This window comes from Coregonus lavaretus (assembly GCF_964263955.1).
Source record: "Coregonus lavaretus genome assembly, contig: HAP1_SCAFFOLD_261, whole genome shotgun sequence".
In the NCBI taxonomy this organism is placed as follows: Eukaryota; Metazoa; Chordata; class Actinopteri; order Salmoniformes; family Salmonidae; genus Coregonus; species Coregonus lavaretus.
In genome coordinates, this window is record NW_028164878.1 from 284,037 (window position 1) to 419,152 (window position 135,116).

Genomic DNA, 135,116 nt, shown 5'->3' on the forward strand with positions numbered 1-135,116 from the left:
TCCAGCAGCGTATTTGATCTGCCCATGTGCTTTTACCAGCTGAGCCTTGATCTTTAGCACGAGTCAAGTGAGTTCGGAACAACTAAATGTATGTGTCTTAGAAGTAGTTTTCACAAACAAACTTCATATGTCCGAACTCAGAATCAAATATGCTTCCCAAAAAGAACGTTGGCTATGGTAGAACGTTTATTTTGATTGGCGATTTACTGCATTTATCAGTGCCATCGGGTATTTTATTATGTGTCCATGTAACTTCATTATTAGGGAAATCGTTCTTGCAAAGCATGTACATGTTTTAATCTAACTATTATATTAATCTGACTATCCACAATAATCGTATTATTATTATTATTATTATAGTCAGAGTCTCTACCAGACAAAGTCATGTTAGGAAATATCAGTTATCCTGTTAGAGCTTTTGTGGTGAATCCACTGAGCTGTTTCAGGTGCAACGTTTATGGTCACGTCGCAGCAGGGTGTAGGAGGGAGATTCCAAGATGTGGGAAGTGTACAGGAGGGCGTGGGATAGAGGATTGTGTCGTTTCGGTGGATAAAATTGTGTGTGTCAACTGCAGAGGTGCTCATGTTGCTGGGGATCGGAGGTGTCCGATTGTGAGAGAGGCAGGTTGAGGTGCCTAGAGTCAGAGTAGTGCAGAAGGGGTCGTATGCTGAGGCAGGGAAGAAAGTAGAGGAGGATGGGTCAAGGGTCAAGGTGAGGGATCCTGAAAGGATCCCAGTGATTAGTAGATTTGTGCAACAAGTGATTTATGCTTCATTAAAGGTTGGCTTCTTAGCGTTGTTGTGGAAAATTCAATCCAAAGATTAGGCAGAGGCTATTAGACTATAACAATGAATCAAGCAGCTGCAGGGGAGATCTGTCTCTGATCACACAGGGAAGAACTCAGGGGAAGATGGTTCCAGATGGTTCCATGTCCCTCATATAGAGAGAGGTAATAATACAGTCATATTGTTACACACCAGTTCTTTATACAAGCAACGGTTCCAGAACACAATGGCCTTGTGTTAGGCTGCAGACAGATAACAGGCATCGGACGCTATGGAACGCAGTTCATGGTCCTCTAGCTCAGCTGGTAGAGCACGGTGCTTGGTCCTCTGTAGCTCAGCTGGTAGAGCACGGTGCTTGGTCCTCTGGAGCTCAGCTGGTAGAGCACGGTGCTTGTAACGCCAAGGTAGTGGGTTCGATCCCCGGGACCACCCATACACAAAAATGTATGCACGCATGACTGTAAGTCGCTTTGGATAAAAGCGTCTGCTAAATGGCTTATTATTATTATTATTATCACAGTCCAACACAGAACAGAGCATAAACCTTGAGAAGTTCCAACTTAGCATACCCCAAATTCTGCCACCACAGCGTTCATAGCAGTGGTTATCAACTGTACCGCAGAAATGGAATGTGAAAAATAGATGTTGCGGTGGCAGCTGCAGAGAAGTATTTGGGTATATGAGATTAGACTTCAGAAGAGTTACATGGTGTGTTGAGTGGTGGTGGCCCGTCCTCCCAGGCCGTTGGCATGGTTCAGGAGCAGAGAGGGTCAAAGTAGTGGAATGGGGTAGTGGGTTTCTACTGAGTAGGTGGCAGCTGCAGAGAAGTACCTGGGTGGACAATATTTTACTGCAGAATAATTAATGGAGTGGTGATTTTTATTTGTATGAAATAGTGGTATATAGGTGTAGGGATAGTTGGTGGTGCTTTTAGGAACAGGAATAATGAAGAGTATTTAATGTAGGTAGGCTGTAACTGGCCTCACACTCCAGTACAGTAGGTGGCGGTGTATGCACCTTAAAGTTGGATGTGATCCGCCAACCCAATCCCAAAGAAGGAGAAGGAGAGGAGAAGGAGAGGAGGAGGAGAAGGAGGAGGAGAAGGAGGGGAGGTGGAGAGGAGGAGGAGAAGGAGGAGGAGAGTAGAAGGAGAGGAGGAGGAGAGGAGAGGAGAAGGAGGAGAGGAGAAGGAGAGGAGAAGGAGGAGGAGATGAGGAGAAGGAGGGGAGAAGGAGGAGGAGGAGGAGAGGAGGAGTAGAGGAGAAGGAGAAAGAGAGGAGGAGGAGAAGGAGAGGAGGATTATAGGAGGAGGAGAAGGAGAAGAGAAGGAGAAGGAGAGTAGAAGGAGAGGAGGAGGAGAGGAGGGGAGAGGAGGAGTATAGGAGGAGGAGAGTAGAAGGAGGAGGAGAGGAGGAGGAGAAGGAGGAGGAGAGTAGAAGGAGAGGAGAAGGAGGAGGAGAAGGAGGGGAGGAGGAGGAGGAGGGGAGAAGGAGGAGGAGGAGAGGAGAAGGAGAGGAGAAGGAGGAGGAGGAGAGGAGGAGGAGAAGGAGAGGAGAAGGAGGAGGAGATGAGGAGAAGGAGGAGGAGAAGGAGGGGAGAAGGAGGAGGAGGAGAAGGAGGAGGAGGAGAGGAGTAGTAGAGGAGAAGGAGAAAGAGAGGAGAAGGAGAGGAGGAGAAGGAGAGGAGGATTATAGGAGGAGGAGAAGGAGAGTAGAAGGAGAGGAGGAGGAGAGGAGGGGAGAGGAGGAGTATAGGAGGAGGAGAGTAGAAGGAGGAGGAGAGGAGGTGGAGAGGAGGAGGAGAAGGAGGAGGAGAGTAGAAGGAGGGGAGGAGGAGGAGGGGAGAAGGAGGAGGAGAGGAGGAGGAGGAGAGGAGAAGGAGAGGAGAAGGAGGAGGAGGAGAGGAGGAGGAGAAGGAGAGGAGAAGGAGGAGAAGGAGGGGAGAAGGAGGAGGAGGAGAGGAGAAGGAGAGGAGAAGGAGGAGGAGATGAGGAGAAGGAGGGGAGAAGGAGGAGGAGGAGAGGAGGAGGAGGAGAAGGAGGAGGAGGAGAGGAGTAGTAGAGGAGAAGGAGATGAGGAGTAGAGGAGAAGGAGAAAGAGAGGAGAAGGAGAGGAGGAGAAGGAGAGGAGAGGAGGATTATAGGAGGAGGAGAAGGAGAGTAGAAGGAGAGGAGGACGAGAGGAGGGGAGAGGAGGAGTATAGGAGGAGGAGAGTAGAAGGAGGAGGAGGAGAGGAGGAGAAGGAGAAGGAGGAGGAGGAGAGGAGTAGTAGAGGAGAAGGAGAGGAGGAGTAGAGGAGAAGGAGAGGAGGAGGAGAAGGAGAGGAGGAGGAGAGGAGAGGAGAAGGAGAGGAGGAGTAGAGGATGAGGAGAAGGAGAGGAGAGGAGAGGAGAGGAGAGGAGAAGGAGAGGAGAGGAGAAGGAGAGGAGGAGTAGAGGAGATATAGTCATTTCAACATCGACATATGTATCAAATGGTAGCCGACAGTAGCCTACAATGGCATATAAATGAATAGGCTACTTGATGGCCAACAGATGCAAATCTATCATTCTCCACATTTAATGTCAATTTCATTGAGGACTTTTCCCCATAACAGACGCACGGGAGGGAGTTCCCTAACTTCCCTTTCAAATTTCCACTTGTGCATTATGACAAGTTAAATAGCCGACCTACAACTGGTAACAAGATGGCGTGGCGTGCTGCTCTCGCTCATGTCACTCAGTCAATAACTGTAGTGCTATCTCAACACACACACACTCCTCCGGTCCTCCTCCGGTCCTCCTCCGGTCCTCCTCCGGTCCTCCTCCCCACAACTCACTCACTCATCAACAGCCTGCCTCACTGCCTGACAGTCAGCAACAGGTCACAGTGAAATATATATTTTTTAAGATAAATGCCATGGAGGCCGCGGTGCAATTTAGTAGCCCAAAAACCGGCAACCAATATGTTTTCAACCGCAACATCGTTTTCAAAGCAGCCCAATTTCGCTGAAAATAACGGACATGGCAACCCTATATGTAGGATTCCAGATGGGCGTAGTAAACTGTATTCCAGAATACCACTAACTCCGCCCCTCCACCGCTGTCCTGGCCAATCCCGTGTAGATATGGAACTGCGATTAAAACACTAATCCACAGCGAGGCTTGCCTGGGGAGGTGGAGAGCTACGGAGATTGTGACAGCCGGTTAAATGGCGTCCCTAGACAAGGCAAGAACTAGATGTATGTCAGAAGAATTGCAGTACTATCATAAGGAGAGTTATACTTGGAGGGAAAAAGAGAAGCAGAGGAGGTCTAAGAGAGAGAGGGAGGAAGAAGTTGAGCTTGAGTGAGTTAAAAATGGCGGAAAGAAGGGAGATGGTTTGTTAAAGAAGAATGGTAGAAAGTGTAAACAGAGTGAGCTGAAGACAGGAGGAGAAATGGAAGAGAATGAGGGAAGTATCGGAGGTGGTAGGTGTGGTGAAGTATCGGAGGTGGTAGGTGTGGTGAAGTATCGGAGGTGGTAGGTGTGGTGAAGTATCGGAGGTGGTAGGTGTGGTGAAGTATCGGAGGTGGTAGGTGTGGTGAAGTATCGGAGGTGGAAGGTGTGGTGAAGTATCGGAGGTGGAAGGTGTGGTGAAGTATCGGAGGTGGTAGGTGTGGTGAAGTATCGGAGGTGGAAGGTGTGGTGAAGTATCGGAGGTGGAAGGTGTGGTGAAGTATCGGAGGTGGAAGGTGGGGTGAAGTATCGGAGGTGGAAGGTGTGGTGAAGTATCGGAGGTGGAAGGTGGGGTGAAGTATCGGAGGTGGTAGGTGTGGTGAAGTACTAGGAGCCCGAGGCTTGCACCGAGGGTCAGGATAAAGATGAGTCTGTGACAGTAGGAGGGAAGTTTTTGGAAAAAGTGGACCCTTGCCTTTTGGCTGATCCCTTTGTGGTTTCAGGGTGGGTGAAAACAGAGTTGGGTGCTGTGGAATCGGTGAGGGTAACCAGAAGTGGTCTGGTGATAATTGTTTGTGTTTCTGCTGGTCAGAGGGACCAGGCGCTCCGTGTTAAACGAATGGGGACAAGAGATGTGAATTGTTTTGCTCTCAAGAAAAGGGCGCCATTGAAAGGAGTGATTACTGGGGTAGCGGTAAATGTGAAAGCTGACCAACTGAAGGGGAAGATTCCCGGTGTTTGTGATGCTCGTCGTTTGGTGCGACGCAGACAGGGTAGCGTGATGGGAGAAACAGAAGAGTCATTGTCTGTTCTTTTGAGTTTTGATGTTGAGTCTTTGCCCGACAAAGTGATGTTAGGATATATAAGTTATCATGTATGAGCTTTTGTGCCAAATACATTACGATGTAACAGGTGTCAAGCTTATGGGCATGTGGCAGCAGTGTGTAGGAGGGAGGTTCCAAGGTGTGAGAAGTGTGCAGAAGGGCATGAGACAAAGGAATGTGTAGCAATTGGGGGAAAGTAATGGTATGTGTTAATTGCAGGGGTGCCCAGGGGGCTGGGGCTCAGAAATGTCCGGTGCGAGAGAGGCAGGTTGAGGTTTCCAGGGTTAGAGTAGTGCAGAAGTTGTCATATGCTGAGGCAGTGAAGAAAGTAGAGGAAGATGGGTCAAGGGGGAGAGATCCTGAGAGGAGTGGTGTGAGTAGTAGATCTGTCCCAGTACAGAGGGATAAACCAACAAGTGATATATGTTTCAGTAAGATTGGATTTTTAGCATTTATAGCAATATTTATCAACTGTACTTCAGGGATGGAATGTAAGTCGCAGAAAATAGATGTAGTGGTGGCAGCTGCAGAGAGGTATTTGGGTGTGCGAGACTTGACATCAGAAGAGTTACAGGGTGTGTTGAGTGGTGGCGTCCCATCCTTTCAGACTGTTGGCCTGAAGTAGGAATACATAGATTTAAATTGTGGAGTATGGTAGTTATTATTATTTTGTGAGTGTAGTGTTAGATTTAAATTTTACATTTTAGTCATTTAGCAGACGCTCTTATCCAGAGCGACTTACAGTTAGTGAGTGCATACATTTTCATACTGGCCCCCCGTATGAAGCGCCATGCTCTACCAACTGAGCTACACGGGGCCCATAGATGGTAGGGTATTGGTTGTATTTTTTTATTTATTAAAGCAAAGGATAAGGGAGTTATACTCCAGTCTAGTAGATGCAACATTTATTGGATGCCAACCGCCGTTAAACCTCATTGAAGAAGAAGAAGAGGCTCGCCTGGAAGAGGGGAGGACGGAGGATGGGTTGAAGATGGCGGACAAGGGAAAAAGGAAGAAACTGAAACATATTATGAATAAATATGAATCGAGGGATTGTAAAAACTTCCTGGAAGACTTGATGAAGGAGAAGATGGTGGACAAGGGAAACAGAAGAAAAGTGAAATATGTCCTGAGTGAATATGGAATGGAGGATTGCATAGAACTTCTGGAAGAGCTAGACAAGGAAATTGAATATGACAAGAGTGAGGGTGAATCAATTGCGGTGGCAGGTGTAGTGATGACAGCTGAGAATGAGTTGAGTGTAGAGGGAAGCGGGGTGGTGAGGAAGGTTGGCGACAAGTGCAAAAAGAGGGATATGTGCTTTTGTAGCTGGGAGATGGAACCTGACGGGAGCGTGGATGAAGTACCCGCGGTGAGGACTGCCGAGTTTGGACTTGTTCCGAGGATGTAAAGGATGATTCTGGCCCAGATTGAGTGAGACTGGTGGGAAATGGAACAAAAAGGGCTAAAGTTGTTAATGAGTATAGGTTTTTGGTTGGAATAAGGTTCACTAACAATTATGCTTCTTTGGGAGATCTGTTTGAAGTATCAAGGATGGGAAGGGTTGCATGGGGAAAGGTGGAGTAGGTCAGAGTGACCAGAAGTGGTTTTGTTTTGATTTCTTGTGTGTGGAAAGAGCAGAAGGAAAATACATTAAGGACAAACTATCGACTTATGAAGTGGAGAGTTTAGATTTTTGTAGCAGAGTGCCGTTAAAAGGTGTCATCTCTGGCGTCGCGTTGGATGTGGTTTACGAGGAGCGTACCAGGAGTAGTTGGAGCGCGCTGGCTGAACCGTGTAGTGGAAAGAAGAAAGCCTGTCAGTATTATTGATGTTTGACCAAGACTATCTCCCTTCACATATTAGATACGTTAGATATGCAGTGAGAGCTTTTGTGTCCAAGCCGTTGTTTTGCTGGAGTTGTAGAAGGTATGGACATGTATCAAGTGTGTGCCGAAGGAATGTTGTTGAAGAATCTGAGGGTGCACGATGTTGTAATTGTGATGGCAACCACGTTCCCAATTCCCTGGAGTTCCCGGTTAGGGTAAAGGACTATGAAGTGGCAGGGGTCAGGGGTCAGGGCTATACAGCAGGTCTCCTACACGGAGGCACGTGAAATAGCTGAAGGAGCGAGGTAGCTGAAGACATGGTGGCGAATGCTCTCGCAGACTGTGGAGATTCAGAGTGTTGTTCAACAGTTGAGCGAAACTGATATGTTGATTGTGAAGAAGGTGGAATTCATGGTGTTTATCGCGCATGTGATTTAATTGTACTGCACAAATGAACAAAAAGTCAAAGAAACTGGACATGATAGAATCTGCGGCTGAAAGGTTTCTGGGTCTCCAGGACTCCAGTTCTGTCTGTAGATGCTCTTCCTTCTCAGGCCCCAGAGCCTGTAGGGATGGACGTTGAATCTGAATAAAGGAGTACATTGAGTTTTGTTTTGTTTATTTTGTTGAGTTTTATTTTGTTAATTATTTGGGCTGATATACAGCCAGGGCAGTAGGTGGCGGCATGCACCTATAGCTTTTGTTTGCGGCCGCAGTAATATCAAAGAAGAAGACCCCTTACAGTAGGTGGCGGCAATACACCAATAGGAGGCTTGCCTGGTTGGACTCTGTTCAGCTGTTAGAAGAGGCTTGCCTGGTTGGACTCTGTTCAGCTGTTAGAAGAGGCTTGCCTGGTTGGACTCTGTTCAGCTGTTAGAAGAGGCTTGCCTGGTTGGACTCTGTCCACATCACCAACGAACTATCATGGTCCAAACACACCAAGACAGTCGTGAAGAGGGCACGACAAAGCCTATTCCCCCTCAGGAGACTAAAAAGATTTGGCATGGGTCCTCAGATCCTCAAAAAATTCTACAGCTGCACCATCGAGAGCATCCTGACTGGTTGCATCACCGCCTGGTATGGCAACTGCTTGGCCTCTGACCGCAAGGCACTACAGAGGGTAGTGCGTACGGCCCAGTACATCACTGGGGCAAAGCTCCCTGCCATCCAGGACCTCTATACCAGGCGGTGTCAGAGGAAGGCCCTCAAAATTGTCAAAGACTCCAGTCACCCTAGTCATAGACTGTTCTCTCTGCTACCGCACGGCAAGCGGTACCGGAGTGCCAAGTCTAGGTCCAAAAGACTTCTCAACAGCTTCTACCCCCAAGCCATAAGACTCCTGAACAGCTAATCATGGCTACCCGGACTATTTGCACTGCCCCCCCACCCCATCCTTTTTACGCTGCTGCTACTCTGTTAAGTATTTATGCATAGTCACTTTAACTCTACCCACATGTACATATTACCTCAACTAGCCGGTGCCCCCGCACATTGACTATGCAACGGTACCCCCCTGTATATATAGCCTCCCTACTGTCACTTTATTCTATTGTATATATAGCCTCCCTACTGTCACTTTATTTTTTACTTCTGCTCTTTTTTTTCTCAACACTTTTTTGTTGTTGTTTTATTCTTACTTTTTTTGTTTAAAATAAATGCACTGTTGGTTAAGGGCTGTAAGTAAGCATTTCACTGTAATGTCTGCACCTGTTGTATTCGGCGCATGTGACCAATAAAATTTGATTTGATTTGATTTGATTCAGCTGTTAGAAGAGGCTTGCCTGGTTGGTTTCTGTTCAGCTGTTAGAAGAGGCTTGCCTGGTTGGTTTCTGTTCAGCTGTTAGAAGAGGCTTGCCTGGTTGGTTTCTGTTCAGCTGTCAGAAGAGGCTTGCCTGGTTGGTTTCTGTTCAGCTGTTAGAAGAGGCTTGCCTGGTTGGACTCTGTTCAGCTGTTAGAAGAGGCTTGCCTGGTTGGTTTCTGTTCAGCTGTTAGAAGAGGCTTGCCTGGTTGGTCTCTGTTCAGTTGTTTATGCTGAGGCAGTGAAGAAAGTAGAGGAAGATGGGTCAAGGGGGAGGGATCCTGAGAGGAGTGGTGGGAGTAGTAGATCTGTACCAGTACAGAGGGATAAACCAACAAGTGATATATGTTTCAGTAAGATTGGATTTTTAGCATTTATAGCAATGGTTATCAACTGTACTTCAGGGATGGAACGTAAATCTCAGAAAATTGAGGTTGTGGTGGCAGCTGCAGAGAGGTATTTGGATGTGCGAGACTTGACATCAGAAGAGTTACAGGGTGTGTTGAGTGGTGGCGTCCCATCCTTTCAGACTGTTAGCCTGAGGTAGGAATAAATAGATTAAAATAATGTAGTAGGGTGGGGGTTTTAGTGAGGGTAGGGTTAGATGGAAGGGTATTTAAATAGTGGAGTAGGGTGGGGGTTTTAGTGAGGGTAGGGTTAGATGGAAGGGTATTTAAATAGTGGAGTAGGGTGGTGGGTTTTAGTGAGGGTAGGGTTAGATGGAAGGGTATTTAAATAGTGGAGTAGGGTGGTGGGTTTTAGTGAGGGTAGGGTTAGATGGAAGGGTATTTAAATAGTGGAGTAGGGTGGTGGGTTTTTCTGTGTTTTTTTGTGAGTGTAGTGTTAGATGGTAGGGTGTTTGTTTATTCATTTTTTCAAGCAAAGTATAAGGTAGTTCTACTCCAGTCCAGTAGGTGGCGGTAATGCAACATTTATTGGATGCCAACGGCCGTTAAACCTCATCAAATAAGAAGAAGGAGGAGGAGGAGGGGGAGGGGGAGGGGGAGGGGGAGGGGGGGGGAGGAGGCGGATGAGGGGGAGGGGGAGGGGGGGGGGGGGGGGAGGCGGAGGAGGAGGAGGAGGGGGAGGGGGAGGAAATCGGGAAACCAAACCTTCCCAGCTTGTGCAATCTTGTTGGGGCGGAGTCAATTCCACAGGCAGTCAACCAACACAAGGACAATTACCTACATAACTGGCTGCATGTGTTCGACGAACTGCTCGTAACTTGTATTTTAAGGAGATTCAAGCAATTCTTTTACATAATTTCTCCAGTCGAGGTTGAACCGTATTCCACCGCTGCCAATATGTCGGATTTAGAGAGACTGAAGATGACGGGCGCTGGGAAAGCTATCGCCTTGTTGACGAGTGGCGGAGATGCACAAGGTACAGGATGATTAGGGAAACGGACAAACATCTGTCTAGCTATGCATGGCCTAGGGCTAGGCTGTGTTACATTTTAGTCATTTTAGCAGACGCTCTTATCCAGAGCGACTTACAGTTTGTGAGTTCATACATTATTTTATTTTTTCATACTGGCCCCCCGTGGGAATCAAACCCACAACCCTGGCGTTGCAAGCGCCATGCTGAGCTACATCCCTGTGTTAGTAGCATAATCAATACAGATCGTCGGTCATATGTTAACTTCTAGTTATTTTACTTTGTTCATGATTTTAAACTTGTTTTCTTTTACGCGAGTTGTTGACATGGGGTTTTGACAACTAAAAGGCAAGAAAGGGGGCTTGACAATATTATCCATGAAATGTGTTTTCGTGCATGTTGGCAGATATGACTCGTTCCACTTATAATGTTGTTAAAGTCGTAATCTCCTGGTTTTGTGTTCTCATCCGTCGATCCTCATCGTTTTATTATAATCAGTTTGCAAAATCTTTGTGGAAGCGTTACTTAAAACGCAAGGTGCGTTTGATTGAGATCACTCTATACGCCGGGTGAACGGATTCACAACTAATATGATGCTGTGAAAAATGTAAACTCTTCAACACCTCGCACTATGCGAGCTAGTCAAGCGCACCCCTATTGGTGCACCTACGTCGGTGGGTGTTATTGGGCTATACGTGCAGGATATCAGGTGAAAGACAGGAGGAACATTTTATTGCCCTTTGCATGTTTGATCAGGGACTGTCAAGGTTACAGCCTCAGCCTACCACATAATTAATCAGTGGAGGACCAACCAACTCAGTGAATTTCATGCAAATAGTAAAACCTTTAAAAAAGTTAGCCATTTTAAACTATATGAAATATGTTAATGTCACCAAATAACTGTTTTGCAGTGAAGGTCTACAGTAGCCTCTCTGGAGTAGCACCGTGGTTTAGCTGGAGGACAGCTAGTTTCTGTTCTCCTCTGGGTAAAATAATAATATGCCATTTAGCAGACGCTTTTATCCAAAGCGACTTACAGTCATGCGTGCATACATTTTTGTGTATGGGTGGTCCCGGGGATCGAACCCACTACCTTGGCGTTACAAGCGCCGTGCTCTACCAGCTGAGCTACAGAGGACCACATTGACAAGGAGGCTCATGGTTCTCAACCCCTTCCATAGACTTACACAGTAAATATTTACTCGAAGAGAGAGAAAGACAATAGTTTAACAAGGAGAAGCAGCAGAGAGCGAGCAAGAGAGAGCTAGCTATATTTTGTTAGATTTTTTTCACTTTCACACTGTAGCTAGCCATTGACGTCACCAGAACCGGACATTCAGGTATTTTGCCCCAAGTATTTCACCCTGCTGGGATGGTGTAAAACAAACTAGTCTACGCTGCATTATACACTGCAGTGACTTCTCCAAACAGGAGCCCTGGCCTGCCCAGCCTTTTTAGTGCTGACTAAAACCAGCATTTCTGTGTGTAACCGGTGTGAAATGGCTAGCTAGTTAGCGGTGCGCGCTAGTAGCATTTCAATTGGTGACGTCACTCGCTCTGAGACCTTGAAGTAGTTGTTTCCGTGGTTTTTGTGGAGCGACGGGTAACGGTGCTTCGAGGGTGACTGTTGTGGATGTGTGCAGAGGGTCCCTGGTTCAAGCCCAGGTAGGGGCGAGGAGAGGGACGGCAGCAACACTGTTACATGTGGAGCGACGGGTAACGGTGCTTCGAGGGTGACTGTTGTGGATGTGTGCAGAGGGTCCCTGGTTCAAGCCCAGGTAGGGGCGAGGAGAGGGACGGCAGCAACACTGTTACATGTGGAGCGACGGGTAACGGTGCTTCGAGGGTGACTGTTGTGGATGTGTGCAGAGGGTCCCTGGTTCAAGCCCAGGTAGGGGCGAGGAGAGGGACGGCAGCAACACTGTTACATGTGGAGCGACGGGTAACGGTGCTTCGAGGGTGACTGTTGTCGATGTGTGCAGAGGGTCCCTGGTTCAAGCCCAGGTAGGGGCGAGGAGAGGGACGGCAGCAACACTGTTACATGTGGAGCGACGGGTAACGGTGCTTCGAGGGTGACTGTTGTGGATGTGTGCAGAGGGTCCCTGGTTCAAGCCCAGGTAGGGGCGAGGAGAGGGACGGCAGCAACACTGTTACATGTGGAGCGACGGGTAACGGTGCTTCGAGGGTGACTGTTGTCGATGTGTGCAGAGGGTCCCTGGTTCAAGCCCAGGTAGGGGCGAGGAGAGGGACGGCAGCAACACTGTTACATGTGGAGCGACGGGTAACGGTGCTTCGAGGGTGACTGTTGTGGATGTGTGCAGAGGGTCCCTGGTTCAAGCCCAGGTAGGGGCGAGGAGAGGGACGGCAGCAACACTGTTACATGTGGAGCGACGGGTAACGGTGCTTCGAGGGTGACTGTTGTGGATGTGTGCACAGGGTCCCTGGTTCAAGCCCAGGTAGGGGCGAGGAGAGGGATGGCAGCAACACTGTTACATGTGGAGCGACGGGTAACGGTGCTTCGAGGGTGACTGTTGTGGATGTGTGCAGAGGGTCCCTGGTTCAAGCCCAGGTAGGGGCGAGGAGAGGGACGGCAGCAACACTGTTACATGTGGAGCGACGGGTAACGGTGCTTCGAGGGTGACTGTTGTGGATGTGTGCAGAGGGTCCCTGGTTCAAGCCCAGGTAGGGGCGAGGAGAGTTGATTATCAGTGGTCTTGAATGTCTTCCATTTCCTAATAGTTGCTCCCACAGTTGATTTCTTCAAACCAAGCTGCTTACCTATTGTAGATTCGGTCTTCCCAGCCTGGTGCAGGTCTACAATTTTGTTTCTGGTGTCCTTTGACAGCTCTTTGGTCTTGGCCATAGTGGAGTTTGGAGTGTGACTGAGGTTGTGGACAGGTGTCTTTTATACTGATAAGTTCAAACAGGTGCCATTAATACAGGTAACGAGTGGAGGACAGAGGAGCCTCTTAAAGAAGAAGTTACAGGTCTGTGAGAGCCAGAAATCTTGCTTGTTTGTAGGTCACCAAATACTTATTTTCCACCATAATTTGCAAATAAATTCATAAAAAATCCTACAATGTGATTTTCTTGATTTTTTTATTCTCAATTTGTCTGTCATAGTTGACGTGTACCTATGATGAAAATTACAGGCCTCTCATCTTTTTAAGTGGGAGAACTTGCACAATTGGTGGCTGACTAAATACTTTTTTTCCCCCACTGTATGTTGAGCAGGGTTTTGACAGTAAAGTTATTCATTAGCTATCTGGACACTGAATCCAACTGCTGAAGCTCTGTTCACCACCCGACAAAGTATCACTAACTAACCAATTACTGTCTAATCAAGTACTGTCCAAATATGCAAAAAATTACTAATAAAGATAGCTAGCTAACTTATGGCTAACATGACTTTAGCTACTTTTGGTTGTCAGCTCAATTAGCTAGCTATCTGTTGAAAAAACAAAGCTGGATAGCTGAGTTAACATTTTTTTCAAATTTATAGACGATTGACATATGGAATTTCTTCTTGAAAGAGGGTGAGAGATGCAGCTCAGCAAACACAGAGATGGTTGTTATATTTGCAGGAGTAAGTGAATAGATTTTGTGTGTGTGTTTACAATACAATGACTTAGCATCTACAGTAGCTACATAGATGGGTTGGCTGACAACGTCACGAAAATGATGTGCACGCTTCCATTGGGCAGAAGTTAGCCTGTTGTGATTCTGGATGGCCAGATTGCCAGCAAGAATGACACTGCCATGTGGGGAATCGTAAGTGGCTTATTTCAGCATGTTTCATCTTGTTTTGACTGAATTCATGTCAATGAAAATATGGCTAAAATTCGATATCTAGCTAACCAACACCTGTAACTATGTATTTGAAACAACAAGTGGTCATAGTGCAAATGTATTTGTTTTCAATAAACATTGGAGACTAAATATAGCTTACATGTTGTCAACAATCAAAGCCAACCTCATCTGTTTTGCCCCATGGTTGCACAAATGTCTATTTTGTTGCTAAGGCGACAGAGAACACAGGTATTGTTGTTAGTGAAGGGTAAGACAGTTGAATGTTAATCAGGTTTAAGATTGAGTGAACTGCTAATATCATTAAGGAACAGAAAAGATCCCAGATTTTACCTTTAGCTCAATTCAGGTAAACATTATTTGCCTGTTGTTCAAATCACATTTTATTAGTCACATACACGTGTTTAGCAGATGTTATAGCGGGTGTAGCGAAATGCGTGTGTTTCTAGCTCTGACAGTGCAGTAATATCTAACAAGTAATATCTAACAATTTCACAACATATACCCAATACACACATCTGAGTAAATCAATGGAATTAAGAATATATAAATAAATATATGGACGAGCAATGACAGAGCGGCATGGACTAAGATACAGTAGAATGTTATAGAATAGAATACAGTATATACATATGAGATGAGTAATGCAAGATATGGAAACATTATTAAAGTGACTAGTGTTCCATTTCTTAAAGTGGCCAGTGATTTCAATAGGCAGCAGCAGCCTCTAATGTGCTAGTGATGGCTATTTAACAGTCTGATGGCCTTGAGATAGAAGATGTTTTTCAGTCTCTCGGTCCCAGCTTTGATGCACCTGTACTGACCTCGCCTTCTGGATGATAGCGGGGTGAACAGGCAGTGGCTCGAGTGGTTGATGTCCTTGATGATCTTTTTGGCCTTCCTGTGACATCGGGTGCTGTAGGTGTCTTGGAGGGCGGGTAGTTTGCCCCCGGTAATGCGTTCATCAGACCGCACCACCCTCTGGAGAGCCCTGCAGTTGCGGGCGGTGCAGTTCCCGTACCAGGCGGTGATACAGCCCGACAGGATGCTCTCAATTGTGCATCTGTAAAAATGTGTAAGGGTTTTAGGTGCCAAGGCAAATTTCTTCAGCCTCCTGAGGTTGAAGAGGTGCTGTTGCGCCTTCTTCAACACACTGTCTGTGTGGGTGGGCCATTTCAGTTTGTCAGTGACGTGTACGCCGAGGAACTTGAAGCTGCGGTCCCGTCGATGTGGATAGGGGGGTGTTCCCTCTGCTGTTTCCTGAAGTCCATGATCATCTCCTTTGTTTTGTTGATGTTGAGTGAGAGGTTATTTTCCTGGCACCACACTCCCAGAGCCCTCACCTCCTCCCTGTAGGCGGTCTCGTCATTGTTGGTAATCAAGCCTACGACTGTTGTGTGATCTGCAAACTTGATGATTGAGTTGGAGGCGTGCTTGGCCACGCAGTCATGGGTGAACAGGGAGTGCAGGAGGGGGCTGAACACGCACCCTTGTGGGGCCCCAGTGTTGAGGATCAGCGAAGTGGGGGTGATGTTTCCTACCTTCACCACCTGGGGGTGCCCGTCAGGAAGTCCAGGACCCAGTTGCACAGGTCGGGGTTCAGACCCAGGGCCTCAAGCTTAATGATGAGCTTGGAGGGTTCAAAGGTGTTGAATGCTGAGCTATAGTCAATGAACAGCATTCTTACATAGGTATTCCTCTTGTCCAGATGGGATTGTGCAGTGTGATGGCGATTGCATCGTTTGTGGACCTATTGGGGCGGTAAGCAAATTGAAGTGGGTCTAGGGTGACAGGTAAGGTAGAGGTGATATGATCCTTGACTAGTCTCTCAAAGCACTTCATGATGACAGAAGTGAGTGCAACGGGGCGATAGTCATTTAGTTCAGTTACCTTTGCTTTCTTGAGTACAGGAACAATGGTGGCCATCTTGAAGCATGTGGGAACAGCAGACTGGGAAAGGGAGAGATTGAATATGTCCATAAACACACCAGCCAACTGGTCTGCACATGCTCTGAGGACGCGGCTAGGGATGCCGTCTGGGCCGGCAGCCTTGCGAGGGTTAACATGCTTAAATGTCTTAATCACGTCGGCCATGGAGAAGGAGAGGCCACAGTCCTTGGTAGTGGGCCTCGTCAGTGGCACTGTGTTATCCTCAAAGCGGGCGAAGAAGGTGTTTAGCTTGTCTGGAAGCAAGACGTCGGTGTGGGGTTTGAAAACAGCAGCCCTTGTGTTCTGTGCCAGTATTACCGAATATCCTGATATGGCACAAGTTCGGTATGAAGGTATGACAATCTGGATATCGCCCAAGCCTAGTTAGCGGTTATGTATGAAGGTTTAGCTTGGAATGTTTTTTTTGCCTTGTCACAGACACCTGTTGTGTTGTGCGTTGAAGTCCACAAGCGAAAGGAAAAGGTGAGAGGAGAGCGCGTAGATGCGAGAAGGAATTATCCAACGATCGAAGGGACCCGGCTACTATGAAAGTGAACTGTGTTTGCGGGTGATCAGGGATTTATTCGTTCAGTCTATTCTGTTAAAACGTGTCTTAAACGGAAGTAAACGGGGATAAAGTCTGCTAAATGGCTTATTATTATTATTATTATTATTATTATTATAAACCTACCTGAATTTGTCCAATAGAAACTCTTGTTTGCAACTGTTGGACTAATGATTACAGCCTAGATCAGCTAGATGCAGGAAAGAGTGTGCAAGGCGGTATAGAATGTGTCACTGTCTTTCACCTTGATTACTCCAAATTGTTCACAACCTGTGCACCTACGTTATAGGTTGTAGCAACCTTATGATGGGTATACGGAACATTTCAGTCTCATATACAGTGAGGGAAAAAAGTATTTGATCCCCTGCTGATTTTGTATGTTTGCCCACTGACAAAGAAATGATCAGTCTATAATTTTAATGGTAGGTTTATTTGAACAGTGAGAGACAGAATAACATCAACAAAATCCAGAGAAACGCATGTCAAAAAATTTTATAAATTGATTTTGCATTTTAATGAGGGAAAATAAGTATTTGACCCCCTCTCAATCAGAAAGATTTCTGTCTCCCAGGTGTCTTTTATACAGGTAACGAGCTGAAATTAGGAACACACTCTTAAAGGGAGTGCTCCTAATCTCAGCTTGTTACCTGTATAAAAGACACCTGTCCACAGAAGCAATCAATCAATCAATCAGATTCCAAACTCTCCACCATGGCCAAGACCAAAGAGCTCTCCAAGTATGTCAGGGAGTGTCTCAAGAAGAAGCACATTAAGGTCCTGGAGTGGCCTAGCCAGTCTCCAGACCTTAATCCCATAGAAAATCTGTGGAGGGAGCTGAAGGTTCGAGTTGCCAAACGTCAGCCTCGAAACCTTAATGATTGGAGAAGATCTGCAAAGAGGAGTGGGACAAAATCCCTCCTGAGATGTGTGCAAACCTGGTGGCCAACTACAAGAAACGTCTGACCTCTGTGATTGCCAACAAGGGTTTTTCCACCAAGTACTAAGTCATGTTTTGCAGAGGGGTCAAATACTTATTTCCCTCATTAAAATGCAAATCAATTTATAACATTTTGACATGCGTTTTTGTTGTTATTCTGTCTCTCACTGTTCAAATAAACCTACCATTAAATGTATAGACTGATCATGTCTTTGTCAGTGGGAAAACGTACAAAATCAGCAGGGGATTCCCTCACTGTAGTAGCCTAAACCTATCGATGTAACATTGAGCTGAGTGAATGGAATATGAATGACAGGTTATATTGAGCTGGGTGAATGGAATATGAATGACATGTTACATTGAGCTGGGTGAATGGAATATGAATGACATGTTACATTGAGCTGGGTGAATGGAATATGAATGACAGGCATTTAATAATAGAAATGACGCCATGCTCATTCAAAATGTCTGAACTCATTAACTTCCCTAATCTTAAATGTCACCGACCGACACTGGAAATAATCAGTAGAATACATTCTATCAAGATGATGGACTTGTGGATTTTGTATTATTTTGAACATGAAAAGTAATGTATAAAACAATATATGATCATAGAAATCTATAGTATGACGGATAAAATGTTTAATGCAATTTGTAATCTGACCCTCTGATATCCAGGGATGAATGCAGCCGTCCGCGCTGTGACCCGCATGGGGATATTTGTTGGAGCCAAGATGTATCTCATATACGAGGTACTATTCTACAGTTCGTTACTGTCTTAACGTTCGTTACCCTATGTCTTAACGTTCGTTACCCTATGTCTTAACGTTCGTTACCCTATGTCTTAACGTTCGTTACCCTATGTCTTAACGTTCGTTACCCTATGTCTTAACGTTCGTTACCCTATGTCTTAACGTTCGTTACCCTATGTCTTAACGTTCGTTACCCTATGTCTTAACGTTCGTTACCCTATGTCTTAACGTTCGTTACCCTATGTCTTAACGTTCGTTACCCTATGTCTTAACGTTCGTTACCCTATGTCTTAACGTTCGTTACCCTATGTCTTAACGTTCGTTACCCTATGTCTTAACGTTCGTTACCCTATGTCTTAACGTTCGTTACCCTATGTCTTAACGTTCGTTACCCTATGTCTTAACGTTCGTTACCCTATGTCTTAACGTTCGTTACCCTATGTCTTAACGTTCGTTACCCTATGTCTTAACGTTCGTTACCCTATGTCTTAACGTTCGTTACCCTGTCTTAACGTTCGTTACTCTACGTCTTACAGTTCGTTACTCTACGTCTTACAGTTCGTTACCCTACGTCTTACAGTTCGTTACTGTCTTAACGTTCGTTACTCAATGTCTTAAAGTTCGTTACTCTGTCTTACAGTTCGTTACCCTAAGTCTTACAGGTCGTTACCCTAAGTCTTACAGGTCGTTACCCTAAGTCTTACAGGTCGTTACCCTAAGTCTTACAGGTCGTTACCCTAAGGTACTCTAAGTCTTACAGGTCATAGGCTTCTTTGTTTCCTTTAACTGACAATATCATTAATATGACAATAGGATGTTCTGCTCCGTCATGACCAGTATTGATCTGATTGATCGATGTGATTGATGTTTCTCTCTCAGGGCTACCAGGGTCTGGTGGATGGAGGGGACAACATCAAGCTGGCCCACTGGCAGAGTGTCACCAACATCATACAGCAGGTAATGGGACAACATCAAGCTGGCCCACTGGCAGAGTGTCACCAACATCATACAGCAGGTAATGGGACAACATCAAGCTGGCCCACTGGCAGAGTGTCACCAACATCATACAGCAGGTAATGGGACAACATCAAGCTGGCCCACTGGCAGAGTGTCACCAACATCATACAGCAGGTAATGGGACAACATCAAGCTGGCCCACTGGCAGAGTGTCACCAACATCATACAGCAGGTAATGGGACAACATCAAGCTGGCCCACTGGCAGAGTGTCACCAACATCATACAGCAGGTAATGGGACAACATCAAGCTGGCCCACTGGCAGAGTGTCACCAACATCATACAGCAGGTAATGGGACAACATCAAGCTGGCCCACTGGCAGAGTGTCACCAACATCATACAGCAGGTAATGGGACAACATCAAGCTGGCCCACTGGCAGAGTGTCACCAACATCATACAGCAGGTAATGGGACAACATCAAGCTGGCCCACTGGCAGAGTGTCACCAACATCATACAGCAGGTAATGGGACAACATCAAGCTGGCCCACTGGCAGAGTGTCACCAACATCATACAGCAGGTAATGGTGACCTATAGTAGCTAATGCACTCTGGGATCAGGAGTCATGATCAGAGCCATTTACATGGGATGGTCAAAAGACTGGGACCAGAAATAGGCTCTGGCATTTCTAACACACCGGCCCATTTTCTTCCTTGAGGCCCCCATTATTACACAGATCATTATAATTGTGAAAAAAACAAAACAAGACCCAATATAATTTTTTTGGCCAGATGGCCAGTCCGCTCCTGGCTTGAGCTAATCTTTTACTGTGAGGAAGGGAGAAATATTTGAAGTGATCACCGACTGTCAGCAGGACAACATGATGAACTGTGTCTCTTCAACATTCTTCAATCTCTGGATTAGTCCATATTGTTATAGGCTTATCTGCGCCCCTCGGGAGGCCCTTGGTTAACTATTTAAAGGGTAGGAAGGGCCTCCCGAGGGGCGCAGCGGTCTAAGGCATCGCAGTGCTTGGGGTGTCACTACAGCCCCGGGTTCGATCCCAGGCTGTGCGGCGGCTGTTGGCCCAGCGTTGTCCGGGTTAGGGGAGGGTTTGGCTGGCCGGGATTTCCTTGTCCCATCGCGCTCTAGCAACTCCTTGTGGCGGGCCGGGCGCCTGCAAGCTGACTTCGGTTGCCAGTTGGACAGTGTTTCCTCCGACACGTTGGTTAAGCGAGCAGTGTGTCAAGAAGCAGTGCGGCTTGGCAGGGTCGTGTTTCGGAGGATGCATGGCTCTCGACCTTCGCCTCTCCCGAGTCCGTAGGGCAGTTGCAGCGATGGGACAAGACTGTAACCAATTTGATATCACGGAAAAAGAAATAACAAAGGGTAGGGAGATAGTTATGTTTTTGGGTTATTGCATATTTATTAACTCATTTCAGGATATCTTCTAAAATACCCACAATGCACTATTTCTCAACGTCATATGGAGGATCTACTCTGTGTTACGGAGTTTGTATGCTTGCTCGGTAGCTAGCTTAAGCTAACATTAGCCACTAACTATGCTAGCATGTAATTACATTCCAGACCAAGTGTAGGTGGTGATGAGCTACAATCAGGAAGTGTGATGTAAACAAGAAGCAGATGGGGGTACATGCGGCAATGCAGCATGCCCTTCACAGACTTTGTGGCTGTGTTATCTAGTGGGAACGCATTAACAAGGCAGGCTCTAGTTCCTTCTTCCCGTGAACTCAAAACTAAAGAGAAAATCATACCTGCTTGCTCTAATTTTGTAGTACCTCATCTGTTCTGTTCTTGTTTTTGTCAGATGTTACTATGGTATACTGAAGTATAATTACAAGCATTCCATAAGTGTCAAAGGCTTTTATTGACAATTACATTAAGTTTATGCAAAGAGTCAATATTTGCAGTGTTGACCCTTCTTTTTCAAGACCTCTGCAATCCGCCCTGGCATGCTGTCAATTAACTTCTGGGCCACATCCTGACTGATGGCAGCCCATTCTTGCATAATCAATGCTTGGAGTTTGTCAGAATTTGTGGGTTTTAGTTTGTCCACCCGCCTCTTGAGGATCGACCACAAGTTCTCAATGGGATTAAGGTCTGGGGAGTTTCCTGGCCATGGACCCAAAATGTCGATGTTTTGTTCCCCGAGCCACTTAGTTATCACTTTTGGCTTATGGCAAGGTGCTCCATCATGCTGGAAAAGGCATTGTTCGTCACCAAACTGTTCTTGGATGGTTGGGAGAAGTTGCTCTCGGAGGATGTGTTGGTACCATTCTTTATTCGTGGCTGTGTTCTTAGGCAAAATTGTGAGTGAGCCCACTCCCTTGGCTGAGAAGCAACCCCACACATGAATGGTCTCAGGATGCTTTACTGTTGGCATGACACAGGACTGATGGTAGCGCTCACCTTGTCTTCTCCGGACAAGGTGTTTTCCGGATGCCCCAAACAAACGGAAAAGGGATTCATCAGAGAAAATAACTTTACCCCAGTCCTCAGCAGTTTAATCCCTGTACCTTTTGCAGAATATCAGTCTGTCCCTGATGTTTTTCCTGGAGAGAAGTGGCTTCTTCGCTGCCCTTCTTGACACCAGGCCATCCTCCAAAAGTCTTCGCCTCACTGTGCGTGCAGATGCACTCACACCTGCCTGCTACCATTCCTGAGCAAGCTCTGCACTGGTGGTGCCCCGATGAATCAACTTTAGGAGACGGTCCTGGCGCTTGCCGGACTTTCTTGGGCGCCCTGACGCCTTCTTCACAACAATTGAACCTCTTTCCTTTAAGTTCTTGATGATCCGATAAATGGTTGATTTAGGTGCAATCTTACTAGCAGCAATATCCTTGCCTGTGAAGCCCTTTTTGTGCAAAGCAATGATGACGGCACGTGTTTCCTTGCAGGTAACCATGGTTAACAGAGTTAGAACAATGATTTCAAGCACCACCCTCCTTTTAAAGCTTCCAGTCTGTTATTCTAACTCAATCAGCATGACAGAATGATCTTCAGCCTTGTCCTCGTCAACACTCTCACCTGTGTTAACGAGAGAATCACTGACATGATGGCAGCTGGTCCTTTTGTGGCAGGGCTGAAATGCAGTGGAAATGTTTTTCTGGGATTAAATTCATTTTCAAGGCAAAGAGGGACTTTGCAATTAATTGCAATTCATCTGAACACTCTTCATAACATTCTGGAGTATATGCAAATTGCCATCATAAAAACTGAGGCAGCAGACTTTGTGAAAATTAATATTTGTGTCATTCTCAAAACCTTTGACCACGACTGTAATAATAATAATAATAATAATAATAATACATATGAGATGAGTAAAGCAGTATGTAAACATTATTAAAGTGACTAGTGTTCCATTATTAAAGTGGCCAGTGATTCCATGTCTATGTATAACACATTATTACACCACTACATATCTACAATACAACACATTATTACACCACTACTCTACCACTACATATCTACAATATAACACATTATTACACCACTACATATCTACAATACAACACATTATTACACCACTACATATCTACAATACAACACATTACACCACTACATATCTACAATACAACACATTATTACACCACTACATATCTACAATACAACACATTATTACACCACTACTCTACCACTACATATCTACAATACAACACATTATTACACCACTACATATCTACAATACAACACATTATTACACCACTACATATCTACAATACAACACATTATTACACCACTACATATCTACAATACAACACATTATTACATCACTACTCTACCACTACATATCTACAATACAACACATTATTACACCACTACTCTACCACTACATATCTACAATATAACACATTATTACACCACTACATATCTACAATACAACACATTATTACACCACTACATATCTACAATACAACACATTATTACACCACTACATATCTACAATACAACACATTATTACACCACTACTCTACCACTACATATCTACAATACAACACATTATTACACCACTACATATCTACAATACAACACATTACACCACTACATATCTACAATACAACACATTATTACACCACTACATATCTACAATACAACACATTATTACACCACTACTCTACCACTACATATCTACAATACAACACATTATTACACCACTACATATCTACAATACAACACATTATTACATCACTACTCTACCACTACATACACTATCGTTCAAAAGTTTGGGGTCACTTAGAAATGTCCTTGTTTTCGAAAGAAAAGCAATTTTTTTGTCAATTTAAAATGACATCAAATTGATCAGAAATACAGTGTAGACATTGTTAATGTTGTAAATGGCTATTGTAACTGGAAACGGCAGATTTTTAATGGAATATCTACATAGGCGTACAGAGGCCCATTATCAGCAACCATCAGTCCTGTGTTCCAATGGCACGTTGTGTTTGCTAATCCAAGTTTATCATTTTAAAAGGCTAATTGATCATTAGAAAACCGTTTTGCAATTATGTTGGATGACATATCGCTGCAGAATGCTGTGGTAACCATGCTGGTTAAGGGTGTCTTGAATTCTAAATAAATCACAGACAGTGTCACCAGCAAAGCACCCCCATACCATAACACCTCCTCCTCCATGCTTTACGGTGGGAACTACACATGCGGAGATCATCTGTTCACCCACACCGCGTCTCACAAAGACACGGCAGTTGGAACCAAATATCTCAAATTTGGACTCCAGACCAAAGGACACATTTCCACCGGTCTAATGTCCATTGCTCATGTTTCTTGGCCCAAGCAGGTCTCTTCTTATTATTTGTGTCCTTTAGTAGTGGTTTCTTTGCAGCAATTCGACCATGAAGGCCTGATTCACACAGTCCCCTCTGAACAGTTGATGTTGAGATGTGTCTGTTACTTGAACTCTGTGAAGCATTTATTTGGGCTGCAATTTCTGAGGCTGGTAACTCTAATTAACGTATCCTCTGCAGCAGAGGTAACTCTGGGTCTTTCATTCCTGTGGCGGTCCTCATGAGAGCCAGTTTCATCATATCGCTTGATGGTTTTTGCGACTGCACTTGAAGAAACTTTCAAAGTTCTTGAAATGTTCAGTATTGACTGACCTTCATGTCTTGAAGTAATGATGGACTGTTGTTTCTCTTTGCTTTTTTGAGCTGTTCTTGCCATAATATGGACTTGGTCTTTTACCAAATAGGGCTATCTTCGGTATACCACCCCTACCTTGTCACAACACAACTGATTGGCTCAAGAAGGAAAGAAATTCCACAAATTAACGTTTAACAAGGCACACCTGTTAATTGAAATGCATTCCAGGTGACTACCTCATGAAGCTGGTTGAGAGAATGCCAAGAGTGTGCAAAGCTGTCATCAAGGCAAAGGGTGGCTATTTGAAGAATCTCAAATATAAAACATATTTTAATTTGTTTAACACTTTTTTGGTTACTACATGATTCCATTTGTGTTATTTCATAGTTTTGATGTCTTCACTATTATTCTACAATGTAGAAAATAGTAAAACTAAAGAAAAGCCCTTGAATTAGTAGGTGTGTCCAAACTTTTGACTGGTACTGTACATTATCAAGCATTTCACACACGTACTGACTTAGCACTTGGTGGTCTATAGCAGCTTCCCACCAGAATGGGCTTTAGGTGAGGCAGGTGAACCTGTAGCCATATTACTTCAACAGCATTTAACATGAGATCCTCTCTAAGCTTTACAGGAATATGACTCTGAATATAAACAGCAACACCTCCCCCATTGGCGTTCCTGTCTCTTCTGTAGATGTTGTAACCATGTATTGCTATCATAGAAGGTATTATCTAAGTGAGTTTCAGAGATAGTCAGTATATGAATGTTATCTGTTACTAGCAAGTTACCGATTTCTTGAACCTCGTTTCTTAAGCAGTGCCTTCAGATGGTATTCACTTTTTCCACCTTTTGTTACGTACAAAGTGGGATTAAAATTGATTTAATTGTCTTTTATTAATGATCTACACAAAATATTCTGTACATTTCCAAGTGGAAGAAAAATTCATGTAAAGAATTAATGAAAATAAAACCCTACTCTGTGTGTGTGTGTGTGTGTGTGTGTGTGTGTGCGTGTATACTGTATCTTGATTAGATAAGTATTCAACCCTCTTAGTCAATACATGTTAGAATCACCTTTGGCCGCGATTTACAGCTGTGAGTCTTTCCATGGCAGGATTGTGCAACATTTGCCCATTATTCTTTTCAAAATTCTTCAAGCTCTGTCAAATTGGTTGTTGATCGTTGCTAGACAATCATTTAAAAATCAAATTAAATGTTATTTGCCACATGCGCCGAACACAACCGGTGTAGACCTTACAGTGAAATGCTTACTTAACAAGCCCTTAACCAACAATGCCGTTTTAAGAAAAAAAGTGTTAAGTAAAAAATAGACAAGTAGAAAAATAACAAATAATTAAAGAGCAGCAGTAAAATAAAATAAAATAATAATAATAATAATAAAATAACAGTAGGGAAGCTATATACAGGGGGTACCGGTACCGAGTCAATGTGCGGGGGCACCGGTTAGTCGAGGTAAATGAGGTAATATGTACATGTGGGTAGAGTTAAAGTAACTATGCATACATAATAAACAGAGTAGCAGCAGCATAAAAGAGGGGGTGGGGGGGGGGGGGCAATGCAAATAGTCTGGGTAGCCATGATTAGGGTAGCTGGGTAGCCATGATTGGGCGGCAGGAGCCGACTAGGTGAAAAATCTGTCGATGTGCCCTTGAGCTAGGCACTTAACCGTAATTGCTCCTGTAAGTCGCTCTGGATAAGAGCGTCTGCTAAATGACTAAAATGTAAATGTACTATTGTATTGTGGAGTAACTACAATGTTGTTGATCCATCCTCAGTTTTCTCCTATCGCTGTAACTGTTTTAAAGTCACCATTGGCCTCATGGTGAAATCCCTGAGAGGTTTCCTTCCTCTCCGGCAACTGAGTTAGGAAGGATGCCTATCTTTGTAGTGACTGGGTGTATTGATGCACCATCCAAAGTGTAATTAATAACTTCAAAGGGATATTCAATGTCTGCTTTTTTATTTACTTTTACATATCTACCAATAGGTGCCCTTCTTTGCGAGTCATTGGAAAACCTCCCTGGTCTTTGGTTGAATCTGTGTTTGAAATTCACTGCTCAACTGAGGGACCTTACAGATAATTGTATGTGTGGGGTACAGAGATGACGTAGTCATTCAAAAATCATGTTAAACATTATTATTGCATACAGAGTGAGTCCACGCAACTAATTAAGCAAATGTTTCCTGTGCTCGTGCTCCAGGATAGCAGGTTTTTGCCCCAGGAACCAAGACGTTTCTCACGATAGAGCTGCCGATGCTGACGGTGAAATGGCTGTGGTTTAGGGGACCCTTCGAGGACTGATGGGAGGTGGGGCCCGATGGACCCGAGCCAGCCGTAGAATCCATCATGGCTGAGGAAGGCGGAGTCTCAGACACCATACGGAACCAGAAGGAGGATTCCCCCTGGGATGGAAACAGGGTAGAGGACGATGGCACGGCAACCTCCGAGGTTGGCGAAGCTGTTTGATGTCTGGATTCCCAAAGCCAAATAATCACAATCAGTTCACCATTGACTGCTGGCGGGTGGCCTGGTTCCATTACTGGATAGCGGGATCTGTGGCATCCAGTAGCTCCATGAGAAGAGGCAGTCCCAAATCGGGAAAATCCAAGCAGCTGTCTTCGTTAGTTTGATGGCTAGCAGCTTAGCTAGCTAGCTAAGGTTTAGCGGCCCTGTCAAGCATGCTTTAAACTGTCTTCCTGGACAAGAAATAGCGGTCCTAGCTCTTAAATGCTAACCGCGTCGCGGAATCCGTGCAAAAACAAGTGCTGTATTTATAATCTAACAGATTGGCTACTTTTAGTCAAAAACAACAAACCGAGTAGCCAAATGTTTCCAGCATTCAGCTGCGCACTCTGATTCAGTGTTGCTTGCTTCTAAGCATAGAAGGATTTGAACTTGTCTGGTTCGCGTCACTGAGAAAGCTTGCGGCTAGGCTCCCCTTTGTAATCTGTGATAGTTTGCAAGCCCTGCCACATGACGCCCTGCCGGCGTAATAGGATTCGATCTTAGTCCTGTGTTGACGTTTTTACTGTATGATGGTTCGTCGGAGGTCGTTGCGGGATTTGTTACAAGCGGCCGAATTCGTGTCCCGCTCTTTGAAAGTGGCAGCTCTAGCCTTTAGCTCAATGCGGACTTTGCCTGTAATCCATGGCTTCTGGTTGGGATATGTACATACGATCACTGTGGGGACGTCGTCGTCAATGCACTTATTAATGAAGCCGGTGACTGATGTGGTAAACTCCTCCAATGTTATCGGATGAATCCCAGAACATATTCCAGTCTGTGCTAGAGAAACAGTCCTGTAGCTTAGTATCCACTTCATCGGAACACCTCCGTATTGAGCTGGTACTTCCTGTTTTTGAGTTTTTGCTTGTAAGCAGGAATCAGGAGGATAGAGTTATGGTCAGATTTGCCAAATGGAGGGCAAGGGAGCGCTTTGTATGTGTGGAGTAAAGGTGATCTAGAGTTGCACAGGTGACATGCTTGTAAAAATGAGGTAAGACGGATTTCAGTTTCCCTGCATTAAAATCACCGGCCACTAGGAGTGCTGCCTCAGGATGTGCATTTTCTTGTTTGCGTGGAATATGGAACCAAATACTACACTTTTTACTACTTTTAATACACATACTGTGAATTTGTCAATACTTTTGGTTCCCTAAAAGGGGGGAACTATGTACAAAAAGTGCTGTAATTTCGAAACGGGTCACCCGACATGGATGACAATACTCTCAAATTAAAGCTGACAGTCTGCACTTTAACCTTTTTTTTATTTTGTTGATTTTGTACCTTTATTTAACCAGGTAAGCCAGTTGAGAACAAGTTCTTATTTACAACTGCGACCTGGCCAATTTAAAAACAACAACACAGAGTTACATATGGGGTAAACGAAACAAACAGTCAAAAAAACAGGCTATTTACACGAGGACACTACAGAACACACGACCGCACTGCTACGCCATCTTGGAAACACCTCATAGTCATTGTATTGTTTCAAATCCAAAGTGCTGGAGTACAGAGTCAAAACAACAACAAAAATGGTCACTGTCTCACTATCCTCTGTTCTCTCCCTCCCTCCCTGTCTAGTTCTTCTTGTCAGATGGTAAGTTCTTTCTGCATGTGGTGCTGTAGCCTGTAGCAATCACCAGTCTCATCAGTAGATAAATAGCAGAGATGTAATTGTCGCGATCTTATGTTCTAATGCATTTTTTAACTCTTATCAATGTTTTAAAGCAGTCTAATTCAGTGTTTGTGTGTGTGTGTATTGTTGAATGTTATACAACGGGTGGTTCTGATTTTGAATGCTGATTGGTTAAAACCGCATTCCAGCCGGTGTCTGTTCCAAAAGTTACCACCGGCTAAATCTATGACGTTAAAATGCTTATTTACTCTGTTCCATCTGACTGCACAATCCACAGTCTCATCAGCCCAGCCAGGCAATTTATAAACTTGATCTTCACTATAAAAAGCATCTAGACATTCTCACATTTCTTTTAGACAAACATTTAGTTTTCAACAGCGGAGATTTGTATAAACCTTGCTCTCTGTCTCTCCGACATTTGCAACATTGTTTCAATATTCAAATTCGATTTCCAGCTGTAATGAATGTTTCGGGAGCCGGGATGAGACAGACAGACAGGCAGGCAAAGTTTCTCAGCCAGTCGAAATCATGAATCAGCTGGAATGATTTTTATGGATACTGCGCATTTGGAAAGTATTCAGACCCCTTCCCTTTTTCCACATTTTGTTACGTAACAGCCTTATACTAAAATTGATTAAATAAATACAAATCCTCATCAATCTACACACAATACCCCATAATGACAAAGCGAAAAAAGTTTTTTTTTGTAATTACAAAATGAAAGTACCTTATTTACATAAGTATTCAGACCCTTTGCTATGAGACTCGAAATTGAGCTCAGGTGCATCCTGTTTCCATTGATCATCCTTGAGATGTTTCTACAACTTGATTGGAGTCCACCTGTGGTAAATTCAATTGATTGGACATGATTTGGAAAGGCCCACACCTGTCTATATAAGGTCCCACAGTTGACAATGTATGTCAGAGCAAAAACCAAGCCATGAGGTCGAAGAAATTGTCCGTAGAGCTCCGAGACAGGATTGTGTCGAGGCACAGATCTGGGGAAGGGTACCAAAACATTTCTGCAGCATTGAAGGTCCCCAAGAACACAGTGGCCTCCATCATTCTTAAATGGAAGAAGTTTGGAACCACCAAGACTCTTCCTAGAGCTGGCCACCCGGCCAAACTGAACAATCAGGGGTGAAGAGCCTTGGTCAGGGAGGAGACCAAGACAGAGTTCCTATGTGGAGATGGAGAACCTTCCAGAAGGACAACAATCTCAGCAGCACTCCACCAATCAGGCCTTTATGGTAGAGTGGCCAGACGGAAGCCACTCCTCAGTAAAAGGCACATGACAGCCCGCTTGGAGTTTGCCCAAAGGCACCTAAAGGACTCAGACCATGAGAAACAAGATTCTCTGGTCTGATGAAACCAAGATTGAACTCTTTGGCCTGAATGCCAAGCGTCACGTCTGGAGGAAACCTGGTACCATCCCTATGGTGAAGCATGGTGGTGGCAGCATCATGCTGTGGGGATGTTTTTCAGCGGCAGGGACTGAGAGACTAGTCAGGATCGAGGGAAAGATGAACGGAGCAAAGAACAGAGAGATCCTTGATGAAAACCTGCTCAGGACCTCAGACTGGGGCGAAGGTTCACCTTCCAACAGGACAACAACCCTAAGCACACAGCCAAGACAACGCAGGAGAGGCTTCGGGACAAGTCTCTGAATGTCCTTGAGTGGCCCAGCCACAGCCTGGACTTGAACCCGATCGAACATCTCTGGAGAGACCTGAAAATAGCTGTGCAGCGACGCTCCCCATCCAACCTGACAGAGCTTGAGAGGATCTGCAGAGAAGAATGGGAGAAACTCCCCAAATACAGGTGTGCCAAGCATGTAGCGTCATACCCAAGAAGACTCAAGGCTGTAATCGCTGCCAAAGGTGATTCAACAAAGCACTGAGTAAAGGGTCTGAATACTTATGTAAAAATGTTTTTATTTTTATTATATACATTTGCAACCATTTCTCTAAACCTGTTTTTGCTTTGTCATTATGGGGTATTGTGTGTAGATTGAGGGGGGGACTATTCAATCCATTTTAGAATAAGGCTATAACGTAACAAAATGTGGGAAACGTCAAGGGGTCTGAATACTTTCCAAAAGCACTGTATATAGAAATATCAATTGAAAGAAGGTAAAACGAAGTGCAGCTAGTTTCTTTCCAGCTTCAGTTTGAAGTGATTGTGTTAGCTGTGTTGTTGGCTAGTTCCTCTGACGAGAGAGCACATTTTCTATGCCAGGCGAAATCGCGCCACATTAGCTCATTGTTATGGATTTATCCAAATGTCACTAGAAAACAGCTTAAACAAATGCAGCTTCTGTTGTTATTCTGGCTGCACTGTTTGACGTGACTGTAAGTTAGCCATAGTTGGCTAGCTAGCAAGCAAGGGATAAGAACGTTGCCAGCCAGTATGAAAATGGAACATTTAGAACGAACGACTGGGTCGCGTCCATAGATACAGAACAAAAAGACTGAACGACTGGGTCGCGTCCATAGATACAGAACAAAAAGACTGAACGACTGGGTCGCGTCAATAGATACAGAACAAAAAGACTGAACGACTGGGTCGCGTCTCTGCCGAACCAATAGAACGAACAATCAGCTGGCTTTGGTAGCAACCCTAGATTTGTGTCGGGACTATATCTTGTTGAAGGATGAAATAGTATGAATAAATTAATCCAAATAACGTTTTTAATGAAAACTTGTACATTATTATTTGAATATGATGGTAACCCGTTGTATAAATGAGATGATGCCCTCAAAGCCGGTGTTTGGAGGACTTCGACCCGTGCCAGTATATCCTCCAAACACCGGCTTCTCGGGCATTATCACTTAACTGTTTGTTCTCAGAGTTGCTGTATGAAGACTGTTTGAGATGTCCCTCCCTTGCCTGTTCAGCTCCTGTCCTGTTATTAATGTGTGGGTCTACTGCTTTGCATTGCAATGGTACAATCCATTGCTATGCAGTTGTTAACTCTTAGTCTGCAATGCTATTTCTGATTTCAAAGCGCTGCATGGTCAATCCGACGTCCTGCATTAAGGTGATACGGCCTCTGCAGAAGTCAGGACATTCATACTTCTTGCAGAGCAGAGATGTTGTGTTTATACAGGCCCTCCCGCCCCCCACCTACCGTCAACAAATCATGTCAATGCGGAGCTATACGGAGTTCCGCATTTTGCAACATTTGGAAGGCGCGCAGCGGTACGGAGCTCAGTTTGGCCTCCGCGTGCCTCCGGATTGCCTCACACCCTCCATATGGAGCCACAGACCACATTTTCAGATCAAGCATGAATTGGCTTTAAGAAATGCAGCCTGTACAATTTAGCTAGCTAGACAAACACCAACAACACAGCATCAATTGGCTTTTAGTGTGGAGCTGTGACATGTAACTATAGCTACCTCAGCCCTACTAAATATATCTGCCGGTGCTTTGTTGAGTATTTGCTGTTTCTGTGTTCTGAATCTCGTTTTTCTATGCTGTAATCTATGGTATAACATTCCATCTCATCAATGCTGGTGGAGAGGGAGAGAGAGAGACTACTTAAGATCACACAGGCCACCAGATAAGACAGGAGATTTACACCAGATAGGACAGATTGACCCTAACTCCCCGGCACATAGACTACTGCAGCGTAGATACTGGAGACTGTCTGTGATTCAGTCTGTGACTGTCTTGTCTGTTGTCTCTCCCTCAGGGTGGCACGGTGATCGGCAGTGCTCGCTGTAAGGCCTTTACCACGCGGGACGGTCGCCTGGCAGCAGCCTTTAACCTGGTGAAGAGAGGCATCACCAACCTCTGTGTGTGTGGAGGAGACGGCAGCCTCACCGGAGCCAACATCTTCAGGACTGAGTGGAGTGGACTGCTGGCTGAACTGGTACAGAAAGGTAACGCGCTCTTAAAGCAGTTACTCATTCTGTAATAAACACATTATGCTTTATACTTCCTTGGCTTTTCCCAGTCATTTCACCATATTTTTTAAAGGATATTAGGATATGGCATCCAGTATTTTTTACACTGACTACAGTGTGTTAGCTTGTCTGTGGGTTAGCTTGTCAGTGTGTTAGCTTGTCAGTGTGTTAGCTTGTCAGTGTGTTAGCTTGTCTGTGGGTTAGCTTGTCAGTGTGTTAGCTTGTCAGTGTGTTAGCTTGTCAGTGTGTTAGCTTGTCAGTGTGTTAGCTTGTCTGTGGGTTAGCTTGTCAGTGGGTTAGCTTGTCAGTGGGTTAGCTTGTCAGTGGGTTAGCTTGTCAGTGTGTTAGCTTGTCAGTGTGTTAGCTTGTCTGTGGGTTAGCTTGTCTGTGGGTTAGCTTGTCTGTGGGTTAGCTTGTCTGTGGGTTAGCTTGTCTGTGGGTTAGCTTGTCTGTGGGTTAGCTTGTCAGTGTGTTAGCTTGTCAGTGTGTTAGCTTGTCAGTGTGTTAGCTTGTCAGTGTGTTAGCTTGTCAGTGTGTTAGCTTGTCAGTGTGTTAGCTTGTCAGTGTGTTAGCTTGTCTGTGTGTTAGCTTGTCTATGTGTTAGCTTGTCAGTGTGTTAGCTTGTCTGTGTGTTACAGTTGTCTGTGTGTCCTCCAGGTCGGATCACAGACACCCTAGCGAAACAGCATAATCACCTGAACATCGTAGGGCTGGTTGGATCTATAGACAACGACTTCTGTGGGACAGACATGACGATAGGAGCTGACTCCGCCCTGCATCGCATCATGGAGATAGTGGATGCCATCACCACCACAGCACAGAGGTACACACAGCTTCGTTAGTCATTCAGCAGACGTTCTGATCCAGAGAGACTCAGTTAGTGCATTCCTTTTCAGATAGCTAGGTGGCACCACCACATGGGTCTTTCTAGAAATAATGTGGCCATGTGTAAAAAAAAGAAAGCAGCCACTTTTCGAATAATTATGTTTTTAGGCCTTGCCAATGCATGGATATTCAAATTATTATTACATTCTAAAATATGTGAGAATATGGACTTGCCTGACTAAATACATTATTTAAAACATTTTATGAGGTGAGCCATGCGATAAAAAGAAAAAAGAATAATAACATTATAAAATAAAAGTTGTACCCCTTGTAATAATACTAAACACATTTTTTTGGGACAGAATATCTAAAAAAGGTATAATCTTGGTAAATGATATCATCGGTAGGACTGGTGGAGTTATAGACAGCCGTCCCATATAGATTGCAAAATAGTTGGGAAGAGATTTTTGACGTACCGATTCCATGGCATAGTGTTTATGAACTGACACGCAAAACGACGCCGGATTCAAAACTTTGAATTGTTCAATTTAAATGATTATATAAAATTCTTGCTACCAATAGAATGTTATTTATATGGGGGATACAATCTTCCCAGCTCTGCAGATTTGGCTGTGAAGAGACAGAATCATTAGATCATTTGTTTTGGTTCTGTCCATTTGTAGCTTGTTTTTGGTCACAGGTCCAGGAATGGCTGAAGGATTGCAATATTTACCTGGAGCTAACCCTGCAGATAGCACTACTGGGTGATCTGAAAAGTCATAGTCAATCGATCAATAATAGAATAATACTTTTAGCAAAAATGTTTTATTTTTAATTCACAATCTGTAGAAGCAATGAGAATAGAAAGGTTCAGAACTTTTGTAAAACATCACAGTACGGTTGAAAAATATATGGCAAATAGAAATCCAACATGGATATGAGAGAAGAAAAAACCATATGGGGGATTGGAAGTAATGCAGACAATTACATTGATGGAAGTTACAATCTATCTGCAATATTAAAGTTGATCTACCCCCTAATAAATAAATAAATAATAATAATAACCAACCCACTTAGAAGTGTTTACTTCAGGCTGACTACTATCATCTATTGAGTTGCAACGTCCCATAAATTGAATGTCCACTTTAAATTGAATACTTAAAGTATCTACAAAATGAGTTTTGCAGCGACATAATTCAAAAGGAAGGCTACAGATTGTTTCCTTTTACTGTTTGCAAATGATTATTTTGATTCCCATGATTCAATTCACCGCGATCTAACCAAACCCAAACTACTACAATGGCGAAGCACATCATTCAGTTAGTCAATGTATCTGCTATCATTTCTTATAACCGACAATAACTTTTGAACATCAGATCGGCATTTACTTAACTAAATTCCGGCTTCAATTTACAGTTACTTGATAATAAGACAGATGATCGTGGATTTGCTACCAACGGGACTCTCGTAACTGCAATATTCTCTGTTTTCTGAAACATGGCCTTCGGAGAAGATACCCCCCATGGCTATCCAACACAATGGATTTTCCATTCACCAAGTGGACAAAACAGTGGAGTCAGGGAAATAGAGAGGGGGAGGGGTTTGCCTCTTCATCAACGACAAATGGTGTTCTGACTCGAGTGCAGTGGATGTCTCTACCCATTGTTCACCCGTCTTGGAATACCTGATGGTCAAATGCTGACCCTTCTACCTCCCGGGGAGTTTTCAGCTGTTATCGTGACTGTTGTATACATTCCACCTCAGGACAAGAAATATAACAAGCTGGTGAACTATATGAGGCTCTAAACAAGCAGGAAATGTTGTTGACGGCAATTTTAATTCCGCATCATTAAGACACGTTGTGCCCAACTTCCATCAACACTTCTCCCTCGCCACTAGGGGCGATGAACTCATAGACCACTGTTACTCTACCCACAAGCAAGCATACAAGACCCTCCCTCGTCCTCCATTCGGCAGATCAGATCATGACTCCATACTCCTGCTTCCTGTTTACGAGCAGACGCTCAAACAGGAAGTACCTGTGACTCGCTCTGTTGAGAAATGGTCTCCAGAATCGGAGGTTATGCTACAGGACTGCTCTGCTAGCTCTGACTGGAATATGTTCCGAGACTCCCCCAACAACATCGACGCGCTAACCACCTCCGTCACAAGCTTCATTAGGAAATGCAGCGTTGACGATGTTCCCACAGTAATGGTTTGCTGCTTCCCCAATCAAAGCTAAAGGACAGGGCTACCGCACAAAGACAACCCTGAGATTATGGCTGAGGACAGGAACAAGTGCAAGAAGTCAAATTACGACCACTACAGACTCATCAAACGAGCAAAAGAACAATATAGGAATAAGGTGGAATCATATTACACAGCTCTGACGCAGCATGTGGCAGTCAATTACAGATTACAAAGGAAGACCCAGCTGTGATCTGCCCAACGATGCCTATCTACCAGACGAACTCGATGCATTTTATGCACGCTTCGACAATAACAACCCCGTACCGTGCGTGAGGGCCCCCACCGACCCAGAGGACTGGGTGATCTCGCTCTCAGAGGCCGGCTTGAGTAAGGTCTTTATTCAGGTGAACACTTGCAAGGCGGAGGGGCCAGACAGTATGCCTGGGTGCATTCTCAGAGCATGCGCAGAACAGCTGGCTGGCATATTGAGTTTGAGTTGAGTTTTGAGTTTGAGTTTATTTTTACAGGGACAGTGCACATTAATCAACGTTTCAGTAAAAGTGCCGGTTTTAGCCAGCCGGCTAATTTTCAACCGCAGTCCCTGGGCAGGTTATTAAAAACAATTACAATATGGACAATAACAACATAGAACAAGACATAGCATACAGACATAGCAACATAGGACAAACAAGACGTAGCATACAGACCGAGCAACATAGAACAAAAAGCAGCAAGACAAAATTCATAAAAGCAACAAAATGTTTCCACACCTCACAAGTTACAGACAACAGACATGGAAAGCGGCAACACACAGCTAGGGACCATGTTCACAAATCTGATTGACCTTTAGCCATGTCTTCAAGCATTTTGTGAAAGTGTGATATGTGGTGCAGTTGTGTGTGTCTGATGGCAGTGTATTCCAGACATGGGAAGCTCTCACAGAAAAAGCAGATTTACTAAAGGTGCTTTTCCTTAGGGGAACTACACAGTCACCTCTCATGGCAGACCTTGTGGATCTGCTGCCATATGTTTGGTTTTTCTGTTTAACAAAAATACTGAGTGGAGGGGGAGCCAAGCCATTTAGGATCTTGAATACAAGACATGCATCGGTGTATTGCACAAGATTTTCCCAACTCAGGAGCTCATGCTTTCTAAGGATGTGACAGTGATGATGGCTATTGGGCTTCCTATCAAGCACTTTGAGAGCCTGTTTGTAGACAGACTGAATAGGTCTTACTGTTGTACAGCAAGCTTGGGCCCAACTAGTCAAGCAGTATGTTAAGTGGGGGAGTATCATAGATTTGAAGTACAGTTTTGCTACCTCTGTAGTCAAACAATTTCGTATAAATCGGAAATCGTATTCACGGTTATTTTTCAACCTCTCCTTGTCCCAGTCTGTAGTCCCCACATGTCTTAAGGTGACCACCATCATTCCTGTTCCAGAACTCTAATGCTTCATGCCACAATGACTACTGCCCCAACAGATCCATAGACGACGCAATCTCAATTGCACTTCACATGGCCCTCACTCATCTAGATAAGAGGAATACCGATGTGAGAATGCTGTTCATTGACTACAGTTCAGCATTCAAGCTTAGGACCCTGGGACTGAACACCTCCCTCTGCAACTGGATCCTGGACTTCCTGACGGGCCTTCCCCAGGTGGTGAGAGTAGGCAACATCATACCTGCCACGCTGACCCTAAACACGGGGGCCCCTCAGGGGTGTGTGCTTCAGTGGAGGCTGGTGGAAGGAGCAATAGGAGGGGCTCATTGTAATGGCTGGAATGTAATAAATGGATCGAAGTCAAACGTGGTTTCTGTATGTTTGATACCGTTTCATTGGTTCCATTCCAGCCATTACAATGAGCTCCTCCTCCTATAGCCCCTCCCACCAGCCTCCTCTGGTGTGCTTGGTCCCCTCCCGTACTCCCTGTTCACACACGACACCAACACCATCATCAAGTTCACTGACGACATGACGGTGGTAGGGCTGATCACCGACGGCAATGAGTCCGACTACATGGAGGAGGTCAGAGACTTAGCAGTGTGGGGCCGAGCACGCCCCCGTCCACATCAAAGGGGCTGCAGTGAGGCAGGTCGGAGCTTCAAGTTCCTCGGTGTCCAAATCACTAAGGACTTCAAATGGTCCAAACACACACACGCACAGTAGTGAAGAATGCGTGACAGCGCCTCTTCCCCCTCAGGAGGTGTAAAATGTTTGGCATCCTCATAAAGTTCTACAGCTGCACCATTGAGAGCATCTTTACTTGCTGCATCCCTGCTTGGTATGGCAACAGCACCGCCTTCAATCGCATGGCGCTACAGAGGGTGGTGCGGACAACCCAGTACATCACTGGGGCCGAGCTCCCTGCCATCAAGGACCTCTATATCAGGCGGTGTGACAGGAAGGTCGGGAAAATCGTTCAAGACTCCAGCCATCCAAGCCATAGACTGTTCTCTCTGCTTCCGCACGGCAAGAGGTACCGGAGCATCAAGTCTGACACCAACAGGGTCCTGAACAGCTTCTATGGTCCTCTGTAGCTCTGACACCAATAGGGTCCTGAACAGCTTCTCTGGTCCTCTGTAGCTCAGCTGGTAGAGCACGGCGCTTGTAACACCAGGGTAATGGGTTCGATCCCCGGGACCACCCATACGTAAAAATGTATGCGCACATGACTGTAAGTCGCTTCGGATAAAAGCGTCTGCTAAATGGCATTATTATTATTATTATTATTATATCCCCAAGCAATAACACTGCTAAATAGTTAACAAAATGGCTACACGGATGATCTTGTTTTTTTATTTTTGCACTGTCTCTATGCAGGGCCCTACACACTCACACACACACTCACACACACTGACACTCCAACACACACACGCGCACACACACACACTCCATTTGCTCACACACACATTTATACTGACTCTACACACACTCACATACTATCATCATATACGCTGCTGCTACTCTGTTTATCTTATATCCTGATGCCTAGACACCTTACCCCTATACATATCTACCTCCATCACTCCAGTATCCCTGTCACCTTACCCCTATACATATCTACCTCCATCACTCCAGTATCCCTGTCCCCTTACCCCTATACATATCCACCTCCATCACTCCAGTATCCCTGTCCCCTTACCCCTATACATATCTACCTCCATCACTCCAGTATCCCTGTCCCCTTACCCCTATACATATCTACCTCCATCACTCCAGTATCCCTGCACATTGTTAATATGGTACTGGAACTGACCCTGTATATAGTCCCCTTACCCCTATACATATCTACCTCCATCACTCCAGTATCCCTGCACATTGTTAATATGGTACTGGAACTGACCCTGTATATAGTCCCCTTACCCCTATACATATCTACCTCCATCACTCCAGTATCCCTGCACATTGTTAATATGGTACTGGAACTGACCCTGTATATAGTCCCCTTACCCCTATACATATCTACCTCCATCACTCCAGTATCCCTGTCCCCTTACCCCTATACATATCTACCTCCATCACTCCAGTATCCCTGCACATTGTTAATATGGTACTGGAACTGACCCCGTATATAGTCCCCTGACCCCTATACATATCTACCTCCATCACTCCAGTATCCCTGTCCCCTTACCCCTATACATATCTACCTCCATCACTCCAGTATCCCTGTCCCCTTACCCCTATACATATCTACCTCCATCACTCCAGTATCCCTGTCCCCTTACCCCTATACATATCTACCTCCATCACTCCAGTGTCGCTGTCCCCTTACCCCTATACATATCTACCTCCATCACTCCAGTATCGCTGTCCCCTTACCCCTATACATATCTACCTCCATCACTCCAGTATCCCTGTCCCCTTACCCCTATACATATCTACCTCCATCACTCCAGTATCCCTGCACATTGTTAATATGGTATTGAACTGACCCTGTATATAGTCACCTGACCCCTATACATATCCACCTCCATCACTCCAGTATCCCTGCACATTGTTAATATGGTACTGGAACTGACCCTGTACAGGTATGTATGACTGAGTATGTGTATGACTGTGTATGTCAGTATACAGTGCATTCGGAAAGTATTCAGACCCCTTTACTTTTTCCACATTTTGTTACGTTGCAGTCTTATTCTAAAATGGATTAAATTGTTATTTTTTCCTCATCAATCTACACACAATACAGTATGTACATGTAGGTAGGGGTAAAAGTGACTAGTCTATCAGGATAGATAATAAACAGAGTAGCAGCAGTGTTGGTAGTTGAGGTAATATGTACATGTAGGTAGGGGTAAAAGTGACTAGTCAATCAGGATAGATAATAAACAGAGTAGCAGCAGTGTGTGTGAGAAGCGTAAGTTCAGTTCTTAAGTTCTATGACAACATTAATGTGGTTTGTACTATAATGCTTTTTAAATCAGTTCTGATTATGAAGTTTTTTTTTTACAGCCACCAGCGTACATTTGTCCTGGAAGTCATGGGGCGCCACTGTGGGTAAGTTAAGTTCCGCTACGTTAATGTTGTGGTAACTTCTCTAAAACAGGCTATTCCATTGCATTAACGTTCTCTCTCTCTGCAGGTATCTAGCGTTGGTGTCAGCGCTGGCTTCCGGAGCAGACTGGCTCTTCATCCCAGAGGCTCCACCATTAGAGGGCTGGGAGGACCACATGTGTGCCCGTCTGGAGCATGTGAGACTGGGGCTGGGAATAGTTCGATGTCCTGTCCTGTCCTGTTCTATCCTGTTCTGTCCTGTCCTGTTCTGTCCTGTCCTGTCCTGTTTTGTTCTGTCCTGTCCTGTTTTGTCCTGTCCTGTTCTATCCTGTTCTGTTCTATCCTGTCCTGTCCTGTCCTGTTCTATCCTGTTCTGTTCTATACTGAACAAAAATATAAACGCAACATGCAACAATTTCTAAGATAGTACGGAGTTACATATTCATATAAGGAAATCAGTCAATTGAAATAAATAAATTAGGCCCTAATCTATGGATTTCACATGACTGGGCAGGGGCGCAGCCATTGGTGGGCCTGGGAGGACTAGGTCCACCCACTTGGGAGCCAGGCCCAACCAATCAGAATGAGTTTTTCCCCCACAAAAGGTCTATATTACAGACAGAAATACTCCTTAATATAGATTTTAGAGGTACCTTTTATTGTCCCCAGCACAAGACCTGTGTAATGATCAGCTTCTTGATATGCCACACCTGCCAGGTGGATGGATTATCTTGGCAAAGGAGAAACGCTCACTAACAGGGATGTAAACAAATGTGGCCCAACATTTGCGAGAAATGAGCTTTTGTGCGTCTGGAAAATGTCTGGGATTTTCTTTTTCAGATGATAGTAATAATATAATAACATGCCATTTAGCAGACGCTTTTATCCAAAGCCACTTACAGTCATGTGTGCATACATTTGTTTTACGTATGGGTGGTCCCGGGGATCGAACCCACTACCCTGGCGTTACAAGCGCCATGCTCTACCAATTGAGCTACAGAGGACCGTGAAACATGGGACCAACACTTTATGTCAGGGCTGCCCAGCCCTCTTCCTAGAGATCTACCGTCCTGTAGGTTTTCAGTCCAACCCTAATTTAGCATATCTGATTCAGCTAGTTAAGGTCTTGTTGAGCAGCTAATAAGTAGAATCAGGTGTGTTAAATTAGGGTTGGACTGGAAACCCACAGGACAGTAGATCTCCAGGAAGTGGAATGGGCAGCCAGGTTTACGTCAATCAAATTTCAATCAAATGTATTTATAAAGCCCTTTTTACATCAGCAGATGTCACAAAGTGCTATACAGAAACCCAGCCTAAAACCCCAAACAGCAAGCAATGCAGATGTAGAAGCACGGTGGCTAGGAAAAACACTGTGGCCCCGTCCGACGATACCCCCGGATAGGGCCAACCAGGCAGGATATACCCCCACCTATGTTTCCAAAGCACATCCCCCACACCACTAGATGGATATCAACAGACCACCAACTTCCTACCCTGAGATAAGGCTGAGTATAGCCCACAGAGACCTCCTTCACCACACAAGCCCGAGGGGGCACAAGACCGGACAGGAAGATCACGTCAGTGATTCAACCCTCTCAAGTCGAGTGTAGCGCAAAAAACCCTGGCACGACGTGACAGACCCCTCCTAGAGACGGCATGGAAAGCACCAGTAAGCCAGTGACTCAGCCCCCGTGATTGGGTCAGAGGCAGAGAATCCCAGTGGAGAGAGGGGAGCCGGCCAGGCAGAGACAGCAAGGGCGGTTCGTCGCTCCAGTGCCTTGCCGTTCACCTTCGCACCCCTGGGCCAGACTACACTCAATCATAGGACCTACTGAAGAGATGAGTCTTCAGTAAAGACTTAAAGGTCGAGACCGAATCTGCGTCTCTCACATGGATAGGCAGACCATTCCATAAAAATGGAGCTCTATAGGAGAAAGCCCTGCCTCCAGCTGTTTGCTTAGAAATTCTAGGGACAATAAGGAGGCCTCGTCTTGTGACCGTAGCGTACGTGTAGGTATGTACGGCAGGACCAAATCAGAGAGATAGGTAGGAGCAAGTTGCAATGTTACAAAGATGGAAAAAAGCTGCCCTTGAAATATTCTTGATATGTTCGTCAAAAGAGCGATCAGGATCCAGAGTAACGCCGAGGTCCTTCACAGTTTTATTTGAGACAACCATCAACATTAATTGTTAGATAAAACAGCAGATCTCTTTGTTTCTTGGGACCTAGAACTAGCATCTCTGTTTTGTCTGAGTTTAAAAGTAAAACATTTGCCGCCATCCACTTCCTTTATGTCTGAAACACAGGCTTCCAGGGTGGGCCATTTTGGGGATTCACCATTTCATCAAAATGTACAGCTGTGTGTCGTCCGCATAGCTGTGGAAGTTGACATTGTGTTTCCGAATGACATCACCAAAAGGTACAATATGTAGTGAAAACAATAGTGGTCCTAAAACGGAACCTTAAGGAACACCGGAACTAACAATTGATTTGTCAGAAGACGAACCATCCACAAAGACTGATTCATTCCCCTTTGGGTTTTCCTATTTTGTTGCATTACAACCTGTATTTGAAATGGATTTTAATGTAATTTCATGTAATCGACATACACAAAATAGTCCAAATTGGTGAAGTGAAATGAAAAAAATAACTTTAAAAAAAATATATATATATATAATGGAAAAGTGGTGGGTGCATATGAATTCACCCCCTTTGCTATGAAGCCCCTAAATAAGATCTGGTGCAACCAATTACCTTCAGAAGTCACATAATTAGTTAAATAAAGTCCACCTGTGTGCAATCTAAGTGTCACATGATCTCAGTATACATACACCTGTTCTGAAAGGCCCCAGAGTCTCACGGACCAGGCAAGGAGGGCATTAATCAGAGAGGCAACAAGGAGACCAAAGATAACCCTGAAGGAGCTGCAATGTTCCACAGCGGAGATTGGAGTATCTGTCCATAGGACCACTTTAAGCCGTACACTCCACAGAGCTGGGCTTTACGGAAGAGTGGCCAGAAAAAAGCCATTGCTTAAAGATAAAATAAGCAAACACATTTGGTGTGGGAGACTGCCAAAAGGCATGTGGGAGATCAAGGAAAACGCTATGTCTGGCGCAAACCCAACACCTCTCATCACCCCGAGAACATCATCCCCACAATTAAGCATGGTGGTGGCAGCATCATGCTGTGGGGATGTTTTTCATCGGCAGGGACTGGGAAACTGGTCAGAATTGAAGGAATGATAGATGGTGCTAAATACAGGGAAATTCTTGAGGGAAACATGTTTCAGTCTTCCAGAGATTTGAGACTGGGACGGAGGTTCACCTTCCAGCAGGACAGTGACCCTAAGCATACTGCTAATGCAACACTCAAGTGGTTTAAGGGGAAACATTGAAATGTATTTGAATGGCCTAGTCAAAGCCCAGACCTCAATCCAATTGAGAATCTGTGGTATGACTTAAAGATTGCTTTACACCAGCGGAACCCATCCAACTTGAAGGAGCTGGAGCAGTTTTGCCTTGAAGAATGGGCAAAAATCCCAGTGGCTAGATGTGCCAAGCTTATAGAGACATACCCCAAAAGACTTGCAGCTGTAATTGCTGCAAAAGGTGGCTCTACAAAGTATTGACTTTGGGGGGGTGAATAGTTAGTTTTTTATTTATTTTACATCTTCAAAGTGGTAGGCATGTCGTGTAAATCAAATGATACAAACCCCCAAAAATCAATTTTAACTCCAGGTTGTAAGGCAACAAAATAGAACAAATGCCAAGGGGGGTGAATACTTTCGCAAGCCACTGTATCTTTCTGACAGATACAATCTAAACCAGGCAAGAACTTGCCCGTGTAGACCAATTAGGGTTTCCAATCTCTCCAAAAGAATGTGGTGATTGATGGTGTCAAAAGCAGCGCTAAGGGGCCTCCCGAGTGGCGCAGCGGTCTAAGGCCTTGGTTCGATCCCGGGCTGTGTCGCAGCCGGCCGCCACCGGGAGACCCATGAGGCGGCGTACAATTGGCCCAGCATCGTCCGGGTTAGGGGAGGGTGTGGTTGCCCGGGATGTCCTTGTCCCATCTCGCTCTAGTGACTCCTTGTGGCGGGCCGGGCGCATGCACGCAGACTTCGGTCGCCAGCTGTACAGTGTTTCCTCTGACACATTGGTGCGGCTGACTTCCTGGTTAAGTGATCAGTGTGTCAAGAATCAGTGTGGCTTGGCAGGGTTGTGTTTCGGAGGATGCACGGCTCTTGACCTTCGCTTCTCCCGAGTCCGTACGGGAGTTGCAGCGATGGGACAAGACTGTAACTACCAATTGGAAATCACGAAATTGGGGAGAAAAAGGGGTAAAAAGTACCACAAAGCAGCACTAAGGTCGAGGATGAGGACAGATGCAGAGCCTTGGTCTGACACCATTAAAGGGTAATTTACCATCTTCACAGTCTCAGAACATGTTGAGCTTATATTCTATCCTCTTCTGTTCTACATTTGGAAAGTATTCAGACCCCTTGACTTTTTCCACATTTTGTTACGTTACAGGCTTATTCTAAAATTGATTAAATAAATAAAAAAATGAAGTGAAAACAGGTTTTTTGACATTTTTGCTAATTTATTAAAAATAACAAAAATAGAAATACCTTATTTACGTAAGTGTTCAGACCCTTTGCTATGAGACTCGAAATTGAGCTCAGGTGCAACCTGTTTCCATTGATCATCTTTGAGATGTTTCTACAACTTGATTGGAGTCAACCTGTGGTAAATTCAATTAATTGGACATGTTTTTGAAAGGCACACACTTGTCTGTATTAGGTCCCAGTGTTGACAGTGCATGTCAGTGCAAAAACCAAGCCCTGAGGTCGAAGGAATTGTCCATAGAGCTCCGAGACAGGATTGTGTCGAGGCACAGCATTGAAGGTCCCCAAGAACACAGTGGACTCCATCATTCTTAAATGGAAGAAGTTTGGAACTACCAAGACTCTTCCTAGAGCTGGCCGCCCGGCCAAACTGAGTAATCGGGGGAGAAGGGCCTTGGTCAGGGAGGTGACCAAGAACCCGATGGTCACTCTGACAGAGCTCCAGAGTTCCTCTGTGGAGATGGGAGAACCTTCCAGAAGGACAACGATCTCTGCAGCGCTCCACCAATCAGGCCTTTATGGTAGAGTGGCCAGACGGAAGCCACTCCTCAGTAAAAGGCACATGACAGCCCGCTTGGAGTTTGCCAAAAGGCACCTAAAGGACTGACAGACCATGATAAACAAGATTCTCTGATCTGATGAAACCAAGGTTGAACTCTTTGGCCTGAATGCCAATCGTCATGTCTGGAGGAAACCTGGCACCATCCCTACGGTGAAGCATGGTGGTGGTAGCATCCTGCTGTGGGGATGTTTTTCAGCGGCAGGGACTGGGAGACTAGTCAGGATCGAGGGAAAGATGAACGGAGCAAAGTACAGAGAGATCCTTGATGAAAACCTACTCACCTTCCAACAGGACAACGACCCTAAGCACACAGCCAAGACCACGCAGGAGTGGCTTTGGGACAAGTCTCTGAATGTCCTTGAGTGGCCCAGCCAGAGCCCGGACTTGAACCCGATCGAATATCTCTGGAGAGACCTGAAAATAGCTGTGCAGCGACGCTCCCCATCCAACCTGACAGAGCTTGAGAGGATCTGCAGAGAAGAATGGGAGAAACTCCCCACATACAGGTGTGCCAAGCTTGTAGCGTCATACCCAAGAAGACTCGCTGCTGTAATTGCTGCCAAAGGTGCATCAACAAAGTACTGAGTAAAGGGTCTGAATACTTATGTAAATGTGATATTTCCGTTTTTTATTTGTAATACATTTCCTTTTATTTAATTTTTTACTGTTTTTGCTTTGTCATTATGGGGCATTGCGTGTAGATTAATGAGGAAAAAAACAATTTAATCAATTTTAGAATAAGGCTGTAACGTAACAAAATGTGGGAAAAGCACATTTACATTCATGTCATTTAGCAGACGCTCTTATCCAGAGCGACTTACAGTTAGTGAATACATATTTTTTTATTTTTTTTATACTGGCCCCCCGTGGGAATCGAACCCACAACCCTGGTGTTGCAAACGCTATGCTCTATCAACTGAGCTACATCCCTGCCGGCCATTCCCTCCCCTACCCTGGACGACGCTGGGCCAATTGTGCGCCGCCCATGGGTCTCCCGGTCGCGGCCGGCTGCGACAGAGCCTGGATTCGAACCAGGATCTCTAGTGGCACAGTTAGCACTGCGATGCAGTGCCTTAGACCACTGCATCGCAGTATAGAACTGTATATTATGTTCTATATTCTGTTCTATATTCTGTTCTGTTCTATATTCTGTTCTATATTGTGTACTATATTCTGTTCTATATTCTGTTCTGTTCTATATTATGTTCTATGTTCTGTTCTATATTCTATATTCTGTTCTGTTCTATATTCTGTTCTGTTCTATGTTCTGTTCTATATTCTATATTGTGTTCTGTTCTATATTCTGTTCTGTTCTATGTTCTGTTCTATATTCTATATTGTGTTCTATGTTCTGTTCTATATTCTATATTGTGTTCTATGTTCTGTTCTATATTCTATATTGTGTTCTATATTCTGTTCTGTTCTATATTGTGTTCTGTTCTATATTGTGTTCTATGTTCTGTTCTATATTCTGTTCTATTCTATATTCTGTTCTGTTCTATATTCTGTTCTGTTCTATATTCTGTTCTATATTCTGTTCTATTCTAGGTTCTGTTCTATGTTCTGTTATATGCTATACGAGCCAAATACACTGAAAGACACTGGTGTAGTGTGTGTGTGTGTGTGTGTGCATAGTGTAATTAATACATTAGTATGATGTGTGTGTGTGTGTGTGTGCATAGTGTCATTAATACATTAGTATGATGTGTGTGTGTGTGCATAGTGTCATTAATACATTAGTATGATGTGTGTGTGTGTGTGCATAGTGTCATTAATACATTAGTATGATGTGTGTGTGGGATGTGTGTGTGTGTGTGCAGAGTCGCAGTAAGGGCTCCAGGCTGAACATTGTGATCATCGCTGAAGGGGCCATCAACAGAGCTGGTGAACCCATATCTTCAAGCTACGTCAAGGATGTGCGTATTTTAACCAGCTCATTCTATGTTCCTCTGTCTTTATATGAAACCCTGATAAACTGCATCAATGTTAATCACAGTGTGGGACTATGAATATGAATGGGTCCCAAATGTCACCCTGTTCCCTTTGTAGTGCACTATATAGGGAACAGGGTGCCATTCTCTGGTCTAAAGTAGTGCACTATATAGGGAATAGGGTGCCATTTGGGATGCACCCATGACTGTATAAACATCTGTGTTCCCTTTGCTGACTGCTCCTCTCTCCATGTCGCCATGTCAATTCCCTGGCTGGCTGTCTGACTGCTCCTCTCTCCATGTCTATTCCCTACTGACTGGCTGGCTGACTGTCTCTGTCTATTCCCTACTGGCTGACTGGCTGACTGTCTCTCTGTCTATTCCCTGACTGACTGGCTGACTGTCTCTGTCTATTCCCTACTGGCTGACTGGCTGACTGTCTCTGTCTATTCCCTACTGGCTGACTGGCTGACTGTCTCTCTGTCTATTCCCTGACTGACTGGCTGACTGTCTCTGTCTATTCCCTACTGGCTGACTGGCTGACTGTCTCTGTCTATTCCCTACTGGCTGACTGGCTGACTGTCTCTGTCTATTCCCTACTGGCTGACTGGCTGACTGTCTCTGTCTATTCCCTACTGTCTGACTGGCTGACTGTCTCTGTCTATTCCCTACTGGCTGACTGTCTCTGTCTATTCCCTACTGGCTGACTGGCTGACTGTCTCTGTCTATTCCCTACTGGCTGACTGGCTGACTGTCTCTGTCTATTCCCTACTGTCTGACTGGCTGACTGTCTCTGTCTATTCCCTACTGGCTGACTGTCTCTCTGTCTATTCCCTGACTGACTGGCTGACTGTCTCTGTCTATTCCCTACTGGCTGACTGGCTGACTGTCTCTGTCTATTCCCTACTGGCTGACTGTCTCTGTCTATTCCCTACTGGCTGACTGGCTGACTGTCTCTGTCTATTCCCTACTGGCTGACTGGCTGACTGTCTCTGTCTATTCCCTGACTGGCTGGCTGACTGTCTCTGTCTATTCCCTACTGTCTGACTGGCTGACTGTCTCTGTCTATTCCCTACTGTCTGACTGTCTCTCTGTCTTATGTCTCCATCTGTAGCTGGTGGTGAAGAGGCTGGGTTATGACACCCGGGTCACTGTCCTAGGTCATGTACAGAGAGGGGGGACACCCTCGGCCTTCGACAGGGTGCTGGTGAGTTACAGGACATGATTTGGCTCCTTAACGCTTCATACACCTGTCTAACACTCCCTAGACTTCACTTCTGGATCAAATCAAATATTATTTGTCACATTCACGTGTTTAGCAGATTATATAGCGGGTGTAGCGAAATGCTTGTGCTTCTAGCTCCGACAGTGCAGTAATATCTAACAAGTAAGATCTAACAATTTCACAACATATACCCAATACACACAAAACTATTAAGGAATGGAATTTAAGAATATATACATATATGGACGAGCAATGACAGAGCGGCATGGACTAAGATACAGTAGAATATTATAGAATAGAATGCAGTATATACATATGAGATGAGGAATGCAAGATATGTAAACATTATTAAAGTGACTAGTGTTCCATTTCTTAAAGTGGCCAGTGATTTCAATAGACAGCAGCAGCCTCTAATGTGCTAGTGATGGCTATTTAACAGTCTGATGGCCTTGAGATAGAAGCTGTTTTTCATTCTCTTAGTCCCAGATTTGATGCACCTGTACTGACCTCGCCTTCTGGATGATAGCGGGGTGGACAGGCAGTGGCTCGGGTGGTTGATGTCCTTGATGATATTTTTGGCCTTCCTGTGACATCGGGTTTTATAGGTGTCCTGGAGGGCTGGTAGTTTGCCCCCGGTGATGCGTTGGGCAGACCGCACCACCCTCTGGAGAGCCCTGCGGTTGCGGGCGGTGCAGTTGCCGTACCAGGCGGCGATACAGCCCAATAGGATGCTCTCAACTGTGCATCTGTAAAAGTTTGAGGGTTTTAGGTGCCAAGCTGAATTTCTTCAGCCTCCTGAGGTTGAAGAGGTGCTGTTGCGCCTTCTTCACCACACTGTCTGCGTGGGTGGACCATTTCAGTTTGTCAGTGATTTGTATGCCAAGGAACTTGGCTGTAAACCCTGCCACATACGTCTCGTGTCTGAGCCGTTGAATTGCGACTCCACTTTGTCTTTGTACTGATGTTTTGCCAGTTTAAATGCCTTGCGGAGTGAGTAGCTACACTGTTTGTATTCTGCCATATTCCCAGTCAACTTGCAATGGTTAAAAACGGTGGTTCGCGCTTTCAGTTTTGCGCAAATGCTGCCATCTATCCACGGTTTCTGGTTAGGGTAGGTTTTAATAGTCACAGTGGGCACAACATCACCTATACACTTCCTGATAAACTCAGTCACCGTTTCAGTGTATACGTCTAAATTATTTCGCAAGCTACCCGGAACATATCCCAGTCCACGTGATCAAAACAATCTTGAAGCGTGGATTCCGATTGGTCAGACCAGCGTTGAATAGTCCTTAGCACGGGTACTTCCTGTTTGAGTTTCTGCCTATAGGAAGGGAGGAGCAAAATGGAGTTGTGGTCAGATTTGTGAAAAGGAGGGCGGGGGAGGGCCTTATAACCATCCCGGAAGTTCGAATAGCAATGGTAGAGGATTTTAGCAGCCCGTGTACAACAGTCGATATGTTGATAGAACTTCGGCAGCCTAGTGCTCAAATTTGCTTTGTTAAAATCCCCGGCTACAATAAATGCAGCCTCAGGATATGTGGTTTCCAGTTTGCATAAGGTCCAGTGAAGTTCTTTGAGGGCCGTCGTGGTATCGGCTTGAGGGGGGATATACACGGCCGTGACTATAACCAAAGATAATTATCTTGGGAGATAATACGGTCGGCATTTGATTGTGAGGTATTCTAGGTCGGGTGAACAGGTGGACTTGAGTTCCTGTATGTTACTACAATTACACCATGAGTCGTTAATCATGAAACACACACCTCCGCCCTTCTGCTTCCCGGAGAGATATTTATTCCTGTCTGTGCGATGAACTGAGAACCACTCTGGCTGGACCGATTTCGACAGAATATCCCAGGAGAGCCATGTTTCCGTGAAACAAAGTATGTTACAGGCCTTGATGTCTCTCTGGAAAGAAATCCTTGCCCGGAGCTCGTCAACCTTGTTATCCAAAGACTGAACGTTAGCGAGTAGTATACTTGGAAGCGGTGGGTGGTGTGCGCGCCTCCTAAGTCGAACCAGCAGGCCGCTCCGAGTGCCTCTCCTCCGCCGGCGATGTTTTGGGTCAGCCGCTGGAATCAGTTCAGTTGCCCTGGGGAGAGCAAACAAAGGATCTGCTTTGGGAAAGTCGTATTCCTGGTCGTAATGCTGGTGAGTTACCGCCGCTCTGATATCCAATAGTTTTCCCCGGCTGTATGTAATGATACAAAACACTTTCTGAGCTAATAATGTAAAATATAATACATAAAAAAAACAAAATACCGCAAAGTTTCCTAAGAGCTAGTTGCGAGGCCGCCATCTTCGCCGGTGCCAGGATGGTAGACTTCATATTGGAGTAGGGTGGTGTTTGGTTCATATTGGAGTAGGGTGGTGTTTGCCAGAGGGTGCCATAGTGAATGCAGGGTGGGACTGTGCCAGCTTGTGGACTGGTGCGCCACTACGTAATAAATATACTGAAAAAATAATAATAATACATGTTTTTATTTGTTATTTTATTTGTTATCATTTAAGGCTCTAGATTGCAGGCAACCGCAGTTACAGGTGTTCAAAAGTCCAAAGGCCTACGGGCCTCCCCTGTGCCCTGTACTCACCAGCACCTCCTGGTTGTTATTCCACAGAGCAGTAAGATCGGAGTGGAGGCAGTAGTCGCTCTGTTAGAGGCCACTCCAGAGACCCCAGCCTGTGTCATCGGCCTGTCAGGAAACCAGGCTATCCGCCTGCCTCTTATGGAGGGTGTACAGATGGTGAGGTAACTTCCTGTTCCAGAACTGACAAACCACTAAGAAAATTATCCTGACAATAAACAGTCCTGAATGTGTTCTGTCTGTAAATCTAATCCCTTTCACAGTTCCTCTCTCAAACTCTGCAACAGAGCAATACAGTTTGAGGGAGGTTGTGAGAGGGATTTGCACAAATGGAATTCTGATGATGGTATGATTATATGATGTGTGTCTTGCCTGTAGACTAAAGAGGTTCAGAAGGCCATGAATGAAAAGAGGTTTGATGAAGCCATCCAACTGAGAGGAAGGTTAGAGATGTCAAATATCTTATGAATATGATATACACCAGTCAAATGTTTGGACACACCTACTCATTCCAGGGCTTTTCTTTATTTTTACTATTGTTTTACATTGTAGAATAATAGTGAAGACATCAAAACTATGAAATAACACATGGAATCATGTAGTAACCAAAAAAGTATTAAACAAATCAAAATATACAGTGAGGGGAAAAAAGTATTTGATCCCCTGCTGATTTTGTACGTTTGCCCACTGACAAAGACATGATCAGTCTATAATTTTAATGGTAGGTTTATTTGAACAGTGAGAGACAGAATAACAACAACAACAATCCAGAGAAACGCATGTCAAAAATGTTAGAAATTGATTTGCATTTTAATGAGGGAAGTAAGTATTTGACCCCTCTGCAAAACATGACTTAGTACTTGGTGGCAAAACCCTTGTTGGCAATCACAGAGGTCAGACGTTTCTTGTAGTTGCCCACCAGGTTTGCACGCATCTCAGGAGGGATTTTGTCCCACTCCTCTTTGCAGATCTTCTCCAAGTCATTAAGGTTTGGAGGCTGACGTTTGGCAACTCGAACCTTCAGCTCCCTCCACAGATTTTCTATGGGATTAAGGTCTGGAGACTGGCTAGGCCACTCCAGGACCTTAATGTGCTTCTTCTTGATCCACTCCTTTGTTGCCTTGGCTGTGTGTTTTGGGTCATTATCATGCTGGAATACCCATCCACAACCCATTTTCAATGCCCTGGCTGAGGGAAGGAGGTTCTCACCCAAGATTTGACGGAACATGGCCCCGTCCATCGTCCTTTTGATGCGGTGAAGTTGTCCTGTCCCCTTAGCAGAAAAACACCCCCAAAGCATAATGTTTCCAACTCCATGTTTGACGGTGGGGATGGTGTTCTTGGGGTCATAGGCAGCATTCCTCCTCCTCCCAACACGGCGAGTTGAGTTGATGCCAAAGAGCTCCATTTTGGTCTCAACTGACCACAACACTTTCACCCAGTTCTCCTCTGAATCATTCAGATGTTCATTGGCAAACTTCAGACGGGCATGTATATGTGCTTTCTTGCGCAGGGGGACCTTGCGGGCGCTGCAGGATTTCAGTCCTTCACGGTGTAGTGTGTTACCAATTGTTTTCTTGGTGACTATGGTCCCAGCTGCCTTGAGATCATTGACAAGATCCTCTCGTGTAGTTCTGGGCTGATTCCTCACCGTTCTCATGATCATTGCATCTCCACGAGGTGAGATCTTGCATGGAGCCCCAGGCCGAGGGAGATTGACAGTTCTTTTGTGTTTCTCCCATTTGCGAATAATCGCACCAACTGTTGTCACCTTCTCACCAAGCTGCTTGGCGATAGTCTTGTAGCCCATTCCAGCCTTGTGTAGGTCTACAATCTTGTCCCTGACATCCTTGGAGAGCTCTTTGTCTTGGCCATGGTGAAGAGTTTGGAATCTGATTGATTGATTGCTTCTGTGGACAGGTGTCTTTTATACAGGTAACAAGCTGAGATTAGGAGCACTCCCTTTAAGAGTGTGCTCCTAATCTCAGCTCGTTACCTGTATAAAAGACACCTGGGAGCCAGAAATCTATCTGATTTAGAGGGGGTCAAATACTTATTTCCCTCATTAAAATGCAAATCAATTTATAACATTTTTGACATGTGTTTTTCTGGATATTTTTGTTGTTATTCTGTCTCTCACTGTTCAAATAAACCTCCTTCCCTCAGCCAGGGCATTGAAAATAGGTCAATGAATGCTTTTCCAACAGTCTTGAAGGAGTTCCCACATATGCTGAGCACTTGTTGGCTGCTTTTCCTTCACTCTGCGGTCCAACTTATCCCAAAACATCTCAATTGGTTTGAGGTCGGGGGATTGTGGAGGTCAGGTCATCTGATGCAGCACTCCATCACTCTCCTTCTTGGTAAAAAAGCCCTTACACAGCCTGGAGGTGTGTTGGGTCATTGTCCTGTTGATAAACGAATGATAGTCCCACTAAGTCCAAACCAGATGTGATGGCGTATCGCTGCAGAATGCTGTGGTAGCCACGCTGGTTAAGTGTGCCTTGAATTCTAAATAAATCACAGACAGTGTCACCAGCAAAGCACCCCCACAACATAACACCTCCTCCTCCATGCTTCACGGTGGGAACTACACATGCGGAGATCATCCGTTCACCCACACCGCGTCTCACAAAGACACAGCGTTTGGAACCAAAAATCTCAAATTTGGACTCCAGACCAAGGGACACATTTCCACCAGTCTAATGTCCATTGCTCGTGTTTCTTGGCCCAAGCAGGTCTCTTCTTATTATTGGTTTCCTTTAGTAGTGGTTTCTTTGCAGCAATTCGACCATGAAGGCCTGATTCTCACACAGTCCCCTCTGAACAGTTGATGTTGAGATGTGTCTGTGACTTGAACTCTGTGAAGCATTTATTTGGGCTGCAATTTCTGAGGCTGGTAACTCTAATGAACTTATCCTCTGCAGCAGAGGTAACTCTGGGTCTTCCATTCCTGTGGCGGTCCTCATGAGAGCCAGTTTCATCATAGCGCTTGATGGTTTTTGCGACTGCACTTGAAGAAACTTTCAAAGTTCATGAAATGTTCCGTATTGACTGACCTTCATGTCTTAAAGTGATGATGGACTATTGTTTCTCTTTGCTTATTTGAGCTGTTCTTGCCATAATATGGACTTGGTCTTTTACCAAATAGGGCTATCTTCTGTATACCCCCCACCTTGTCACAACACAACTGATTAGCTCAAACGCATTAAGAAGGAAAGAAATTCCAAAAATTAACTTTTAAAAGACACACCTGTTAATTGAAATGCATTCCAGGTTACTACCTCATGAAGCTGGTTGAGAGAATGCCAAGCGTGCGCAAAGCTGTCATCAAGGCAAAGTGTGGCTATTTGAGGAATCTCAAATATAAAATATATTTTGATTTGTTTAACACTGTTTTGGTTACTACATGATTCCATGTGTTATTTCATAGTTTTGATGTCTTCACTATTATTCTACAATGTAAAAAATAGTAAAAATAAAGAAAAACCCTTGAATGAGTAGGTGTGTCCAAACTTTTGACTGGTACTGTGTGTGTGTGTGTGTGTGTGTGTGTGTGTGTATATATATATATATATATATATATATATATATATATATATATATATATATATATATATATATATATATATATATATATATATATATATATATATATATACACACAACCGTTCAAAAGTTTGAGGTCACTTAGAAATGTCCTTGTTTTCGAAAGAAAAGCCATTTTTTTGTCCATTAAAATAACATCAAATTGATCAGAAATACAGTGTAGACATTGTTAATGTTGTAAATGGCTATTGTAGCTGGAAATCTGTCTCAAGAAGGCCAGTTTTATTGCTTCTTTAATCAGTACAACAGTTTTCTTTCGAAAACAAGGACATTTCTCTAAGTGACCCCAAACCTTTGAACGGTAGTGTGTGTATGTATGTATATGTGTATGTATGTGTATATACATACATACATACATACATACATACATACATACATTCATTCATTCATTCATTCATTCATTCATTCATTCATTCATTCATTCATTCATTCATTCATTCATTCATTCATTCATTCATTCATTCATTCATTCATTCATTCATTCATTCATTCAGTGGGGAGAACAGGTATTTGATACACTGACGATTTTGCAGGTTTTCCTACTTACAAAGCATGTAGAGGTCTGTAATTTTTATCATAGGTACACTTCAACTGTGAGAGACGGAATCAAAAACAAATATCCAGAAAATCACATTGTATGATTTATAAGTAATTAATTTGCATTTTATTGCATGACATAAGTATTTGATACATCAGAAAAGCAGAACTTAATATTTGGTACAGAAACCTTTGTTTGCAATTACAGAGATCATGCGTTTCCTGTAGGTCTTGACGAGGTCTGCACACACTGCAGCAGGGATTTTGGCCCACTCCTCCATACAGACCTTCTCCAAATCCTTCAGGTTTCGGAGCTGTCGCTGGGCAATACGGACTTTCAGCTCCCTCCAAAGATTTTCTATTGGGTTCAGGTCTGGAGACTGGCTAGGCCACTCCAGGACCTTGAGATACTTCTTACGGAGCCACTCCTTAGTTGCCCTAGCTGTGTGTTTCGGGTCGTTGTCATGCTGGAAGGCCCAGCCACGACCCATCTTCAATGCTCTTACTGAGGGAAGGAGGTTGTTGGCCAAGATCTCGCAATACATGGCCCCATCCATCCTCCCCTCAATACGGTGCAGTCGTCCTGTCCCCTTTGCAGAAAAGCATCCCTAAAGAAGGATGTTTCCACCTCCATGCTTCACGGTTGGGATGGTGTTCTTGCGGTTGTACTCATCCTTCTTCTTCCTCCAAACACGACGAGTGGAGTTTAGACCAAAAAGCTCTATTTTTGTCTCATCAGACCACATGACCTTCTCTCATTCCTCCTCTGGATCATCCAGATGGTCATTGGCAAACTTCAGACGGGCCTGGACATGCGCTGGCTTGAGCAGGGGGACCTTGCGTGCGCTGCAGGATTTTAATCCATGACGGCGTAGTGTGTTACTAATGGTTTTCTTTGAGACTGTGGTCCCAGCTCTCTTCAGGTCATTGACCAGGTCCTGCCGTGTAGTTCTGGGCTGATCCCTCACCTTCCTCATGATCATTGATGCCCCACGAGGTGAGATCTTGCATGGAGCCCTAGACCGAGTGTGATTGACCGTCATCTTGAACTTCTTCAATTTTCTAATAATTGCGCCAACAGTTGTTTCCTTCTCACCAAGCTGCTTGCCTATTGTCCTGTAGCCCATCCCAGCCTTGTGCAGGTCTACAATTTTATCCCTGATGTCCTTACACAGCTCTCTGATCTTGGCCATTGTGGAGAGGTTGGAGTCTGTTTGATTGAGTGTGTGGACAGGTGTCTTTTATACAGGTAACGAGTTCAAACAGGTGCAGTTAATACAGGTAATGAGTGGAGAACAGGAGGGCTTCTTAAAGAAAAACGAACAGGTCTGTGAGAGCCGGAATTCTTACTGGTTGGTAGGTGATCAAATACTTATGTCATGCAATAAAATGCAAATTATTTACTTAAAAATCATACAATGTGATTTTCTGGATTTTTGTTTTAGATTCCGTCTACAGACCTCTACATGCTTTGTAAGTAGGAAAACCTGCAAAATCGGCAGTGTATCAAATACTTGTTCTCCCCACTGTATATATATACTCAGCAAAAAAAGAAACGTCCTCTCACTGTCAACCGCGTTTATTTTCAGCAAACTTAACATGTGTAAATATTTGTATGAACATAACAAGATTCAACAACTGAGACATAAACTGAACAAGTTCCACAGACATGTGACTAACAGAAATGGAATAATGTGTCCCTGAACAAAGGGGGGGTCAAAATCAAAAGTAACAGTCAGTATCTGGTGTGGCCACCAGCTGCATTAAGTACTGCAGTGCATCTCCTCCTCATGGACTGCACCTGATTTGCCAGTTCTTGCTGTGAGATGTTACCCCACTCTTCCACCAAGGCACCTGCAAGTTCCTGGACATTTCTGGGGGGAATGGCCCTAGCCCTCACCCTCCGCTACAACAGGTCCCAGACGTGCTCAATGGGATTGAGATCCGGGCTCTTCGCTGGCCATGGCAGAACACTGACATTCCTGTCTTGCAGGAAATCACGCACAGAACGAGCAGTATGGTTGGTGGCATTGTCATGCTGGAGGGTCATGTCAGGATGAGCCTGCAGGAAGGGTACCACATGAGGGAGGAGGATGTCTTCCCTGTAATGCACAGCGTTGAGATTGCCTGCAATGACAACAAACTCAGACCAATGATGCTGTGACACACCGCCCCAGACCATGACAGAGTACAGGCCTCGGTGTAGCGCTCATTCCTTCGACGATAAACGCGAATCCGACCATCACCCCTGGTGAGACAAAACCGCGACCCGAGTGGCGCAGTGGTCTAAGGCACTGTATCGCAGTGCTAGCTGTGCCACTAGAGATCCTGGTTCGAATCCAGGCTCTGTTGTAGCCGGCTGCGACCGGGAGACCCATGGGGCGCCGCACAATTGGCCCAGCGTCGTCCAGGGTAGGGGAGGGAATGGCCGGCAGGGATGTAGCTCAGTTGGTAGAGCATGGCATTTGCAACGCCAGGGTTGTGGGTTCGATTCCCACGGGGGGCCATTATGAAAAACAAAAAATAATAATAATGAATGCACTAACTAACTGTAAGTCGCTCTGGATAAGAGCGTCTGCTAAATGACTAAAATGTAAATGTAAGAGCACTTTTTGCCAGTCCTGTCTGGACCAGCGACGGTGGGTTTGTGCCCATAGGCAACGTTGTTGCCGGTGATGTCTGGTGAGGGCCTGCCTTACAACAGGCCTACAAGGCCTCAGTCCAGCCTCTCTCAGCCTATTGCGGACAGTCTGAGCACTGATGGAGGGATTTTGCGTTCCTGGTGTAACTCAGGCAGTTGTTGTTGCCATCCTGTACCTGTCCCACAGGTGTGATGTTCGGATGTACCGATCCTGTGCAGGTGTTGTTACACGTGGTCTGCCACTGCGAGGACGATCAGCTGTCCGTCCTGTCTCCCTGTAGCGCTGTCTTAGGCGTCTCACAGTACAGACATTGCAATTTATTGCCCCGGCCACATCTGCAGTCCTCACGCCTCCTTGCAGCATGCCTAAGGCACGTTCACGCAGATGAGCAGGGACCCTGGGCATCTTTCTTTTGGTGTTTTTCAGAGTCAGTAGAAAGGCCTCTTTAGTGTCCTAAGTTTTCATAACTGTGACCTTAATTGCCTACCGTCTGTAAGCTGTTAGTGTCTTAACGACCGTTCCACAGGTGCATGTACATTAATTGTTTATGGTTCATTGAACAAGCATGGGAAACAGTGTTTAAACCCTTTACAATGAAGATCTGTGAAGTTATTTGGATTTTTATGAATCATCTTTGAAAGACAGGGTCCTGAAAAAGGGACGTTTCTTTTTGCTGAGTTTATATATATATATATATATATATATATATATATATATATATATATATATATATATAATGAAGTATGTATGTAAATATAATATAATGAACATTTTTATATATGTTTTCTGATTAATATATTTTCATTGTTAGGAGCTTTGAGAACAACTGGAACATGTACAGACTGCTTGCCTTCCAGAAGCCTGCCGTTACCAAGGTAACACTGCCTTAAAATAAACTGAGACACATGACTCCCATGACATGGCTGGCTGTAGACTCCTCCCATCTCTCTTCAGAGAGACATGACTCCCATGACATGGCTGGCTGTAGACTCCTCCCATCTCTCTTCAGAGAGACATGACTCCCATGACATGGCTGGCTGTAGACTCCTCCCATCTCTCTTCAGAGAGACATGACTCCCATGACATGGCTGGCTGTAGACTCCTCCCATCTCTCTTCAGAGAGACATGACTCCCCATGACATGGCTGGCTGTAGACTCCTCCCATCTCTCTTCAGAGAGACATGACTCCCATGGCTGGCTGTAGACTCCTCCCATCTCTCTTCAGAGAGACATGACTCCCATGACATGGCTGGCTGTAGACTCCTCCCATCTCTCTTCAGAGAGACATGACTCCCATGGCTGGCTGTAGACTCCTCCCATCTCTCTTCAGAGAGACATGACTCCCATGACATGGCTGGCTGTAGACTCCTCCCATCTCTCTTCAGAGAGACATGACTCCCATGACATGGCTGGCTGTAGACTCCTCCCATCTCTCTTCAGAGAGACATGACTCCCATGACATGGCTGGCTGTAGACTCCTCCCATCTCTCTTCAGAGAGACATGACTCCCATGACATGGCTGGCTGTAGACTCCTCCCATCTCTCTTCAGAGAGACATGACTCCCCATGACATGGCTGGCTGTAGACTCCTCCCGTCTCTCTTCAGAGAGACATGACTCCCGTGACATGGCTGGCTGTAGACTCCTCCCATCTCTCTTCAGAGAGACATGACTCCCCATGACATGGCTGGCTGTAGACTCCTCCAGTCTCTCTTCAGAGAGACATGACTCCCCATGACATGGCTGGCTGTAGACTCCTCCCGTCTCTCTTCAGAGAGACATGACTCCCGTGACATGGCTGGCTGTAGACTCCTCCCATCTCTCTTCAGAGAGACATGACTCCCCATGACATGGCTGGCTGTAGACTCCTCCCGTCTCTCTTCAGAGAGACATGACTCCCCATGACATGGCTGGCTGTAGACTCCTCCCATCTCTCTTCAGAGAGACATGACTCCCCATGACATGGCTGGCTGTAGACTCCTCCAGTCTCTCTTCAGAGAGACATGACTCCCGTGACATGGCTGGCTGTAGACTCCTCCCATCTCTCTTCAGAGAGACATGACTCCCATGGCTGGCTGTAGACTCCTCCCATCTCTCTTCAGAGAGACATGACTCCCATGGCTGGCTGTAGACTCCTCCCATCTCTCTTCAGAGAGACATGACTCCCGTGACATGGCTGGCTGTAGACTCCTCCAGTCTCTCTTCAGAGAGACATGACTCCCATGGCTGGCTGTAGACTCCTCCCATCTCTCTTCAGAGAGACATGACTCCCATGGCTGGCTGTAGACTCCTCCCATCTCTCTTCAGAGAGACATGACTCCCATGGCTGGCTGTAGACTCCTCCCAACTCTCTTCAGAGAGACATGACTCCCATGACATGGCTGGCTGTAGACTCCTCCCATCTCTCTTCAGAGAGACATGACTCCCATGGCTGGCTGTAGACTCCTCCCATCTCTCTTCAGAGAGACATGACTCCCATGACATGGCTGGCTGTAGACTCCTCCCATCTCTCTTCAGAGAGACATGACTCCCATGACATGGCTGGCTGTAGACTCCTCCCATCTCTCTTCAGAGAGACATGACTCCCCATGACATGGCTGGCTGTAGACTCCTCCCATCTCTCTTCAGAGAGACATGACTCCCATGACATGGCTGGCTGTAGACTCCTCCCATCTCTCTTCAGAGAGACATGACTCCCATGGCTGGCTGTAGACTCCTCCCATCTCTCTTCAGAGAGACATGACTCCCATGGCTGGCTGTAGACTCCTCCCATCTCTCTTCAGAGAGACATGACTCCCGTGACATGGCTGGCTGTAGACTCCTCCCATCTCTCTTCAGAGAGACATGACTCCCATGGCTGGCTGTAGACTCCTCCCATCTCTCTTCAGAGAGACATGACTCCCATGACATGGCTGGCTGTAGACTCCTCCCATCTCTCTTCAGAGAGACATGACTCCCATGACATGACTGGCTGTAGACTCCTCCCATCTCTCTTCAGAGAGACATGACTCCCCATGACATGGCTGGCTGTAGACTCCTCCCATCTCTCTTCAGAGAGACATGACTCCCCATGACATGGCTGGCTGTAGACTCCTCCCATCTCTCTTCAGAGAGACATGACTCCCCATGACATGGCTGGCTGTAGACTCCTCCCATCTCTCTTCAGAGAGACATGACTCCCCATGACATGGCTGGCTGTAGACTCCTCCCGTCTCTCTTCAGAGAGACATGACTCCCATGACATGGCTGGCTGTAGACTCCTCCCATCTCTCTTCAGAGAGACATGACTCCCCATGACATGGCTGGCTGTAGACTCCTCCCATCTCTCTTCAGAGCGACCACACGCTAGCGGTGCTGAATGTGGGTGCTCCAGCAGCAGGGATGAATGCAGCGGTCCGGTCGGCTGTCAGAGTTGCGCTGGCCTACGGTCACAAGGTCTACTCTGTCAACGACGGCTTCGAGGGGCTGGCCAATGGAGCGGTGAGGATATATTCTCCTTAAGATACAACACTAATGGATGAAGAGAGAGAGAGTAGATTGATTCAGCAGTATTATCCCAGTTTATTCTCTTAATGTAACATGATATAATAATCCATGTGGTGATAATCCATGTGGTGATAATCCATGTGGTGATAATCCATGTGGTGATAATCCATGTGGTGATAATCCATGTGGTGATTTGTATTTATTAAGGATCCTCTAGTCTTCCTGGGGTCCAGCAACATCAAAGCAGTTATATACAGTAAAAAATATTACATGACATTTCATAACCCTTTTCAGAATACATGTAGTGTGTTCCCTCAGACCACTACTCTACTATCACATATCTACAATACAACACCCATGTGTACAGTGGCTTGCGAAAGTATTCACCCTCCTTGGCATTTTTCCTATTTTGTTGCCTTACAACCTGAAAAAAAAAAAATATATATATATACTGCTCAAAAAAATAAAGGGAACACTAAAATAACACATCCTAGATCTGAATGAATGAAATAATCTTATTAAATACTATTTTCTTTACATAGTTGAATGTGCTGACAACAAAATCACACAAAAATGATCAATGGAAATCAAATGTATCAACCCATGGAGGTCTGGATTTGGAGTCACCCTCAAAATTAAAGTGGAAAACCACACTACAGGCTGATCCAACTTTGATGTAATGTCCTTAAAACAAGTCAAAATGAGGCTCAGTAGTGTGTGTGGCCTCCACGTGCCTGTATGACCTCCCTACAACGCCTGGGCATGCTCCTGATGAGGTGGCGGATGGTCTCCTGAGGGATCTCCTCCCAGACCTGGACTAAAGCATCCGCCAACTCCTGGACAGTCTGTGGTGCAACGTGGCGTTGGTGGATGGAGCGAGACATGATGTCCCAGATGTGCTCAATTGGATTCAGGTCTGGTGAACGGGCGGGCCAGTCCATAGCATTAATGCCTTCCTCTTGAAGGAACTGCTGACACACTCCAGCCACATGAGGTCTAGCATTGTCTTGCATTAGGAGGAACCCAGGGCCAACCGCACCAGCATATGGTCTCACAAGGGGTCTGAGGATCTCATCTCGGTACCTAATGGCAGTCAGGCTACCTCTGGCGAGCACATGGAGGGCTGTGCGGCCCCCCAAAGAAATGCCACCCCACACCATGACTGACCCACCGCCAAACCGGTCATGCTGGAGGATGGTGCAGGCAGCAGAACGTTCTCCACGGCGTCTCCAGACTCTGTCACGTCTGTCACATGTGCTCAGTGTGAACATGCTTTCATCTGTGAAGAGCACAGGGCGCCAGTGGCAAATTTGCCAATCTTGGTGTTCTCTGGCAAATGCCAAACGTCCTGCACGGTGTTGGGCTGTAAGCACAACCCCCACCTGTGGACGTCGGGCCCTCATACCACCCTCATGGAGTCTGTTTCTGACTGTTTGAGCAGACACATGCACATTTGTGGCCTGCTGGAGGTCATTTGCAGGGCTCTGGCAGTGCTCCTCCTTGCACAAAGGCGGAGGTAGCAGTCCTGCTGCTGGGTTGTTGCCCTCCTACGGCCTCCTCCACGTCTCCTGATGTACTGGCCTGTCTCCTGGTAGCGCTTCCATGCTCTGGACACTACGCTGACAGACACAGCAAACCTTCTTGCCACAGCTCGCATTGATGTGCCATCCTGGATGAGCTGCACTACCTGAGCCACTTGTGTGGGTTGTAGACTCCGTCTCATGCTACCACTAGAGTGAAAGCACCGCCAGCATTCAAAAGTGACCAAAACATCAGCCAGGAAACATAGGAACTGAGAAGTGGTCTGTGGTCACCACCTGCAAAACCAGTCCTTTATTGGGGGTGTCTTGCTAATTGCCTATAATTTCCACCTGTTGTCTATTCCATTTGCACAACAGCATGTGAAATTTATTGTCAATCAGTGTTGCTTCCTAAGTGGACAGTTTGATTTCACAGAAGTGTGATTGACTTGGAGTTACATTGTGTTGTTTAAGTGTTCCCTTTATTTCTTTGAGCAGTGTATTTAAAAAAAAAATGTGTGAAACAAACAAGAAATTAGACAAAATAACAGAGAACTTGAGCGTGCATAACTATTCACCCCCGCAAAGTCAATACTTTGTAGAGTCACCTTTTGCAGCAATTACAGCTGCAAGTCTCTTGGGGTATGTCTCTATAAGCTTGGCACATCTAGCCACTGGCAAAACTGCTCCAGCTCCTTCAAGTTGGATGGGTTCCGCTGGTGTACAGCAATCTTTAAGTCATACCACAGATTCTCAATTGGATTGAGGTCTGGGCTTTGACTAGGTCATTCCAAGACATTTAAATGTTTCCCCTTAAACCGCTTGAGTGTTGCTTTAGGGTAATTGTCCTGCTGGAAGGTGAAACTCCGTCCCAGTCTCAAATCTCTAGGAGACTGAAACAGGTTTCCCTCTAGAATTCCCCTGTATTTAGCGCCATCCATCATTCCTTCAATTCTGACCAGTTTCCCAGTCCCTGCCGATGAAAAACATCCCCACAGCATGATGCTGCCACCACCATGCTTTACTGTGGGGATGGAGTGATGAGAGGTGTTGGGTTTGCGCCAGACATAGCGTTTTCCTTGATGGCCAAAAAGCTCAATTTTAGTCTCATCTGACCAGAGTACCTTCTTCCATATGTTTGGGAAGTCTCCCACATGGCTTTTGGCGAACACCAAACGTGTTTGCTTATTTTTTCTGGCCACTCTTCCGTAAAGCCCAGCTCTGTGGATTGTACGGCATAAAGTGGTCCTATGGACAGATACTCTAATCTCCGCTGTGGAGCTTTGCAGCTCCTTCAGGGTTATCTTTGGTATCTTTGATTAATGCCCTCCTTGCCTGGTCTGTGAGTTTTGGTGGGCGGCCCACTCTTGGCAGGTTTGTTGTGGTGCCATATTCTTTCCATTTTCTCTTTGTAGGACTGTGTCCCTCCTGTAGACTTTTGACTTGGGGTTTGAAGAGACCTCTGGTGGCATGTCTTGTGGGGTATGCATGGGTGTCCGAGCTGTGCGCCAGTCGTTCAAACAGACAGTTCGGTTCATTCAGCTTGTCAACACTTCTTACAAAAACGAGTAATGATGAAGTCAATCTCTCCTCCACTTTGAGCCATGAGAGATTGACATGCATGTCATTAATATTAGCTCTCCATGTACATTTAAGGGCCAGCCGTGCTGCCCTGTTCTGAGCCAATTGTAATTTTCCTAAGTCCTTTTTTGTGGCACCTGACCACAAGACTGAACAGTAGTCCAGGTGTGACAAAACTAGGGCCTGTAGGACCTGCCTTGTTGATAGTGCTGTTAAGAAGGTAGAGGAGCGCTTTATTATGGACAGACTTCTCCCCATCTTAGCTACTGTTGTATCAATATGTTTTGACTATGACAGTTTACAATCCAGGGTTACTCCAAGCAATTTAGTCACATCAACATGGTCAATTTACACATTATTTATTACAAGATTTAGTTGAGGTTTAGTGAATGATTTGTCCCAAATACAATGCTTCTATAAGTGTGCTCAAAGTCTGTTGTCAATTTGTTTACTGTAAAATAGCATTGTATCTGGTCAAACAATTTTTTCCCCAATAGTTTACTAAGGGTTGGTAACAGGCTGATTGGTCGGCTATTTGAGCCAGTAAAGGGGGCTTTACTATTCTTAGGTAGGGGAATGACTTTTGCTTCCCTCCAAGCCTAGGGGCACACACTTTCTAGTAGGCTTAGATTGAAGATATGGCAAATAGGAGTGGCAATATCGTCCGCTATTATCCTCAGTAATTTTCCATCCAAGTTGTCAGACCCCGGTGGCTTGTCACTGTTGATAGACAACAATCATTTGTTCACTTCTTCCACACTCACTTTTCGGAATTCAAAATGACAATGTGATAATCCATGTGGTGATAACTGTGACAATCCTGACTGCACATTTTTCAAATTTGGACAATAAAGATATTGACTGGCGTGTGTTCTTCCTCTACCAGGTGACAGAGATGGAGTGGCACAGTGTGGCTGGATGGACTGGCCAGGGTGGATCTCTTCTGGGGACTAAAAGGTCTGTTGTTTAGAATGACGAATAGGGGGAAATCAGTTGGTAGTTTGTATTCAATGTGGTTATTGGTGTGCCCCTTTTTCAAAATAGGAAGATGTCCTCCTGAATTGTGTTTGGGAAACTGTGTATTCTCAGTCTGCCTTTGTGTTCTACAGAACCCTCCCCAGTACTTGCATGGAGAAGATAGTGGACACCATCAACAAGTTTAAAATCCAGGCTTTGCTGGTCGTTGGGGGATTTGAGGTACCAGTTACAGACCAACAGAACATTTATATTGAAATTGGTGTTAGTATTCCCTGATGGCGTACATGGCGGGCGCGCTGCATCAGATCATTGATTTTAAAAGGCCTCCCTCCTCACAATGTTGTTTAGTCACTTATTTTACATTTACATGTTAGTCATTTATCAGACGCTCTTATCCAGAGCCACTTACAGTTAGTGAGAATCGTGGGAATCGAACCCACAACCCTGGGGTTGCAAACGCCATGCTCTACCAACTGAGCTACGTCCCTGCCGGCCATTCCCTCCCATACCCTGGACGACGCTGGGCCAATTGTGCGCCGCCCCATGGGTCTTATGTTTTGTTATGTTAATTGATCTTTCTAATGTAACTATTTCATTTTAGAGTTCATGTCGTCAGCTGTTAGAAAGACTAAACAATCTGACTGTGTTGGTGTGTGGTGTCTTCCCTCGTGGTGTCTTCCCTCGTGGTGTCTTCCCTCGTGGTGTCTTCCCTCGTGGTGTCTTCCCTCGTGGTGTCTTCCCTCGTGGTGTCTTCCCTCGTGGTGTCTTCCCTCATGGTGTCTTCCCTCATGGTGTCTTCCCTCATGGTGTACTCCCTCATGGTGTACTCCCTCATGGTGTACTCCCTCATGGTGTCTTCCCTCATGGTGTGTTTTGTCTTCCCTCATGGTGTGTTTTGTCTTCCCTCATGGTGTGTTTTGTCTATAGGCATACGAGGGCGTGCTGCAGCTGTATGATGCTCGTGGTGGATTTGATGAGTTGTGTATCCCCATGGTGGTGATCCCTGCCACCATCAGTAACAACGTGCCCGGGACAGACTTCAGTCTGGGGTCAGACACGGCTGTCAATGCTGCCATGGAGGTCAGTCTGATTTGATGAAGGATAAAACACAATAAAACCCAAAGGGTCATTTTCCAGTGTGGTCGTCTCTGGCAACAAGATGGCAGGTGAATCTAGATTGACACTATAAACTCAATTTAAAACATGAGGCCGACCAGATGTCAAGACAAGGCCCCTTCCCATGAGGCCGACCAGATGTCAAGACAAGGCCCCTTCCCATCTCCAACTCTGCTCCCTCAGCAGTGCCTGTTTTAGCAGAGTAACATCACACAGAGGCCTCATAATAGTTTATATGTTAGTAAGTTAAATCACCAGTTGAAACAATAATGAAGTGGACTTCCTGTTTCGGTAAATAGCTGAGGGATGGGTCTGGAGAAATATTATAGTTTTAACCATGTTAATAGTTTTAACCATGTTAATAGTTTTAGACAATCTGGACCCTTTCTTTCTAAAACTAGCCGCCGAAATTGTCGCAACCCCTATTACTAGCCTGTTCAACCTCTCTTTCGTAACGTCTGAGATCCCCAGAGATTGGAAAGCTGCCGCGGTCATCCCCCTCTTCAAAGGGGGTGACACTCTAGATCCAAACTGTTACAGACCCATATCCATCCTGCCCTGCCTTTCAAAAGTTTTTGAAAGCCAAGTCAACAAACAGATCACCGACCATTTCGAATCCCACCGTACCTTCTCCGCTATGCAATCCGGTTTCCGAGCTGGTCATGGGTGCACTTCAGCCACGCTCAAGGTCCTAAACGATATTATAACCGCGATCGATAATAGATAGTACTGTGCAGCCGTTTTCATTGACCTGGCCAAGGCTTTCGACTCTGTCAACCACCGCATTCTTATTGGCAGACTAAATAGCCTTGGTTTCTCAAATGACTGCCTCGCCTGGTTCACCAACTACTTCTCAGATAGAGTTCAATGTGTCAAATCGGAGGGCCTGTTGTCTGGACCTATGGCAGTCTCTATGGGGGTGCCACAGGGTTCAATTCTTGGGCCGACTCTTTTCTCTGTGTATATCAATGACGTCGCTCTTGCTGCTGGTGACTCTCAGATCCACCTCTACGCAGACGACACCATTTTGTATACATCTGGCCCTTCATTGGACACTGTGTTAACAAACCTCCAAACGAGCTTCAATGCCATACAACACTCCTTCAGTAGCCTCCAACTGCTCTTAAACACTAGTAAAACTAAATGCATGCTCTTCAACCGAACGCTGCTTGCACCCGCCCACCCGACTAGAATCACTACTCTCGACGGGTCTGACCTAGAGTATGTGGACAACTACAAATATCTAGGTGTCTGGTTAGACTGTAAACTCTCCTTCCAGACTCACATTAAGAATCTCCAATCCAAAGTTAAATCTAGAATCGGTTTCCTATTTCGCAACAAAGCCTCCTTCACTCATGCTGCCAAACATGCCCTCGTAAAACTGACTATCCTACCGATCCTTGACTTCGGCGATGTCATTTACAAAATAGCCTCCAACACTCTACTCAGCAAATTGGATGTTGTCTATCACAGTGCCATCCGTTTTGTCTCCAAAGCCCCATATAATACCCACCACTGTGACCTGTACGCTCTTGTTGGCTGGTCCTCACTACATATTCGTCGCCAAACCCACTGGCTCCAGGCCATCTATAAATCACTGCTAGGCAAATCCCCGCCTTATCTTAGCTCATTGGTCACCATAGCAACACCCACCCGTAGTCTGCGCTCCAGCGGGTATATCTCACTGGTCATTCCCAAAGCCAACACCTCCTTTGGCCGCCATTCCTTCCAGTTCTCTGCTGCCAATGACTGGAACAAATTGCAAAAATCTCTGAAGCTGGAGACTCTTATCTCCCTCACTAACTTTAAGCATCAGTTGTCAGAGCAGCTTACCGATCACTGCACCTGTACACAGCCCATCTGAAATTAGCCCACCCAACTACCTCATCCCTATATTGTTATTTATTTTGCTCTTTTGCACCCCAGTATCTCTATTTGCACATCATCTCTTGCACATCTATCATTCCAGTGTTAATACTAATTGTAATTATTTTGCACTATAGCCTATTTTATTGCCTTACCTCCATAACTTGCTAAATTTGCACACTGTATATTATATGTATTTCTGTTGTATTTTTGACTTTGTTTTGTTTTACCCCATATGTAACTCTGTGTTGTTGTTTTTATCTCACTGCTTTGCTTTATCTTGGCCAGGTCGCAGTTGTAAATGAGAACTTGTTCTCAACTGGTTTACCTGGTTAAATAAAGGTGGAAAAAAAAAAAAAGAAAAAAAAAACATGTTTATAGTTTTAACCTTGTTAATAGTTTTAACCTTGTTAATAGTTTTAACCATGTTAATAGTTTTAATTGATAGTTTTAACCATGTTAGTTTTAACCATGGTAATAATTGTAACCATTTTTTAACCATGTTTATAATTGTAACCATGTTAGTTTCAACCATGTTAGTTTTAACCATGTTTATAGTTGTAACCATGTTAATAGTTTTAACCATGTTTATAGTTTTAACCATGTTAATAGTTTTAATTGATAGTTTTAACCATGTTAGTTTTAACCATGTTTATAGTTTTAACCTTGTTAATAGTTTTAACCTTGTTAATAGTTTTAACCTTGTTAATAGTTTTAACCGTGTTAATAGTTTTAACCATGTGTATAGTTGTAACCATGTTCATAGTTGTAACCATGTTCATAGTTGTAACCATGTTCATAGTTTTAACCTTGTTAATAGTTTTAACCTTGTTAATAGTTTTAAACATGTTTATAGTTGTAACCATGTTTATAGTTGTAACCATGTGAATAGTTTTAACCATGTTTATAGTTGTAACCATGTGAATAGTTTTAACCATGTGTATAGTTTTAACCATGTTTATAGTTGTAACCATGTGAATAGTTTTAACCATGTGTATAGTTTTAACCATGTGTATAGTTTTAACCATGTTTCTGATTTTATCCATGTTAATAGTTTTATCCATGTTTATGGTTTTAACCATGTGTATAGTTTTAATTGATCATTTTAACCATGTTAGTTTTAACCATGGTAATAATTTTAACCATGTTTATAGTTTTAATTGATAGTTTTAACCATGTGTATAGTTTTAACCATGTGTATAGTTTTAACCTTGTTAATAGTTTTAACCATGTGTATAGTTTTAACCTTGTTAATAGTTTTAACCTTGTTAATAGTTTTAACCATGTGTATAGTTTTAACCATGTGTATAGTTTTAACCTTGTTAATAGTTTTAACCATGTGTATAGTTTTAACCATGTTCATAGTTTTAACCATGTTAATAATTGTAACATGTTTATAGTTTTAACCATGTTTCTGGTTTTATCCATGTTAATGGTTTTATCCATGTTTATAGTTTTAACCATGTGTATAGTTTTAATTGATCGTTTTAACCATGTTAGTTTTAACCATGGTAATAATTTTAACCATGTTTATAGTTTTAATTTATAGTTTTAACCGTGTGTATAGTTTTAACCGTGTGTATAGTTTTAACCGTGTGTATAGTTTTAACCGTGTGTATAGTTTTAACCGTGTGTATAGTTTTAACCGTGTGTATAGTTTTAACCATGTTTTGAGGCTATACAGTGTTTGTTTACATTTACTTTGTTTACAAACAAAGGAGTAAAACAAACTTATATTTGGGGTTCTGATGGGGTACGACAGTTCTGATGGATGTAGAAACTGCAGATTGACCCTTTAATCTATTTTAGTTGTGTGTCTCTAACCTGCCCGTCTGTCTGTCTGTCATGTGTCTGTCTGTCTGTCTGTCTGTCTGTCTGTCTGTCTGTCTGTCTGTCTGTCTGTCTGTCATGTGTCTGTCTGTCTGTCATGTGTCTGTCTGTCTGTCATGTGTCTGTCTGTCTGTCTGTCTGTCATGTGTCTGTCTGTCATGTGTCTGTCTGTCTGTCATGTGTCTGTCTGTCATGTGTCTGTCTGTCTGTCATTCGTCTGTATGTCATGTGTCTGTCTGTCTGTCATGTGTCTGTCTGTCTGTCATGTGTCTCTGTCTGTCATGTGTCTGTCTGTCATGTGTCTGTCTGTCTGTCATTCGTCTGTCTGTCTGTCTGTCTGTCTGTCATGTGTCTGTCTGTCTGTCATGTGTCTGTCTGTCTGTCTGTCATGTGTCTGTCTGTCTGTCATGTGTCTGTGTGTCTGTCATTCGTCTGTCTGTCTGTCATGTGTCTGTCTGTCTGTCATGTCTGTGTGTCTGTCATTCGTCTGTCTGTCATGTGTCTGTCTGTCCCCTCCTCTCTTAGAGTTGCGATAAGATTAAGCAGTCAGCTACGGGGACCAAGAGGAGGGTGTTCGTAGTGGAGACTATGGGAGGGTACTGTGGTTACCTGGCAACCACCACCGGTATCGCTGTGGGAGCGGACGCTGCTTACATCTTCGAGGACCCCTTCAACCTCCAGGACCTAAAGGTGAGATCCAGGCTGCAGCTGAAATAGCACCCTATTCCCTACTCTGGTCAACAGTAGTGCACTAATAGAGTTCCATTTCAGACACTCACACAGTCTTCAATTAGACGGCTGTGCTCATTATCCCAGATAGACCACGGAGTCATTTTATATGGATATACTGGAGGCTTCCTGAACAGAGTGATAAATGATCCATGTAGTCTTAATAAATACACCTCTGGAATGACCCTGCCCTTTCAGACTAACGTGGAGCATCTCACAGAGAAGATGAAGGAAGACATCCAGAGGGGTCTCGTGCTGAGGTAAGACATCATTACATCTTTATAGAGGTAAGACAAGACATCATTACATCTTTATAGAGGTTATCAACAAGACATAATTACATCTTTATAGAGGTTATCAACAAGACATCATTACATCTTTATAGAGGTTATCAACAAGACATCATTACATCTTTATAGAGGTTATCAACAAGACATAATTACATCTTTATAGAGGTTATCAACAAGACATCATTACATCTTTATAGAGGTTATCAACAAGACATTACATCTTTATAGAGGTTATCAACAAGACATCATTACATCTTTATAGAGGTTATCAACAAGACATCATTACATCTTTATAGAGGTTATCAACAAGACATCATTACATCTTTATAGAGGTAAGACAAGACATCATTACATCTTTATAGAGGTTATCAACAAGACATAATTACATCTTTATAGAGGTTATCAACAAGACATCATTACATCTTTATAGAGGTTATCAACAAGACATCATTACATCTTTATAGAGGTTATCAACAAGACATCATTACATCTTTATAGAGGTTATCAACAAGACATCATTACATCTTTATAGAGGTTATCAACAAGACATCATTACATCTTTATAGAGGTTATCAACAAGACATCATTACATCTTTATAGAGGTTATCAACAAGACATAATTACATCTTTATAGAGGTTATCAACAAGACATCATTACATCTTTATAGAGGTTATCAACAAGACATCATTACATCTTTATAGAGGTAAGACATGACATCATTACATCTTTATAGAGGTTATCAACAAGACATCATTACATCTTTATAGAGGTAAGACATGACATCATTACATCTTTATAGAGGTTATCAACAAGGTAGGTGAAGGTAGGAAACATCTCCACCTCGCTGATCCTCAACACTGGGGCCCCACAAGGGTGCGTGCTCAGCCCCCTCCTGTACTCCCTGTTCACCCATGACTGCGTGGCCAAGCACGCCTCCAACTCAAATCATCAAGTTCGCAGATGACACAACAGTAGTAGGCTTGATTACCGACGAGACAGCTTACAGGGAGGAGGTGAGGACCCTGGCAGAGTGGTGCCAGGAAAATAACCTCTCCCTCAATGTCAGCAAAACAAAGGAGCTGATCGTTGACTTCAGGAGACAACAGAGAGAGCACGCCCCTATTCACATCGACGGGACCGCAGTGGAGAAGGTGAAAAGCTTCAAGTTCCTCGGCGTACACAGCACTGACAATCTGCGCCTCTTCAACCTCAGGAGGCTGAAGAAATTTGGGTTGGGCCCTAAGACCCTCACAAACTTTTACAGATGCACAATTGAGAGCATCCTGTCGGGCTGTATCACCGCCTGGTATGGCAACTGCACCGCCCGCAACCGCAGGGCTCTCCAGAGGGTGGTGCGGTCTGTCCAACGCATCACCGGGGGCACACTGCCTGCCCTCCAGGACACCTACAGCACCGATATCACAGGAAGGCCAAAAATATCATCAAGGACATCAACCACCCGAGCCACGGCCTGTTGACCCCGCTATCATCTAGAAGGCGAGGTCAGTACAGGTGCATCAAAGCTGGGACCGAGAGACTGAAAAACAGCTTCTATCTCAAGGCCATCAGACTGTTAAACAGCCATCACTAGCCGGCCTCCACCCGGTTACTCAACCCTGCACCTTAGCAGCTGCTGCCCTATACACATAGACATGGAATCACTGGTCACTTTAATAATGGAACACTAGTCACTTTAATAATGTTTACATACTGCTTTACTCATCTCGTATGTACAGTCGTGGTCAAAGGTTTTGAGAATGACACAAATATTAATTTTCACAAAGTCTGCTGCCGCAGTTTTTATGATTGCAATTTGCATATACTCCAGAATGTCATGAAGAGTGATCAGATGAATTGCAATTAATTGCAAAGTCCCTCTTTGCCATGAAAATGAATTTAATCCCAGAAAAACATTTCCACTGCATTTCAGCCCTGCCACAAAAGGACCAGCTGCCATCATGTCAGTGATTCTCTCGTTAACACAGGTGAGAGTGTTGACGAGAACAAGGCTGGAGATCACTCTGTCATGCTGATTGAGTTAGAATAACAGACTGGAAGCTTTAAAAGGAGGGTGGTGCTTGAAATCATTGTTCTTCCTCTGTTAACCATGGTTACCTACAAGGAAACTAGTGCCGTCATAATAATAATAATAATATGCCATTTAGCAGACGCTTTTATCCAAAGCGACTTAGTCATGCGTGCATACATTTTTGTGTATGGGTGGTCCCGGGGATCGAACCCACTATCTTGGCGTTACAAGCGCCGTGCTCTACCAGCTGAGCTACAGAGGACCACATTACTTTGCACAAAAAGGGCTTCACAGGCAAGGATATTGCAGCTAGTAAGATTGCACCTAAATCAACCATTTATCGGATCATCAAGAACTTCAAGGAGAGATGTTCAATTGTTGTGAAGATGGCTTCAGGGCGGCCAAGAAAGTCCAGCAAGCGCCAGGACCGTCTCCTAAAGTTGATTCAGCTGCGGGATCGGGGCACCACCAGTGCAGAGCTTGCTCAGGAATGGCAGCAGGCAGGTGTGAGTGCATCTGCACGCACAGTGAGGCGAAGACTTTTGGAGGATGGCCTGGTGTCAAGAAGGGCAGCGAGGAAGCCTCTTCTCTCCAGTAAAAACATCAGGGACAGACTGCTATTCTGCAAAAGGTACAGGGATTGGACTGCTGAGGACTGGGGTAAAGTCATTTTCTCTGATGAATCCCCTTTCCGATTGTTTGGGGTATCCGGAAAAAAGCTTGTCCGGAGAAGACAAGGTGAGCGCTACCATCAGTCCTGTGTCATGCCAACAGTAAAGCATCCTGAGATCATTCATGTGTGGTGTTGCTTCTCAGCCAAGGGAGTGGGCTCACTCACAATTTTGCCTAAGAACACAGCCATGAATAAAGAATGGTACCAACACATCCTCCGAGAGCAACTTCTCCCAACCATCCAAGAACAGTTTGGTGACGAACAATGCCTTTTCCAGCATGATGGAGCACCTTGCCATAAGCCAAAAGTGATAACTAAGTGGCTTGGGGAACAAAACATCGACATTTTGGGTCCATGGCCAGGAAACTCCCCAGACCTTAATCCCATTGAGAACTTGTGGTCGATCCTCAAGAGGCGGGTGGACAAACTAAAACCCACAAACTCCAAGCATTGATTATGCAAGAATGGGCTGCCATCAGTCAGGATGTGGCCCAGAAGTTAATTGACAGCATGCCAGGGCGGATTGCAAAGGCCTTGAAAAAGAAGGGTCAACACTGCAAATATTGACTCTTTGCATAAACTTAATGTAATTGTCAATAAAAGCCTTTGACACTTATGGAATGCTTGTAATTATACTTCAGTGTACCATAGTAACATCTGACAAAAATATCTAAAAACACTGAAGCAGCGAACTTTGTGAAGACCAATACTTGTGTCATTCTCAAAACTTTTGACCTCGACTGTATATACTGTATTCTATTCTACTGTATTTTAGTCAATGCCACTCTGACATTGTTCGTCCTAATATTTATATATTTCTTAATTCCATTATTTTACTTTTAGATTTGTGTGTATTGTTGTGAATTGTTAGATACTACTGCACTGTCGGAGCTAGAAGCACAAGCATTTCGCTACACCCGCAATAACATCTGCTAAATATGTGTGTGACCAATACAATTTAATTTAATTTGAGCAAGTCATCATTACATCTTTATAGAGGTTAGAAATAAGGAGTTCATTAATTATTATTTATCTCTTAATTGCCAGCCTAGCAACTCATTGAAAGCCTTATTTAGTGATATAAACAATAAATGTTTAATATACTTAATGAAACAGTAAAGACGGTGAAGTAGCGTCTCTGACAGGGAAGTAGCGTCTCTGACAGGGAAGTAGCGTCTCTGACAGGGAAGTAGAGTCTCTGACAGTGAACTAGCGTCTCTGACAGGGAAGTAGCGTCTCTGACAGGGAAGTAGCGTCTCTGACAGTGAAGTAGCGTCTCTGACAGTGAAGTAGCGTCTCTGACAGGGAAGTAGCGTCTCTGACAGGGAAGTAGCGTCTCTGACAGGGAAGTAGCGTCTCTGACAGGGAAGTAGCGTCTCTGACAGGGAAGTAGCATCTCTGACAGAGAAGTAGCGTCTCTGACAGGGAAGTAGCGTCTCTGACAGGGAAGTAGCGTCTCTGACAGTGAAGTAGCGTCTCTGACAGTGAAGTAGCGTCTCTGACAGGGAAGTAGCGTCTCTGACAGGGAAGTAGCGTCTCTGACAGGGAAGTAGCGTCTCTGACAGGGAAGTAGCGTCTCTGACAGGGAAGTAGCGTCTCTGACAGGGAAGTAGCGTCTCTGACAGGGAAGTAGCGTCTCTGACAGGGAAGTAGCGTCTCTGACAGGGAAGTAGCGTCTCTGACAGGGAAGTAGCGTCTCTGACAGGGAAGTAGCGTCTCTGACAGGGAAGTAGCGTCTCTGACAGGGAAGTAGCGTCTCTGACAGTGAAGTAGCGTCTCTGACAGTGAAGTAGCGTCTCTGACAGGGAAGTAGCGTCTCTGACAGGGAAGTAGCGTCTCTGACAGGGAAGTAGCGTCTCTGACAGGGAAGTAGCGTCACTGACAGTGAAGTAGCGTCTCTGACAGGGAAGTATCGTCTCTGACAGTGAAGTAGCGTCTCTGACAGGGAAGTAGCGTCTCTGACAGGGAAGTAGCGTCTCTGACAGGGAAGTAGCGTCTCTGACAGGGAAGTAGCGTCTCTGACAGGGAAGTAGCGACAGGGAAGTAGCGTCTCTGACAGTGAAGTAGCGTCTCTGACAGTGAAATTGCGTCTCTAACAGGGAATTAGCGTCTCTGACAGGGAAGTAGCGTCTCTGACAGGGAAGTAGCGTCTCTGACAGTGTGGAACCTCGTCAAATCGTGCCGGATAAGATCACTCCACAGCTTGAAATGTCACCAATGGCACGGTCAAATTGGTACCTTTTCTGTGGTGCAGATGGTTTGTATGTTGTCAAGCAGGGTGGTCACATGTTGTCAAGCAGGGTGGTCACATGTTGTCAAGCAGGGTGGTCACATTTGTCAAGCAGGGTGGTCACATGTTGTCAAGCAGGGTGGTCACATGTTGTCAAGCAGGGTGGTCACATGTTGTCAAGCAGGTTGGTCACTAGTTGGAGCCGATGACAGTGAAGGAAGCAATACTGCAAAGCAAGCACAGTGATGTATCTATAGGACAGTTAATATAATGAATTATAGGATCTCTCTTACATCTGTCTCTATAGGACAGTTAATATAATGAATTATAGGATCTCTCTTACATCTGTCTCTATAGGACAGTTAATATAATGAATTATAGGATCTCTCTTACATCTGTCTCTATAGGACAGTTAATATAATGAATTATAGGATCTCTCTTACATCTGTCTCTATAGGACAGTTAATATAATGAATTATAGGATCTCTCTTACATCTGTCTCTATAGGACAGTTAATATAATGAATTATAGGATCTCTCTTACATCTGTCTCTATAGGACAGTTAATATAATGAATTATAGGATCTCTCTTACATCTGTCTCTATAGGACAGTTAATATAATGAATTATAGGATCTCTATGGTTCTGTCTCTATAGGACAGTTAATATAATGAATTATAGGATCTCTCTTACATCTGTCTCTATAGGACAGTTAATATAATGAATTATAGGATCTCTCTTACATCTGTCTCTATAGGACAGTTAATATAGTGAATTATAGGATCTCTATGGTTCTGTCTCTATAGGACAGTTAATATAATGAATTATAGGATCTCTCTTACATCTGTCTCTATAGGACAGTTAATATAGTGAATTATAGGATCTCTCTTACATCTGTCTCTATAGGACAGTTAATATAATGAATTATAGGATCTCTCTTACATCTGTCTCTATAGGACAGTTAATATAATGAATTATAGGATCTCTCTTACATCTGTCTCTATAGGACAGTTAATATAGTGAATTATAGGATCTCTATGGTTCTGTCTCTATAGGACAGTTAATATAATGAATTATAGGATCTCTCTTACATCTGTCTCTATAGGACAGTTAATATAGTGAATTATAGGATCTCTCTTACATCTGTCTCTATAGGACAGTTAATATAATGAATTATAGGATCTCTCTTACATCTGTCTCTATAGGACAGTTAATATAGTGAATTATAGGATCTCTCTTACATCTGTCTCTATAGGACAGTTAATATAATGAATTATAGGATCTCTCTTACATCTGTCTCTATAGGACAGTTAATATAATGAATTATAGGATCTCTATGGTTCTGTCTCTATAGGACAGTTAATATAATGAATTATAGGATCTCTCTTACATCTGTCTCTATAGGACAGTTAATATAATGAATTATAGGATCTCTCTTACATCTGTCTCTATAGGACAGTTAATATAATGAATTATAGGATCTCTCTTACATCTGTCTCTATAGGACAGTTAATATAATGAATTATAGGATCTCTCTTACATCTGTCTCTATAGGACAGTTAATATAATGAATTATAGGATCTCTCTTACATCTGTCTCTATAGGACAGTTAATATAATGAATTATAGGACCTTTCTGGTTCTGTCTCTATAGGACAGTTAATATAATGAATTATAGGATCTCTCTTACATCTGTCTCTATAGGACAGTTAATATAGTGAATTATAGGATCTCTCTTACATCTGTCTCTATAGGACAGTTAATATAATGAATTATAGGATCTCTTACATCTGTCTCTATAGGACAGTTAATATAATGAATTATAGGATCTCTCTTACATCTGTCTCTATAGGACAGTTAATATAATGAATTATAGGATCTCTATGGTTCTGTCTCTATAGGACAGTTAATATAATGAATTATAGGATCTCTCTTACATCTGTCTCTATAGGACAGTTAATATAGTGAATTATAGGATCTCTATGGTTCTGTCTCTATAGGACAGTTAATATAATGAATTATAGGATCTCTATGGTTCTGTCTCTATAGGACAGTTAATATAATGAATTATAGGATCTCTCTTACATCTGTCTCTATAGGACAGTTAATATAATGAATTATAGGATCTCTCTTACATCTGTCTCTATAGGACAGTTAATATAATGAATTATAGGATCTCTCTTACATCTGTCTCTATAGGACAGTTAATATAGTGAATTATAGGATCTCTATGGTTCTGTCTCTATAGGACAGTTAATATAATGAATTATAGGATCTCTCTTACATCTGTCTCTATAGGACAGTTAATATAATGAATTATAGGATCTCTCTTACATCTGTCTCTATAGGACAGTTAATATAATGAATTATAGGATCTCTCTTACATCTGTCTCTATAGGACAGTTAATATAATGAATTATAGGACCTTTCTGGTTCTGTCTCTATAGGACAGTTAATATAATGAATTATAGGATCTCTCTTACATCTGTCTCTATAGGACAGTTAATATAATGAATTATAGGATCTCTCTTACATCTGTCTCTATAGGACAGTTAATATAATGAATTATAGGATCTCTTACATCTGTCTCTATAGGACAGTTAATATAATGAATTATAGGATCTCTCTTACATCTGTCTCTATAGGACAGTTAATATAATGAATTATAGGATCTCTATGGTTCTGTCTCTGTAGGACAGTTAATATAATGAATTATAGGATCTCTCTTACATCTGTCTCTATAGGACAGTTAATATAATGAATTATAGGACCTTTCTGGTTCTGTCTCTATAGGACAGTTAATATAATGAATTATAGGATCTCTCTTACATCTGTCTCTATAGGACAGTTAATATAATGAATTATAGGATCTCTCTTACATCTGTCTCTATAGGACAGTTAATATAGTGAATTATAGGATCTCTATGGTTCTGTCTCTATAGGACAGTTAATATAATGAATTATAGGATCTCTATGGTTCTGTCTCTATAGGACAGTTAATATAATGAATTATAGGATCTCTCTTACATCTGTCTCTATAGGACAGTTAATATAATGAATTATAGGATCTCTCTTACATCTGTCTCTATAGGACAGTTAATATAATGAATTATAGGATCTCTCTTACATCTGTCTCTATAGGACAGTTAATATAATGAATTATAGGATCTCTCTTACATCTGTCTCTATAGGACAGTTAATATAATGAATTATAGGATCTCTCTTACATCTGTCTCTATAGGACAGTTAATATAATGAATTATAGGATCTCTCTTATATCTGTCTCTATAGGACAGTTAATATAATGAATTATAGGACCTTTCTGGTTCTGTCTCTATAGGACAGTTAATATAATGAATTATAGGACCTCTCTGGTTCTGTCTCTGTAGGAATGAGAAGTGTCACCTTCACTACACCACTGATTTCATCCACAAGCTGTACTCGGCCGAGGGGAAGGGCATCTTCGACTGTAGGGTCAACGTGCTGGGGCACCTCCAGCAGGTATGGAACGAACAGAACCACACTGCTAAAGCTTACATGTTAAAATGCAACCTTATATTAATAGCATGATGAGTTTCTTGATAATGAAATTAGGGGGTAGACTTATATGGTCTAGACTGTGAAGTGCATGAATTATCGAAATGGTTCCTATATGTTTTTTCATTCTTTTTTTAGATGAACTTTTTTATCTCTGGTGTCATTCTAGGGAGGCGCACCAACACCCTTCGACAGAAACTTTGGCACCAAGCTGGGTGTGAAGGCTGTGCAGTGGCTCACAGAGAAGATGATCAACAACTTCAGACAAGGTACTGGGTGTGTCCCTAATGGCACCCTATACCGGCACCCTATACCCTGCACCCTATACCGGCACCCTATACCCTGCACCCTATACCGGCACCCTATACCCTGCACCCTATACCGGCACCCTATACCCTGCACCCTATACCGGCACCCTATACCCTGCACCCTATACCGGCACCCTATACCGGCACCCTATACCCTGCACCCTATACCGGCACCCTATACCCGGCACCCTATACCGGCACCCTATACCGGCACCCTATACCCTGCACTCTATACCGGCACCCTATACCGGCACCCTATACCGGCACCCTATACCCTGCACCCTATACCGGCACCCTATACCGGCACCCTATACCGGCACCCTATACCCTGCATAATACACTACTTTTGGGCTCTGGTTAAAAGTAGGGCACTATAAAGGGAATAGTGTGCCATGGCTCTGGTTAAAAGTAGGGCACTATAAAGGGAATAGTGTGCCATGGCTCTGGTTAAAAGTAGGGCACTATAAAGGGAATAGTGTGCCATGGCTCTGGTTAAAAGTAGGGCACTATAAAGGGAATAGTGTGCCATGGCTCTGGTTAAAAGTAGGGCACTATAAAGGGAATAGTGTGCCATGGCTCTGGTTAAAAGTAGGGCACTATAAAGGGAATAGTGTGCCATGGCTCTGGTTAAAAGTAGGGCACTATAAAGGGAATAGTGTGCCATGGCTCTGGTTAAAAGTAGGGCACTATAAAGACACTGTAAGAGTGCCTTTAGCTCTGATTCAACAACATGAAGCCATGGAAACAGGGTGATGGATATATATCATGTTTATCCCCACCTCTACTTCTACCGTTCCAGGTCGTGTGTTTGCCAACGCCCCGGACACAGCGTCTGTCATCGGCTTCAGTAAGAAGCTCCTAACCTTCATCCCTGTCATTGACCTTAAGACACAGACTGACTTTGAGTGAGTAGAGTACCACACCTGTTGTCCATCCATCCAAACCTTGTTTACATCAGCAGTTGTTACGAAGTCCTTTACAATCTGGTTTTTACAGTGTGTCATTTTAGTCCCTAAGCAGGCAGTAAAATCTCTCTTCCTCCCCCTCCTGCCATAGGCACCGGATGCCCAAGGTCCAGTGGTGGCAGAACCTGCATCAGATTCTGAAAATGTTGGCCAAGCACCAGACCAGCTTCAGCGAGTACGTCCCTGGAGAGATAGAACATGTGACCCGACGCTCTCTCAGCATCGACACCGGCTTCTAGAACACACACTAACCCTGGACCACAGACACCAGCTTCTAGAACACACACTAACCCTGGACCGCAGACACCAGCTTCTAGAACACACACTAACCCTGGACCACAGACACCAGCTTCTAGAACACACACTAACCCTGGACCGCAGACACCAGCTTCTAGAACACACACTAACCCTGGACCACAGACACCAGCTTCTAGAATATACACTAACCCTGGACCACAGACACCAGCTTCTAGAACACACACTAACCCTGGACCACAGACACCAGCTTCTAGAACACACACTAACCCTGGACCTCAGACACCAGCTTCTAGAACAGACACTAACCCTGGACCACAGACACCAGCTTCTAGAACACACACTAACCCTGGACCACAGACACCAGCTTCTAGAACACACACTAACCCTGGACCACAGACACCAGCTTCTAGAACACACACTAACCCTGGACCGCAGATACCAGCTTCTAGAACACACACTAACCCTGGACCGCAGATACCAGCTTCTAGAACACACACTAACCCTGGACCTCAGACACCAGCTTCTAGAACACACACTAACCCTGGACCTCAGACACCAGCTTCTAGAACACACACTAACCCTGGACCTCAGACACCAGCTTCTAGAACACACACTAACCCTGGACCACAGACACCAGCTTCTAGAACATACACTAACCCTGGACCTCAGACACCAGCTTCTAGAACACACACTAACCCTGGACCTCAGACACCAGCTTCTAGAACACACACTAACCCTGGACCTCAGACACCAGCTTCTAGAACACACACTAACCCTGGACCGCAGACACCAGCTTCTAGAACACACACTAACCCTGGACCTCAGACACCAGCTTCTAGAAGACACACTAACCCTGGACCTCAGACATCAGCTTCTAGAACACACACTAACCCTGGACCTCAGACACCAGCTTCTAGAACACACACTAACCCTGGACCACAGACACCAGCTTCTAGAACACACACTAACCCTGGACCTCAGACACCAGCTTCTAGAACACACACTAACCCTGGACTGAAGACACCAGCTTCTAGAACACACACTAACCCTGGACCGCAGACACCAGCTTCTAGAACACACACTAACCCTGGACCTCAGACACCAGCTTCTAGAACACACACTAACCCTGGACTGCAGACACCAGCTTCTAGAACACACACTAACCCTGGACCGCAGACACCAGCTTCTAGAACACACACTAACCCTGGACCACAGACACCAGCTTCTAGAACACACACTAACCCTGGACTGCAGACACCAGCTTCTAGAACACACACTAACCCTGGACCACAGACACCAGCTTCTAGAACACACACTAACCCTGGACCACAGACACCAGCTTTTAGAACACACACTAACCCTGGACCACAGACACCAGCTTCTAGAACACACACTAACCCTGGACCACAGACACCAGCTTCTAGAACACACACTAACCCTGGACCTCAGACACCAGCTTCTAGAACACACACTAACCCTGGACTGCAGACACCAGCTTCTAGAACACACACTAACCCTGGACCGCAGACACCAGCTTCTAGAACATACACTAACCCTGGACCGCAGACACCAGCTTCTAGAACACACACTAACCCTGGACCGCAGACACCAGCTTCTAGAACATACACTAACCCTGGACCTCAGACACCAGCTTCTAGAACACACACTAACCCTGGACTGCAGACACCAGCTTCTAGAACACACACTAACCCTGGACCTCAGACACCAGCTTCTAGAACACACACTAACCCTGGACCGCAGACACCAGCTTCTAGAACACACACTAACCCTGGACCGCAGACACCAGCTTCTAGAACACACACTAACCCTGGACCTCAGACACCAGCTTCTAGAAGACACACTAACCCTGGACCTCAGACACCAGCTTCTAGAACACACACTAACCCTGGACCTCAGACACCAGCTTCTAGAACACACACTAACCCTGGACCACAGACACCAGCTTCTAGAACACACACTAACCCTGGACCGCAGACACCAGCTTCTAGAACACACACTAACCCTGGACCGCAGACACCAGCTTCTAGAACACACACTAATCCTGGACTGAAGACACCAGCTTCTAGAACACACACTAACCCTGGACCGCAGACACCAGCTTCTAGAACACACACTAACCCTGGACCTCAGACACCAGCTTCTAGAACACACACTAACCCTGGACCGCAGACACCAGCTTCTAGAACACACACTAACCCTGGACCGCAGACACCAGCTTCTAGAACACACACTAACCCTGGACCGCAGACACCAGCTTCTAGAACACACACTAACCCTGGACCTCAGACACCAGCTTCTAGAACACACACTAACCCTGGACCGCAGACACCAGCTTCTAGAACACACACTAACCCTGGACCACAGACACCAGCTTCTAGAACACACACTAACCCTGGACCGCAGACACCAGCTTCTAGAACACACACTAACCCTGGACCACAGACACCAGCTTCTAGAACACACACTAACCCTGGACCACAGACACCAGCTTCTAGAACACACACTAACCCTGGACCACAGACACCAGCTTCTAGAACACACACTAACCCTGGACCTCAGACACCAGCTTCTAGAACACACACTAACCCTGGACTGCAGACACCAGCTTCTAGAACACACACTAACCCTGGACCGCAGACACCAGCTTCTAGAACATACACTAACCCTGGACCGCAGACACCAGCTTCTAGAACATACACTAACCCTGGACCTCAGACACCAGCTTCTAGAACACACACTAACCCTGGACTGCAGACACCAGCTTCTAGAACACACACTAACCCTGGACCGCAGACACCAGCTTCTAGAACATACACTAACCCTGGACCACAGACACCAGCTTCTAGAACACACACTAACCCTGGACCGCAGACACCAGCTTCTAGAACATACACTAACCCTGGACCACAGACACCAGCTTCTAGAACACACACTAACCCTGGACTGCAGACACCAGCTTCTAGAACACACACTAACCCTGGACCTCAGACACCAGCTTCTAGAACACACACTAACCCTGGACTGCAGACACCAGCTTCTAGAACACACACTAACCCTGGACCTCAGACACCAGCTTCTAGAACACACACTAACCCTGGACCGCAGACACCAGCTTCTAGAACACACACTAACCCTGGACCTCAGACACCAGCTTCTAGAACACACACTAACCCTGGACCACAGACACCAGCTTCTAGAACACACACTAACCCTGGACCGCAGACACCAGCTTCTAGAACACACACTAACCCTGGACCTCAGACACCAGCTTCTAGAACACACACTAACCCTGGACCGCAGACACCAGCTTCTAGAACACACACTAACCCTGGACCACAGACACCAGCTTCTAGAACAGCCATGGAGACAGTGGGTTCTAAGCACTGGGCTCCAACCCTGGAATGTCACTCCCAACTTTCAACAAGTGTTGTCTGTCTGTGTCTGTCTGTCTACTCTGTTTATCTAAAGAGGGGTCCTTACATCTGTACTGTGTCTGAGACTACTTAGATATCACACCCTTGTTATATCTGTGTCTGAGACTACTTAGATATCAGACCCTTGTTATATCTGTGTCTGAGACTACTTAGATATCACACCCTTGTTCTATCTGTGTCTGAGACTACTTAGATATCACACCCTTGTTATATCTGTGTCTGAGACTACTTAGATATCAGACCCTTGTTATATCTGTGTCTGAGACTACTTAGATATCAGACCCTTGTTATATCTGTGTCTGAGACTACTTAGATATCAGACCCTTGTTATATCTGTGTCTGAGACTACTTAGATATCAGACCCTTGTTATATCTGTGTCTGAGACTACTTAGATATCCGGCCCTTGAGTGTCACGAACATCTTCTAGTAGGTTGTAAACCAAATCAAACACTATGTCAGCTATCACCAAATTGTTAATGAGAGAAACCAGGTACTGCCCTACCATTCACAAACACTGTAGCGTAGCACACTGTCTAATGAATGTTTTAAAGTCTATGAAGGGCCGATAAGGTCCAGAATCCATTTGAAATGTCTCTCTGTCAGGGAGGTTATGAGGATGTAGTGTTGAGCTTTGAGTCATGGGTTTTGTTTCAAATAACACCCTTGGCCAGGGCTCTGGTTAAAAGTAGTGCACTAGGGAATAGGGTGCCATTTGGAACGTATCTATGCACTCCCTATCTTGCTGTTATGTCATAATGAGCACGATCTTAGCTGATGAAATCGTCTAGTACACCAGATGAAACCGCTGGGTAACGTCGTCTAGTACACCAGATGAAACCGCTATTTGGTCTATACTGGTTTAAATGCACCCCATTCTTTGCCATTGTAATGTTGTAATGTAAATGTTGTGGTTGTGTTGTGTGACATTCAAGCTATGTTTTGTGATCTTGTGGGAACAACACATTTATGTTTTGTGATCTTGTGGGACCAACACATTTATGTTTTGTGATCTTGTGGGACCAACACATTTATGTTTTGTGATCTTGTGGGACCAACACATTTATGTCTTGTGATCTTGTGGGACCAACACATTTATGTCTTGTGATTTACATTACATTTACATTTTAGTCATTTAGCAGACGCTCTTATCCAGAGCGACTCCAGAGTGATCTTGTGGGACCAACACATTTATGTTTTGTGATCTTGTGGGACCAAAACATGTTTTGTGATCTTGTGGGAACAACACATTTATGTTTTGTGATCTTGTGGGAACAACACATTTATGTCTTGTGATCTTGTGGGACCAACACATGTTTTGTGATCTTGTGGGAACAACACATTTATGTTTTGTGATCTTGTGGGAACAACACATTTATGTTTTGTGATCTTGTGGGAACAACACATTTATGTTTTGTGATCTTGTGGGACCAACACATGTTTTGTGATCTTCTGGGAACAACACATTTATGTTTTGTGATCTTGTGGGAACAACACATGTTTTGTGATCTTCTGGGAACAACACATTTATGTTTTGTGATCTTGTGGGAACAACACATGTTTTGTGATCTTCTGGGAACAACACATTTATGTTTTGTGATCTTCTGGGAACAACACATTTATGTTTTGTGATCTTGTGGGACCAACACATGTTTTGTGATCTTCTGGGAACAACACATTTATGTTTTGTGATCTTGTGGGAACAACACATTTATGTCTTGTGATCTTGTGGGAACAACACATTTATGTTTTGTGATCTTCTGGGAACAACACATGTTTTGTGATCTTCTGGGAACAACACATTTCTTCAGTTATTTGACCTGTTATTGTCATGTTTGTGCCTACATGTAAACCTGAACCAATCACTGACACCTCTACAGTCTATGTAGAATACTGGACATCACCTGTTACTGTTCTGGTAGTATTATTGTAGATGTGTTGCTTCAGCAAGTCTGTCTGTAAAAGATGTTAAGAATAGCAATAGTCCCCAAAATAGAAATGTGAATTAATGTCATTGTGATTAAAAATGTAATAAATAAAAAACATTTGAGAGTTCTACACAGATTATCTGATTTGATTTGAACTGAGTTTTGAAAAACCTATGTTAACAATTGTTTATAAATAAGTATGAATGTTATAATGAATGATGGGACACTGAAGTTGACGTCTAGCTGGTCCTGTATCATTATAATGAATGAATCACTAGTTTAATAGATAGGCCTCCTCTACATCCCGCCTTATACCACAAATACACTTGGATATAAAAAATGTAATCTAAACCACAACACATTAATTACTACTGGTCATATTCTTAATACAATTAGCATATTTACCAAAAAGCGCCATGCGACCAGTACTTCCCCCCTTTGGACACATGCGTTCAAAAAACAAAACAACAACATTGCCTGTTAAACCAAAATATTAAATTTAAAATGACAACCTTTGATAATACCTTAACTTAATTGTATCCCATAAGGTAATTCAAGGAATAGTAAAATTGACTAGTGACATTTGTCCCTCATTCAGCACTAGCTCTCTCACTCTGTCCTTGTTATGGTCCGAATCATATATAGGACTATTGCCAAATTATAAACATCTTCATAATTATCAGTATTACAAATGACCCTTAACTCGGTATAATAAACTACCTTAAAATCATCATCCTATGTCACTCGGTTTTCCAGTGATCAAATCACACTAGAAAGACAGGACAGAGGTCATTCAAACCCTTCAAAGAAGTGTTTCATTCTATAGTACACTAATCATTAACAACAGTCAAAACATTTCATACATTTTGTATTCCAATTGTACAGTAAGTCCTCATTACATTTTTTTCTCAAAAGAAATCGCGTGTTTACCCAAAACTCACTCAGAAAACAATAACTTCTGAAAATTCCATGTGTGTGCCCCTGTACGAATTATCATCTCTAACCCGTGAAAACCCCCTAAAATCAAAATAAACCCCCTATATAACCATTATAATAGGTGGGTTGTGTGTGGTTATTTGGAAAACAACAAACAAAAATGGCCTTATTTAATTTGGTATCTCCCTCTTATGACCTAATCCGGATATCTTCATACTTATCAAACTGCCGAATGTAACTAACACCTCTTCCCAAGACCACATACACGGGAACATCTGAAAGCCCTTTTCTCCTGGAAAATAAAGTTGACCTATTGTTAACATTTACTCTTAATCATCAACAAGCATGGGGACGATAATTCCACTCTCTTCCCTTAACTCAAATATCGTTTGTTTGAAATTAATTCCTTGTGACTACTCCAGAAGAAGATTACATAAACTCTCTCAAAAGATAAACAACCACTCAAGGTTCTTCGAGTTTACAATGAGTATTTGTAATTACCGTTTAGACTTCATTCTCTGTAATTCTCACAATGATTATTCAACCCCAAAATCGGCTCCATTTGATCCCATATCAAATTATCATGGTATCGTTACTGGATCACTTTCCAACAACATAGGAAATATCTGTTTCCCCTTAGATTGTTCCTGTCACCCCTCTAAATGTAATATTTACTACGCATAAAGAATCAGTGATATTTGATCCCAGGCGTCTATTAAAAAGTTGTTTGAGACGTGATCTCCTACGTCTTCCTTAACATACATACTGAAGGGGACGTCCACCAATCCTATAAGAAATAATCCTACTCAAAACACATCAGATAATACCACATTTCATTTAAGTTGACTAGACACCTTGTAATATACACCTATAACCCCTTTCCGGTACCAGTAATGTAATCATCGCAACCTGTTGCATTGATGTATTAAAATATAAACCTATTGTTTAATAAATCCAGAACCTACAAAAAATGTCTACTTCCCCATCAGCGTAATAGTCAAAACTACCTCCCATTTGCTGTTCAACGTACCAGAAACAGATTATTGTTTCTATAATTAATTAACTGTCCACATAACTCACTGGTCTTACGAAAACTACAGAATTGAATAATAATAATAAAAAATTGTCAAAGAATGTTTCCTATTCAACCATTCAGATCTGCTTCACATGACCCTTTACATCCTGATATAGCCCAGAGAGCACGACTCTCTTTCACCCGCTGACTAAATCATGGCATTAGTCAATTCTATCCACAAACCACTACTACCTAATAACATATTTGCATTCACATTACTACAAAGCATTATTTTAATACCAGTCTACTCAAACAATCCAATTCAACATTTGTCATTTCCCAATTAACCTACTTTCCTTTTAACCCAGAAAACCCTCTACAATCTCTATTCTCCTCTATCTCTGTCTTTCTATCTAACGGTACTTTAGCAGGTGACAAATTATTGTGAAGTTATAGTAAAAACAAACAAAACATCTATTCACAGGGAGGCCACTTTAATTACTATGTTATCCTATGCCTCCATGGGTTGGTTGGACAATCCCTTTCGTATAATCTAATCAATGCAACCAGTGATCCGGGTCAAACAGCATCAATGTAACAGTGTTGCTTCCGTCCCTCTCCTCGCCCCTACCTGGGCTTGAACCAGGGACCCTCTGCACACATCGACAACAGTCACCCTCGAAGCACCGTTACCCGTCGCTCCACAAAAGCCGCGGCCCTTGCAGAGCAAGGTAAAAAACTACTTCAAGGTCTCAGAGCGAGTGACGTCACCGATCGAAACGCTACTAGTTCGCACCGGTAACATACCGGTAACACACCGGTAACATTCACCTCCCTTTGACTTCCTCCTTTTCCGCAGCAACCAGTGATCCACTACACCAAACTGAACCCATTATGTCCCTTACAGCCTGCTGTAATTCAGCGAGCACCAGTCGCTATCACCCGCAGACACCTGGAAACGCTACTATTCTTACTTGCAGACAAAAAATAAAACCCATTCTCAAACAGCGTTCTGCCTTTCCCTCTATGGTAGGGTTAAAAACTAACTTGACAACTTTAACAATCGATTGCTGCAGTAGCTTCATGTTTGGTTCAGTTGATCTATTAAGATATTGTGTCTGACCTCAACCAAAAGTTTCTATATTCCTCAGTCAATGTTGTCTTTCATACTCTGCTTCTTTCCAACACTGCTTTTTTATCCCTGGTGTTTTTTAATAGTATTTTTATTCTCTTTGCGACTTTTCGGTTACTGGCACAACGCTCTTAACCACTAAGCTACCTGCCGCCCCTGTAACCCATCATATATACAGTGGGGGAAAAAAGTATTTAGTCAGCCACCAATTGTGCAAGTTCTCCCACTTAAAAAGATGAGAGAGGCCTGTAATTTTCATCATAGGTACACGTCAACTATGACAGACAAATTGAGATTTTTTTTCTCCAGAAAATCACATTGTAGGATTTTTAATGAATTTATTTGCAAATTATGGTGGAAAATAAGTATTTGGTCACTTACAAACAAGCAAGATTTCTGGCTCTCACAGACCTGTAACTTCTTTAAGAGGCTCCTCTGTCCTCCACTCGTTACCTGTATTAATGGCACCTGTTTGAACTTGTTATCAGTATAAAAGACACCTGTCCACAACCTCAAACAGTCACACTCCAAACCACTATGGCCAAGACCAAAGAGCTGTCAAACGACACCAGAAACAAAATTGTAGACCTGCACCAGGCTGGGAAGACTGAATCTGCAATAGGTAAGCAGCTTGGTTTGAAGAAATCAACTGTGGGAGCAATTATTAGGAAATGGAAGACATACAAGACCACTGATAATCTCCCTCAATCTGGGGCTCCACGCAAGATCTCACCCCGTGGGGTCAAAATGATCACAAGAATGGTGAGCAAAAATCCCAGAACCACACGGGGGGACCTAGTGAATGACCTGCAGAGAGCTGGGACCAAAGTAACAAAGCCTACCATCAGTAACACACTACGCCGCCAGGGACTCAAATCCTGCAGTGCCAGACGTGTCCCCCTGCTTAAGCCAGTACATGTCCAGGCCCGTCTGAAGTTTGCTAGAGTGCATTTGGATGATCCAGAAGAGGATTGGGAGAATGTCATATGGTCAGATGAAACCAAAATAGAACTTTTTGGTAAAAACTCAACTCGTCGTGTTTGGAGGACAAAGAATGCTGAGTTGCATCCAAAGAACACCATACCTACTGTGAAGCATGGGGGTGGAAACATCATGCTTTGGAGCTGTTTTTCTGCAAAGGGACCAGGACGACTGATCCGTGTAAAGGAAAGAATGAATGGGACCATGTATCGTGAGATTACATAGTCCCATTCATTACATAGTTTACATAGTCCATAGTGGAGTTTGGAGTGTGACTGTTTGAGGTTGTGGACAGGTGTATTTTATACTGATAACAAGTTCAAACAGGTGCCATTAATACAGGTAACGAGTGGAGGACAGAGGAGCCTCTTAAAGAAGAAGTTACAGGTCTGTGAGAGCCAGAAATCTTGCTTGTTTGTAGGTGACCAAATACTTATTTTCCACCATAATTTGCAAATAAATTCATAAAAAATCCTACAATGTGATTTTCTGGATTTTTTCTCTCTCAATTTGTCTGTCATAGTTGACGTGTACCTATGATGAAAATTACAGGCCTCTCTCATCTTTTTAAGTGGGAGAACTTGCACAATTGGTGGCTGACTAAATACTTTTTTTGGTCAGAGGGCCTACTCCCTCTGACCAACAGAAACACAAACAATTATCACCAGACCACTTCTGGTTACCTTCACCGATTCCACAGCACCCAACTCTGTTTTCACCCACCCTGAAACCACAAATGGATCAGCCAAAAGACAAAAACTTCACTCCTACTCCAAAAACTTCACTCCTACTGTCACAGACTCATCTTTATCCTGACCCTCGGTGCTAGCCTCGGGCTCCTAGTACTTCACCACACCTACCACCTCCGATACTTCACCACACCTACCACCTCTGATACTTCACCACACCTACCACCCCCGATACTTCACCACACCTACCACCTCCGATACTTCACCACACCTACCACCCCCGATACTTCACCACACCTACCACCTCCGATACTTCACCACACCTACCACCTCCGATACTTCACCACACCTACCACCTCCGATACTTCACCACACCTACCACCTCCGATACTTCACCACACCTACCACCTCCGAGTACTTCACCACACCTACCACCTCCGATACTTCACCACACCTACCACCTCCGATACTTCACCACACCTACCACCTCCGATACTTCACCACACCTACCACCTCCGATACTTCACCACACCTACCACCTCCGATACTTCGCCCTCATTCTCTTCCATTTCTCCTCCTGTCTTCAGCTCACTCTGTTTACACTTTCTACCATTCTTCTTTAACAAACCATCCCCCCCCCCCCCCCCCCCCCCATTTTTTACCGACTCAAGCTCCCCCTCTTCCTCTCTCTCTCTCTTAGACCTCCTCTGCCTCTCTTTTCCCCTCCATTTGTCGTAGTAAATATATTATGTTATAGCTTGGTCTGACTAAAATCTTGTGCATGACCCATCTTGTGTTGGGCCTTGGGATTTAATACAATGCACAAAGACTTCTATCTTGTCGGCCTTATCAGCAGGTGGCTATGGACAACACCCACGCCATAGGTCTCTCAGTTCTCCCAACTCACGAGTTCTTGCTCTGAGGACATACACACACACACCCCCCCCACACACACACACATACACACACACACACACACACACACATCATCATCGTTAAACATACACACACATACACACACACACATACACACACATACACACACACACATACACACACACACACATACACACACACATACACACACACACACATACACACACATACACACACATACACACACATCATCATTGTTAAGCACACACACACAAAAAACCCCTTCTCTTAGGCTGAACATCTGAAGACAGAGAACCCGACTCAGAGCCAATGCAATGGAGATGACCTCGACCAACTCATCAGGACCAATCGGAAGATCAGAACTACTAGAATCAACCTACTTTATTTTATTGTATAAAATGTCAGCACACAATGTTTTGGGGCGCGCTCTCAGATATCTCCCTACGAGGTTGACGAACGGGTCCGTGCACGCTATTTACAGATATCTTTACCTCTGAATAAACTGCCTTATATTATACAATCATCCACCTTGTCCGAAAGTCTCTACTTGGTCTCCGTTCTCCAGTAAACTTGTGATTATCAACACATTCCTCCTCCATATTCCAAGTATAACTCTCCTTCTGATAGTACTGCACTTCTCCTGACATACATCTAGTTCTTGCCTTGTCTAGGGACGCCATTTAACCGGCTGTCACAATCTCCGTAGCTCTCCACCTCCCCAGGCAAGCCTCGCTGTGGATTAGTGTTTTAATCGCAGTTCCATATCTACACGGGATTGGCCAGGACAGCGGTGGAGGGGCGGAGTTAGTGGTATTCTGGAATACAGTTTACTACGCCCATCTGGAATCCTACATGTAGGGTTGCCATGTTTGTTATTTTCAGCGAAATTGGGCTGCTTTGAAAACGATGTTGCGGTTGAAAACGTATTGGTTGCCGGTTTTTGGGCTACTAAATTGCACCGCGGCCTCCATGGCATTTATCTTAACAAATATATATTTCACTGTGACCTGTTGCTGACTGTCAGGCAGTGAGGCAGGCTGTTGATGAGTGAGTGAGTTGTGGGGAGGAGGACCGGAGGAGGACCGGAGGAGGACCGGAGGAGTGTGTGTGTGTTGAGATAGCACTACAGTTATTGGCTGAGTTACATGAGCGAGAGCAGCACGCCACGCCATCTTGTTACCAGTTGTAGGTCGGCTATTTAACTTGTCATAATGCACAAGTGGAAATTTGAAAGGGAAGTTAGGGAACTCCCTCCTGTGCGTCTGTTATGGGGAAAAGTCCTCAATGAAATTGACATAAATTGTGGAGAATGATAGATTTGCATCTGTTGGCCATCAAGTAGCCTATTCATTTATATGCCATTGTAGGCTACTGTCGGCTACCATTTGATACATATGTCGATGTTGAAATGACTATATCACTGGAGTCATTGCAAATCAGTTTGTGCCACTTGTGTAGCCTACCTGGAGCTGGCAAACCAATTAAATAAATAGCCTGTAACTTCAGTGTATTGTTGTTGTAACCTTGTGTTATTATGCAATAAGGCTATTGATTGCCATGTTTAGTTAATTAAATAGTGTCGTATCGAGTAAATGCTGGCAATTATTGCTGATAAACAAAGGAGTCTGCTCATACTGAACTTGGATCATAAGGTTTATTCATATCACAAGGTTTCAGCATAAGTGACGGATGTCATGACACCCGGAGAGCGACTTCCCAGATTGCAATGGTCGCTCTAACCTCTTCTTCCTCCAGCATATACTTATAAACAATGCAAAAATATGGGTTGCTCCCTCTGCTGTCCAATCACCTGTCTCCCCTGGGGCGTCACCCTACAAATGGCTACTTTTGAACTAAGATAAACATTCTTTCTGGTTCCATTAAGAAAGTCATAATCTTAATACACTACAATAGGCAGTTATCAAACTCTATCACAGATTGACAGTAACAATCAGTCAGATTAGGCTACAGGAAAAAAAAACTCTGGCTGTTGTTGACAAGCACATTCGGTTAATATAGATATTATTCATATTTAATTCAGTGATTGAAATTATGACCACATTCTCAGTAGCCTATTCCAGCAGGCTATTGGGAAACACAAGCACTTCGAATTGCGAAATCGCCTCGCTATTCATGTTGAATAAATTAGTCTGTTAATTAGAATTTTAGCAAACTGCTAAATCGTTCAGTTTACATAATGCCTCCATCTTGTCTAGGCTACTGTAGACTATATGAAATGACATGTAGGACTATCAGGAGCTATAGGCTACCTGCCTTTATCTAAGCAAACTATGGCAACATTTAGAGAGTCATAAACCCAGATTTGAGTCTGTAGCCTGTGTCTATTGAAATGACAAGTCAATCTCTTAAATGGACCATTTATAACGGTTTGTAGTCTTAACATCTGGCACATAATAACAGCACAATTGCCAGAAAATAGCCTAACATTAATTTTTTATGTTCATCCAAGTGTTTCTTGCTCAGAGATTTCGAGATCCTCTGTCCAACTTTCCTCACTCAACCTCTCCTGTCGGATTTATCTATAGTTATGCACAAAAGGGATTTATTTACAATTATAAACTGGGTTCGAGCCATGAATGCTGATTGGCCTAAAGCCATACTATATCAGACCATATACCATGGGTATGACAAAAAAGTATTTTCCATTGGTAACCAGTTTATAATAGCAATAAGGCAGCCTGGTTTTTTTTGGTATATGGCCAATATACCACAGCCAAGGGCTGTATCCAGGCACTCCACGTTGTGTCATGCTAAGAAGAGCCCTCAGCACCATACCACCGTGTGCCTTACTGCTTACTCACAGCAGTCAAATGAGTTAAATTAACATCCATCAATAGGAAATTATCTGGCCAGTTTAATAAGGGACAGTTATCTTTTCTCTTGCGACATATTCAAATTAGTTTATTTTGATAAAAACCGAATTTTGCGTCCATCGTAGTTACAAGTTACGTCGATATTCCTTCTTAATTGGCTCGGTAACATTATGGAAAAAAATTGTTTATTGTATAAATGTGGAAACTCCTCTCTTGCTGTAGGAAAAACTAATGGGCTCGTTTTCAGTCCTTTTGGGCGGGTTTTTGTTAACCTGGCAACCCTGCCTACATCGGCGAACAGCGTAGTGATGTGGAGCGTGCGTCTATCGAAGAAAATACACGAAAATAACACTACTACTATACCTCAGCTTCGGTGCCAAATCATTTTAAGGTAAGACATATTGTCTTTGAGTGTAAATGCAAACGTTTTCCACGCCGCCGGTATTCGTTTAGACAAAATAACTGGGTGTGATGTGATTTAAAAGGAAAGGATCAGATGTGGATGGGAAATATTGCCCCTTACGTTAGTATCACAGCTACCATTTAAGACTGACGCAATCTACTGTAAACCTGTGGTCTGATGCATTGATGCACAATGTGGCCTCCATGTTGAAAATATAGTCTTTGTTATAATGGTGGGTTTTCACTGGAGCCGTGATGAGCTTACATTAGTTCATTGGTGGCATAGACGTGATCCACCGCAGAAAATGGTGTCGACGCTTTTATACTGCATGGGCCATCTATCAGACAACCCTTTCATCCATTCAATTCTATGAAATGTCGTTTTCTAGGCCTATATACATTTGCAATGGTATTGTCAATGTGCATATGAATCGAGACGAAAAATAAATGTATTCAAATAAATAATGCAGTAACGAAGTGTAAACTAACCACAGCGGTATTACTGTATGCATTACAGTGGCAGAAATATAATTTAACATTCTCTGGCTATTTCTTTCTTTTGTAGAATTCTGTCAGTGCTTTCTTTCAGAGAATACCTGCTCTCACACAGAATGGACACGTAGTCTGCACTGTTTCCCAAGTGATCATTAGTCCCAGGCCAGGAGGTAAGGCTCTAGAGAGGTGTCCCAGTCCCAGTCAGGAGGTAAGGCTCTAGAGAGGTGTCCCATCCCCAGTCAGGAGGTAAGGCTCTAGAGAGGTGTCCCAGGCAGGTCAGGAGGTAAGGCTCTAGAGAGGTGTCCCATCCCAGTCAGGAGGTAAGGCTCTAGAGAGGTGTCCCATCCCCAGTCAGGAGGTAAGGCTCTAGAGAGGTGTCCCATCCCCAGTCAGGAGGTAAGGCTCTAGAGAGGTGTCCCGTCCCCAGTCAGGAGGTAAGGCTCTAGAGAGGTGTCCCATCCCCAGTCAGGAGGTAAGGCTCTAGAGAGGTGTCCCAGGCCAGTCAGGAGGTAAGGCTCTAGAGAGGTGTCCCAGGCCAGTCAGGAGGTAAGGCTCTAGAGAGGTGTCCCATCCCCAGTCAGGAGGTAAGGCTCTAGAGAGGTGTCCCAGGCCAGTCAGGAGGTAAGGCTCTAGAGAGGTGTCCCAGGCCAGTCAGGAGGTAAGGCTCTAGAGAGGTGTCCCAGGCCAGTCAGGAGGTAAGGCTCTGGAGAGGTGTCCCAGGCCAGTCAGGAGGTAAGGCTCTAGAGAGGTGTCCCATCCCCAGTCAGGAGGTAAGGCTCTAGAGAGGTGTCCCATCCCCAGTCAGGAGGTAAGGCTCTAGAGAGGTGTCCCAGGCCAGTCAGGAGGTAAGGCTCTAGAGAGGTGTCCCAGGCCAGTCAGGAGGTAAGGCTCTAGAGAGGTGTCCCATCCCCAGTCAGGAGGTAAGGCTCTAGAGAGGTGTCCCATCCCCAGTCAGGAGGTAAGGCTCTAGAGAGGTGTCCCATCCCCAGTCAGGAGGTAAGGCTCTAGAGAGGTGTCCCATCCCCAGTCAGGAGGTAAGGCTCTAGAGAGGTGTCCCATCCCCAGTCAGGAGGTAAGGCTCTAGAGAGGTGTCCCAGGCAGGTCAGGAGGTAAGGCTCTAGAGAGGTGTCCCAGGCAGGTCAGGAGGTAAGGCTCTAGAGAGGTGTCCCAGGCCAGTCAGGAGGTAAGGCTCTAGAGAGGTGTCCCAGGCCAGTCAGGAGGTAAGGCTCTAGAGAGGTGTCCCATCCCCAGTCAGGAGGTAAGGCTCTAGAGAGGTGTCCCATCCCCAGTCAGGAGGTAAGGCTCTAGAGAGGTGTCCCATCCCCAGTCAGGAGGTAAGGCTCTAGAGAGGTGTCCCATCCCCAGTCAGGAGGTAAGGCTCTAGAGAGGTGTCCCAGCCAGGTCAGGAGGTAAGGCTCTAGAGAGGTGTCCCATCCCCAGTCAGGAGGTAAGGCTCTAGAGAGGTGTCCCAGGCCAGTCAGGAGGTAAGGCTCTAGAGAGGTGTCCCAGGCCAGTCAGGAGGTAAGGCTCTAGAGAGGTGTCCCAGGCCAGTCAGGAGGTAAGGCTCTAGAGAGGTGTCCCAGGCCAGTCAGGAGGTAAGGCTCTAGAGAGGTGTCCCATCCCAGTCAGGAGGTAAGGCTCTAGAGAGGTGTCCCAGGCAGGTCAGGAGGTAAGGCTCTAGAGAGGTGTCCCAGGCCAGTCAGGAGGTAAGGCTCTAGAGAGGTGTCCCAGGCCAGTCAGGAGGTAAGGCTCTAGAGAGGTGTCCCATCCCCAGTCAGGAGGTAAGGCTCTAGAGAGGTGTCCCGTCCCCAGTCAGGAGGTAAGGCTCTAGAGAGGTGTCCCATCCCCAGTCAGGAGGTAAGGCTCTAGAGAGGTGTCCCATCCCCAGTCAGGAGGTAAGGCTCTAGAGAGGTGTCCCAGGCCAGTCAGGAGGTAAGGCTCTAGAGAGGTGTCCCAGGCCAGTCAGGAGGTAAGGCTCTAGAGAGGTGTCCCATCCCCAGTCAGGAGGTAAGGCTCTAGAGAGGTGTCCCAGGCCAGTCAGGAGGTAAGGCTCTAGAGAGGTGTCCCAGGCCAGTCAGGAGGTAAGGCTCTAGAGAGGTGTCCCAGGCCAGTCAGGAGGTAAGGCTCTAGAGAGGTGTCCCGTCCCCAGTCAGGAGGTAAGGCTCTAGAGAGGTGTCCCATCCCCAGTCAGGAGGTAAGGCTCTAGAGAGGTGTCCCAGGCCAGTCAGGAGGTAAGGCTCTAGAGAGGTGTCCCATCCCCAGTCAGGAGGTAAGGCTCTAGAGAGGTGTCCCATCCCCAGTCAGGAGGTAAGGCTCTAGAGAGGTGTCCCATCCCCAGTCAGGAGGTAAGGCTCTAGAGAGGTGTCCCATCCCCAGTCAGGAGGTAAGGCTCTAGAGAGGTGTCCCAGGCCAGTCAGGAGGTAAGGCTCTAGAGAGGTGTCCCAGGCCAGTCAGGAGGTAAGGCTCTAGAGAGGTGTCCCAGGCCAGTCAGGAGGTAAGGCTCTAGAGAGGTGTCCCAGGCCAGTCAGGAGGTAAGGCTCTAGAGAGGTGTCCCAGGCCAGTCAGGAGGTAAGGCTCTAGAGAGGTGTCCCATCCCCAGTCAGGAGGTAAGGCTCTAGAGAGGTGTCCCATCCCCAGTCAGGAGGTAAGGCTCTAGAGAGGTGTCCCATCCCCAGTCAGGAGGTAAGGCTCTAGAGAGGTGTCCCAGGCAGGTCAGGAGGTAAGGCTCTAGAGAGGTGTCCCAGGCCAGTCAGGAGGTAAGGCTCTAGAGAGGTGTCCCAGGCCAGTCAGGAGGTAAGGCTCTAGAGAGGTGTCCCAGGCCAGTCAGGAGGTAAGGCTCTAGAGAGGTGTCCCATCCCCAGTCAGGAGGTAAGGCTCTAGAGAGGTGTCCCATCCCCAGTCAGGAGGTAAGGCTCTAGAGAGGTGTCCCATCCCCAGTCAGGAGGTAAGGCTCTAGAGAGGTGTCCCAGGCCAGTCAGGAGGTAAGGCTCTAGAGAGGTGTCCCATCCCCAGTCAGGAGGTAAGGCTCTAGAGAGGTGTCCCATCCCCAGTCAGGAGGTAAGGCTCTAGAGAGGTGTCCCATCCCCAGTCAGGAGGTAAGGCTCTAGAGAGGTGTCCCATCCCCAGTCAGGAGGTAAGGCTCTAGAGAGGTGTCCCATCCCCAGTCAGGAGGTAAGGCTCTAGAGAGGTGTCCCAGCCAGGTCAGGAGGTAAGGCTCTAGAGAGGTGTCCCATCCCCAGTCAGGAGGTAAGGCTCTAGAGAGGTGTCCCAGGCCAGTCAGGAGGTAAGGCTCTAGAGAGGTGTCCCATCCCCAGTCAGGAGGTAAGGCTCTAGAGAGGTGTCCCAGGCCAGTCAGGAGGTAAGGCTCTAGAGAGGTGTCCCATCCCTGTCAGGAGGTAAGGCTCTAGAGAGGTGTCCCATCCCAGTCAGGAGGTAAGGCTCTAGAGAGGTGTCCCGTCCCCAGTCAGGAGGTAAGGCTCTAGAGAGGTGTCCCATCCCCAGTCAGGAGGTAAGGCTCTAGAGAGGTGTCCCATCCCCAGTCAGGAGGTAAGGCTCTAGAGAGGTGTCCCAGGCCAGTCAGGAGGTAAGGCTCTAGAGAGGTGTCCCATCCCCAGACAGGAGGTAAGGCTCTAGAGAGGTGTCCCATCCCCAGTCAGGAGGTAAGGCTCTAGAGAGGTGTCCCAGGCCAGTCAGGAGGTAAGGCTCTAGAGAGGTGTCCCATCCCCAGTCAGGAGGTAAGGCTCTAGAGAGGTGTCCCAGGCCAGTCAGGAGGTAAGGCTCTAGAGAGGTGTCCCATCCCCAGTCAGGAGGTAAGGCTCTAGAGAGGTGTCCCAGGCCAGTCAGGAGGTAAGGCTCTAGAGAGGTGTCCCATCCCCAGTCAGGAGGTAAGGCTCTAGAGAGGTGTCCCATCCCCAGTCAGGAGGTAAGGCTCTAGAGAGGTGTCCCAGGCCAGTCAGGAGGTAAGGCTCTAGAGAGGTGTCCCATCCCCAGTCAGGAGGTAAGGCTCTAGAGAGGTGTCCCATCCCCAGTCAGGAGGTAAGGCTCTAGAGAGGTGTCCCAGGCCAGTCAGGAGGTAAGGCTCTAGAGAGGTGTCCCAGCCAGGTCAGGAGGTAAGGCTCTAGAGAGGTGTCCCAGGCCAGTCAGGAGGTAAGGCTCTAGAGAGGTGTCCCATCCCCAGTCAGGAGGTAAGGCTCTAGAGAGGTGTCCCATCCCCAGTCAGGAGGTAAGGCTCTAGAGAGGTGTCCCAGGCCAGTCAGGAGGTAAGGCTCTAGAGAGGTGTCCCATCCCCAGTCAGGAGGTAAGGCTCTAGAGAGGTGTCCCATCCCCAGTCAGGAGGTAAGGCTCTAGAGAGGTGTCCCATCCCCAGTCAGGAGGTAAGGCTCTAGAGAGGTGTCCCATCCCCAGTCAGGAGGTAAGGCTCTAGAGAGGTGTCCCAGGCCAGTCAGGAGGTAAGGCTCTAGAGAGGTGTCCCATCCCCAGTCAGGAGGTAAGGCTCTAGAGAGGTGTCCCATCCCCAGTCAGGAGGTAAGGCTCTAGAGAGGTGTCCCGTCCCCAGTCAGGAGGTAAGGCTCTAGAGAGGTGTCCCAGGCCAGTCAGGAGGTAAGGCTCTAGAGAGGTGTCCCATCCCCAGTCAGGAGGTAAGGCTCTAGAGAGGTGTCCCAGGCCAGTCAGGAGGTAAGGCTCTAGAGAGGTGTCCCATCCCAGTCAGGAGGTAAGGCTCTAGAGAGGTGTCCCATCCCCAGTCAGGAGGTAAGGCTCTAGAGAGGTGTCCCATCCCCAGTCAGGAGGTAAGGCTCTAGAGAGGTGTCCCATCCCCAGTCAGGAGGTAAGGCTCTAGAGAGGTGTCCCATCCCCAGTCAGGAGGTAAGGCTCTAGAGAGGTGTCCCAGGCAGGTCAGGTGTGAGTCAGTATGTTTTCTTGACTTCCATTGTCCTCCTGGTGTCGCTGAATCTTCTCTCTACTTCCGTTTGCTCCTCAGTTCATGCTCCTTGGTTGAAGAGCGAGGTAGCGGCAGTGATCCTTTCCCTTAGTCAGTCAGTATGGCCCAGGCGGAGCCCCAGCCCAGTGGAGATAGCAGCCCCCAGCTCATCTCCCTCCAGTCGGAGAGGTCAGAGGCATCAGGGAACCATGTAGAGGTGGGCCCCGCCAACCGGAGGAAGAAGAGGAGGAAGGAGCCCAGACCTGAGTCCATCATTGTGTATCGCTCAGACAATGAGAGGGGGCCCGGGGAGGAGCAGGGTGGAGAGGAGGGAGTGGCCGACAGGAGCACAGAGGAGGGGGCCAAGTTCCTCACCACACCCACCGGCGAAGGTGAGACACCAGAGTCGATTTGCTGTATCCCAATGGCACCCTACTTTAGACTAGGGCCCAAATAGCTCTGGTCAAAGGTAGTGCACTGTAGGGACTAGGCTGTAATTTGGGATGCAGAATGTATTCATGAAAGCTGCTGCTAACAAATGATTGAATATATTTAGATGTCATAGATATGTCAGTTCTTCTACAGAAAATGCTGACTGACTAATGGGGCTTTCTCAATCTAACCTGCCACATCTTATACAATTTATCCACATTAAAATACACCTGTCATTGGGTTGTTTCCATAACATACCAGATATCTGACATGTCTTTCCCACTACAGTATGTTTAGCTGCCTCTTCCCTCTGAAAGCAAGCCTCGCCTACTTCTATGCAAAGAAGAATCATTCTGAAATGTATTTAGTGAACTGTGCTGTGTATGTTTTTGTCTTCTGTCTTAATAGTATTGTTGTTGTTGTGTATCTCCAGGAGCCTGGAGCTTACTAGTGTCATAATGTTGTTGTTGTGTATCTCCAGGAGGCTGGAGCTTACTAGTGTCATAATGTTGTTGTTGTTGTGTATCTCCAGGAGGCTGGAGCTTACTAGTGTCATAATGTTGTTGTTGTTGTGTATCTCCAGGAGGCTGGAGCTTACTAGTGTCATAATGTTGTTGTTGTTGTGTATCTCCAGGAGGCTGGAGTTTACTAGTGTCATAATGTTGTTGTTGTTGTGTATCTCCAGGAGGCTGGAGCTTACTAGTGTCATAATGTTGTTGTTGTTGTGTATCTCCAGGAGGCTGGAGCTTACTAGTGTCATAATGTTGTTGTTGTTGTGTATCTCCAGGAGGCTGGAGCTTACTAGTGTCATAATGTTGTTGTTGTTGTGTATCTCCAGGAGGCTGGAGCTTACTAGTGTCATAATGTTGTTGTTGTTGTTGTGTATCTCCAGAAGGCTGGAGCTTACTAGTGTCATAATGTTGTTGTTGTTGTGTATCTCCAGGAGGCTGGAGCTTACTAGTGTCATAATGTTGTTGTTGTTGTTGTTGTTGTGTATCTCCAGGAGGCTGGAGCTTACTAGTGTCATAATGTTGTTGTTGTTGTTGTTGTTGTGTATCTCCAGGAGGCTGGAGCTTACTAGTGTCATAATGTTGTTGTTGTTGTTGTGTATCTCCAGGAGGCTGGAGCTTACTAGTGTCATAATGTTGTTGTTGTTGTGTATCTCCAGGAGGCTGGAGCTTACTAGTGTCATAATGTTGTTGTTGTTGTTGCTGTGTATCTCCAGGAGGCTGGAGCTTACTAGTGTCATAATGTTGTTGTTGTTGTTGTGTATCTCCAGGAGGCTGGAGCTTACTAGTGTCATAATGTTGTTGTTGTGTATCTCCAGGAGGCTGGAGCTTACTAGTGTCATAATGTTGTTGTTGTTGTGTATCTCCAGGAGGCTGGAGCTTACTAGTGTCATAATGTTGTTGTTGTGTATCTCCAGGAGGCTGGAGCTTACTAGTGTCATAATGTTGTTGTTGTTGTGTATCTCCAGAAGGCTGGAGCTTACTAGTGTCATAATGTTGTTGTTGTGTATCTCCAGGAGGCTGGAGCTTACTAGTGTCATAATGTTGTTGTTGTTGTTGTGTATCTCCAGGAGGCTGGAGCTTACTAGTGTCATAATGTTGTTGTTGTTGTGTATCTCCAGGAGGCTGGAGCTTACTAGTGTCATAATGTTGTTGTTGTTGTTGTTGTTGTGTATCTCCAGGAGGCTGGAGCTTACTCGTGTCATAATGTTGTTGTTGTTGTTGTTGTTGTGTATCTCCAGGAGGCTGGAGCTTACTAGTGTCATAATGTTGTTGTTGTTGTGTATCTCCAGGAGGCTGGAGCTTACTAGTGTCATAATGTTGTTGTTGTTGTGTATCTCCAGGAGGCTGGAGTTTACTAGTGTCATAATGTTGTTGTTGTTGTTGCTGTGTATCTCCAGGAGGCTGGAGCTTACTAGTGTCATAATGTTGTTGTTGTTGTGTATCTCCAGGAGGCTGGAGCTTACTAGTGTCATAATGTTGTTGTTGTTGTTGCTGTGTATCGCCAGGAGGCTGGAGCTTACTAGTGTCATAATGTTGTTGTTGTTGTTGTGTATCTCCAGGAGGCTGGAGCTTACTAGTGTCATAATGTTGTTGTTGTTGTTGTGTATCTCCAGGAGGCTGGAGCTTACTAGTGTCATAATGTTGTTGTTGTTGTGTATCTCCAGGAGGCTGGAGCTTACTATTGTCATAATGTTGTTGTTGTTGTTGTGTATCTCCAGGAGGCTGGAGCTTACTAGTGTCATAATGTTGTTGTTGTTGTGTATCTCCAGGAGGCTGGAGCTTACTAGTGTCATAATGTTGTTGTTGTTGTGTATCTCCAGGAGGCTGGAGCTTACTAGTGTCATAATGTTGTTGTTGTTGTGTATCTCCAGGAGGCTGGAGCTTACTAGTGTCATAATGTTGTTGTTGTTGTGTATCTCCAGGAGGCTGGAGCTTACTAGTGTCATAATGTTGTTGTTGTTGTGTATCTCCAGGAGGCTGGAGCTTACTAGTGTCATAATGTTGTTGTTTTTGTGTATCTCCAGGAGGCTGGAGCTTACTAGTGTCATAATGTTGTTGTTGTTGTGTATCTCCAGGAGGCTGGAGCTTACTAGTGTCATAATGTTGTTGTTGTGTATCTCCAGGAGGCTGGAGCTTACTAGTGTCATAATGTTGTTGTTGTTGTGTATCTCCAGGAGGCTGGAGCTTACTAGTGTCATAATGTTGTTGTTGTTGTTGTGTATCTCCAGGAGGCTGGAGCTTACTAGTGTCATAATGTTGTTGTTGTTGTTGTGTATCTCCAGGAGGCTGGAGCTTACTAGTGTCATAATGTTGTTGTTGTTGTGTATCTCCAGGAGGCTGGAGCTTACTAGTGTCATAATGTTGTTGTTGTGTATCTCCAGGAGGCTGGAGCTTACTAGTGTCATAATGTTGTTGTTGTGTATCTCCAGGAGGCTGGAGCTTACTAGTGTCATAATGTTGTTGTTGTTGTGTATCTCCAGGAGGCTGGAGCTTACTAGTGTCATAATGTTGTTGTTGTTGTGTATCTCCAGGAGGCTGGAGCTTACTAGTGTCATAATGTTGTTGTTGTTGTGTATCTCCAGGAGGCTGGAGCTTACTAGTGTCATAATGTTGTTGTTGTTGTTGTGTATCTCCAGGAGGCTGGAGCTTACTAGTGTCATAATGTTGTTGCTGTGTATCTCCAGGAGGCTGGAGCTTACTAGTGTCATAATGTTGTTGTTGTTGTTGTGTATCTCCAGAAGGCTGGAGCTTACTAGTGTCATAATGTTGTTGTTGTTGTGTATCTCCAGGAGGCTGGAGCTTACTAGTGTCATAATGTTGTTGTTGTTGTTGTGTATCTCCAGAAGGCTGGAGCTTACTAGTGTCATAATGTTGTTGTTGTTGTGTATCTCCAGGAGGCTGGAGCTTACTAGTGTCATAATGTTGTTGTTGTGTATCTCCAGGAGGCTGGAGCTTACTAGTGTCATAATGTTGTTGTTGTGTATCTCCAGGAGGCTGGAGCTTACTAGTGTCATAATGTTGTTGTTGTTGTGTATCTCCAGGAGGCTGGAGCTTACTAGTGTCATAATGTTGTTGTTGTTGTGTATCTCCAGGAGGCTGGAGCTTACTAGTGTCATAATGTTGTTGTTGTGTATCTCCAGGAGGCTGGAGCTTACTAGTGTCATAATGTTGTTGTTGTTGTTGTGTATCTCCAGGAGGCTGGAGCTTACTAGTGTCATAATGTTGTTGTTGTTGTGTATCTCCAGGAGGCTGGAGCTTACTAGTGTCATAATGTTGTTGTTGTTGTTGTGTATCTCCAGGAGGCTGGAGCTTACTAGTGTCATAATGTTGTTGTTGTTGTTGTGTATCTCCAGGAGGCTGGAGCTTACTAGTGTCATAATGTTGTTGTTGTTGTGTATCTCCAGAAGGCTGGAGCTTACTAGTGTCATAATGTTGTTGTTGTTGTTGTGTATCTCCAGGAGGCTGGAGCTTACTAGTGTCATAATGTTGTTGTTGTTGTGTATCTCCAGAAGGCTGGAGCTTACTAGTGTCATAATGTTGTTGTTGTTGTTGTGTATCTCCAGGAGGCTGGAGCTTACTAGTGTCATAATGTTGTTGTTGTTGTGTATCTCCAGGAGGCTGGAGCTTACTAGTGTCATAATGTTGTTGTTGTTGTGTATCTCCAGGAGGCTGGAGCTTACTAGTGTCATAATGTTGTTGTTGTTGTGTATCTCCAGGAGGCTGGAGCTTACTAGTGTCATAATGTTGTTGTTGTTGTTGTGTATCTCCAGAAGGCTGGAGCTTACTAGTGTCATAATGTTGTTGTTGTTGTGTATCTCCAGGAGGCTGGAGCTTACTAGTGTCATAATGTTGTTGTTGTTGTTGTTGTTGTGTATCTCCAGGAGGCTGGAGCTTACTAGTGTCATAATGTTGTTGTTGTGTATCTCCAGGAGGCTGGAGCTTACTAGTGTCATAATGTTGTTGTTGTGTATCTCCAGGAGGCTGGAGCTTACTAGTGTCATAATGTTGTTGCTGTGTATCTCCAGGAGGCTGGAGCGACAGGAGCATGCCCCCAGACAGCCGCTATGTGACCCTGACCGGCACCATCACCAGGGGGAAGAAGAAGGGTCAGCTGGTGGACATCCACGTTACTCTAACAGAGAGAGAACTCCGGGACATGACCCTCTCTAAAGAACGTCTGGACGCTGAGTGTGAGGGGGGCCAGGGCTCCAAGCGTACCTTTGGCTTGGGGTTCTGCCAGGGCCCCCATGTGATCCTCTGGAGCCTATCGTGTGCCCCCGTAGTCTTCCTCCTCGCCTTCATCACGTCGTTCTACTATGGAACGCTCACCTGGTACAACGTGTTCCTGGTCTACAACGAGGAGAGAACATTCTGGCACAAGATCACCATCTGCCCCTTCCTCATCATCTTCTACCCCATGCTGATCATGCCCATGGCCCTGGCCCTGGCGCTGTACTGCGCCCTGGCGCAGGTCTCCTGGGCCTTTAGTGAGTGGTGGCTGTCTGTCCGGGACCTGGAGAAGGGGTTCTGTGGCTGGGCCTGTGGGAAGCTGGGGATGGAGGACTGTTCTCCATATAGTATCGTGGAGCTGCTGGACTCTGACAACTTCTCAGGGAGCATGCAGGGGAATAACAAGGCCCCCAGCGAAGAGGCACAGACTTCCTCTGTGTGAGACTGGGTTGTATTCACTGGGAAGCAAACAGCGATGGACTACCTGAACTTATCCATTAACAAACACTTTAGTTTGACTTTGCACAACATCTTGCAATGGTGTACACACTAATGAGTATGACCCTGGACTGGCATCATGGACACACACAAACTGGCAAGGTTGTCATACTTCCACATTTTTTAAACCAGCAAAAGCTGGTTATTGGTTTAACTTCCACTTCTTACTAATTTATCTAACCTCGCATTCTGACTGGTTGTTATTGAAGTGAGCTCTGAGTTTACTGTTCCAATCACTATGTTGTTATGTTTTTAAATGTTCTTATTTATTTGAATATGTCAACCACTAGCTAGTTTAGTTCTAAGTGTTGTAAATTGATGTTTTGTACCATAGCGTAGGACGGGTGCTGTTAAAAAGATGTTTAAATTAAATATACTGTAATGACCGCAGGCATGTAACATGAGGGTCGCTACAATGCTGCCTGAAGTTGACCTTGTACCGCACAGAGGATCAAACACAAGACATATCTATCTAACATATTGATAGATTTCCGTTGGATAAATGTTGCACTGAAATCTTCGATAGGACAGGCAGGAAGTTACCTTTATATCTAATGTGCTGTACCCGCATGAAGTAATACTTTACATTTCTCTCTTTCGGGTTGAAGAGATTACATTTTAAACTGTGGCGAGGTTGAAGGAACACTGGGGCCAGTCATTCAGCAGACAAGAATGTAGAATTAAGATTTGAAGGATCTGAAAGGATTTTGGTCAGTACCTCTGTTCTCTATATAAAGGTTCATCTGTGTGTGTTGTTCAATCACTCTTCACATCATGTTTGTTGCTCACCGTGAGAGGAAATTTATGGAAATAAAACCTGAATGATTTTCACAGTTCAACAGTGGGGTAATTTTGTCATGCTCGTTTTAAAGTTCTATCTCTATGATTATTAGGTACACTACATTACCAAAAGTATGTGGACACCTGCTCGTTTAACATCTCATTCCAAAATCTTGGGCATTAATATGGAGTTGGTCCCCCCTTTGCTGCTATAACAGCCTCCACTCTTCTGGGAAGGCTTTCCACTAGATGTTGGAACATTGCTGCGGGGACTTGCTTCCATTCAGCCACAAAAGCATTAGTGAGGTCGGGCACTGATGTTGATTGATTAGGCCCGGCTCGCAGTCGGCGTTCCAATTCATCCCAAAGGTGTTTGATGGGGTTGAGGTCAGGGCTCTGTGAAGGCCAGTCATGTTCTTTCACACCGATCTCGACAAACCATTTCTGTATGGACCTCGCTTTGTGCACGGGGGCATTGTCATGCTGAAACAGGAAAGGGCCTTCCCCAAACTGTTGCTACAAAGTTGGAAGCACAGAATCGTCTAGAATGTCATTGTATGTTGTAGCGTTAAGATTTCCCTTCACTGGAACTAAGGGGCCTAGCCCGAACCATGAAAAACAGCCCCAGACCATTACTCCTCATCCACCAAACTTTACAGTTGGCACTATGCATTGGGGCTGGTAGCGTTCTTCTGGCATCCGCCAAACCCAGATTTGTCCGCCGGACTGCCAGATGGTGAAGCGTGATTCATCACTCCAGAGAATGTGTTTTCACTGCTCTAGAGTCCAATGGCGGCGAGCTTTACACCACTCCAGCCAACGCTTGGCATTGCTCATGGTGATCTTAGGCTTGTGTGCGGCTGCTCGGCCATGGAAACCCATTTCATGAAGCTCCTGACGAACAGTTATTGTGCTGACGTTGCTTCCAGTGGCAGTTTGGAACTCGGTAGTGAGTGTTGCAACCAAGAACAGACAATTTTTACGATCGTTTTTTATATTTATTTTTTTATTATCTTGCCTTTCCAAAGTTTTTGAATCCCAACTGTTGCTATGAACTTTTGAAACTTTTTTTTTGGGGGGGGGGGGGTTGGTAGATCAGCTTAATATTGCAGATAGATTGTAACTTCCATCAATGTAATTGTCTGCATCATTTCCAATCCCCCATCTTTATATATATATACTCCCCTTTATTACTTTTCAACCCCGCCATCCTTTCCCTACTTGGGGTAAATTAGTGAACAACAATGCCCAGGCCTCTACTTCCAGCCTATACTTACTATCTATCTACACCTTATGGACACAGTCAATTTTACAATAATTCTATTTAATTTGTTTTTTCTCCTGAACTTCCTAAACCTCTCCGATCATTTTCATGATGTCCATCCGGTGTGCTTCTAAATACCATATCTTTCTAACTGTGCTCTTTCCCAAAAGCTCCCAACATACAACCTATATACTTATTATGGACACAGTATGTTTTACATTAGTTGTCTTGTTATTAGTTGTTGTTATTTGTTATTAGTCCCATCCTTCAACTCCATTCAACACCTCCCATCTATCTCTTAACACCATCCATATAGGATTTCTATTTGCCATATATATTTCAACCGTACTGTGATGTTTTACAAAAGTTCTGAACCTTTCTATTCTCATTGTTTCTATAGATTGTGAATTAAAAATAAACATTTTTGCTAAAAGTATTATTATATTACTGATCGATTGACTATGACTTTTCAGATCACCCAGTAGTGCTATCTGCAGGGTTAGCTCCAGGTAAATATTGCAATCCTTCAGCCATTCCTGGACCTGTGTCCAAAAACAAGCTACAAATGGACAGAACCAAAACAAATGATCTAATGATTCTGTCTCTTCACAGCAAAATATGCAGAGCTGGGAAGATTGTATCCCCCATATAAATAACATTCTATTGGTAGCAATAATTTTATATAATCATTTAAATTGAACAATTCAAAGTTTTGAATCCGGTGTCTTTTTGTGTATCAGTTCATAAACACTATGCCATGGGATCGGTACGTCAAAAATCTCTTCCCAACTATTTTGCGATCTATATGGGACGGCTGTCAATCCTTTGGTCCTTAAGTGAAACTGATATCCTTTTTTATTTATCACAGTTTTCCTTAACCAATTATGTTCTTTAATGCAAGGCCAACAGACAAGTTCCTTACTTTCTCCCCGTTCCACTTTCCTCTTCTGCGGTAAGGCTGCAATTATTTGGTTGTAATTTTGGGTAGAGCAGACATTTCCATACGTTTTTGTTAGCTGCATGTGCGACATAACTCCACCAGTCCTACCGATGATATAATTTATGAAGATTATACCTTTTTTAAACATTCTGTCAAAAAATAAAGTTTTTTTGTCAATTAGTATTTTTGAATTTAACCACAATATTTGTTGCATTATTTGTTATGTCGTTTCTGGAGGATTAAATTGAAATTGCAACCAACTTTCTATGGCTTGTTTTAGAAATAGTGATATTTGGGAGATGATTTCCTTTTCAAATAACTGAAAATGAGTGGTTGTAATCTGAATAAAGGGGAAAAGGCCATTCTTGAACATTGGGTGAGACAATTTTACTAATTTGCTTGAGAACCAGTTCGGATTTAAGTATAACTTTTGTATGACTGAAGCTTTTAGTTATAGGTCTAATGCTTTAATATTTAATAATTTCTGTCCTCCGAATTCATATTCATTATATAAATAGGCCCTTTTAATTTTGTCTGGCTTGCCGTTCCAAATAAAATTGAATATTTTTTTCTCATATAATTTAAAAAACAGTTCGCTAGGCGTAGGCAAGACCATAAGCAAATAGGTAAACTGGGATAATACTAAAGAGTTAATCAGGGTGATTTTTCCACAAATTGACAGTGATTTACCTTTCCATGGTAGCAAGATCTTATCTGTTTTTGCTAACTTTCTATTAAAATTAATTGGAGTGAGATCATTTATTTCATTTGGGATATGTATTCCGAGTATATCCACATCACCATCAGACCATTTTATTGGTAAACTACATGGTAATGTACATTTTTTATTTTTTAGTGATCCAATACGTAATATAGTATATTTGTCATAATTTGGTTGTAATCCAGAGAGGTTAGCTTGTCTCTCTCTGTGTGTTCGTGCCGTGGGAGGACGGGTTTCTTCGTTGGCAGAAAGCAATGGCTAGCTAGTATGCTAACTATTCTAGCTAACTAACTGGCTGAATAAGTTGACGACGGACTCGCTCAAGCTGTCGGGACTAACCCACAACGTTAGACACGGACACAAATGATCTGCTTGGCATGTTGACACAGTGGTGGTTTGTTGTGGCCGAGTATTGGTGCTAAATCGTGTTGTTGGAGGCCGGCATGCTAGCTGGCTGTGGCGTCATATGACAAGGTGCCCTAGACGGTTTTCACGGAAGAATAATGTACCAAGTTAGCTAGCTGAATAAACTAAGTCAGTCTATTCCTAGAAAACATTGAACCGCTGTAGTTTACAACAATTATAGTTTCTGAGGTGGAAGTTGGGAGAGTTATATTTGGGAGTTGTGGTGAGGGAGGCCCGGCTCTCTCGCTTTCCCAGATGTTTAGTTCATTTCATTCCGATCTCCTTTGCATTATTGTAGCCATTTTCTGTAGCCTGTCAACTATGCCTCTGTCTATCCCTGTTCTCTCCTCTCCGCACAGGCTATACAAACGCCTCACACCGCGTGGCTGCTGCCTCTCTAACCTGGTGGTCCCTGCACACACGACCCACGTGGAGTTCCAGATCTCAGGCAGCCTCTGGAACTGCCGCTCTGCTGCCAACAAGGCAGAGTTCATCTCAGCCTATGCTACCCTCCAGTCCCTCGACTTCTTGGCACTGACGGAAACATGGATTACCACTGAAAACACTGCTACTCCTACTGCTCTCTCCTCGTCTGACCATGTGTTCTCGCATACCCCGAGAGCATCTGGTCAGCGGGGTGGTGGCACAGGAATCCTCATCTCTCCCAAGTGGACATTCTCTCTTTTCCCCCTGACCCATCTGTCTATCTTCTCATTTGAATTCCATGGTGTCACAGTCACTCACCCCTCACAGTTCTGGGTGACTTCAACCTCCCTACGTCTACCTTTGACTCATTTCTCTCTGCCTCCTTCTTTCCACTCCTCTCCTCTTTTGACCTCACCCTCTCACCGTCCCCCCCTACTCACAAGGCAGGCAATACGCTTGACCTCATCTTTACTAGATGCTGTTCCTCTACTAATCTTACTGCAACTCCCCTCCAAGTCTCCGACCACTACTTTGTATCCTTTTCTCTCTCGCTCTCCTCCAACACTACTCACTCTGCCCCTATTCAGATGGTAATGCGCCGTCGCAACCTTCACTCTCTCTCTCCCGCTACTCTCTCCTCTTCCAGCCTATCATCTCTTCCCTCTGCTCAATCCTTCTCCCTCCAATCTCCTGATTCTGCCTCCTCAACCCTCCTCTCCTCCCTTTCTGCATCCTTTGACTCTCTATGTCCCCTATCCTCCCGGCCGGCTCGGTCCACCCCTCCTGCTCCGTGGCTTGACGACTCATTGCGAGGTCACAGAACAGGGCTCCGGGCAGCCGAGCGGAAATGGAGGAAAACTAGACTCCCTGCGGACCTGGCATCTTTTCACTCCCTCCTCTCTACATTTTCTTCATCTGTTTCTGCTGCTAAAGCCACTTTCTACCACTCTAAATTCCAAGCATCTGCCTCTAACCCTAGGAAGCTCTTTGCCACCTTCTCCTCCCTGCTGAATCCTCCTCCCCCTCCCCCCCCTCCTCCCTCTCTGTGGATGACTTCGTCAACCATTTTGAAAAGAAGGTTGATGACATCCGATCCTCGTTTGTTAAGTCAAATGACACTGCTGGTCCTGCACACACTGCCCTACCCTATGCTTTGACTTCTTTCTCCCCTCTCTCTCCAGATGAAATCTTGCGACTTGTGACGGCCGGCCGCCCAACAACCTGCCAGCTTGACCCTATCCCCTCCTCTCTTCTCCAGACCATCTCTGTTGACCTTCTCCCTTACCTCACCTCGCTCATCAACTCATTCTTGACTGCTGGCTATGTCCCTTCCGTCTTCAAGAGAGCGAGAGTTGCACCCCTTCTCAAAAAACCAACACTCGATCCCTCTGATGTCAACAACTACAGACCAGTATCCCTTCTTTATTTTCTCTCCAAAACTCTTGAGCCAACTCTCTTGCTATCTCTCTCAGAATGACCTTCTTGATCCAAACCAGTCAGGTTTCAAGACTGGTCATTCAACTGAGACTGCTCTTCTCTGTGTCACGGAGGCTCTGCGCACTGCTAAAGCTAACTCTCTCTCCTCTGCTCTTGTCCTTCTAGACCTGTCTGCTGCCTTTGATACTGTGAACCATCAGATCCTCCTCTCCACCCTCTCCGAGTTGGGCATCTCCGGCGCGGCTCACTCTTGGATTGCGTCCTACCTAACCGGTCGCTCCTACCAAGTGGTGTGGCAAGAATCTGTCTCCACACCACGTGCTCTCACCACTGGTGTCCCCCAGGGCTCAGTTTTAGGCCCTCTCCTATTCTCGCTATACACCAAGTCACTTGGCTCTGTCATATCCTCACATGGCCTCTGCTATCATTGCTACGCAGACAACACACAACTAATCTTCTCCTTTCCCCCTTCTGAGAACCAGGTGGCGAATCACATGTGAGGATGTCTGGCAGACATATCAGTGTGGATGACGGATCACCACCTCAAGCTGAACCTCGGCAAGACGGAGCTGCTCTTCCTCCCGGGGAAGGACTGCCCGTTCCATGATCTCGCCATCACGGTTGACAACTCCGTTGTGTCCTCCTCCCAAAGTGCGAAGAGCCTTGGCGTGACCCTGGACAACACCCTGTCGTTCTCCGCTAACATCAAGGCGGTGACCCGATCCTGTAGGTTCATGCTCTACAACATTCGGAGAGTACGACCCTGCCTTACACAGGAAGCGGCACAGGTCCTAATCCAGGCACTTGTCATCTCCCGTCTGGATTACTGCAAATCGCTCTTGGCTGGGCTCCCTGCCTGTGCCATTAAACCCCTACAACTCATCCAGAATGCCGCAGCCCGTCTGGTGTTCAACCTTCCCAAGTTCTCTCACGTCACCCCGCTCTTCCGCACACTCCACTGGCTTCCAGTTGAAGCTCGCATCTGCTACAAGACCATGGTGCTTGCCTACGGAGCTGTGAGGGGAACGGCACTGCCGTACCTTCAGGCTCTGATCAGTCCCTACACCCAAATGAGGGCATTGCGTTAATCCACATCTGGCCTGCTGGCCCCCCTACCTCTGCGGAAGCACAGTTCCCGCTCAGCCCAGTCAAAACTGTTCGCTGCTCTGGCACCCCAATGGTGGAACAAGCTCCCTCACGACGCCAGGACAGCGGAGTCACTCACCACCTTCCGGAGACACTTGAAACCCCACCTCTTTAAGGAATACCTGGGATAGGATAAAGTAATCCTTCTACCCCCCCTTACCCCAACCCAAAGAAGAAAAAAAAAAAAAAAATATATATATATATATATATATATATATATTGTAAAGTGGTTATCCCACTGGCTATAAGGTGAATGCACCAATTTGTAAGTCACTCTGGATAAGAACGTCTGCTAAATGACGTAAATGTAAATGTAAAATGTACCTAGATCCTCTGAGGCTGTGGAGGGATTCTAGTTGTCATCAGCGTACAATGACACCTTTGTTTTTAAGCCCTGGATTTCTAATCCTCTGATATTATTATTGGATCTGATTTTAATAGCTAACATCTCGATGGCCACAATAAATAGATATGCCGATAATGGACAACCTTGTTTCACTCCTCTTGACAGTTTAAAACTTTCTGAGAAATAGCCATTATTTACTATTTTACACCTAGGGTTACTATAAATGAGTTTGACCCATTTTATAAGAGATTCTCCAAAATTGAATTGATTGATTTTTAAGTAATTAATTTGCATTTTATTGCATGACATAAGTATTTGATCACCTACCAACCAGTAAGAATTCCGGCTCTCACAGACCTGTTAGTTTTTCTTTAAGAAGCCCTCTTGTTCTCCACTCATTACCTGTATTAACTGCACCTGTTTGAACTCGTTACCTGTAGAAAAGACACCTGTCCACACACTCAATCAAACAGACTCCAACCTCTCCACAATGGCCAAGACCAGAGAGCTGTGTAAGGACATCAGGGATCAAATTGTAGACCTGCACAAGGCTGGGATGGGCTACAGGACAATAGGCAAGCAGCTTGGTGAGAAGGCAACAACTGTTGGCGCAATTATTAGAAAATGGAAGAAGTTCAAGATGACGGTCAATCACCCTCGGTCTGGGGCTCCATGCAAGATCTCACCTCGTGGGGCATCAATGATCATGAGGAAGGTGAGGGATCAGCCCAGAACTACATGGCAGGACCTGGTCAATGACCTGAAGAGAGCTGGGACCACAGTCTCAAAGAAAACCATTAGTAACACACTACGCCGTCATGGATTAAAATCCTGCAGCGCACGCAAGGTCCCCCTGCTCAAGTCAGCGCATGTCCAGGCCCATCTGAAGTTTGCCAATGACCATCTGGATGATCCAGAGGAGGAATGGGAGAAGGTCATGTGGTCTGATGAGACAAAAATAGAGCTTTTTGGTCTAAACTACACTCGCTGTGTTTGGAGGAAGAAGAAGGATGAGTACAACCCCAAGAACACCATCCCAACCATGAAGCATGGAGGTGGAAACATCATTCTTTGGGGATGCTTTTCTGCAAAGGGGACAGGACGACTGCACCGTATTGAGGGGAGGATGGATGGGGCCATGTATCACGAGATCTTAGCCAACAACCTCCTTCCCTCAGTAAGAGCATTGAAGATGGGTCGTGGCTGGGTCTTCCAGCATGACAACGACCCGAAACACACAGCCAGGGCAACAACTAAGGAGTGGCTCCGTAAGAAGCATCTCAAGGTCCTGGAGTGGCCTAGCCAGTCTCCAGACTTGAACCCAATAGAAAATCTTTGGAGGGAGCTGAAAGTCCGTATTGCCCAGTGACAGCCCCGAAACCTGAAGGATCTGGAGAAGGTCTGTATGGAGGAGTGGGCCAAAATCCCTGCTACAGTGTGTGCAAACCTGTTCAAGACCTACAGGGAATGTATGATCTCTGTAATTGCAAACAAAGGTTTCTGTACCAAATATTAAGTTCTGCTTTTCTGATGTATCAAATACTTATGTCATAAAATGCAAATTGATTACTTAAAAATCATACAATGTGATTTTCTGGATTTTTGTTTTAGATTCCGTCTCTCACAGTTGAAGTGAACCTATGATAAAAATTACAGACCTCTACATGCTTTGTAAGTGGGAAAACCTGCAAAATCGGCAGTGTATCAAATACTTGTTCTCCCCACTGTATTAACACCCCAGTCGTCCTTTATCAAATGCCTTTTCGAAGTCTGCTATGAATAGCAGGCCTGGTTTCCCATATTTTCCATAGTGTTCTATTGTTTCCAATACTTGCCTTATATTATCTCCAATGTATCTTCCATGTAAAAAACCTGTCTGATTAGAATGAACAATGTCCGACAATATCTTTTTAATTCTATGCGCTATACATTTTGCTAGAATTTTTGCATCACAACACTGAAGTGTAAGGGGCCTCCAATTTTTTTAATGGACTGGATCTTTATATTTTCCACTTGTATCCTGTTTCAGTAATAATGAGATCAGACCTTCTTCTTGAGTGTCAGATAATCTACCATTTACGTAGTGGTTAAAACATGCTAATAACGGTCCTCTTAGTATATCAAAAAAGGTTTGGTATACCTCGACTGGTATGCCATCCAACCCTGGAATTTTCCCGGACTTAAAGTCTTTAATTGCATCCAGAAGGTCTGTATCAAAAGGTTGGCTGGTCCTCATTAAAGTCCCGTAGATCACTTCATTATTCCCGTTCTGTTTCCACACAAGCTTCTGACTTACCTAACTTCACTGTTAAAATATAACCTGTTCACAAGGTTCCTCGGGTCTCCAACGAACTAGGTAAATCCGCTTTTAGTTTTAAAGCACCTCATTGCTGGAACCAACTACAAAATATATTACAATTGGATGTTCTGGAGCCGCTCGGGCAATTTAAATATTGATTGGGGACCTTATTGACGAATGTAACTGTTTTTCTTGAATATTTGTGTGTTTTTTTAAACTGGTTTTATACTGTTTAAATAAAGAAAAACAAAGAAATCAGTGTGGATAAATATCACATTTGGAGTACAGTGGCAAATCAAATCAAATCAAATTGTATTTGTCACATGCAACAAATACAACAGGTGTAGACCTTTCCAAGAAATGCTTTCTTACAAGCCCTTAACCAACAATGCAGTTTTAAGAAAATAGAGTTAAGAAAATATTTACTAAATAAACTAAAGTAAAAAATATAATAAAAGTAACACAATAAAATAACAATAACGAGGCTACAGTGGGGGAAAAAAGTATTTAGTCAGCCACCAATTGTGCAAGTTCTCCCACTTAAAAAGATGAGAGAGGCCTGTAATTTTCATCATAGGTACACGTCAACTATGACAGACAAAATGAGAAAAAAAAATCCAGAAAATCACATTGTAGGATTTTTTATGAATTTATTTGCTAATTATGGTGGAAAATAAGTATTTGGTCACCTACAAACAAGCAAGATTTCTGGCTCTCACAGACCTGTAACTTATTTTTTAAGAGGCTCCTCTGTCCTCCACTCGTTACCTGTATTAATGGCACCTGTTTGAACTTGTTATCAGTATAAAAGACACCTGTCCACAACCTCAAACAGTCACACTCCAAACTCCACTATGGCCAAGACCAAAGAGCTGTCAAAGGACACCAGAAACAAAATTGTAGACCTGCACCAGGCTGGGAAGACTGAATCTGCAATAGGTAAGCAGCTTGGTTTGAAGAAATCAACTGTGGGAGCAATTATTAGGAAATGGAAGACATACAAGACCACTGATAATCTCCCTCGATCTGCGGCTCCACGCAAGATCTCACCCCGTGGCGTCAAAATGATCACAAGAACGGTGAGCAAAAATCCCAGAACCACACGGGGGGACCTAGTGAATGACCTGCAGAGAGCTGGGACCAAAGTAACAAAGCCTACCATCAGTAACACACTACGCCGCCAGTGACTCAAATCCTGCAGTGCCAGACGTGTCCCCCTGCTTAAGGTGTCCAGGCCCGTCTGAAGTTTGCTAGAGTGCATTTGGATGATCCAGAAGAGGATTGGGAGAATGTCATATGGTCAGATGAAACCAAAATAGAATTTTTTGGTAAAAACTCAACTCGTCGTGTTTGGAGGACAAAGAATGCTGAGTTGCATCCAAAGAACACCATACCTACTGTGAAGCATGGGGGTGGAAACATCATGCTTTGGGGCTGTTTTTATGCAAAGGGACCAGGACGACTGATCCGTGTAAAGGAAAGAATGAATGGGGCCATGTATCGTGAGATTTTGAGTGAAAACCTCCTTCCATCAGCAAGGGCATTGAAGATGAAACGTGGCTGGGTCTTTTAGCATGACAATGATCCCAAACACACCGCCCGGGCAACGAAGGACTGGCTTCGTAAGAAGCATTTCAAGGTCCTGGAGTGGCCTAGCCAGTCTCCAGATCTCAACCCCATAGAAAATCTTTGGAGGGAGTTGAAAGTCCGTGTTGCCCAGCGACAGCCCCAAAACATCACTGCTCTAGAGGAGATCTGCATGGAGGAATGGGCCAAAATAACAGCAACAGTGTGTGAAAACCTTGTGAAGACTTACAGAAAACGTTTGACCTGTGTCATTGCCAACAAAGGGTATATAACAAAGTATTGAGAAACTTTTGTTATTGACCAAATACTTATTTTCCACCATAATTTGCAAATAAATTCATAAAAAATCCTACAATGTGATTTTCTGGATTTTTTTTTCTCATTTTGTCTGTCATTGTTGACGTGTACCTATGATGAAAATTACAGGCCTCTCTCATCTTTTAAAGTGGGAGAACTTGCACAATTGGTGGCTGACTAAATACTTTTTTTCCCCACTGTATATACAGGGGTTACCGGTACTGAGTCAAAGTGTGGCGTTACAGGTTAGTGGAGGTAATTTGTACATGTAGGTAGGGGTAAAGTGACTATACATAGATAATAAACAGCGAGGAGCAGCAGTGTAAAATCAAAGGGTGGGGGGGGGGTCAATGTAAATAGTCTGGGTGGCCATTTGATTAATTGTTCAGGAGTCTTATGGCTTGGGGGTAGAAGCTGTTAAGGAGCCTTTTGGACCTAGACTTGGCGCTCCGGTACCGATTGCCATGCGGTAGCAGAGAGAACAGTCTATGACTTGGGTGACTGGAGTCTTTGACAATTTTTTGGGCCTTCCTCTGACACCGCCTAGAATATAGGTCCTGGATGGCAGGAAGCTTGGCCCCAGTGATGTACTGGGCCGTACACACTACCCTCTGTAGCGCCTTACGGTCGGATGCCGAGCAGTTGCCATACCAGGCGGTGATGCAACCGGTCAGGATGCTCTCGACGGTACAGCTATAGAACTTCTTGAGGATCTGGGGACCCATGCCAAATCTTTTCAGTCTCCTGAGGGGGAATAGACGTTGTCGTGCCCTCTTCAAGACTGTCTTGGTGTGTTTGGACCATGATAGTTTGTTGGTGATGTGGACACCAAGGAACTTGAAACTTTCGACCCGCTCCACTACAGCCCCTTCGATGTTAATGGGGGCGTGTTCAGCCCTCCTTTTCCTGTAGTCCACAATCAGCTCCTTTGTCTTGCTCACATTGAGGGAGAGGTTGTCGTCCTGGCACCACACTGCCAGGTCTCTGACCTCCTCCCTATAGGCTGTCTCATCGTTGTCGGTGATCAGGCCTACCAGTGTTGTGTCGTCAGCAAACTTAATGTTGGTGTTGGAGTCGTGCCTGGCCACGCAGTCGTGGGTGAACAGGGAGTACAGGAGGGGACTAAGCGCGCACCCCTGAGGGGCCCCCGTGTTGAGGATCAGTGTGGCAGATGTGTTGTTGCCCACCCTTACCACCTGGGGGCGGCCCGTCAGGAAGTCCAGGATCCAGTTACAGAGGGAGGTGTTCAGTCCCAGGGTCCTTAGCTTAGTGATGAGCTTTGTGGGCACTATGGTGTTGAACGCTGAGCTGTAGTCATTGAATAGCATTCTCACATAGGTGTTCCTTTTGTCCAGATGGGAAAGGGCAGTGTGGAGTGCGATTGAGACTGCGTCATCTGTGGATCTGTTGGGGTGGTATGCGAATTGGAGTGGGTCTAGGGTTTCCGGGATGATGGTGTTGATGTGAACCATGACCAGCCTTTCAAAGCACTTCATTGCTACCGACGTGAGTGCTACAGGGCGGTAATCATTTAGGTAGGTTACCTTCACTTTCTTGGGCACAGGGACTATGGTGGTCTGCTTGAAACATGTAGGTATTACAGTCTCGGTTAGGGAGAGGTTGAAAATGTCAGTGAAGACACTTGCCAGTTGGTCCGCGCATGCTCGGAGTACACATCCTGGTAATCCGTCTGGCCCTGCGGCTTTGTGAATGTTGACCTGTTTAAAGGTCTTACTCACATCGGCTATGGAGAGCGTGATCACACAGTCGTCCGGAACAGCTGGTGAGAGTACACAAAGTCATAATTATGCCAATTTTTTTACTTTCTCATTTTAAAATCTGATTTTGAACCTAACCTTAACCTTAACCTTGTGTCTAACCTTAAATGAAGACCAAAAAGCTATTTTTTGTTTTCATTAAATTGTACGATATTTTGACTTTGTGGTTGTGGTAACTAGTGACAACCGATAAGGCCAACCGCGGTACTGCAGGCAATGTTTCCAGAAAACAGGATCCACCATTATTACATTTACATTTTAGTCATTTAGCAGACGCTCTTATCCAGAGCGACTTACAGTTAGTGAATACATATTTTTATTTTTTTATACTGGCCCCCCGTGGGAATCAAACCCACATCCCTGGCATTGCAAACGCCATGCTCTATCAACTGAGCTACATCCCTGCCGGCCATTCCCTCCCCTACCCTGGACGACGCTGGGCCAATTGTGCGATGCCCATGAGTCTCCCGGTCGCGGCCGGCTGCGACAGAGCCTGGATTCGAACCAGGATCTCTAGTGGCACAGTTAGCACTGCGATGCAGTGCCTTAGACCACTGCGCCACTCAGGAGGAGTATGGCGGATCTTCGTGGTCAATATTTGTGGACATACAATTTTTTCCCCAACATAATCATGGCACCAATACTTGCTTCTATTTCACCAGATGTATGTCTTTGAACCGATTAAAATCTAAAATCACACACAGACGAAGTTAGGAGCCAATGGCAGCCTGCTGTACCCCGGTTGGCCTTCAACTTGAGATACTTAATGAGAGGGGGCAGCACTGAGCTAGCCTGCAACGTCAATTCCTACAACAGCTCAAACTCCTCCATGTAGCAAAATGACGCATAAAGGACGCTTCCTGATCTTCAAATGCGCCACAGACTTCAGGCCGTGTCCAGACTTGACAGTTCATGAACAACACAACACTAAACAATACATTAATTGCACTATAACGGTGACAAATGCTGCCCACAAACTGTTAGGGCCTCCATAAAGCAGTCTATCAGCGGAGCCTTGTCTGGCAGCGAAACAGTTCATTCAGCCTCATTTACTGCCTTAAAAGAAAACATAGCTGATATGGCTGACTTGCTTAAACAAATGTGGTTTTTACTGACAATTGAGATGTACAAACTACGGCATAAAAAATAAATAACGGAAAAGTGGTGCGTGCATATGTATTCACCCCCTTTGCTATGAAGCCCCTAAATAAGATCTGGTGCAACCGATTACCTTCAGAAGTCACATAATTAGTTAAATAAAGTCCACCTGTGTGCAATCTAAGTGTCACATGATCTCAGTATATATACACCTGTTCTGAAAGGCCCCAGAGTCTGCAACACCACTAAGCAAGGGGCACCATGAAGACCAAGGAGCTCTCCAAACAGGTCAGGGACAAAGTTGTGGAGAAGTACAGATCAGGGTTGGGTTATAAAAAATTATCAGAAACTTTGAACATCCCACGGAGCACCATTAAATCCATTATTAAAAAATGGAAAGAATATGGCACCACAACAAACCTGCCAAGAGAGGGCTTCCCACCAAACTCACGGACCAGGCAAGGAGGGCATTAATCAGAGAGGCAACAAAGAGACCAAAGATAACCCTGAAGGAGCTGCAAAGCTCCACAGCGGAGATTGGACTATCTGTCCTACTAAGCTATATGGAATTGTTTTAAGGTCATACCCAGGATAATTTTGCCATTTGATTTTGAATTTGAAGACCCCTTGAAGTATAAAAAAATAAATACAAATAAATAATTTGATGAAAGATAGTCTTTACTGCTATTAGCCCATACAAACACATTGAATAACAGATTCACTACATGGAACAACAGATAGTCCTTACTGCTATTAGCCCATACAAACACATTGAATAACAGATTCACTACATGGAACAACAGATAGTCCTTACTGCTATTAGCCCATACAAACACATTGAATAACAGAATCACTACATGGAACAACAGATAGTCCTTACTGCTATTAGCCCATACAAACACATTGAATAACAGACTCACTACATGGAACAACAGATAGTCCTTACTGCTATTAGCCCATACAAACACATTGAATAACAGATTCACTACATGGAACAACAGATAGTCCTTACTGCTATTAGCCCATACAAACACATTGAATAACAGACTCACTACATGGAACAACAGATAGTCCTTACTGCTATTAGCCCATACAAACACATTGAATAACAGACTCACTACATGGAACAACAGATAGTCCTTACTGCTATTAGCCCATACAAACACATTGAATAACAGATTCACTACATGGAACAACAGATAGTCCTTACTGCTATTAGCCCATACAAACACATTGAATAACAGACTCACTACATGGAACAACAGATAGTCCTTACTGCTATTAGCCCATACAAACACATTGAATAACAGATTCACTACATGGAACAACAGATAGTCCTTACTGCTATTAGCCCATACAAACACATTGAATAACAGACTCACTACATGGAACAACAGATAGTCCTTACTGCTATTAGCCCATACAAACACATTGAATAACAGATTCACTACATGGAACAACAGATAGTCCTTACTGCTATTAGCCCATACAAACACATTGAATAACAGATTCACTACATGGAACAACAGATAGTCCTTACTGCTATTAGCCCATACAAACACATTGAATAACAGATTCACTACATGGAACAACAGATAGTCCTTACTGCTATTAGCCCATACAAACACATTGAATAACAGATTCACTACATGGAACAACAGATAGTCCTTACTGCTATTAGCCCATACAAACACATTGAATAACAGACTCACTACATGGAACAACAGATAGTCCTTACTGCTATTAGCCCATACAAACACATTGAATAACAGACTCACTACATGGAACAACAGATAGTCCACCCCAAAAAAATCTAAAGGAAGTTTGTTCGGAAGTGTCTGTCCTATATCAAATCAAATCAAATCAAATTGTATTGGCCACATGCGCCGAATACAACAGGTGCAGACATTACAGTGAAATCCTTACTTACAGCCCTTAACCAACAGTGCATTTATTTTTAACAAAAAAAGTAAAAATAAAACAACAACAAAAAAAGTGTTGAGAAAAAAAGAGCAGAAGTAAAATAAAATAACAGTAGGGAGGCTATAGATACAGGGGGGTACCGGTGCAGAGTCAATGTGCGGGGGCACCGGCTAGTTTAGGTAGTTGAAGTAATATGTACATGTGGGTAGAGTTAAAGTGACTATGCATAAATAATTAACAGAGTAGCAGCAGCGTAAAAGGATGGGGTGGGGGGGCAGTACAAATAGTCCGGGTAGCCATGATTAGCTGTTCAGGAGTCTTATGGCTTGGGGGTAGAAGCTGTTGAGAAGTATTTTGGACAGAGAGAACAGTCTATGACTAGGGTGGCTGGAGTCTTTGACAATTTTGAGGGCCTTCCTCTGACACCTCCTGGTATAGAGGTCCTGGATGGCAGGAAGCTTGGCCCCAGTGATGTACTGGGCCGTACGCACTACCCTCTGTAGTGCCTTGCGGTCGGAGGCCAAGCAGTTGCCATACCAGGCGGTGATGCAACCAGTCAGGATGCTCTCGATGGTGCAGCTGTATACTTTTTTGAGGATCTGAGGACCCATGCCAAATCTTTTCAGTCTCCTGAGGGGGAATAGGCTTTGTCGTGCCCTCTTCACGACTGTCTTGGTGTGTTTGGACCATGATAGTTCGTTGGTGATGTGGACACCAAGGAACTTGAAGCTCTCTACCTGTTCCACTACAGCCCCGTTGATATCTGAGAGACATAATAAAGATCAGGAAACATTATTATTTTATGTCAATAGGGCTGATGTGGATGCGGTGTCGGAGTCAGGCGCAGGACACAGAAGCTCAGTCAAACAGACTTTACTAGTCAAATATACAATACAAAAATAAACGGGCCTCAAACACTGGAGGCGAGCGATTACGCAAGCAGTGCGTAAAACACTAACTAAATGAGCACAAAACTCTGACATCAACGGACAGGCGGACAACAACACACAAACTCACATACACAAAGCAGAAAACTTATAGGACACCTAATTAGACACAAACGGACACAGGTGCAACAGACAGACCAAACCAAACAAACATCGAAACGTCCAACGGTGGTAGCTAGTACTCCGGGGACGACGAACGCCGAAGCCTGCCCGAGCAAGGAGGAGGAGCAGCCTCGGCAGAATCCGTGACAGTACCCCCACCCCGGCCTCGGGGACGACCAGGAGGACGCGGAGCAGGGCGCGTGGGATGACCACGGTGGAACTCAGTCAGGAGGGATGGATCTAGGATATCTCTCCTAGGCACCCAGCACCGTTCCTCCGGGCCGTACCCCTCCCACTCCACGAGATACTGGAGACCCCCCATCCGACGTCTCGAATCCAAGATGGTCCGGACCGTGTACGCCGGAGCTCCCTCGATGTCCAGTGGGGGTGGGGGGGTCTCTCCTATCTCACCTTCCTGGAGTGGACCAGCTACCACCGGCCTGAGAAGAGACACATGGAACGAGGGGTTAATATTCTTATAATCAATAGGCAGTTGTAACCTGTAACACACCTCGTTCAATCTCCTCAGGACTTTAAAAGGCCCCACAAACCGCCGACCCAGCTTCCGGCAGGGCAGGCGGAGGGGCAGGTTTCGAGTCGAGAGCCAGACTCGATCTCCCGGTGCGTACACCGGGCCCTCACTCCGGTAGAGATCGGCGCTCGCCTTCTGTCGACGGATGGCCCGCTGCAGATGGACGTGTGCAGCGTTCCACGTCTCCTCCGAGCGCCGAACCCACTCATCCACCGCAGGAGCCTCGATCTGGCTCTGGTGCCATGGTGCCAGAACCGGCTGATACCCTAACACACACTGGAAAGGGGTTAGATTGGTGGAGGAGTGGCGGAGAGAGTTCTGTGCCATCTCTGCCCAGGGGATATACCTTGACCACTCCTCCGGCCGGCCCTGGCAATAGGACCTCAGAAACCTACCCACATCCTGGTTAACTCGTTCTACCTGCCCATTGCTCTCTGGGTGGTAACCCGAGGTAAGGCTCACCGAGACCCCCAAGCATTCCATGAACGCCCTCCAGACTCTGGAGGTGAACTGGGGACCTCGGTCAGACACTATATCCTCGGGAACCCCGTAGTGCCGGAAGATGTGGGTAAATAGTGCCTCAGCGGTCTGTAGGGCAGTAGGGAGACCCGGCATTGGGAGGAGACGACAGGCCTTAGAAAACCGATCCACAACGACCAAAATGGTGGTATTCCCCTGGGAGGGGGGAAGGTCGGTCACAAAGTCCACTGAGAGGTGAGACCATGGTCGTTGTGGAACGGGCAGGGGATGTAACTTCCCCCTGGGCAGGTGTCTAGGCGCCTTACACTGGGCGCACACCGAGCAGGAGGAGACATAAACCCTCACATCCCTAGCTAACGTTGGCCACCAGTATTTCACGTGTAGTGTATGGAGAATTATGACTTTGCTAATGTTTTTAAGTGGAACCTGAGAGGATGTTTATTCAGTTTCAGAGGGAGCCGTTTTAGAGTGACACCTCATAGAACAGAGGGAGTCTGTTTGTTGGAGACAGGTGATTGGACAGTAGAGGGAGCCACCCATATTTTTGTAAAGATTATAAGTATGGGCTAGAGACAAAGAAGATTAGAACAGACTTATTATTTTGGGACTCTGTTCTCCGGATGATCTTGACATCTGTAAACTTATGCTGAAATCTTGTGATATAAATAAAACGTATGATCAAAGCTCAGTATAAGCGGACTCCTTTGTTTCAGAGCATAATTAGCAACATTAACTCGACACTACACACGCTAAGGCAGTGCACTGTCCGGCCAATACCTGGATGTCCAGAGAAGGGTGACGTATGAGCCCAATAAATAAGCCGATCACGAACCTCGAGCGGAACGTACGTCCGCAACCACAGGACACTCTGGGGGAGTAATGTCGGTACGTAACGCCCGCTCGATCTCCGCATCGACCACCCACACCACCGGAGCCACCAGACAAGACTCCGGCAGAATGGGAGTGGGCTCAATGGACCTCTCCTCTGTGTCATACCGCCGGGACAGGGCATCTGCCTTACCGTTCTGGGACCCTGGGATGTACGTTATTTTAAAAATGAACCGGGTTAGAAACATATTCCACCTAGCCTGACGAGGGTTTAATCTCCTAGCTGCCCGGATGTACTCCAGGTTACGGTGGTCAGTCAGAATGAGGAAAGGGTGTTGAGCCCCCTCAAGCCAATGCCTCCACACCTTTAGGGCCTGAACCACGGCTAACAGCTCCCTGTCCCCTACGTCATAATTTCGCTCCGCCGGGCTGAGCTTCTTAGAATAGAATGCACAGGGGCGGAGTTTAGGTGGCGTGCCGGACCGTTGCGACAGTACTGCCCCAATACCGGCCTCTGACGCGTCCACCTCTACTTGGAATGGTAAAGCGGGGTCCGGATGCGCCAGCACCGGAGCCGAAGTGAACAGGTTCTTCAGTTTAACAAATGCCCTGTCCGCTTCAGCTGACCACTGCAAACGCACCGGACCCCCCTTCAGCAGGGACGTAATGGGAGCTGCCACCTGTCCAAAGCCCCGGATAAACCTCCGGTAGTAATTAGCAAAACCCCAAAACTGCTGCACCTCTTTAACAGTGGTTGGAGTTTGCCAATTACGCACGGCAGACACACGGTCAACCTCAATCTTTACCCCTGACGCGGACAACAGAAAGGAGATGGACTCCTGGAAAAACAAACATTTCTCTGCCTTGACATGCAAGTCATGCTCCAAGTGCCTCCCCAACACTCGGCGCACCAGGGCTACATGCTCGGCTCGTGTAGAAGAGTACACTAGGATGTCGTCGATGTACACCACAACACCCTGCCCATGCATGTCCCGGAAGATCTCGTCCACAAAGGATTGGAAGACTGAAGGAGCATTCATTAACCCGTATGGCATGACGAGATACTCGTAATGACCCGAGGTGGTGCTAAATGCTGTTTTCCATTCATCTCCCTCCCTAATGCACACCAGGTTGTACGCGCTCCTGAGATCCAACTTTGTGAAGAACCGCGCTCCGCGTAATGATTCAGTCATACTCGCAATCAGAGGAAGAGGATAACTGTATTTAACCGTGATCTGATTGAGACTACGGTAATCAATACACGGGCGCAAACCCCCATCCTTCTTCTTCACAAAGAAGAAACTCGAGGACACCGGGGAAGTGGAGGTCCGTATGTATCCCTGTCTCAAGGACTCGGCTATGTAAGTCTCCATAGCCGCTGTCTCCTCTTGAGACAGAGGATACACATGGCTCCGCGGGAGTGCTGCTCCTGTTTGGAGGTCTATCGCACAATCCCCCTGTCTATGAGGTGGCAACCGTGTCGCCCTTGTTTTGCTGAACACGAGTGCTAAATCCTCATACTCAGGGGGAATGTGCATTGCGGGCACTTGGTTCGGACTCTCCACCGAGGTCGCCCCCACGGAAACACCTAGACATCTCCCTACACACTGGGCAGACCACTCCATGAGAGTCCTCTGTTGCCACGAAATGGTAGGATCATGGGCGATTAACCAGGGAAGCCCCAGCACCACGGGATACGCAGGAGAGTCGATCAGATATAACTGAATGGTCTCCTCATGACCCCCCTGTGTATTCATCTTAAGTGGTGCTGTGACTTCTCTAATCAACCCCGGTCCCAGCAGCCGGCTATCTAGGGCATGGACAGGAAGGTAGCATCAACAGGTAGGAGGGGAATCCCTAACCTTAAACAAAATGTACGATCAACAAAATTCCCAGCTGCGCCTGAATCGACTAGCGCCTTATGCTTGGAATGAGGTGCCACCTGTGGAAATCTTACAGGTATACACATGTGAACAACAGAGAGCTATGGGTAAGTGGGGCGCCTACTCACCTGAAATGACTCCCCAGTGCGTGACCTGTTGTTCCCTCTCCCTGGAGACCCTCCCCAGCACCTAGCCGCAGTGTGCCCTCCGCGGCCACAGTTGGTGCAGGGGACGGCCCCCCTCGGGTTCTCTCTCCTCCTCTCTCTAGCGCCAGCACCCCCGAGCTCCATAGGGATCGGCTCGGAGGTGCTGGAGGATGGAATGGACGGCCACCATTCGGGACGTCCGCGGGTGGCCAGCAGGGTATCGAGACGGATGGACATGTCCACCAACTGGTCGAAACATAGGTTGGTGTCCCTGCAGGCCAGCTCACGACGAACGTCCTCACTAAGACTGCATCGATAGTGGTCGATGAGGGCCCTCTCATTCCACCCTGCATCCGCCGCTAGAGTCCGGAACTCCAGGGTGAACTCCTGTGCGCTCCTCTTCCCCTGTCGGAGGTGGAACAGACGCTCCCCCGCCGCTTTCCCCTCAGGTGGATGGTCGAAAACTGCCCTGAAGCGGCGGGAGAACTCCGCGTAGGTGATGGTGGCGGCGTCTATTCCCCTCCATTCGGCGTTGGCCCACTCCAACGCCTTGCTGGAGAGACAGGAGATGAGGGCGGAGACGCTCTCGTATCCCGAGGGCGCCGGGTGTATGGTGGCCAGGTATAGTTCCACCTGCAGGAGGAACCCCTGACACCCGGCTGCGGTGCCATCATACGCCCTCGGGAGCGAGAGCCGAATTCCACTGGGTTCCGGTGCTGGGATGAGAGGACTGGCCGATGGTGATGGTAAGGTGGGCAGAGGTGTGGGCACCTCTCTAGTTACCAATCGGCGCAGAGTGTTCGTCACCTCATTCATGGCGGACCCGAGTTGCCGGATCATGGCGTCTTGCTCGCTGATCCGATCCTCCAGCGACTTGGGTGCCGCCGCTGCTCCTGCTGACTCCATGAGGGGTGTGTTGTTCTGTCAATAGGGCTGATGTGGATGCGGTGTCGGAGTCAGGCGCAGGACACAGAAGCTCAGTCAAACAGACTTTACTAGTCAAATATACAATACAAAAATAAACGGGCCTCAAACACTGGAGGCGAGCGATTACGCGAGCAGTGCGTAAAAACACTAACTAAATGAGCACAAAACTCTGACATCAACGGACAGGCGGACAACAACACACAAACTCACATACACAAAGCAGAAAACTTATAGGACACCTAATTAGACACAAACGGACACAGGTGCTACAGACAGACCAAACCAAACAAACATCGAAACATCCAACGGTGGTAGCTAGTACTCCGGGGACGACGAACGCCGATGCCTGCCCGAGCAAGGAGGAGCAGCAGCGTCGGCAGAATCCGTGACAATTTTACATGTAGTTAACCCCTTATTTTTGTCACTAAACAGTCTCCATTCACTGTATACTTCCATACATTTTTTCAACTGGTACCAGGAGACCTTCAGACGAGTCTGGTGTGGCCTGTGGGCGTCCTAGAGCAGAACAACCCACATGTTCGTGAGAGTCTCACCTTTCACCGCAGATGCGGAAGTGTGACATTGGTGGATGTGGTGGATTGAGACGCATCCAATGCAAAAAAAAAACAGATGTCTCTATTAGGGGTGTAACGATTCGTTTTAACAACGATTCGATTTGTATCACGATTCGTGGTTGTCGATACGATTCAAGGACGATATTGGTTCATTTAGAACGATACGATCCGAAACGATTCAGTGACTTGAAATCGATTCAGTAACCTTTTAGCCAAAAATTCAACCAGTGTGACTGAAATAAATACCTGGATACTGGACAGTGCAGGTGAAGTTTCCTAGATTCCTGTTTCTTGTAAGGACCGCAATGGTGGCTTGATAATTTCTCGCTCGTCGGCTTCTCCTCTGTTGTCCGCTTCTCCTCTGTTGTCCGCTTCTCCTCTGTTGTCCGCTTCTCCTCTGTTGTCCGCTTCTCCTCTGTTGTCGGCTTCTCCTCTGTTGTCGGCTTCTCCTCTGTTGTCCGCTTCTCCTCTGTTGTCCGCTTCTCCTCTGTTGTCCGCTTCTCCTCTGTTGTCCGCTTCTCCTCTGTTGTCCGCCATGCTTTGTTTTGTTGTCTTGGCGCCTTTGCGCTGCTGCTGGCGCAATGACGTCACGGATAGGCAGACTGAATCGAGTAATGTTTAAAGCCTTTATCATTAAAAGTGCTAAGAAAAAACATCCATATAAAGTCTGACGTGCTTAAATCCAATGGGTTATTTCCTAGTATCGATACAATCGATTTATTACATTTTAAAACGATGTTAGATCGATATATGTTGTCCAAAAGGCCAACTCGCCGAGCACAGATCGATGTTGTTGGATCATAGGAATATAAATCGATACATCGATGTAGTAGATGGATCGTTACACCCCTAGTCTCTATATATCACTTAAACTGATGGATATTTATGGGGATGTTTTTATTATGCAAATTAGATTTCCGCTGGGGCGCGGACATTGACCCCTGTTACTGGTAGCCTGTGTACATAGCCATGTTATTACCTTGTTCCCCTGGTACCCTGTGTATATAGCCATGTTATTACCTTGTTCCCCTGGTACCCTGTGTATATAGCCATGTTATTACCTTGTTCCCCTGGTACTGGTACCCTGTGTATATAGCCATGTTATTACCTCGTTCCCCTGGTACTGGTACCCTGTGTATATAGCCATGTTATTACCTCGTTCCCCTGGTACTGGTACCCTGTGTATATAGCCATGTTATTACCTCGTTCCCCTGGTACTGGTACCCTGTGTATATAGCCATGTTATCACCTCGTTCCCCTGGTACCCTGTGTATATAGCCATGTTATCACCTCGTTCCCCTGGTACCCTGTGTATATAGCCATGTTATCACCTCGTTCCCCTGGTACTGGTACCCTGTGTATATAGCCATGTTATTACCTCGTTCCCCTGGTACCCTGTGTATATATCCATGTTATTACCTCGTTCCCCTGGTACTGGTACCCTGTGTATATAGCCATGTTATTACCTCGTTCCCCTGGTACCCTGTGTATATAGCCATGTTATTACCTCGTTCCCCTGGTACCCTGTGTATATAGCCATGTTATTACCTCGTTCCCCTGGTACCCTGTGTATATAGCCATGTTATTACCTCGTTCCCCTGGTACTGGTACCCTGTGTATATAGCCATGTTATTACCTCGTTCCCCTGGTACCCTGTGTATATAGCCATGTTATTACCTCGTTCCCCTGGTACCCTGTGTATATAGCCATGTTATTACCTCGTTCCCCTGGTACTGGTACCCTGTGTATATAGCCATGTTATTACCTCGTTCCCCTGGTACCCTGTGTATATAGCCATGTTATTACCTCGTTCCCCTGGTACCCTGTGTATATAGCCATGTTATTACCTCATTCCCCTGGTACTGGTACCCTGTGTATATAGCCATGTTATTACCTTGTTCCCCTGGTACTGGTACCCTGTGTATATAGCCATGTTATCACCTCGTTCCCCTGGTACTGGTACCCTGTGTATATAGCCATGTTATTACCTCGTTCCCCTGGTACCCTGTGTATATAGCCATGTTATCACCTCGTTCCCCTGGTACTGGTACCCTGTGTATATAGCCATGTTATTACCTCGTTCCCCTGGTACTGGTACCCTGTGTATATAGCCATGTTATCACCTCGTTCTGTGTATATAGCCATGTTATTACCTCGTTCCCCTGGTACTGGTACCCTGTGTATATAGCCATGTTATCACCTCGTTCCCCTGGTACTGGTACCCTGTGTATATAGCCATGTTATTACCTCGTTCCGCTGGTACTGGTACCCTGTGTATATAGCCATGTTATCACCTCGTTCCCCTGGTACTGGTACCCTGTGTATATAGCCATGTTATTACCTCGTTCCCCTGGTACTGGTACCCTGTGTATATAGCCATGTTATCACCTCATTCCCCTGGTACTGGTACCCTGTGTATATAGCCATGTTATCACCTCGTTCCCCTGGTACTGGTACCCTGTGTATATAGCCATGTTATCACCTCGTTCCCCTGGTACTGGTACCCTGTGTATATAGCCATGTTATCGTTACTCATTGTGGATTTACTGTTTTAATTGTTATTATTTTTCTATTATTTCTCTTTATTTCTCTCTGCATTGTTGTTAGTCTACACCTTCACTGTTAGTCCTCACCTTCACTGTTAGTCTACACCTTCACTGTTAGTCTACACCTTCACTGTTAGTCTTCACCTTCACTGTTAGTCCTCACCTTCACTGTTAGTCCTCACTTTCACTGTTAGTCTACACCTTCACTGTTAGTCTACACCTTCACTGTTATTCCTCACCTTCACTGTTAGTCCTCACCTTCACTGTTAGTCCTCATCTTCACTGTTAGTCCTCACTTTCACTGTTAGTCAACACCGTCACTGTTAGTCTACACCTTCACTGTTAGTCTTCACCTTCACTGTTAGTTTTTCACCTTCACTGTTAGTCTTCACCTTCACTGTTAGTCCTCACCTTCACTGTTAGTCCTCACTTTCATTGTTAGTCTACAACTTCACTGTTAGTCTTCACCTTCACTGTTAGTCCTCACATTCACTGTTAGTCCTCACTTTCACTGTTAGTCCTCACCTTCACCGTTAGTCCTCACCTTCACTGTTAGTTTTCACCTTAACTGTTAGTCTACACCTTCACTGTTAGTCTTTATCTTCACTGTTAGTCCTCACTTTCACTGTTAGTCCTCACCTTCACTGTTAGTCTTCACCTTAACTGTTAGTCTACACCTTACCACACCCCCAACCCCCAGTACCAGAGACTATTCCAGGTAGTTACCACATCCCCAACCCCCAGTACCAGAGACTATTCCAGGTAGTCACCACATCTTCAACCCCCAGTACCAGAGACTATTCCAGGTAGTTACCACACCCCCAACCCCCAGTACCAGAGACTATTCCAGGTAGTCACCACATCTTCAACCCCCAGTACCAGAGACTATTCCAGGTAGTTACCACATCCCCAACCCCCAGTACCAGAGACTATTCCAGGTAGTTACCACATCCCCAACCCCAGTACCAGAGACTATTCCAGGTAGTTACCACATCCCCAACCCCCGTACCAGAGACTATTCCAGGTAGTTACCACACCCCCAACCCCCAGTACCAGAGACTATTCCAGGTAGTTACCACATCCCCAACCCCCAGTACCAGAGACTATTCCAGGTAGTTACCACATCCCCAACCCCCAGTACCAGAGACTATTCCAGGTAGTTACCACACCCCCAACCCCCAGTACCAGAGACTATTCCAGGTAGTTACCACACCCCCAACCCCCAGTACCAGAGACTATTCCAGGTAGTTACCACATCTTCAACCCCCAGTACCAGAGACTATTCCAGGTAGTTACCACATCCCCAACCCCCAGTACCAGAGACTATTCCAGGTAGTCACCACATCTTCAACCCCAGTACCAGAGACTGTTCCAGGTAGTTACCACACCCCCAACCCCCAGTACCAGAGACTATTCCAGGTAGTTACCACATCCCCAACCCCCAGTACCAGTGACTATTCCAGGTAGTTACCACATCCCCAACCTCCAGTACCAATGACTATTCCAGGTAGTCACCACATCCCCAACCCCCAGTACCAGAGACTATTCCAGGTAGTTACCACATCCCCAACCCCCAGTACCAGAGACTATTCCAGGTAGTTACCACACCCCCAACCCCCAGTACCAGAGATTATTCCAGGTAGTTACCACATCCCCAACCCCCAGTACCAGAGACTATTCCAGGTAGTTACCACACCCCCAACCCCCAGTACCAGAGACTATTCCAGGTAGTTACCACATCCCCAACCCCCAGTACCAGTGACTATTCCAGGTAGTTACCACATCCCCAACCTCCAGTACCAATGACTATTCCAGGTAGTCACCACATCCCCAACCCCCAGTACCAGAGACTATTCCAGGTAGTTACCACATCCCCAACCCACAGTACCAGAGACTATTCCAGGTAGTCACCACATCCCCAACCCCCAGTACCAGAGACTATTCCAGGTAGTTACCACACCCCCAACCCCCAGTACCAGAGACTATTCCAGGTAGTTACCACACCCCCAACCCCCAGTACCAGAGACTATTCCAGGTAGTTACCACACCCCCAACCCCCAGTACCAACGACTATTCCAGGTAGTTACCACATCCCCAACCCCCAGTACCAGAGACTATTCCAGGTAGTTACCACATCCCCAACCCCCAGTACCAGAGACTATTCCAGGTAGTTACCACATCCCCAACCCCCAGTACCAGAGACTATTCCAGGTAGTTACCACATCCCCAACCCCCAGTACCAGAGACTATTCCAGGTAGTTACCACATCCCCAACCCCCAGTACCAGAGACTATTCCAGGTAGTTACCACACCCCCAACCCCCAGTACCAGAGACTATTCCAGGTAGTTACCACATCCCCAACCCCCAGTACCAGAGACTATTCCAGGTAGTCACCACATCCCCAACCCCCAGTACCAGAGACTATTCCAGGTAGTTACCACATCCCCAACCCCCAGTACCAATGACTATTCCAGGTAGTTACCACATCCCCAACCCCCAGTACCAGAGACTATTCCAGGTAGTTACCACACCCCCAACCCCCAGTACCAGAGACTATTCCAGGTAGTTACCACATCCCCAACCCCCAGTACCAGAGACTATTCCAGGTAGTTACCACATCTTCAACCCCCAGTACCAGAGACTATACCAGGTAGTTACCACATCCCCAGCCCCCAGTACCAGAGACTATTCCAGGTAGTTACCACATCCCCAACCCCCAGTACCAGAGACTATTCCAGGTAGTTACCACATCCCCAACCCCCAGTACCAGAGACTATTCCAGGTAGTCACCACATCTTCAACCCCCAGTACCAGAGACTATACCAGGTAGTTACCACATCCCCAACCCCCAGTACCAGAGACTATTCCAGGTAGTCACCACATCCCCAACCCCCAGTACCAGAGACTATTCCAGGTAGTTACCACATCCCCAACCCCCAGTACCAGAGACTATTCCAGGTAGTTACCACATCTTCAACCCCCAGTACCAGAGACTATTCCAGGTAGTTACCACATCCCCAACCCCCAGTACCAGAGACTGTTCCAGGTAGTCACCACATCTTCAACCCCCAGTACCAGAGACTATTCCAGGTAGTCACCACATCTTCAACCCCCAGTACCAGAGACTATTCCAGGTAGTTACCACATCTCCAACCCCCAGTACCAATGACTATTCCAGGTAGTTACCACATCCCCAACCCCCAGTACCAGAGACTATACCAGGTAGTTACCACATCCCCAACCCCCAGTACCAGAGACTATTCCAGGTAGTTACCACATCCCCAACCCCCAGTACCAGAGACTATTCCAGGTAGTTACCACACCCCCAACCCCCAGTACCAGAGACTATTCCAGGTAGTTACCACACCCCCAACCCCCAGTACCAACGACTATTCCAGGTAGTCACCACATCTTCAACCCCCAGTACCAATGACTATTCCAGGTAGTTACCACACCCCCAACCCCCAGTACCAACGACTATTCCAGGTAGTTACCACATCCTGTTCCAGGTAGTTACCACATCCTGTTCCAGGTAGTTACCACATCCTGTTCCAG

At 45.2% G+C, this 135,116-nt stretch overlaps 2 protein-coding genes across 2 annotated transcripts; both read left to right on the forward strand.

Annotated features, from left to right (window-relative positions):
* Window positions 1-9,814: 9,814 nt before the first annotated feature.
* On the forward strand, window positions 9,815-80,868 carry pfkla (phosphofructokinase, liver a). Its single transcript, XM_084191569.1, has 22 exons — window positions 9,815-10,035; window positions 17,946-18,019; window positions 18,899-18,976; window positions 31,954-32,143; window positions 32,825-32,990; window positions 39,641-39,685; window positions 39,771-39,879; window positions 46,693-46,788; window positions 47,918-48,010; window positions 50,650-50,775; window positions 50,995-51,059; window positions 58,213-58,276; window positions 60,734-60,880; window positions 64,874-64,944; window positions 65,097-65,184; window positions 65,893-66,045; window positions 70,303-70,467; window positions 70,705-70,766; window positions 79,117-79,228; window positions 79,434-79,533; window positions 80,372-80,477; window positions 80,629-80,868. The coding sequence occupies exons 1-22, from the start codon at window positions 9,957-9,959 to the stop codon at window positions 80,774-80,776; spliced, it is 2,337 nt and encodes a 778-aa protein (XP_084047695.1). The 5' UTR covers window positions 9,815-9,956; the 3' UTR covers window positions 80,777-80,868.
* Window positions 80,869-94,964: 14,096 nt separating this feature from the next.
* On the forward strand, window positions 94,965-106,984 carry tmem169b (transmembrane protein 169b). The gene is made up of 4 exons (XM_084191565.1): window positions 94,965-95,051; window positions 95,628-95,727; window positions 100,536-100,867; window positions 105,445-106,984. The coding sequence occupies exons 3-4, from the start codon at window positions 100,597-100,599 to the stop codon at window positions 106,089-106,091; spliced, it is 918 nt and encodes a 305-aa protein (XP_084047691.1). The 5' UTR covers window positions 94,965-95,051; window positions 95,628-95,727; window positions 100,536-100,596; the 3' UTR covers window positions 106,092-106,984.
* The last annotated feature ends 28,132 nt before the right edge of the window (window positions 106,985-135,116 follow it).

What these genes read in the sequence shown, in the direction of transcription:
- pfkla (XM_084191569.1), top strand. Translation starts at nt 9,957, where the DNA reads ATGTCGGATTTAGAGAGACTGAAGATGACGGGCGCTGGGAAAGCTATC. An exon ending in AGGGGCTGGCCAATGGAGCG is followed by an intron (nt 60,881 to 64,873) that starts GTGAGGATATAT and finishes TTCCTCTACCAG; the next exon opens with GTGACAGAGATGGAGTGGCA. An exon ending in TCAACCTCCAGGACCTAAAG is followed by an intron (nt 70,468 to 70,704) that starts GTGAGATCCAGG and finishes CTGCCCTTTCAG; the next exon opens with ACTAACGTGGAGCATCTCAC.
- tmem169b (XM_084191565.1), top strand. Translation starts at nt 100,597, where the DNA reads ATGGCCCAGGCGGAGCCCCAGCCCAGTGGAGATAGCAGCCCCCAGCTC. An exon ending in CACCACACCCACCGGCGAAG is followed by an intron (nt 100,868 to 105,444) that starts GTGAGACACCAG and finishes GTGTATCTCCAG; the next exon opens with GAGGCTGGAGCGACAGGAGC.